The 140,575-nt window shown below is 40.7% G+C and overlaps 13 protein-coding genes and 2 pseudogenes across 17 annotated transcripts in view; 7 read left to right on the top strand and 8 right to left on the bottom strand.

Moving 5' to 3' along the window:
* The window catches only part of LOC104448890 (transcription factor LAF1), a 2,067-nt gene extending 2,045 nt beyond the window's left edge, over positions 1-22 (top strand). Inside the window, exon 3 of the mRNA XM_010062832.2 lies at positions 1-22. This exon is cut by the window's left edge and continues 821 nt beyond it. The gene's annotated coding sequence lies outside the window, so the exon portion shown is untranslated.
* A 4,282-nt stretch (positions 23-4,304) lies between these two features.
* Positions 4,305-6,044, bottom strand: LOC104448886 (remorin). 2 transcript variants are annotated; one of them, XM_010062819.3, is made up of 5 exons: positions 5,771-6,044; positions 5,415-5,447; positions 5,212-5,299; positions 4,993-5,074; positions 4,305-4,752 (listed from the first exon to the last, which is right to left on the bottom strand). In XM_010062819.3, exons 1-5 carry the CDS (start codon positions 5,976-5,978, stop codon positions 4,558-4,560), a joined length of 606 nt encoding a protein of 201 aa, XP_010061121.2. In that variant the 5' UTR covers positions 5,979-6,044; the 3' UTR covers positions 4,305-4,557. The 2 variants fall into 2 exon arrangements, with proteins under 2 accessions (XP_010061121.2, XP_018715983.2); XM_018860438.2 differs by having other exon boundaries at positions 5,834-6,044.
* Positions 6,045-16,825: 10,781 nt separating this feature from the next.
* LOC104448876 (remorin) lies at positions 16,826-18,718 on the bottom strand. Its single transcript, XM_010062809.3, has 5 exons — positions 18,356-18,718; positions 17,919-17,969; positions 17,718-17,805; positions 17,499-17,580; positions 16,826-17,251 (listed from the first exon to the last, which is right to left on the bottom strand). The coding sequence occupies exons 1-5, from the start codon at positions 18,540-18,542 to the stop codon at positions 17,051-17,053; spliced, it is 609 nt and encodes a 202-aa protein (XP_010061111.2). The 5' UTR covers positions 18,543-18,718; the 3' UTR covers positions 16,826-17,050.
* A 23,361-nt stretch (positions 18,719-42,079) lies between these two features.
* LOC104448851 (remorin) lies at positions 42,080-44,067 on the bottom strand. The gene is made up of 5 exons (XM_010062784.3): positions 43,658-44,067; positions 43,195-43,275; positions 42,988-43,075; positions 42,779-42,860; positions 42,080-42,530 (listed from the first exon to the last, which is right to left on the bottom strand). Exons 1-5 carry the CDS (start codon positions 44,034-44,036, stop codon positions 42,336-42,338), a joined length of 825 nt encoding a protein of 274 aa, XP_010061086.1. The 5' UTR covers positions 44,037-44,067; the 3' UTR covers positions 42,080-42,335.
* A 3,102-nt stretch (positions 44,068-47,169) lies between these two features.
* On the bottom strand, positions 47,170-50,912 carry LOC104448842 (transmembrane ascorbate ferrireductase 1). Its single transcript, XM_010062763.2, has 4 exons — positions 50,623-50,912; positions 48,251-48,299; positions 47,935-48,134; positions 47,170-47,739 (listed from the first exon to the last, which is right to left on the bottom strand). Exons 1-4 carry the CDS (start codon positions 50,767-50,769, stop codon positions 47,440-47,442), a joined length of 696 nt encoding a protein of 231 aa, XP_010061065.2. The 5' UTR covers positions 50,770-50,912; the 3' UTR covers positions 47,170-47,439.
* A 5,126-nt stretch (positions 50,913-56,038) lies between these two features.
* Positions 56,039-61,354, top strand: LOC104448834 (unconventional myosin-XVIIIa). Of its 2 annotated transcripts, XM_010062750.3 has the most exons (9): positions 56,039-56,401; positions 56,521-56,665; positions 56,870-57,070; positions 57,162-57,284; positions 57,461-57,495; positions 57,594-57,690; positions 57,825-59,819; positions 60,112-60,222; positions 60,674-61,354. In XM_010062750.3, exons 2-9 carry the CDS (start codon positions 56,588-56,590, stop codon positions 60,956-60,958), a joined length of 2,925 nt encoding a protein of 974 aa, XP_010061052.2. In that variant the 5' UTR covers positions 56,039-56,401; positions 56,521-56,587; the 3' UTR covers positions 60,959-61,354. The 2 variants fall into 2 exon arrangements, with proteins under 2 accessions (XP_010061052.2, XP_018715947.2); XM_018860402.2 differs by lacking the exon at positions 56,039-56,401 and having other exon boundaries at positions 56,415-56,665.
* Positions 61,355-64,554: 3,200 nt separating this feature from the next.
* Positions 64,555-67,694, top strand: LOC104448824 (low-temperature-induced 65 kDa protein). 2 transcript variants are annotated; one of them, XM_039300956.1, is made up of 5 exons: positions 64,555-64,745; positions 64,866-65,096; positions 65,213-65,599; positions 66,033-67,232; positions 67,341-67,694. In XM_039300956.1, exons 1-5 carry the CDS (start codon positions 64,673-64,675, stop codon positions 67,385-67,387), a joined length of 1,938 nt encoding a protein of 645 aa, XP_039156890.1. In that variant the 5' UTR covers positions 64,555-64,672; the 3' UTR covers positions 67,388-67,694. The 2 variants fall into 2 exon arrangements, with proteins under 2 accessions (XP_039156890.1, XP_010061041.2); XM_010062739.3 differs by having other exon boundaries at positions 64,561-64,745; positions 67,311-67,694.
* Positions 67,695-73,900: 6,206 nt separating this feature from the next.
* Positions 73,901-77,303, top strand: LOC104448817 (annotated as a pseudogene).
* Positions 77,304-82,625: 5,322 nt separating this feature from the next.
* LOC120287438 lies at positions 82,626-83,545 on the bottom strand (annotated as a pseudogene).
* Positions 83,546-85,947: 2,402 nt separating this feature from the next.
* Positions 85,948-89,056, top strand: LOC104448784 (pentatricopeptide repeat-containing protein At3g60050). 2 transcript variants are annotated; one of them, XM_010062701.3, is made up of 3 exons: positions 85,948-87,944; positions 88,501-88,591; positions 88,697-89,056. In XM_010062701.3, the coding sequence occupies exon 1, from the start codon at positions 86,398-86,400 to the stop codon at positions 87,856-87,858; it is 1,461 nt and encodes a 486-aa protein (XP_010061003.2). In that variant the 5' UTR covers positions 85,948-86,397; the 3' UTR covers positions 87,859-87,944; positions 88,501-88,591; positions 88,697-89,056. The 2 variants fall into 2 exon arrangements, with proteins under 2 accessions (XP_010061003.2, XP_010060986.2); XM_010062684.3 differs by having other exon boundaries at positions 88,501-89,056.
* A 1,337-nt stretch (positions 89,057-90,393) lies between these two features.
* Positions 90,394-91,397, bottom strand: LOC104448775 (heavy metal-associated isoprenylated plant protein 39). The gene is made up of 3 exons (XM_010062671.3): positions 91,254-91,397; positions 91,068-91,146; positions 90,394-90,887 (listed from the first exon to the last, which is right to left on the bottom strand). The coding sequence occupies exons 1-3, from the start codon at positions 91,260-91,262 to the stop codon at positions 90,670-90,672; spliced, it is 306 nt and encodes a 101-aa protein (XP_010060973.2). The 5' UTR covers positions 91,263-91,397; the 3' UTR covers positions 90,394-90,669.
* A 2,598-nt stretch (positions 91,398-93,995) lies between these two features.
* On the bottom strand, positions 93,996-95,769 carry LOC104448765 (heavy metal-associated isoprenylated plant protein 31). Its single transcript, XM_010062660.3, has 3 exons — positions 95,609-95,769; positions 95,356-95,437; positions 93,996-94,577 (listed from the first exon to the last, which is right to left on the bottom strand). The coding sequence occupies exons 1-3, from the start codon at positions 95,612-95,614 to the stop codon at positions 94,246-94,248; spliced, it is 420 nt and encodes a 139-aa protein (XP_010060962.1). The 5' UTR covers positions 95,615-95,769; the 3' UTR covers positions 93,996-94,245.
* Positions 95,770-99,984: 4,215 nt separating this feature from the next.
* LOC104448755 (O-glucosyltransferase rumi homolog) lies at positions 99,985-104,510 on the top strand. Its single transcript, XM_010062648.3, has 6 exons — positions 99,985-100,788; positions 101,593-102,182; positions 102,295-102,487; positions 103,258-103,322; positions 103,437-103,647; positions 103,863-104,510. The coding sequence occupies exons 1-6, from the start codon at positions 100,585-100,587 to the stop codon at positions 104,220-104,222; spliced, it is 1,623 nt and encodes a 540-aa protein (XP_010060950.1). The 5' UTR covers positions 99,985-100,584; the 3' UTR covers positions 104,223-104,510.
* Positions 104,511-111,198: 6,688 nt separating this feature from the next.
* On the bottom strand, positions 111,199-113,000 carry LOC104448745. The gene is made up of 3 exons (XM_010062637.3): positions 112,858-113,000; positions 112,126-112,452; positions 111,199-111,692 (listed from the first exon to the last, which is right to left on the bottom strand). The coding sequence occupies exons 1-3, from the start codon at positions 112,934-112,936 to the stop codon at positions 111,547-111,549; spliced, it is 552 nt and encodes a 183-aa protein (XP_010060939.2). The 5' UTR covers positions 112,937-113,000; the 3' UTR covers positions 111,199-111,546.
* Positions 113,001-122,943: 9,943 nt separating this feature from the next.
* On the top strand, positions 122,944-127,267 carry LOC104415456 (cytokinin hydroxylase). Its single transcript, XM_018860373.2, is given in 5 exon segments — positions 122,944-123,241; positions 123,865-124,094; positions 124,775-125,240; positions 125,243-125,391; positions 126,797-127,267. Coding segments are annotated over 5 exon segments (1,569 nt in total). The 3' UTR covers positions 127,223-127,267.
* The last annotated feature ends 13,308 nt before the right edge of the window (positions 127,268-140,575 follow it).

Genomic DNA, 140,575 nt, shown 5'->3' with positions numbered 1-140,575 from the left:
AACAACTGATTGTCTTCAAGTTTCAAGTGATTAACTTCTGCAGTTTCTGGGCAAATCGTTGTCCCAGAAAATCTTGTTGATACTTCCTCTCCTCTGTAGTTGTTATGCCTGATTTCAAAGGGCTCTAGCACATAAGCTTTCTTTACGCCAAAGAATGGTTTAGTTGTGGTCTTAGAAATCCTATGAACAGGACGAAAAATGAAAATGGTAGCCTCCAGACCTCGTTTAAATTTCGAGTAAAAGAATGTACAGTTTCATCTTCTTCTCAATAGTAAGTGTCAGAGGTGTCAAGCGGACACCGCATGGTCAGTTTGATCAGTTACCCTAATGCAGGATGAACATAACATCAATTGCAGGCGTGTAAGAGTTTCACTTAAAGAAGCCCGTTGCGCTAATGGGCCTAAAAGGAGGATTGTGCCATACCCCATCATTTATTGCCTATTGGCATATGGAGCATATGATCGAAAAGCCAGAACTAGAAGCTGTCTCCGAGTCTCCAGACATCTCGGCAAGGGCCCAAACTGTATTCAGAAATGGGAAAGACATCCATTCACCTCTGACATAACTCCTTATCCAAAGCTCATTGAATAACAGTTTGTAAATTAATTTTCGTGCTTCGACTTAGCTGACTATGAAGCTAATCAATCGTCTCTTTTCTTGATAAGTAAGCGAGATTTTCTTATTGATGAGATGAACGTGCATTCAACCACTCAAAGCTAATCAAATGATATTTAAGAAATGAATTATCTCCACCATCCCGAAGACCGACATGAAGCCCTTTTGCCAATTGGCAATAATCTTCTTTTGTGGAAAACATACGCCATTATTCTTGCATTTCTATGTATGCAGCTAATCAATCCTTGAAGATTGACACAGCCCTATAAGATTGGATTTCAGGGGTCCTTCTCATCTGTTGAACTCAATTTGCTTGTGAATTGTGAGGCTGTACAATTCTTATTGGCTTAGCATAAGTCCGAGGAAATGATCAATACGCAAAGCGCACAAGTTACTCCCGCAGAAAAATCGTGGGAAACAGCTCTATTATCCAAATCGAAAATTCAAGGGAGAATTTTAATTAAGGACAGGAAGTATGGCCATTTTCTCTAAAAATGGTTCAAAATGAACATTATTTTCATTAAGGGTTTGAAGTAATTATCATAGTCGCAATTAAAGGTTTCGAGTGATGATATAGTCTCAATTAAGGGTTTGGCAAAAAAATATTAGCATCTCACATGCCACCATGATGGGGGCATTTTCGTCCACGTGCTTTTTTTTTTTTTTTTTTTCTCTAATCATCGTCTTTCTTCTTCATCTCTTCAGTTCATATTCTTCCTGCTTTAACCTGGTGTCAATTTTTTTTTTTTCTAAAAATAAAGAAAAATGAAAAATCACACCGACTATATTTGCAAGAGAACGCAATCACGTACAAATCCTCCCCCCAATCCGTCAAGAACAGACCCTCCCTCAGTCCATCCTCCAGTGGAACCGGAAGCCCCAATTTGCCGGCGAAACCCCATGCATCGTCGCCGTCACCTCCGGCTCAATCATGTTTCCACGGAGGATGTACCGGAGCGGCGGCAAGTTGTCGATGCTTTAGGCGGTGAGAGCACAGGAAGGCGTCAAGAAGGACTCATCATCTGTGAGCGTGCACGTGACCAAGAGCGATCCCCGTCGAGAGGATGCCATAGCCATTTTTCTACAGAATTTTCCCACTTCCCGCAAACATCCCATTCTATAAAAACAAACAATTCTCCTTCGCCTCTTTAATTTTCAGCGAATTTCAGGTCAATACGTTTATTTATTTATTTCTTTTTGTTGAAAGCACGGAGGGATGTAATTCTTTGTCTACAGCCCGACCCATATTCACTTGAAATGGTTGAGAATTTTGATTTTTGCTTCCGCTATTTCAGATTGATCTTTGGTCGTAAGCACGAAGGGACATGGCCTTATTTGGTTCAGTTTTGGGAATGGGCTTTGGGATTCTAAAATTTCTTGGCCAAATACAAATGTGTTTGGTTCGATTTTTTGGGCAATTTAGCAAGATGCAATTGCATTAAGGACCCTTAGTCCAAAGCAGGTCTAGAGGTCCTTTGAGAACTTACATTTTTGGAATGCAAGTTCCGATTACTATTCATCTGTGAAGAAAACCACCACACGGAGGTTGACGACCGCCGGCCAAGGGGTTGCGCACACCAGCAACCGCTGCCTGAGGGTCGCCCAACCCTGGCGACTATCACCGGACCTCAGGCGACGCCTGGGTCGCGCAACTCAGGCGAATGATGGCTTGAATCGCGTGACCCAGGTGGCTGCCGGAGGTTGGGCGACTTTAGGCAACGGTCGCCGGGGTCGAGCGACCCTAGGCAGCCGTCGCCTAGGGTAGCTCAATCTCAGGCGGCCGTCACCTGGGGTCGCCTGACCCCGACAACCGTATGAGGGCTAAATCTAGCCATTTGGCTACCAGATCCGGTGATCCGGTGGCCGAACTTCAAAAAAAAAAATACAAATATTTTTTTGTTTTTTTAATTTAATAAAAGTCATTTACAAATGCAAGTTTTATCAAACGATATTTGCATTTCGCAAAACTCCATTCAACTAAAGGTATTTGTATTTTTGCAAATGCCTTCCCTAGAAGCCAAACTAAATGGGCCCATAATCATCTTTGACTTTATAATAATTTTTGCTTTTGCTGGTTCAGATCGACTGTTCAGTCGAGATTCTTTTTACTAGTCGATCTGAACCAGCCCAGATGTTGCCTCTGCTTTGTGCATTTGTTCAAAGTGAAGGGGTTTCGTTCAACATGCTAAGGAAGAAGAAAAGGAGAGAAAAGGAAGGAGATGAACTGGAGCGTCGGCTTAAGGAGGAAGAAAGAAGTAGAAAAAAACGAAGAAGATAGGCGTTCAACATGCTAAGGAAGAAGAAAAGGAGAGAAAAGGAAGGAGATGAACTGGAGCGTCGGCTTAAGGAGGAAGAAAGAAGTAGAAAAAAACGAAGAAGATAGGAAAAGCAATGATAGAAAGAAAAAAAACATCCTTGGACAAAAATGCCCTTAACCATAAGTTGAAGAGTTCACGTGAGATGCATATATTCGCTAAAGCTCCTATTTGGCCCTTATTTGAGATTGTGTCATTCACTTCGCACCATTTTTTTGAGATAATGTTCATTTTGAGTTTTTTTTTTGAAACAACTATATTTTAAGCTCTTATTTGAAATTTAAAACAATTTTGTAGTTTAAGCGCTTATTTGAAAATTTCTCAAAATTCGAACATGAAAAGTACCTTACCTTTGAGAGGGGGAGTTTTTTTTTTTTTTAAACAACTACATTTTAAACTCTTATTTGAAATTTTAAACAATTTTGTAGTTTAAGCTCTTATTCGAATTTTTCTCAAAATTCGAACATGAAATGTACCTTACCTTTGAGAGGAGAAGGAGAAGTGATTTATTAATTAAACCTTCTCGAATCCATTTTTTTGTTCTTTCATTCTAGGTAAAAGCCCTAGAAGTATCACCTAATGTAGTAGGAATGATATCAACTAATCCACCATTTTTTCTTTTCGAATCCATTTTTTTGTTCTTTCATTCTAGGTAAAAGCCCTAGAAGTATCACCTAATGTAGTAGGAATGATATCAACTAATCCACCCTTTTTTTCTTTTCTAGCCGAGCCTCTTGGTCTGTCATTATACCTTGAGCGCTGATTCCTTCTAGCCGAGCCTCTCTGTCTGTCATTATACCTCGAGAAGTAGAAAGAATTACAATCCCCATCACGCCGCGTGCCAAGTCTTGGTTCGAATATCATTTCCCGAGCGGGGAGTTTGAACCGGTAGAGTGGTGGGCAAAGAAATTGATAACTTATATTAATGTAAGATCCATCCGGACTTCAATTGTGAGCTATGTGGGATGGTTGAGGGCTTCACAAACACTCTGAACCGAAGAAAGGCGACACCATTAAACCCCCTTTGGTCGACATCTCAACCAGTGGCAAGGACACAAGAAACTTCATGCTCGCTGGTAGACGAATTTCTCCATGCCTCAGAAACAGCAGAAGTGACTGCCCTCTCGCGGCCCTTTTCATGTGACTCGGGGATGCACAGAATAATCAATCGCCTAACCTTTTGGTGTCTTCTTCCCCGGCGTGCATTGAGACGTTATCCCATCCGCCTATATTAAATGCTCGCTCGTCATTCTTATACTTGTAATTCATTTATTCTGATTTTTCTGATTTATTTAGGTTGCGGTCTCCCTCCCTTTCACCATCACCGAAAAGTTACTAATATTAGTAGAAAAGCAACATGGATAGCGTACGAACTGTCTAAAGCAAACCCTCGTTCACATGAAGTTCATAAACTGAACTTATGCACGTTTCTTACATGTTCGACAGAACTGCCATGTACACCAGAGAAGAGTCAGCTACCAACAATGACGACTAACGCCAAATTAGCAGCAAATGTTAAAACGATGAAGCACTCGGATAATATATTAGCCTAACGAATGGAGCCCAAATAATAACATCTACGTATGTATTTGATGGTTACACAACATGTCCAAAAAAATCTTCAGCCTCAGAAAATACTGAGGAGCTTCCTGGGAGTGGTCCCTTTGGCGCGGTACTTAGCGGCTAATTCCTCTGTCTGGAGAATATCTTGCTCTCGTTTGGCTTCTATTTGCGCCCTCTTTTCCTCTGCGGCCTTGTGGTAGAGAGCAATTTTGTTCTTCATTTTCTCCACATATTCTGCCTTCTCTATCTCCAGCATTTCCTAATTGGCAATGAATCAGAGCAAAGTCAGTCAAGGTGGAATATGGCGTATTCTTGCAGAGCCAAATCAAGGGAAACATTCTGAGAACTTATATGTGTCTGAGACAATGCATCACATCTTCAATTCACGACTGACGTCAAAGGAAAGATAATTGTGCATGTGAATCACAATGAAGACTACTGAACTGGATGAGCAGATTCATAAGTAACTTATAACATTTCCAAATTCTTAGTGTGGTACCTCAATTTTCTTCATCTCAGCTTCTGTAGATGCTATTTTCCTGTTCTCCCATGCCTCAATTGCAGATAATTTCTTGTAAGCCCTGCCCAAAAAGTGTTATTGTTAAACTACTTGTTGTGTATGCTAAAACTTCATTTTGGAAATTAACAGGCAAAGCTCAGATCAGTAAATAGACTGGATTTCTCTAAACCCCCATCAGACAGAGTAACTTGATCCTACTTGTTCTCTGCTCTGCACTTTTCACTTTCTTCCCATGCTCTGATGAGAGACCTCGTCTTCTCTGTTTCGACTCTCGCTAGCTCCCTGCCTGAAGAGTTCATGAAGATCCGATGTGATATCAAACGCTTTTAAAGATCTTCAAGCGATGAAAAAACATAAAATTAAACCATGAAATTTCTTTAAAAAAATTTTCTTCAATTCACCTCGGTGAGAAGAACCTTCGATCTCAACAGCCTCTGCCATGAACACAATGACAAACGTTAAATCACACAAAAATTTACAAACCCACCTAAAATTCCATAGTACCGACACAAACTGTTCGAAACATAGAAACTATTAAGGAAGCTTGACAAAAGTCTAGTTCAAACGAAGCAATCATCTGAAACCAAACCAGATGGAAATTAGAACAACAGACGACTTGCATAATCACATCGTATCTGATGATAGCACCTGAACCCGAGAATCAATTTTTTTTTCTCTATTCTTTCTCAGATTCTACGGCACACAAAAGATTGAAAAGCGATCAACTTTCCATCACCAACAGAAAACGGACGCCAACCTCTAACGCCAAAGGGTGAAAAGCAAGATGGAAACGGAGAAAACTTCAAAACCCCGTTACTACTTTCGACGATGGCGAGGGCCTTGCGTTCCCGGGAATTCTCTTCCTCCTCGGAAGGCGGAGAGATCACGGGCTTCTCCTCTGCGATGTCCGGTGGAGGCTCTGACGGGGCCTGGGGCTCCACCATCTTGAGTTCTTCTTCGGCCATGGCTGAATTACCGAAGGGCGGTGCCAAGGAGGGTGATCACCAGTGACAGCTCGGGAGCAAAGGTGACATGAGAAACGAAGCACAAGGAGAGGTGAGAGCGCCGGCGGAGATATTATAACGGGCGGGAAAGAGAGAGCTGAGCTAGACCGTAGATAACGGTGAGTTGTCCACGTGGGGATGGCTCGACATAAGAAAAATATTAGCTGACGGTATCATCATTTTACAAAATACACGGTACAATGTCAACTATACTTTTTTATTTAGGAAATTGGGAGATTGGTTCTTCCATTTTCTTTTTTTCTTTTCACTTTCCATCACTCCCTATTTTCTTGGCTTAATATAGCATTAGATTAGAGAATTTAAAAAGGAAGATGATTATGATATGGCCCAATAGATGGACGCGTTCCAAAAATTTCCCAAAGCGTCGGATTGTGATCCATTCGTGACCAAGCTCGAGCTTGTTCATGGGCAGGTGACCCTCCAGCATCCCAAAACAAATACCTTTAAGCTTCCCAAAGCCCTAGGGCCTCTTGTAGTGATCGAGGAAGATTTAAATCCCATCATTAGATAAAAAAATAGGGGTCCCCTCCCCTGAGTTGTATCACCATGTTCATAAGCAAAATAAATATTACCGAGCTTCACTATCCTTGTGAGTCAAGTGTGTGCTTAAGGCTGATTTGGGAGAAATTCTAAGACCACACGAGTTTGGAAACACGAGATCGATTGACCTATGATGAGTGGTATTAGAGTGACTTGTTCCAAAGTGCAATGGTTGATCCACATTCTGATGTCGCGATTGCTCAAGGTGAGGATTATGAGGGTTGTAAAAGGGCTGCTGAGAAGGTTGACACCAGGTCATAGAAAAATCGTATTGTTTCGAGTTCAAGGGATCCGATGGGAGACTCGGGACACGGAATGACGAACATGGAAGAGATCGTCTCGAATGTTCAAAGATTGGTAGAGGACTTGACCCAAACTGTCGAAGGAGTGGATGTCGGAAGGGAAGAGCTCATGGCCGAGGTGCAAGAGTTCAAAATCGGCCTAAGGGAACTCCACGGCAAGTGCTGGGGACCTTGACCCAAGAACTCCAACAATGGGACAAAACTTGGGAGGTCATGATGGTGGTCATGCGTGCAGAAATAGCCGAGCTTAAGGGCAAGCTCACGAAGGTTGAAACAATATGCGACAATATGTGTGAATGGGGGTGGTCACAGTGGAAGCCAATCTACAACTGGACACACTGAAGCCAAGAGAGTTCAAGGGCTTGCAGGTGACCAATGATGTGAATAATTTCTTGTGGTACATGGAGCAGTACTTCCAAACCATGTAAATCATTGACAATGTATCTTGGGTAAATACCACAGCAATGTACTTAGTTGATAATGTATTATTGGGGTGGTCTCATTGGTCGGATGATAAGAATGGTGATCCTCTCATGACGTGGGCTAGGTTCGTCAAGGAATTCCAACAGAATTATTATCCAGCCTATGCAGAGGAGGATGCTCGCAATGAGCTTAAGCACCTTGAACAAAATGGCGGAGTTCACGAATATGTGAATGGATTTTTATGGTTACTACTCTAATTTCCTTCAATGAGTGACACGAAGGTGTATCACCAATTCATGGCCTCAAGCCGTAAGTCAAAGAAGAGCTTGAATGGTGCAACGAAAGGGATTTCACAATGGTCACATTCGTGGTTGAGTTTCATGTGGAGTACAACTCGCCTTGTACGACGAAGTTGAACTCTCGTCTGAAGGAAAAAGACCAATGGTGGGGGAGATCGAAACAAGTACAATCGCCTGAATAGAGGCAAACCACCAACAGTTGCTCCTAGGCCCAATCAAAGTCAAGTGGCTAGGGACAAATGAAGGTATGCACCTACAAATGCTTCTTTTGTGACGGTCCACTTATGGCTTGGGATTGTTTGAAAAGGGGCAAGTTGGTGGCCCTATGTAAGGAGGATGAGCCACAAGAGGAATTGCGGCTGGGATCATTGCAAATCCTTAGTTCGATCAAGTCCAAGAAGGCAAGGAGTCTAAGGGACTTATGTTCCTAGACCTAAAGAGCGGAGAAACCACGATGAATGCACTCATGGACACTGTGACATTTAATCTTTTCATATCGCAAGAAGCCGCAAAGAAACTCAACCTTTGGGTTGAAAAATGAGTTGAGTGGCTCAAGACTGTGAACTCCAAGGAGATCTAGGCTAGTGATGCGGCCAGGGATGTGGAGCTTCACATCGGACATAGAAGAGCAAAGAAGAACTCAAAGGAGATCTAGGCTAATGATGCGGCCAGGGATGTGGAGCTTCACATCGGACATAGAAGAGCAAAGAAGCCCTCGAGGTAATTCCCTTTGACGATTATGATTTCGTCATTGGCATGAAATTCCTAGATAGGATTAATGTCGCTATTATATTGTTCATCGATTGCATATTCATCTTGCATGCGTGTTGTCAATGTGTGATCCTAGTCCATTGGGAGTTAGGTCGTGATTGTAAGATGCTCTCGGCGATATTATAATAGGTGAGATAAAGAGAGACGGGGGATGGGGGGGGGGGGAGAGAGAGAGAGAGAGAGAGAGAGAGAGAGAGAGCTAGACGATAAGTAATGGTGAAGAGTCTGATGGGGATAGTTGGACACAAGGAAAATGATTAGCTAATGATATCACTTTGCAAAATGCATGGTACAATGTCAACCACACTTTTTTATCTAGGAAATTGGGAGATTGCTTCTTTCATTTTTTTTTCTTTTGACTTCTCGTCACTTCCTATATTCTTTGCTTAATTTATTATTGGGTTTGAGAATTTAAAAAGGAGGATGATTATGACATGGCCGGTTGACACAGCTCGACAAATGGATGCATTCCAAAAGTTTCCCAAGCCCCGGGGCCATCCGTGACAAAGCTTGAGGCCATCCATGGGCAAGTAACCCTCTAGCTTCCTAAAGCAAATGACCTTTAAGATTCCCAAGGCCGAAAGGCCTATTGAGTCATTTTGTACAACTATGTAATGATTGAAGGAGATTTAAACCCTATCGTTAGATCAAAGAGGGGATTAGCCTCATACTTGTATATATAGGGAGCTCCTCTCCCTAACCGTATCACCTCGTTCACAAGGAAATAAAGGCATCGAACTTCACTCTTTATATGATCATTGTGAGTCTAGTACGTATGTAAGGCTGACTTAAGAGAAATCCTAAGGCCGCATGATTTAGGGAATGTGAGATCAATCGACTTGTGACAAGTGGTATCAGAGTGAGTTGTCCAAGGCGCAATGGCCGATCCAAGTTCCGATGTTGCAATTGCTCAAGGTGAGGATCCATGAGGATCGTCGGAAGGGCTATCGAGAAGGTTAACACTAGGTCAAAGAAGAATCGTGTTGTTTTGAGTTCGAGGGATCCAATGAGAGACTTGGAACACCGAATGACGAACATGGAAGAGACTATCTCGGATGTCTAAAGATTAGTTTAGGACTTGATCTAAATTGTGGAAGGAGTGGATGTCGAAAGGAAGGAGCTCGTGGTTGAGGTGCAAGAGTTCAAAATGGGCATGGGGTAACTCCATCACGAGGTGTTGGGCACCTTGACCCAAAAACTCCAACAACAGGACAAGACCTGAGAGGCTATGATGGCGGTCATGCACACGGAAATAGCCAAGTTTAATGGCAAGCCAGTGGAGGTTGAAGTGACACACGTGAAGGATGGTCCAATCTATAAATGGACACACTAAAGTCAAGAGAGTTCAAAGGCTCACAGGTGGCCAAAGATGTGGATAACTTCCTATGGTACATGGAGTGGTACTTCCAAGCCACAACAATCATCAACGACGTATCTCGGGTAAACATCGTAGCGATATACTTAGTTGATAATGTATTGTTGTGGTGGTATCGTTGATCGGATGATAAGATTGGGGATCCTATCACAATGTGGGCTAGGTTCATTGAGGAATTTCAATGGAATTACTATACCGCCTATGCAGAGGAGGATGCTCGCAATGAGCTCAAGCGCCTCGAGCAAAAGGGTGGAGTTCGCAAGTACGCGAAATGGTTTTTGAAGTTACTACTCCCAATTCCTTTGATGAGTGATACACAAGCGTATCACCAATTCATGAGTAGCCTCAAGCCACCGGTCAAGCAAGAACTCAAACGGTGCAACACAAAAGATCTCACGATAGCCACGTCCATGGTCGAGTTCCTTGTGGAGTAAAAGTCGCTTTCCACAACAATTGGACTCTCGTCCAAAGGAAAAAGCCATTAGTAGGGGGAATTGACACAAGTATAATCGCTCAAATGGAGGCAAACCATCGACAGTCGCTCCTAGGGCCTAACTGGACTCATGTGGCTAGAGACAAAGGAAAGTGTGCACTTACAATTGCTTCTTTTGTGATAGTCCACATATGGTTCGCAATTGTCCGAAAAGGGACAAGTTGGTAGCCCTATGCAAGGAAGATGAGCCATAAGAGGAATTGTGGCTGGGATCATTGCGAATCCTTAATTCGATTAAGTCCAAGAAGGTGAAAGAGCCTAAGGGACTTACGTTCGTGGACCTAAAGAGCAAAGAGACCACGATGAGTGCACTCGTGGACGGGGCATCCAATCTCTTCATATTGCAAGAAGCAGCGAAAAAAGTCAATCTTCGAGTTAAGAAAGGAGCCAGGTGGCTCAAGACTGTGAACTCCAATGAGATCTTGGCTAATGGCATGGTTAGGGACGTGGAGCTTCACATTGGACATAGAAGAGCAAAGAAACCCTCGAGGTAATTCCCCTTGATAATTATGATTTCGTCATTGGCATGAATTCCTAGATAGAATCAATGCGATTATTATACCTTTTGCTAATTGCATATGCATCTTGGATGTGCGTTGTCAATATGTGATCTCGATCCATCGAGAGTCAGGCCGTGATCGTAAGATGCTCTCAATGATGCAACTTCTGAGGGAGTAAGAAAAGGAGAGGTCACGTACCTAGTGGCCTTGAAGGCAGAGGATGCTAAGGGTGAAAGGAGTCACGTGCCAAGTGAGGTAGCCCGAGTTCTTGACTCATTTAAGGATGCGATACCCTCCGAGTTGCCAAAGAAGCTTCCACCTCAAAAAAAGGTGGGTCATAGGATTGAGTTCGTACTCGATGCTTGACCACCCACTATGGCACCCTATCACATGGTGCTCCTTGAAGTAGAAGAGTTATAGAAGCAACTCAAGGAATTGCTTGATGTGGGTTATATTCGGCCATCCAAGACTCTGTTTGGCATCCCGGTCTTGTTCCAAAAGAAGCATGATAGGTCACTCTAAATGTGTATTGACTATCGAGCGTTAAACAAGCTCACCATCAAGAACAAGTACCCGATCCCTTTCATTGCAGACCTATTTGATCAGCCTGGAGGAGCATTGTGGTTCACCAATGTTAATATTCAATTGGACTACTATCAAGTTCAGATAGCCGAAAGAGACAAGTTGAGGATCGCATGTGTGACACAATATGGATCGTACAAGTTTCTTATCATGCCATTTAGCTTGACTAATGCTCCGGCCATGTTCTACACCTTAAAGAACAAGATACTCCATATGTTCCTCGATTGATTCGTTGTAGTCTACCTTGATGATACTTGTGGTTTATAGCCAAACACTCAAGAAACACATTGAGCATTTGAGGCAAGTTTTCCAAGCCTTGCAAGAGAATAACTTGTACGTCAAGTAGGAGAAGTGTGCTTTCGCAAAAAGAGAAGTCCCATTCTTGGGGCACATCATCAAGGATGGACAAGTGCATATGGATGTGACCAAGATCTGAGCCATCGTGGAAGGGGAGCTGTTGACCAAGGTAACGGAATTGAGGTCGTTTCTTGGCCTCATGAACTATTATTGACACTTCATTTGAAGCTATTCAAGCATCATAGTGCCACTCGACATGCGAAAGAAAGAGAAACCGTGGGAATGGATGGATCAATGCCAAAAGGTGTTCAATCACTGGTGTCATTTGAGTCCCAAAAGCTCAACGATACTAAGTGATGGTACATGATCCAAGAGAAGGAAATGATCATGGTGGTGCATTGCTTTCAAATGTGGAGGCACTAGTTCGTCATGTGGATGGAGGATGTGAGCATGAGCTATTTCTAGATCCAAAAGAAGTTAGTCCAAAGTAAGCTCGATGGCAAGACTATCTAGTGGAATTCAGCTATGTGTTGGAGTACAAGCCAAGGAAAGCTAACTCTGTGCCCAATGCACTTAGTTGAAAGATGGAATTAGCGATTGCCATTGAATGCCAATGGATTGATCTTATCAAGGAAGGGCTCAAACATGACCCAATGACCAAAGCTTTCCTTGAGTATGCATGAGGAGGCAAGACCCGACGATTCCGGAGTGAGGATGATCTCCTTTACACCAAGAGGTAGTGACTTTATGTGCCATTCTATGGGAACTTGAGGAAGAAAGTTTTGCGCCATAATTTCAAGTGGGCTGATCATCTATGGATCCACCGCACCATGGCACTTGTAGAGGATCAATACTACTAGCCTCATTTGCAGGACAACGTGGATGCTCGCTTGAAGATGTGTCTTGTATGCTAACAAGACAAGATTGAACAAAGTTTGTTGTCGAGGCTCCTTGAGCCACTTCTTGTCTCGAAGCGTCTATGGAAGAGCGTCTTCATGGACTTTATCGTGCACTTACTAAAGTCTAAAGGGTGTTGAACTCTTATGGCCATAGTGAATCGATTCTCCAAGTACGCAATGTCCATGCCAACAACTAAAGATTGTCAGGCTGAGGAGGCGGCCAAGCTATTCATCAAGCAAGTTTTCAAGTATTGGGGAGTTTCACGAATGATCGTGAGTGATTGTGATCCTCAATTCATGGGGCGGTTCTAGACCGAGTTTTTCAAGTTGCTAGGGTCATACCTCAACTTTTCCATTAGTTTGCATCCTCAAATCGATGGTCAGACAAAAAGGGTGAATGCACTTTTCAAAATGTACCTTCGGCACTATGAGCACAATGTACACGAATGGGCCAAAGTTGATTGACGTGGCCACAGATTATTGTGGGAGTAGTCCACCCACATACAAGTTTGCTAGGGAATAGCACGAAGAAGTGGACTGAGCACGAATGTATCTACATAAGACCTCAAAACGCATGGAGAAATGGGCTGACGAAAAGGGACGACATGTGGAGTTCCAGGTCAGAGACCTAGTGTTGGCCAAGCTATACTTGGTTCTACAATATAAGGACATACATAAGAGGTTAATATGTTGCCGTGAGGGGCCATTTTGAATGTTACAATGGGTCAGGAAGGTCACATACAAGTTGCACTTGTCGCCAAAACTCAAGGTACATCCGGTATTCCACGTTAGTCTGCTTAAGCCTTCCATGTAAACGAGGAAGATCTAGATCGAAGGGAATCGCAACGAGCACCTCTTGGGGCAAAAACCTCGTATGATTGAGATGTTGAGTGCATTATGGCATATTGAGTCATACAAAAACGATATTGTGCGCTGAAACGAGAGTACTTGGTCCGATGGAGAGGTCTTTTGGGGAGTGAAGCAAGCTGGGAGCCTGCCGAAGCTCTTTGGCGGTCAAGGAAATGCATAGATGCCTTTCATGCCAAAGATGTGATGAGGGCATCCCCCGAATAGATAGGAGAGATTGACATGGTCCGATTGACATGGCCCGATAAATGGACGAGTTCCAGAAGTTTCCCATGACTAAGCTTAAGCTTGTCCATGGGTAGGTGACCATCCAACTTCCCAAAGAAAACAACCCTTAGGCTTGCCAAGGCCCTAGGGCCTCTTGAGTGATCTCATTGTAAAGATTGAGGAAGATTTAAACCCCACTATTAGATCAAAGAGGGGATCTACGGATGAGATTGGCCTTGTACGTGTATATATAGAGGCCCCCTCCCCGTGAGTTGTATCACCTCATTCACAATAAAATAAACACTACCCAGCTTCACTCTTTATACGATAGCTTCGCTCTTTATACGATCCCTGTGAGTTGTGTATGTGTAAAGCTGACTTAGAAGAAATTCTAAAACTGCATAGGTTAGGGAACACGAGATCAATTGACCCATGACAATCAGCTAATAGTACTGAAATCGTAAATAATAAAAAAAAATCCCAATAAGTGGACATTTTTCCAATAAATAAAAGTTTAAGTCGACTAAACATTTTAAATTGTAACTTTTAAAGGAGTCCATTCTTCACCAAAGAAAATATTTGGGGACGGTAATCCCAAGATAAAGTCTCCACTTACCGTGGACTTAAATGGGAATGTGATTATTTAATATACTTTGAACTTCCGATTATTTGGTATTTTGATATCGATGAACACATTAGTGTGGAAAAAAATTCATTAGTCTCTACTTCATTAATGGTAAGAAATTAGGAGATGTTGGTTGACGTCAAATTTTAATTGGTGTCTATCATAATATATTTTAGACATAGAATGCTTAATTATTTTTCCTAATCTCATTCAGAGAGGGAATTCATATCGCATGTTTTCATCTACTAGATTTGCATTGAGAGGATAATTTTTCATCTACTAATTATTATTCTTATCTTAATATTTTCTTTAGTTTATCTTTTCTTATGCATAATCTATAAAGTGGTTTTTGATTATAGGTTATCGGAGAGTCCTTCTATAGCAATTTGATATAAAAGAAAGGAAGGCAGAGCTGCTTCACTGAACAATGATTTCATTATTAGTTGTAAAGATAATATTTTAAATGTTTTTTCTTTTAATTTTAATAGATGGTGTTAATGATTTCTTTTAAATTAGTAATTTTTTTTTTTACCTATGATTATCTATATTACGGTGTTTCAATTGCTTTTCCTATTCTTCATATTTAAAGTATTCCACTTACTAGGATTTTTTTCACTTGTGATTCAGTACTGTTAGCTGTTAGCTAATAATTTTCCTTTTCAATTCCTCTAATCTAGCCTAGAAAATAGAAAGCCATGGGAAGTGAAAAGGAAAAAGAAAAAACCGATGGAACCAGTCTCCCTATTTCCTCCATATGGCTGATGTTAGACCGTTCCTACCGTCACATGAGCTCTGCCATTAGGCTAGCCGAACTCTGGACATAAGGTCTTTCGTTTTCCAAGATTGCAAACAAATGAGCAGATGGATTTTACCTCAATGCCCTCAAAAGAAAATCTCGTTTTATAATATGTAAGCATAAATTATTTTCAATAATGAAAATATTTTCTGTCAATTAATTATTTCAAGCAGCACAAACAGTCTTTTCGAAAAAAAGTATTTTTCAAACCATTCACTTCTTATCAAATAAATGGAGAAACTGTCTATCACACCACTTCCATGTTTTCTCAAAAATATATTGTCCTTGTTTGATCGCAAATCCCATTGATGACGTTGTGCTACCAGCGTGAGGGCCCATCATTGATTTGAATTGTTTTATGTAAACTTTTTCGCCGGCCGCCTTGTAAGAGTATATTCCTTCTTATTAACTAAAAGCAAAGGAGAAAACAAAAGGAAACTAAAGTTTCGCATTAAAGTCGTATTAACAAACGACCTCAAAAACCCACCCCGCTTGTGAGCGCACTAGCTTGGGCCTTTCCCCCTCTAATTGCGGAAGGGGGAGGTTTGAGTCTCGACGTGCGCATTGCGCGCCTTACTTGCAATGTTGTGGGAGGTGGGTCCCCGTAGGCTGGCCATTTGGGTTTACATTGCCGGCCGGCATTTACGACTGCGGTTCCGTGTCACCAAAAAAAAAAAAAAAAAAAACGACATCAAAACATCATTCGGATTATGTGTTCAAGTGGGTATAGAATCAATCTCATTTTGATATAGTATTTCTAAATTATTGTGAAAAATATAGACATTTCCATACGCGGGGTTTGCGCTGAAAAAGGGAAAGAAATAGAAAATGCGGGTGAAGGATGGTGCACCCTTATGCAATTTTAGGAGTGGCGAGCCTTTTTGAAGTGTAGAGTGAAACCCTTCGGCGGGAGGCTATGGTACCAATTGGCAGTGATCTTCCTTCATGGAAAACAAACGCCGTTATTCTCGCATTTCTGTGTATGCAGCTAATCGATCCTCGAAGATTTGACACAGTACCATTAGATTGGATTCCATGGGTCCTTATTTGTTGAACAAAGTTTGCCCGTGAATTGAGAGGCTGTATAATTCTGATTGGCTTAGCATAGGTCCGAGGAAATGATCAGTTCACAAAAGCGCAACAGTTTTTTTTTTGGTCGAGAAGGTGCACTAATTACTCTAGCAGAAAAATAGTGGGAAGCAGCTCCGTAATGCTTTGAGCATCCAACTAAAAAATTTAAGCATGGAAAGTATCTTGCCTTCGGGAAGGGGGGCATGGCAAGTTCTGGTTCTAATATCATTCCCCGAGCCGGGAGTTCGAATTGTTAGGGTGGTGGGCAAAGAAATCAATTACTCATATTGATGCAAGATCCATCCGGACTTCATTTGCGAGCTATGCGAGAAGGCTGAGGGCTTCACAAGCTCTCTGAACCGAAGAAAGGCGACACCATCAAATCCCCTTTAGTTGATATCTCGACCGGTTGCAAGGACACAAGAAACTCCATGCTCGCCGGTGGATGAATTCCCCCATGCCTCAGAAACAGCAGAGATGACTGCCCTCTTGCGACCCATTTCATGTGACTCGGGGATGCACAGAATGATCTAACACCGACCCTTTTGGTGTCTTCTTCGCCGGTTGGTCTTGAGAGATTCTTCCATTTGCATAAATTAGCAGCTCGTTCCAGTCATTCGTATACTCCTAATTCCTTTATTCTGATTTTTCTGCGTTATTTAGATTCGGTCTCCCTCCCTTTCACCATCACCTAAAAGTTACTAATATTAGTAGAAAAGCAGCATAGATAGCGTACAAACTGTCTAAAACAAACCCTTGTTCACACGAAGTTCATAAACTGAACTTATACACGTTTCAGACATGTTTGACAGAACTGTCATGTACACCCAAAGAAGACTCAGCTACCAACAATAACGACTAACACCAAATCAGCAGCAAGATGATATAATAGCCTAACAAATGAAACCTAAACAATAACATTTACAGTATGTATTGATGATTACACAACATGGTCAAAAAAATCTTCAGCCCCAAAAGAAACTGAGGAGCTTATTGGGAGTGGTCCCTTTGGCGCGGTTCTCAGCGGCTATTTCCTCTGCCTTGAGAATATTTTCCTCTCGTTTGGCTTCTATGAGGGCCCTCTTTTCCTCTGCGGCCTTGTGGTAAAGAGCAGTTTTGTTCTTCATTTTCTCCACATATTCCGCCTTCTCTCTCTCCAGCTTTTCCTAATTGGCAATGAAACAGAGCAAAGTCAGTCAAGGTGGAATAGGGCGTCTTCTCATCGGATGCAGAGCCAAATCAAGGAAACATTCTGGTAACTTATATATGTGTCCGAGAGAATACATCACATTTTCAATCCACGACTGACGTCAAAGGAAAGATAATTGGGCATGTGAATCATAATGAAAACACTGAACTGGATGAGCAGATTCATAAGCAACTTATACCATTCCCAAATTCATAGCGTGGTACCTCAATTTTCTTCAGCTCAGCTTCGACAGATGCTATTTTCCTGTTCTCCCATGCCTCAATCGCAGATAATTTCTTGTGAGCCCTGCCCAAAAAGTGTTCTTGTTAAACTACTTGTTGTGTATGCCAAAACTTCATTTTGGAAATTAACAGGCAAAGCTCAGATCAGTAAACAGACTGGATTTCTCTAAACCCCCATCAGACAGAGTGATGTGATCTTACTTGTTCTCTGCTCTGCTCTTTTCACTTTCTTCCCATGCTCTGATGAGAGACATCCTCTTCTCTGTTTCGACTCTATCTAGCTCCCTGTCTGAAGAGTTTACGAAGATCCGATGTGATATCAAACGCTTAAAAAGATCTTCAAGCGATAAAAAACATAAAATTAAACCATTAAATTTCTTTAAAAAGTTTTCCTCAATTCACCTCGGTGAACAGAATTTTCGAGGACTTTCTCTTCAAAAGTCTCAGCAGGCCCTGCCATGAACACAACGACAAACGTTAAATCACACAAAATTTACAAACCCACCTAAAATTCCAAAATACCGACACCAACTAATTGAAACAAGAAACTATTAAGGAAGCTTGACAAAAGTCGTAGTTCAAACGAAGCTATCATCCGAAACCAAACCAGATGGAAATTAGAACAAGAAACGACTTGCATAATCACATCGTATCTGATGATAGGACCCGAACCCGAGAATATATATATATTTTCCCCTATTCCTTCTCAATTCTACTGCCCACAAAAGATTGAAAAGCAATCAACTTTCCATCACCCACGTAAAACGGACGCCAAACTCTAACGCTAAAGCCTATAACGCAAGATAGAAGCGGAAAAAACTTTAAAACCCTGTTACTACTTTTGAAGATGGAGAAGGCCTTGGGTGCCTCGGGCTCGTCCTCCTCCTTGGGAGGCGGCGGGATCACGGGCTTCTTCCCCGAGACGTCCTTTGGAATCTCCACCAGCGGCTCAGGCTCAGGCGCCAGAGCCGGTGGAGGCTCCAACGGGGCCTGGGGCTCCACCGTCTTGGGTTCTTCTTCGGCCATGGCTGAATTATCAAAGGGAGGTGCTAAGGAGGGTGATCACCAGTGATAGCTCGGCAGTCAAGGTGACAGAAGAAACAAAGCATAAGGAGAGGAGAGGACGCTGGTGGAGATATAATAGCAGGCGCGAGAGAGGGAGAGAGAGCACGCTTTGAGCTAGACGGCAGTTAAGGGTGAGTGTCCAGGTGGGGATGGCGGGACATAAGAAAAATGATTAACTAACGCTCCCGTCATTTTACACGATGCGCAGTACAATGTCAACCATATTTTTTTATTCAAGAAATTGGGAGATTTTTCTTTCGTTTCCTTTTTCCTTTCTGTTTTCTGGGCTTAATTTAGTATTAGATTAGAGAAATTAAAAAGGAAGATAATTATGACACGATAGATGAACGTGTTCCAAGTATTTCTCAAGCGTCGGACTGGGGTCCATTCGTGGCCAAGCTCGAGCCTGTTCATGGATAGGTGACCCTCCAGCTTTCCAAAACAAATGACCCTTAAGCTTCTCAAGGCCCTAAACCCTCTTGTAATGATTGAGGGAGATTTTAACCCCATCATTCAATCAAAGAGGGGATTTACAGATGAGATTGGCCTTGTACTTATATATATGGGGGCTCCCTCCCATTAAGTTGTATCATCCCATTCACAATCAAAATAAACAATACCAAGCTTCACTCTTTATATAATCCTTATAATTCAAGTGTATGCAACAGGTTGACGTAGGAGAAATCTTAAGGCCACACGGGTTAAGCAATATGAAATCGATCGACCGATAACAAGTGGTATCAAAGCGAGTCGTTCTAAGATGCAATGGTTGATCCACATTCTGATGTCACAATTGCTCATGGCGAGGATCACGGAAGGGCTATCGAGAAGGTTAACACTAGGTCAAAGAAGAATTGTGTTGTTTCAAGTTCGAGAGATCTTATGGGAGACTTGGAACATCAAATGACAAACATGGAAGAGATTGTCTTGGATGTCCAAGGATTGGTAGAGGACTTCACCTAGACCATTGAATAAGTAGATGGCGGAAGGGAGGAGCTCGTAACTAAGGTGCATGAGTTCAAAACCGGCATCAAAGAACTCTGTAGTAAGGTGCTAGGGACCTTGACCCAAGAACTCCAACAATGGAACGAAATCTGGGAGGCCCTGATCGCGGCCATGTATGCGTAAATAGCAGAGCTTAAGAGCAAGCTTGCGAAGATTGAAGCAGCGTGTGTGAATAGGGTGGTCATAGTGTGAACCAATCCACAAACAAACACACTAAAGCCAAGAGAGTTCAAAGGCTCACAAGTGGCCAAGGATGCGGATAACTTCCTATGGTACATGAAGTAATACTTCCAAACCACGGGAATCATTGACAATGTATCTCAAGTAAACACCGCAGTGATGTACTTAGTTGATAATATATTGTTGTAGTGGCGTCATCGGTTAGATGATAAGAATGTGGATCCTATCATGACATGGGCTAAGTTCGTCGAGGAATTCCAAAAGAATCACTATCCTACCTATGCAGAGGAGAATGCTCGCGATGAGCTCAAGCACCTTGAGCAAAAGGGCTGAGTTTACAAGTACGTGAATGGGTTTTGGAGTTATTACAACATATTCCTTTGATGAGTGATACAAAAGCACATCACCAATTCATGAGTCACTTTAAGTCATAGGTCAAACAAGAGCTCAAACGGTGCAACACGAGGAATCTCATGATGGCCACATCTGTGGCCGAGTTCCTTGTGGAGTACAAGTCACCTTCCACAACAAAGTTGGACTCTCGCCCGAAGAAAAAGGCCAATTGCGGGGGAGATCGAAACAAATACAATCACTCAAATGGAGGCAAACCACCAACGGCAACTCCTAGGGCCTAACTAGAGTGAAGTTGGACTCTCGTCCGAAAGAAAAAGCCAATGGTAGGGGAGATCGAAACAAATACAATTATCTGAATGGAGGCAAACCGCCAATGGCCACTCCTAGGGCCTAACTGGAGTCGAGTGGCTAGAGACAAAGGAAGGTATGCATCTATAAATGCTTCTTTTATAGTGGTCCACATATGGCTCGGGATGGGGGTAAGTACATTATTAGTACTAAAAGTTGTATACAACGCTCATTTTGGTACCAAAAGTTTATTTTGGATAACTTAAGTGCCAAAAATTTTGAAAAATGATCATTTCAGTTCCAACACCAATCTAGTTGGCCAGAAATCCGACGTGACAGTTTTTTACTAATTTTTGAAGCCAACGTGGATCGCCGGAGAGTACAATCAACATACAAACAACAAAACGACGCCATTTAGTGTCTTTTCCCCCAAGTAAAAATCCTAAATTCCCAAATTGAGAGAGAATCGGAAGTTCAGAACCCTAAATCCCTAATTTGAGCGCATACTTCAATTTTTTCCCAAAATTATCAGCTCACTCTTGTAAATGGAGGGCAGAAGCTTCAACAGCAGCTCACATTCCTACAAAAAAAAAATGAATTAGATGGTGAGCGTTACTATTATTGTGGGTCACCAAGTCCGAGAATCCCGAGAGAAGATTCCATGGGTGCAACAGATATAGAGAAGACTCGAAGTGCAAATAGGAAATTCTTTGATTGAGTGACAGAAGTGATCTTAGAGTTACTTGAAGGCCGACATCAACCTCCACCTATATTAATGGATGAGTTGGAGGATGTCGACTCAATGCAAGCTCAAATGAAAGGTTTAACATCTTTGATCGACCATTTGAAGAGGGAGATTTCAAGGCTGAATTAAAAGAAACTTTTATCAAACGTTGATTGTGTTGTTATTCTCTTGTGTAGTCTATTTAAATGTGAAGTGAGTAATGAGAAGAAGTTTGTATGTCTACCATAGTCGAAGACGTAAAATATGCACTTGTATTGGATTATTTATAAGTAAACTGTGTTTTTGGTTTGCTGCAATTTTTGTATGAAGCAGAAGGTTTTGTTGTAATCTATGGTAAAAGTGGAAGGTTGGATATCGAATGCATTAGTTGTGAGTACTTAAAAGTTTTCTTGCTTAGTTGTGTATTATCAATATTTGTTTTGGTTAGTTTTTACTTCAGATATAATGGTTTGCTGTATTTTTTATTAGGTAATGGTTTGCTGCAACTATTATTGCAAACCATGTCAAAATTAAGGAATGATGGCAAATTCACGATTAACTATTTCAGTGCCATAAGTTGTAAATAGCGATTGCTTGAGTGCTAAGTTTTTATAAAAGTGATCATTTAAGTGTTAGTCGCGATTACAAAGTGATCATTTGTGTTGCATAAATTTAAAAAAAAAAAAACATGTTAATTTCAAACGCACTTGTTGTGGTGCATCTTGTTGCACCAGTTGGGTTGTTGGTGTATCTTGTTCTTGCACTAGTTGGGTTGCTAGTGCATCTTGTTCTTGCACCAGCCCATACAAGTGTTGATGCAACAAGATGCACTAGCACCCAAAATTGTTCATGCAAGAAGATGCATCACCCACAACTACATCAAGGCGAGCTAGTGCATTTTGTTCTTACACCAGCACATACATCCAGAACCCACAAATTCATTAGCATCTACAACTTCAACCAACAACAGTATATGCACACATTACATCTAATCAATATCAACCTCATAAGAACATTGCACTAACAGCAAAAAATTATATAGCATAACTATCTTGCCAGCATTACTAGTCAAAACCAACATAAGAGAAAATAACAAAAACAGCTATTGCCATTGACATTGATTTTTATAAAAGAAAAATATGTCTAACTTCACTCTCTAATCATTGAAGGTTCAGCACCCTCCTAAAAAAAAACAATGGCAATATGCACCCTCCTCAAAAAACAATGGTAGCAACTACTATCAATAAATATACAATATCTAGCACTCTCCTAAAAAAAGAAAACATAAAAAGAGATCATGTCCAACACCCTCTCATCAGTCAATATGCACATTACCCCCATCTCTTTTTCCTCTTGGAGTTTTGAATTGATTCATAATCCGAGCATTCTTTCGAACCGGATGTACAAGTTCTTTAACTGACATTTCTACCACCTCCTTTTCCTTGTTCTTGACAACGACTATTTTTGTTCTAGCATATGTCATGTGTTGGTCCATATAATCACTATTACTCCCATAATTAGTTAGTTGAGATAGAACTGGTACTAAGTTCTTTTTGGATAGTTATTTTGGAGTTATACCCGTTGTCTTTTTCTTTGGATACGCTATTGATTCTTGAGTTGGCCCACCTAGAGAGATAAGTACCTCCGAAGTTCTCCCAGACTACAAGAACATAGCCATATCGTCAACCAAATGAATTGAAGTACAACAAATTAAATGCATGAGATTTACAAATCTTACATTCAAAATAATCATTCCAATACATTCATCTATATAAATCCCATAACCATATTGCCTTAATCGTTTTCTAAGAGATCCTCTTGTTCGCTGTGGTGCATCATTTTCAATAGCAACAAATGGGGAAGCAACCCATGCAACTTGTGCAGTTGCTCATCTTCTCACCTGAAAAACACATAACAAATTTAAACTTCAATTCATAAAAGACAAACACAACGATGTACAACTTATAGGATTTTTTTTTCTCGTTCGCTCAACAGTGGACTCAGTTGTTGTTATTGTTGTCACGCCCGTTCCAGTCCCTGTCCTTACACTTGAGCCTACAACAAGATTTTGTTTTTTGCCATTTAGTAGGCTTTACAACAATGTATTGTATTAGGATTATAACCAACTAAATAAATAATTAGACATCTACTCATTTTCATGGTGGAAACAAATAAAGAAAACTTCTCAAATTAATTATAAGTACATGATAGAAGAAAAACACAAGAGAAATCAGTACATATGGTCAACCACTCAAACTTTATCGAATATAAACCGAAAAAGTTACTGAGGCAAAAAGGATACTTACCTTACATTAGGGCTTTTTGTCTACCTTTTAGTAGACATTACAGCATGGCCTTTTGTCCTCCCTTCAGTAAGCCCAACAAGAAACTTTTTAGTACATCCTGTTTCTGGCACTAAATCAGCCATTACATCTTTTGTTGATGTTGTTTTTTTAGCTCATAACATTTTTTATTGTGTCATTCATTGTGGCAATAGGAGCATTTTATCTTTACCCCAATCCTACTTATCTTCTGACTCGATGCCTCTTCTTATTGCATTCTTCGTTTCATTTTTTGCTTTCCTATTTGCTTCTTTAGTGGCAAAGGTAGAGGACTTTCATGATTTGTTGGCTCCCAAAATTTGATGTTTCTGATAGGCTACATCATGAATTGGTACAAAGTAAGGTATGAATTTTTTTTGTACCAATCATCTAGGTAATCATTTGGGTTTTCTTGCTTCATCTAAATAGCACAAATGGCATGAGCACAGGAAATTCCATTCAATTGCCAAGCTTGGCATGAACACTTTCTTCTATTTAGGTTGACAACATATTTATCATGATTTTGAATGATTTCATATTCATTATCTCTATTCCAAACTGGATGGTAGAACCTACTAGTAGCAACGTTTGCATTCAATCTCTTCACAATCCTAGGATCACAATCCTAGGACCACAGTCTCTAGTTCATTTCATAGCCTCATCTATTTGCCTATGCACTCTAGTCATGACCATAACTTGAATATTATCAAGCATGCTGATGATTGATTTGCATCTGGCCTCTAAAATTTTGTCATTGAAAGCTTCATTAAGGTTGTTATTAATGATATCGCATTTGAACTCTTCGCTGAAGAAGGCCTAACACCAATGCTTAACTTCTGTCTGGAAGAATGTATCAAAACCTTCATTTGTCAACTGCAACAATCCATGTTTGGCTAATTTGAAACAGCCATGTTTGGCTTCCAAACATTGACATAGATAGTACCTTCATTTCCACTAGTATATTCCCAATCATTGGTGCTAATAACAAACTCTTCATCATAGCAAATAGTGACGCCTACCTGATTCTCATCCATGTCGATGCTGCACCCAAGGAAAAAAAAAATTCATTAGTTTTTGGGACCACATAATAGAATCGACAAGTTCACATGTAGGTCCTTGTCATTTTGTCGAAAGAAGCAAATGCAACCAATTTATTCAATTTGATCATTTTACAAAAATAAAAGAAGTCAAATTGAATAAACAAAGTAAGGTCCCCACCACTTATTTTTCAATTTAATCACATTCGGTCCCCCACAAAAGTAGTCCAACTAATTAAATAAAGTAAGGTCCCACCACTGTTTCCCTCCAAGTTGAGCCCCCATTTTCCTCTCCACGCCCTATTTTTCTATTCAGTCCCCATAAAAGTGAAATCCCCACCACTTTCCCCATCATTTTGCCTTTAAGCCGAGCCCTCAATTTGCTCTCTGCGCCCTAACTTGCCCATCAGAATCCTAAATTTTTCACTAAATTGACCCACATAGAGAACACGACAAACCTGAGTGAGTGAGAGTTAGGGACACAGTTAGCGAACGACAGTGAATGATGGCGCAATTACGGTGGTGGCCAAGCGACGGTGGGTGAGCGAACAACGGTGGGTGAGTGAGCTACGGCCGACATCGAGCGAGAATCATAGTTCGTATGCTGCTAGTACGAACCCTATTTTACTCCCTCTTCAGCGACGCTGTTTTGATCATAGAGCAATACGGCGTCGTTTTGTAAGTGAGTCCACGTGGAATGGCATAAAACAGCGTCATTTCTTAAGAAGAAAGGAAAACGGTGTCATTTTATGCCATTCCACATGGACAATCTTCTTCAATTTTTGTCACATCATTTTTTTTTAAATATAAAAGTCACGTAATCATTTTGATCGGGATCTCTTGCCGGTGGCACCAAAGTGAGCGCCGTACACAACTTTTGGCATCGATAGTATACTTACCCCAACTCGAGATTGATCAAAAAGGGGCAAGTTGGTGGCCCTATGCAAGAAGGATGAGCCACTAGAGGAATCACAACTGGGATCACTGCAAATCCTTAATTTGATCAAGTCTAAGAAGGCAAAGGAGCCTAAGAGACTTATCTTCGCAAACCTAAAGAGTGAAGGGACTAAGATGAGTGCACTCGCAAACACTGGGGTATCCAATCTCTTCATATCACAATGAGCCACAAAGAAACTCAACTTTTAGGTCGAGAAAGGAGCCGGGTGGCTCAAGACCATGAACTCGAAGGAGATCCAAGCTAGTGGCGTGATGAGGGACGTGGAGCCTCACATTAGACAATGGAAGAGCAAAAAAAACCCTCGAGATAATGCCCTTTGATGATTATGATTTCGTCATTGACATGAAATTTCTAGATTGGATCAATGTTGTTGTTATGCCATTTGCTGATTATCGAGAGTTGGGTCATAATGGTAAGATGCTCTCAGTAATATTATAGTAGACAGTAGACAAGACAAAGAGAGACATAGAGAGAGAGAGAGAGAGAGAGAGCTAAGCTAGACGGTAGGTAATGGTAAGGTATCTAGGTGGGGATGGCTGGACATAAGGAAAATAATTAGCTGACGGTATTGTTATTTTGCAAAATACATGGTACAATGTCAACGGCACTTTCTTACTTAAGAAATTGGGAGATTAGTTCTTCCGTTTTTGTTTTCTTTTGACTTCCCATCTTTTCCTATATTCTTGGCTTAATTTAGCATTAGATTTGAGAATTTAAAAATGAAGATGATTATGATACGATCGGTTCATGCGGCCTGATAAATGGACGTGCTCCAAAAGTTTCCCAAGCGCCGGGCTATGGCCCATCTTTGACCAAGCTCGAGCCTATCCATAGGCAAGTGACCCTCTAGCTTCCCAATGCCCTAAGGCCTCTTGAGGCTACGTTTGGAATTGGCTTTGGGAAGGGACTTTGGGCTTCCAAGGATCTTTAGGCCAAATATTGGGTGTTTGGTTTCATTTTTGAAACCCACCTTGAGACAAAGTTTGCCTTGAAAATGCTGAAAGCCCAAGGTAAGCTGCCTTGGGCTTTTAGCATTCTCGGAAGCCCCATGGTCTACTATTCATCTTCTTCTCCAATGGTGAGTGGCTGGTCAGTGACGAGCTCGAGAGAGGCCAGCAAGGTCATGGCTGAGGTCGACGAGGTCGTGGCAACTATCACTAGCCAATCGCGCGACCCCGACGAATCGTGGCAACAACCTGCAAGTCGTGTTGCCGCGACCTAGCTTTGGGTCGTGTGACCTTCATGAAGGGCCGCCGGGGTTCTCCCGACCCCAGGCGGCCCTTGCCGGAGGTTGCCCGACCCCAGGCAACCCTTGCCGATCATCTTTAGGGGTTGCTTAAGGCCGTCGACGGCCGCCTGCCTCGCCAGCCAACTCTTTATTTTTCTTTTGAGAATTTTATCTTTTTTTTTAACAACCAAAGTCCTTTTGTAAATATAATCTCCCTAAATACTATTTTACTCAAAGGTACTTCACAATGGACTTTTAAACTACAATTTAACAAACACAATTTACATTTTGAAAAACCCCTTGAACTTAAAGCCCTTTACATTTTTCCAAAGGCTTTTCCCAAAAGTCCAACCAAATGTACCTTGAGTCATCTTGTATAGCTATGTAATGATTGAGGAAGATTTGAAACCTATCGTTAGATCAAAGAGAATATTGGCTATGTACTTGTATATATAGGGGACCCTTCCCCCTAATTGTATCACTTCATTCACAAGCAGAAAAACACTACTGAACTTCACTCTCTATACGATCCTTATGAGTCCAGTGTGTGCGTAAGGCTGACTTGGAAGAAATCCTAATGTCGCACGGGTTAGGAAATGCGAGATCGATCAACCTGTGACAAGTGGTATTAGAGCGAGTCATTCTGATGCACAATGACTGATCCACATTCCAATGTCGCAATTGCTTAAGGTAAGGATCATGAAGATCGTCGAAGGGCTGCCAAGAAGGTTAACCCCAAGCCAGAAAAGAATCGTGTCATTTCGAGTTCAAGGGATTCGATGAGAGACTTGGAATACCAAATGACGAACATGGAAGATATCATATTGCATGTCAAAAGATTGATATAAGACTTGACCCAAACTATTGAATGAGTGGATGTCGAAAGGGAGGAGCTTGTGACCAAGGTGTAACAGCTCAAAATCGACATGGGGGAACTTTGCAGTGAGGTACTAGGGACCTTGACCCAAGAACTCCAATAGCAGGACAAAACTAGGGAGGCCATGATCTCGGCCATCTAAGCGGAAATAGCTGAGCTTAAGGGCAAGCTCGCACAGGTTAAAGCGACACCCGTGAATGGGGTGGTCACCATGCAAGCCAATCCACAAACAGACACATCGAAGCTGAAAGAGTTCAAAGGCTCACGGATGGCCAAAGGTATAGATAACTTCTTGTAGCACATGGAGTGGTACTTCCAAGCCACGAGAATCATTGACGACATATCTAAGGTAAACACCATAGTGATGTACTTAGTTGATATTGTATTGTTGTGATGGCGATGTCAGTCAAATCATAAGAGTGGAGATCCTATCACGACGTGGGCGAGGTTCATTGAGGAATTCCAACGGAATTACTATCCCACCTATGCGGAGGAGGATGCTTGCGATGAGCTCAAGTGCCTTGAGCAAAAGAGCAGAGTTCACGAAGACGTGAAGCGGTTTTTAGAGTTACTACTCCAAATCTCTTCAATGAGCGATACAAAGGCGTATCACCAATTCTTCAGTGGCCTCAAGCTGTGAGTCAAGCAAGAGTTCAAACAATGCAACACAAGGGATCTCACGACAGCCATCTCCATGGCGAAGTCCCTTGTGTAGTACAAGCCACCTTCCATAATGAAGTTGGGCCCTTATTCGAAGGAAAATGTCAATGGTGGGGGAAATCGAAACAAGTACAATCGCTCAAATGGAGGCAAATCGAAGTCAAGTGGCTAGGGATTGGGAAAGGTATACACCTACAAATGCTTCTTTTGCGATGGTCCACATATGACTCGGGACTGCCCGAAAAGGGACAAGTTGGTGGCCCTATGCAAAGGGGATGAGCCACTTGAGGAATCACGGCCAAGATTGTTGCAAATCCTTAGTTTGATCAAGGCCAAGAAGGAGAAGGAGCCTAAAGGACTTATTTCATAGACCTAAAGAACGGCGAGACCATGCATGAACACTGGGGCATCCAATCTCTTCATATTAAAAGAAGCCACAAAGAAACTCAACTTTCGGGTTGAGAAAGGAACCAAGTGGCTCAAGATAGTGAACTCCAAGGAGATCCCGGCTAGTAGTGTGGCTAAGGACGTGAAGATTAACATCATACAATAAAAGAACAAAGAAACCCTTGAGGTAAACAATCATGATTTTGTCATAAGAATGAAATTCCTAGATTGGATCGATGTTGTTATTATGCCATTCGTCGATTATATATGCATTTTAGATGTGTGTTGTCAATGTGTGAGCCCGATCCATCGGGAGTCGGGTCGTGATCATAAGATGCTCTCAATGATGCATCTATCTAAGGAAGTAAGAAAAGGAGAGGTTACCTACTTGACGGCCTTGAAGGCAGAGAATGCTAAGGGTGAGGGGAGTGACATTCCAAGGGAGGTACCTGAGTCCTTGACTCGTTCAAGGACGTGATACCCTCCAAGTTGGCAAAAAAGCTTCCACCTTGAAGAGGGGTAGGTCATAGGATCAAGCTCGTACTCAATTCTCGACCATCCACCCTAACACCCTATCGCATGGCACCCCATAAATTGGAAGAATTGTGTAAGAAACTCAAGGGATTGCTTGATGCGAGTCATATTCGGCCATCTAAGGCTCTATTCGACACCCCTATCTTGTTCCAAAAGAAGCACAATGAGTCACTCCGGACGTGCATCAACTACTGGGCATTGAACAAGCTCACCATAAAAAACAAGTACCTAATCCCTCTCATTGTGGACCTATTCAATCAGCTTAGAAGAGCATAATGGTTTGCAAAGCTTGATTTTTGATCAAGCTACTATCAAGTTTGGATAGCCAAAGGAAACGAGCTAAGGACCACATGTGTGACACGATATGGATCATATGAGTTCCTCGTCATGCCATGTGGCTTAACTAATACTCCGGCCACGTTCTGTACCTTAGTGAGCAAGATATTCCACCCGCTCCTTGATCGGTTTGTTGTAGTCTACCTTGATGATATTATAGTTTAAAGCTAGACACTCAAGGAACACATGGTGCATTTAAGGCAAGTCTTTCAAGTCTTATGGGAAAATGACTTATACGTCAAGTGGGAGAAATGCGCCTTTGTGCAAAGGGAAGTCTCACTCTTGGGGCACATCGTCGAGAGTGGATGAGTGCGGATGGATGCAGCCAAGATCTGAGCCATCATGGAATGAGAGCCGTCGACCAAGAAATGGAGTTGGGGTTGTTTCTTTGCCTCACGAACTATTATTGACGCTTCATTCAAAGCCTTTTGAGCATCACTATGCCACTCACAAACATGCTAAAGAAGGAGAAACCTTGGAAGTGGACGGATTAATGCCAAAGGCGTTCACTCCGTTGAAGCAACCGATGACTAAGGAACCAATGCTTGTGCTGCTTGATCATGCTAAATCATACGAGGTGGAGACCGACGCTTTTGACTTTGCAATAGGTGGTGTTCTTATCTAGAATGGACAGCCGATGGCGTTCAAGTCCCAAAAGCTCAACGATACCAAGTGACGGAACATGATCCTTAAGAAGGAGACGACTGTGGCAGTGCATTACTTTCGTATGTGGAGGCACTATCTCTTAGGGTCCAAGTTCGTCGTGCAAACGGACAATGTGAGCATAAGCTATGTCCAAAACCAAAAGAAGCTGAGTCCGAAGTAAGCTCAATAGCAAGACTTTTCTATCGGAATTTAACTATGTGCTAGAGTACAAGCTGGGGAAGGCTTACTCCGTGCTTAACACACTTAGTCGGAAGATGGAATTGGCGACTACTATGAGTCAACCCGAATACCCATGGATTAATCACATCAAGGAATGGCTCAAACATGACCCAATGGCCAAGGCACTCCTTGGGTATGCACAAGAAGGCAAGACCCGATGATTTTGGAGTGAGGATGGTCTCTTTACACAAAGAGGCGGTGACTCTATGTGCCACTCCATGTAAATTGAGGAAGAAAGTATTACACAAGTGCCACGATTCTAAGTGGGCAAATCATCTAGGGATCCACCGCATAATGACGCCTGTGGAGGATCAATACTGCTAGTCTTATTTGCGAGACAATGTTGAAACCTACGTGAAAATGTGTCATGTATGTCAACAAGACAAGATCAAACGAAGTTCATCACCAAGGCTCCTCGAGCCACTTCCTATCCTGGAGTGTCCATAGGAGAGCGTCTCCCTGGATTTTATCGTGAACCTACCAAAGTCTGAAGGGTGTTGGACTTTCATGGTCGTAATGGATCGATTCTCCAAATACGCGACATTTGTGCCAGCGACTAAGAATTTTCCAAGTGAGGAGGCTGCCAAGCTATTTATCAACCACGTTGTCAAGTATTAGGGAGTTCCACGAATGATCATGAGCAACAATGATCCTTAGTTCACATGGAAATTATGGACCAAGCTCTTCTAGTTGTTGGGGGTCATACCTCACTTTTCCACTAGTTTGCATCCTCAAATTGACGATCAGACAAAGAGGATGAATGCACTCCTCAAAATGTACCTTTAGCACAATGTGAGCACAGCGCAAGTGAATTGGCCAAAGCTAATCGATGTGGTTTATTCTTGTACAATTTACAGGAGAGTGAGTCCACAAATTGGAGCCCATTCGAGATTGTGACGGAGCAACAACTGCTCACTTCGAGTGAGGTTGCCACAGGTTATCGAGGGACTAGTCCACCCCCATACAATTTTGCTAAGAAATGGCACGAATAAGTGGACTTAGCGTGAACATGTCTATATAAGGTCTCAAAGTGCTTGAAGAAGCGGGCCGATAAGAAATGACAACACGTGGAGTTCCAAGTCAAAGATCTAGCGTTAGCCAAGTTGCACTTGGTTCTATGATACAGGGACGTGCATAAGGGGTTGATTGGTTGCTATGATGGGCCATTTTGAGTGCTACAACGAAGGACGCATACAAGTTGGACTTGCTGTCAAAACTCAAGGTACATCCAGTATTTCACGTTAGTATGCTTAATCCTTTCACGTAGACGAGGAAGATCTGGATCAAAGGGAATCGCAATGGACACCTCTTGAGGCACAAACCTCGTATGATCAAGATGTCGAGTGCATCATGGCGAATTGAGTCATACAAAAATGATATTGTGCGCCAAATCGAGAGTACATGGTCCGATGGAGAGGTCTTTTGAAGAGTGAAGCAAGTCGGGAGCTTGCCGAAGTTCTTTCGTAGTTCAGGAATACATTGATACCTTTCATGCCAAAGATGCTATGAGTGCGCTGCCCGAATAGGTGGGGGAGATTGACATGGCACTGTTGACATGGCCTAATAAGTGGACGTGTTCTAAAAGTTTCCCAAGCACTAAGCCATGGCCTATCCATGACCAAGTTCGAGCCTATCCATGGGCAAGTGACTCTTTAGCTTTCCAAAGCAAATGGCCCTTAAGCTTCCGAAAGCCCTAGGGTCTCTTGAGTGATCTCGTACAACTATGTAATGATTGAGGGAGGTTTAAATGCCACTGTTAGATCAAAGAGTAGATCTACGAATGAGATTGGCCCTATACTTATATATAGGGGGCCCCTCCTGCTAAGTTGCATCACCTCATTCACAATCAAATGAACACTATCATTACTCTTTATACAATCCTTGTGAGTCAAGTTGTGTGTAAGGCTAATTTAGAAGAAATCCTAAAACCACACGGGTTAGGAAACGCGAGATCGATCAACCTGTGACAATTAGCTAATTGTACTAAAATCACAAATAAAAGAATTCCAATAAGTGGATATTTTTCCAATCAAAGAGAAGTTTAAGTCGACTAAACAATTTAAATTGCAACTTTTAAAGGAGTCATTCTCAAATATTTGGGGATGACAGTTCCCAAATAAAGTCTCCACTTACCGTGGACTTAAATGGGAATGTGATTATTTAATATACTTCAAACTTCCGATTATTTAGACATAGAATGCTTAATTATTTTTCCTAATCTCATTCAGACGGAGAATTCGTATTGCATGTCTTCATCTAATAGACTTGCATTGATAGGATAATTTTTTCATTTTCTAATTATTATTTTATCTTAATATTTTCTTTAGTTCATCTATTTTTATGCAAAATCTACATAAGTGGTTTTTGATTATAGGTTATTCGAGAGTCCTTCTATAGCAATTTGATATGAAAGAAAAAGGAAGGAAGAGCTGTTTCATTGAATAGTGATTGCATTATTAGTTGTAAAGATAATATTTTAAATGTTTTTCATCTTTTAATTTTAATAGATGGCATTAATGATTTTTAAATTAGTAATATTTTTTACCTATGATTATCTGTATAACGGCATTTAAATTGCTTTTCCATTCTTAATATTCAAAGCGTTCCACTTACTAGGATTTTTTTCACTTGTGATTCAGTACCGTTAGCTGTGAGCTAATAATTTTCCTTTTCAATTCCTCTAATGTAGCATAGATAATAGGATGTCATGGGAAGTAAAAAGAAAAAAGAAAAGAAAAACCGATGGAAACAGTGTCCCTATTTTCTCCATACGGTTGATGTTAGACCGTTCCTATCATCACATAAGCCCTACCGTTACTCTAGAAATAAAGTCTTTCGTTTTCCAAGATCATAAGCAAATAAGCAAATGGATTTTATCTCATTGCCTCAGAAAGAAAATCTCGTTTTTATTATATTTAGATATAAATTGTTTTTAGTAATGAAAATATTTTTTGGTCAATTAATTATTTCAAGCAGTATAAATAATTTTTTCTAGGAAAAGTATTTTCCAAACTATTCACTTCTTATGAAATAGATGGAAAAACGGCCTATTACATCGCTGACATGCTTTCTCGAAAAAATATTGTACTTGTTTAATTGAAAATCCAATTGATGACGTTATACTACCAACATGAGGGCCCATCATTAATTTGAATTGTTTTGTGTAAACCATTTCACCGGCCGCCTTGTAAGAATATATTCCTTCTTGTTAAAAAAATAAAAAAAGACAAATGGAAACCGAAATTTCTCATTAAATCCATATCAACAAACGACCTCAAAACATCATACATATTATGTGTTCAAGTGTGTGTAAAATCAATTAGGGTGTGCAACTGGACCGGGTATACCTGAGAACCGGATCGGCCCACCTGGAAAATAGGGTCGGGAACCGGTTCCCATTGAAATCGGTCTGAGAACTGGTTCCCAAAATTCGGAACCGGTTTAAACCGGATTGAGAACTGGGTCTAATTGATTACTTACTCAGGAACCAATTCCCGAACCGATTTTGGAACCGGTTTTGTAAGTATAGGTCTAAAACCCTATTTTTTCCCCTTATTTCTATTTTTACTCCCGCAATCACACGACGTTTTTCCTCTTTGCTCTCTCAAACACACACAACACTCCTCCTTCGTTGTTCCTCTTCCTCACTTGCTTCCCTCCCTCATCGGCTCCCTCTCGCACCGTCCGACGGACAGACGGTATTCATCACCACCAAATTTTTGTGTAGCAGATGGATTGGCTCACCTAGTTTCTCTTTTATATGAGAAGTTATGCTTGCATAAATGAGTAGCTTCATGTAGTAATTGCAAGAATAAGACTAATATTAAACCCATGTTTGTTGTTAATTCTTTGCCTTATGATTTTATTCATGTATTTATTTATTACAAGTGTTTAATGTTTCAGTACAAATTAGGAGGATTACGTTATTTTCTTGAGTATTAATATAAAATTTGAAGTTGTATAAGATATCGAGAGATTGCAAAACATGTTTCAATAAAAATAGGGTTGACCCTTGTCGCGACCAAAATTTTTCGGGGTGTGAACCACCTAGGGTTTGGCTAATGGATTGTTAAGCCTAAACTTAACTCGGGCTCTCCCAAGCCCATACCAATTCGCGACTTAGGTTCAAGTTCTTAACATGCAAATGGATTTTATTTAGGAGTCGCCACTAATCTATTTTTGGTGGGTCGATTAGAAACCCAAGTAAAGTAACGGGAGATTTACTTTACTCCTACGAACAAGAGATTATGAATTCGGGGACTTGGTTACGCTAGACTTTTCTAACGCCCTTTCGGTACCTTTCTCTTTTATTTCAAAGAAAATGTTTTGCAGGCAGCTTGGATTAATTTTAAATCTAATTCTCTAACATGCGAGGCGATCATGCGGGTGTGCAATCCATCAATTTAACACCCAAGAAAGCAAATAGAAAAATGCAGGACTTACCTTGTAGCAACGAAAGATCCGCAATGTTAATTTAAAATCCACATCAACAACCCTGGATATGGTTTCTAATTAACACGCAATTTCTTTTTTTGTTTTCACTTATTTAATGAAAATTATGCAATATGCAATGCAATATTAACTAAATGACCTAACTCTAATGACATGTAACTCCTAGTTGAATGGGCCTAGCAACAACTACCACATGACATGCATTTTAATGAATCTAATCCTAATGATGTGCATGTGACATTTTCTTTTCTTTCTTTTCTTTCTTTTTCCTAAAAGAATGCAATCTATCCTAGAAAATAAAACTAATTCAACTTATGGCATTTTTTTGTATTTTTCATGAAATTCGAAATTAGGTGAAATGTGAAAATTACCTAATTAGATTAAGATCCTAATTAGTTTATATTAGGAATTAGGTTGAGCCAAATCCTAATTTGAACTAAAATATTATTTTAACCTAAATGATCCTAAAATGCAATCTATTAAAAATGCCTAAACTTATAAAAAAAAATGATCTAAATTAAACTAAGTGCCATTTAACCCTAATATGCAATGACATGCAAAATATGCCCTAATTCTACATGACAAGTGTATGATGACTTTTTTTTGTGTTTTTCCTTTTTTCCTCTTTTTTTTTTAAATTAATAATTGCCAAATAATTAAACATGCAATTAAAATCTAGCAACCTAAATTGATTTATTTGAATTTGGATTTTTTTGATTTTTCTCAAATTGGAAATAAAATTCCTATTCTAAACATGTAAACCCTAAGACATGCAATATTCTAACTCAAATATATCTCGAGATAAACAAGGCAATTAAAACGAGACAATTCATTCAAAATCATCAAAAATCGCACATCATTCGGATCAAGAGATAATATTTCGCTAATAAAATCGATAAATTGATCTTAAGCCTTAAAGATCAAATTATCAATTTTACTCCCACTTGATTAATTATTTCATCTAAAGCTCATAGATGAAATAAAAAATCACAGCGTGGTTGCGAATCAAGTGACATATTGAGATTTCCAATTATGCATAGAGAAATATTTCAAACAAAGAAACCAAGATATAAAATAAGATAAGATAAAATAATTCAGCCTAATAAAATAAAGCAAATCTACCTAATTCGATTTTTTTTTTCCTTTTTTAATAAAAGAAAATCTTGACCACCGGTTTGGGACTCCGGCGAAGGGTTCCGGCGAGGGCAAACCCGTGGTGGAAGAGCTCCGGCAACAAGAGGAACGGCGGAGACCGGCGTGGGGGACTCGCGGGTCACTGCCAATTGCGAACAGCAAGTGCTGTGCAGAGGGTTCGGCTCCGAGCGGCGTCGGGGAACTCGTGGAGGCGCGGTGGTGGCCGGCAGGTTTCGGGGGTCGCTGGCGTCGCGGGAGGAAGTCGTGCACGGCGGTCGTCGGCGCTGGGTCGCAGCGAGGGAGCCGGAGGCGCTACAGCAGAGGATGGAACGGCTCGGCAGGGGCGGCTCGGCGTCGTCTCGGGCTCGGGCGGAGCGGCGGTGCTGCTCGTGGAGGCGGTGGAGCGTCAGCAGGGGAGCTTGGGAGGCGCGGCGGCGTGGGCGCGGGACTTCGGCTTCGGGTGGCGAAGGAGCAACACGGTGGCGGTGCGGAGGGGTAGGCGCGGGAGTGGCGGCTTCTGGCGTCGTGGTGCGAGCGCGACCTGCACCGGTGGAGGGACCAGCGAGGAAGAAGAACAGTGTTTTCTTCCTTCTGTTTTTTCCTTTCTTCCTTCTGTTTTTTCCTTTCTTCTCTCCTCTGCTGGCCGCACGCCTCCCTCACATCTCCCTCTCTCCTGTCTCTTCCTCTCTGCTGCTCTGTACCCTCTGCAGAAGCAAAACTTTTGTGTTTTCTTTGACCAAAAGAAAATCCCAAAAAAAACAAAAGTAAAACCCCCTCTCGTGCGGCCGTGTATTCGATGAGTGCCCCCCCTTTTCTTCTCCGTACGTGGCTCTTATATAGGTGAATAACTTTGATTTTCGTGAATTATTTCACTTCCTTTCTCAGCTCACGCACGAAATCTCCTTTGATTATGAAATATTTCTTATCTTGAGACATAGAATATATCGCTCAAAATATCCCCACGTGTGATATTCTTCTTGATATTTCGTGCTTAAACTTCCAATCTTCTGTAATATATCGCCTAATGTGAATATATGAAATAATTACTGAATATTGGAAGAATAATATGAATCTATTCTGAAAATACCGAATTGTCAACTCATAAAGGTGAAGCTCATCCGCCGCTGATCAAATGCAAAAGTGATAAAAGAATAATGTAAAATGCTTCTAAACTATATGTTATGCAATTAAATTTTTTTTTTTTTTAGGGATAAAATTAACCTTTAATTTTCTATGCACTAAATAAATAAGCGGTCCGCCAAAATTTAGGTGTCAACAACCCTAAAATCGGATCGGAAAAACAATGTAGGTCAAGTACAGGGTCTAATACAAACAGGGTCGAGTATAGGGTCCAAAAAAGGAGAACCAATTATAAAATGGTCGAGTACAAGGTCTAAACCCTATCCACCCTAGACCCGATCACCCCTAGAATCAATTTTGTTTCGATATGGTAGATCTGAATTATTGTGAAAAATATAGACATTCCCATGCGCGGGGTTTGTGCTGATAAAAGGAAAGAAAAATAAATTGTAGGCAAAGGATGTTGGACCCTTACGCAATTTTAGGATCGGTAAGCCTTTCTAAAGTAGAGAATGACACCCCTTGGCGGGACGTTATGGTACCAATTAGCAGTGATTTTCCTCTGTGCACCGTTATTCCCGCATTTCAGTGTACGCAGCTAATCGATCCTCATAGATTTACACTACCCTATCAGATTAGATTGCCGGGGTATTTATCCGTTGAACTCAGTTTGCCTGCGAACTGTGAGGCTGTACAACTCTGATTGGCTTAGCACAGGTCTGAGGAAATGATCAGTACGCAAAGCGCATAAGTTACTCCATCAGAAAAATAGTGGGAAGCATCTCTGTTATGCTTTGAGCATCTAACTCAAAAATTTAAGCATGAAAAGTACCTTGCCTTTGGGAAGGGGCGCCTGGCAAGTTCTGGTTCAAATATCGTTTCCCGACCCAGGAGTTCGAACTAGTAGAGGGGTGGGCAAAGAAATCGATAACTCATATCAATGTAAGATCCATCCGGACTTCATTTGTGAGATATGCGGGACGGTTGAGGGCTTCATAAACGCTTGGAAAAAGGCTGATACCATCCATTCCCCTTTAGTTGACATCTCGACCAATGGTAAGGACACAGGAAACTTCATGCTCACCGGTAGACAAATTTCTCCGTGCCTCAGAAACAGCATAGATCGTGGCCTTTTTATGTGACTCGGGGACGTCACGACTTAATGCTTTGGGGAAGAGAGAGCTAGGTTTAGGGGTATTGTCAACTTTGGGTTGACGGCCTTCTATTGACTTAGGCTCTCCCAAGTCCATACCTCGCGTGACATTGAGCAGTCTAATTCCTATTCAATTAATCCTATGTGAATTTCAACTAAAGAGCCACCACTAATATTTTTTTGTCGGCTAGAAACCGAGCACGATATTGGAGAGTATCTTATTATTGTTGCAACTAAAGATTTTAGACTGGAGACTTGATTACATTAGTCCCGCAACCAAATGATCACCAAACGATACAAGCCATACGCCATTGGAAAGCTAATGAAATGCACAACAAATGTTCAGAAGACCAATTAAATTGATTCTAAGTCATTTGACTCAAAATGGAAGATTCACAGAAAGGGGTTCAAGATTTGACCCTATTCGGGTCTAAACATGATGAAATTTGGAAAGAATGCCAAGCAACTTTGAAAATGAGTGGAAACCTTCATGCATGTAGAACAAAGTGTACTAAACAAATTCTCAGTTTTGAGTTTTATGAGATGAACAATGGATTAATGCAGGAAAATCTATCTACATGCGGATGTCATAAAAAACTCTATTATGGAAAACAGGGCAGACCCAATTCAAATGTAATTTTTATCGAAGCCATCAAACCTTGGAATACAGATCCAAAAATTTGCATGCATCAAGTTGAGACAGAGATGGACAAGTTTCATGTTTGATAAATTTGCAAATGGGGACTTTAGCTTCATTAAAAATAATGAAACCAATTCAGAAGTCCCAAGAAGATTAACTTCAGGGTTTGGGTACAAATTGACCATGCACACTGATCAAACCCTAAGGACGGCTAAACTAGCTTCAATCCTAATGAAACTAACATCAAATCAAAGGTTTGGAAGTTGGCTTCGACTTTGATGTTTTGAGGATATTCAAAGGACAATGATCTCATTAAAAATGCAAAGTCACACCCGGGTATTCGAGGAAGACCTGGACGTGAATTGACCAGGCGCACTGATCGAGCCTTTTGAGTACCCTAATGTGCTTTGGATTCAATGGAATTAATGTCTAGACAAAGTTTGAAATTTTGTCTAATACTTTCATGAAAAACGTGCTTTCAAATCTTGAATGTATGATTTTCTAAGAATTTCGGAATGCATGAAGGTCTGACTGTGAACCAAAATTTCAGAATATTACTGTAACTTTAGAAGGATGGCTAAAAATAGCAAATGAACCTTTTATTTTCTGAAAAAAAAAAATTAATACAGACATGGATATGATGAACATTTTTCATGAAAGAAGCATAATCGTATTCTGAACACAGAATTTTGTAAAAATCAGAGAGTACGTGAAGGTCAAACTAGAAATTAAAATTCCATAAACCAGCACGTCTCTTTGAATGGATATGACCTAGGCCTAGATGTGATGAACAAATTCTATGAAGACATCGACACCTAAATCACATCATAAAAATTCGACAAAACAGCCAGGTCAGACAGAAGAGAACACATTCAGAGTTCAGATTCTAAATCTAATATCACTACTCGATCTTAGCATGCAAATGCCATCATATGATGATGTATGATATGTCAAAATGGAGCTAATGGAGATTACTGGCATTCTAGTTGATCACATCATGAAAATCAGCCATATACATCATCAAATCATCAAAATTGCGCAATCAGTCCAGAAATCGCATTTACACTACCAACACCCACCAATCATACCTCAACAGCCATTGATTAACGTCATATCCATACATATCCATCTCGAACTATTATTGAGCATTCAGAATGATGATCCTAGCCCTGGCCACCTGGCTGCGATCCGAAAATTGCCACAAGTGGCCTCGCTTCATCAGATCAAAGGTTTAAAGAGTATTAACTTGGTTTTCTTGTTCGTCAGGATAACAAATTGTATCTATCTTTTGATCCGCAAGATCACGAACGACTTCCAAAATTGCTGTCGGGTGGAGATCGGAGTTGATAGTTGATAATCGAACACGAACTGGCTTCTTCGAGACTGTCGGATCTCAAAAGAAACGAATTGATGATCGATTTTCACGGAACAGGAAACGTAATGCGGGTGGAAAATATGCCACGATAGCCAGATTGAACCAGGGGTGACCGTGAAGACAGAGGATCCAAGAGCCTTTCCCGACCTCCTCTCCATTCTCTCATCTAAATGGTGAAGTGAAACAGAGGGACGTTGCTCAGACGACAACTGTCGACCGAGAAGAGAGGAAAAGCAAAAGAGTCTCGACCAGTCCTTCACTGTGGCATTTCATCAAACTCACCTGGTGAGCGTATTGAATGAACCGAAGCGATACAAAGGCGAATGCTAAGACGATGATTCATCTTGAGCAGGTAGCAAGATCGTAAGACCAGCGACAGGGCTGGAGAGAAAAAGCATCAGCGGCAGAGATATCCTGATGATGAAATCACGAGCATGGATATGAAACTGCTGGTTGATGGATTTCCATCATCGTGTCGCGTTCGTTCCGTTTGTTGCTTTAGCCGACTGCCATTGACCGGTTCTTCAGGCCCTGCAATCGCTCGCTCCATCATCTTTGGAGTAAGCGTATCGAATTTGGAGAGATGAAGCTCCGTGAGGTTGATTCCGACGAACGGCTACCCAATCTATCAATTGAAATCGCCGGTCGCCGCTCCTCGAGGTCGCCGACGGCAAGTGGTGAGCTGACGTACGGTCACCGAGAAAACGGGATGGCGTGGTCGATCGGTGAGAAAAAGAAGTATTGGGCCTAAAAGAAGGAAAGAAAATTGAGCCTAGAAAAACACAAGAAGGTGGGCTGAAAATTCTGCTAAGTGGGCTGGACACACCGATCCGCTCGATATTATCCCTCTTTTTATTTATTTTTTCCTTTTTTTCATTCATCTTTTTACATGCTATTTATATATGTATATGGATATTATTTTATTTTATTTTATTTTTGTAAAACGAAGGATACCTAAAAGGTCGACAAAAGTTTGAATATCAACGGGGGATGCGTGGAATAATCCAACACCAACCCTTTTGGGGTCCTCTTCGCCGGCGGAGCTCAAGAGGTTCTCCTGTCCACCTAAACTAGCAGCCCGGTCATTCTCATACTCGTAATTTATGTAACACTGACATGGACATGTGACACGCGACACGACACGACACGCCGACACGTCATTTCTTAAAAATAGAGAATTTCGACACGTTCGACACGTTATATATTAAATATATTTTTATATATAAATACATAAATAAATAATAAAATAGCCTAGAATTAATTTACACGAAAAATATTAAATAATATCATTCATTATTTTAATTTGTTACAATAATACACAAAACTTAAAGGAAAAAAACATTGTTTAAAGAAAAATGCTGAAATAATATTTTTAAATTTATTTATTTATCATATATTGCATTTTTTATTACTTCTTTCATAGTAAAAGACTTTTTAAAAAATAAAACAATTCTAAAAAAGCAAAACTGAAAAAAAAAAAAAAATTGACCCCGTGCTTGTATATTTATAGCAATTTTATTACTTCTTTTATTACTTATTTTGTGTATATTTATATTTTGACCTCTCAAGTATTAGAAATTTTTAAAATTGACCCCGTGCTTGTCGGAATCGCGTGTCGGAATTCTGGACTCGCGTGTCGGAGCATGTTGGAGAGAGTTGACCACATGTCGAATTTTTCAACACTCGTTGACCGCGTGTCGGAGCGTATCGGACACTTGTCGAAGTGTCGGACACGACACAAAGACTTCTGGAAAATGTTCGTGCTACATAGCTCGTAACCCATTTATTATGATTTTTCTACATTATTTAAATTTTGGTCTCCCTCCCTTTCACCATCACCGAAAAGTTACTAATATTAGTAGAAAAGCAGCATAGATAGCGTACAAACTGTCTAAAGCAAACCCTTGTCCACACAAAGTTCATAAACTGTACTTATACACGTTTCTTACATGTTTGACAGAACTGTCATGTACACCCAAAGAAGAATCAGCTACCAACAATGCGACTAACACCAAATCAGCAGCAAATGTCAAAACCATGACGAGCACTCGGATGATGTAATAGCCTGACAAATGAAACCCAAACAAAATAACATTTACAGTATGTATTGATGATTACACAACATGGCCAAAAAAAATCTTCAGCCTCAAAAAATACTGAGGAGCTTCTTGGGAGTGGTCCCTTTGGCACGGTACTTGGCGGCTAATTCCTCTGCCTTGAGAATATCCTCCCCTCGTTTGGCTTCTATGAGCGCCCTCTTTTCCTCTGCGGCCTTGTGGAAGGCGGCAATTTTGTTCTTCATTTTCTCCACATATTCTGCCTTCTGCTTCTCCAACTTTTCCTAATTGGCAAAGAAACAGAGCAAAGTCAGTCAAGGTGGAAAAGGGCGTATTCTTATCGGATGCAGAGCCAAATCAGGGGAAACATTCTGATAACTTATATTTGTGTCCGAGACAATACATCACATCTTCAATTCATGATTGACGTCGAAGGAAAGATAATTGGGCATGTGAATCATAATGAAAACAATCGAACTGGATGAACAGATTCAGAAGTAACTTTAACATTCCCAAATTCATGGTGTGGTACCTCAATTTTCTTCAGCTCAGCTTCTACAGATGCTTTTTTGCTGTTCTCCCATGCCCCAATAGCAGATAATTTCTTGTGAGCCCTGCCAAAAAAAATTTCTTGTTAATCTGCTTGTTGTGTATGCCATGGAAATTAAACAGGCAAAGCTCAGATGAGTTAAATAAACTGGATTTCTCTAAACCCCCATCAGAACAGTGACTCGATCTTACTTATTCTCAGCTTTGCACTTCTCACTTTCTTCCCATGCTCTGATGAGAGACATCTTCTTCTCTGTTTCGACTCTCGCGAGCTCCCTATCTGAAGAGTTCACGAAGATATCATTCCGACGTGATATCAAACGCTTATAAAGATCTTCAAGCTAGAAAAAACATAAAATTAAACCATGAAATTTATTTTAAAAAATTTATTCAATTCACCTCGGTGACCAGAGCCTTCGGAGACTTTCTCTTTAACAGTCTCAGCAGGCTCTACTTTCTCTTTAACAGTCTCAGCAGGCTCTGCCATGAATACAACGACAAACGTTAAGATCACACAAAAATTAACAAACCCACAATAAAATTCCATAATATCGACACAAACTGTTCGAAGCATAGAAACTATTAAGGAACCTTCTCGTTCAAACTAAGCAATCATCTGAAACCAAACCAGATGCAAATTAGAACGACAGACGACTTGCATAATCGCATCGGCTCTGATGATAGCACATGAACCCCAGAATCTTTTTTTATTTTTTTCCCTATTCTTTCTCAATTCTACAGCACACGAAGGATTGAAAAGCAATCAACTTTCCATCACCCGCAGAAAACGGACGCCAACCTCTAACGCCAAAGCCTAAAAAGCAAGATGGAAACGGAGAAAACTTAAAGAACCCGTTACTACTTTCGACGACGGCGAGGGCCTTGGGTTCCGCGGTGGGCTGCTTCTCCTCCTCGGGAGGCGGCGGGATCAGGGGCTTCTCCTCCGCGACGTCCTTCGGGGTCTCCGCCGGAGGAGGCTCCGACGGGGCCTGGGGCTGCACCGTCTTGGGTTCTTCCTCGGCCATGGCTGCTGAATTTACCAAAGGGAGGCGCTGAGGAAGGTGATCGCCAGGTAGAGGCTGGGGAGCGAAGGTGACAGAAGAAACGAAAACAGAAAGAGACGACAGAGCGCTGGTGGAGATATTATAGAAGGCCAGAAAGAGAGATGAGGAGAGCTGGACGGTAGGTAATGGAGAGCTTCTGTGAGTTGGCACAGTGTCCAGGTGGGGATGGCTGGACATAAAGTCTTTCGTTTTCCAGGATTGTAAGCAAAATGAGCATATTGGTTTGACCTTAATGCCCCCTCACGAAAGAAAATCTCATTTCATTATTATTTAAATACAAATTATTGTTAATAATGAAAACATTTCTCATCGATTAAATTCTTTAACCGAGCACAAGAGAATTTTTTCGAGAAAAATATTTTTCAAATCATTCATTTCTCACAAAATAAATAGAGAAAATTTATAAACTTAAAGTTTGTTTGGTTCAATTTTCTCGAAGGGTTCTTGGCCTCTAAAACCCCTTAAGAATATGCTGAGGGGTTTGGCAAAACTTTCAATTTTTAGTTTTACCTCTCATCGCTATTGTTAATCTTCTTTGTAAGGGCAATCGGTGAGGGCCGACGAGGTTAGATTAACTTATAAGTGATCGGCGATGTCGTGCAACCCATGGAATGGCTGCCTAAGATCACGCGACTCTCACTAGTGACAGCCCGAGATCATGTGACCTCGCCATCGACTGCAGCGCAAATCTGGGTTGTTGACAAAGGATTTGATTTCTTTATAATTAAAAAAATGAAAAATTACAGTAAGAACCCTTTGCCAAATATTATTTCAATTAAAGAGTTTTTACTAAATGCAATTTACATTTTTCCAAAAAAACTTTGAGTTTCAACATTTGTATTGAATCCAAGGTTCAATTTCAAAGTTGAACCAAACTCAAGCCACATGCTTTCTTGAAAAAGTATTGCACTTGTTTAATCGAAAATCCAATTGATGACGTTCTATTACTTGCGTGAGGACCCAAATTTCTCCTCCAAATCTCTAAGTTAGAGACTTTAACACGCTCCGGTCCATCATTAGTTTGAATTGTTTTGTGGAAACGTCTTAGTGGGCCGCTTTTTCAGAATATATTCCTTCTCGTTACCCAAAAAAATAAAAAAACAAAACAAAACAAAAGGAAACTAATATTTCGCATTAAAGACGCACTAACAAGAGACCTCAAAAGATTGTGGGGAAAGAATGGTGGACCCATGTGCAATTTTAGGGTCGGAGCCTTTTTGAAGTATAGAATGAAACCCTTTGGCGTGAGGTTATAAACTTATAGTACCAAATTTGGCAGCGATTCAACCAATTTTCAAGACCACGTCCAAGGGGTACCCTCAAATTTGGAAATTAGGCTCTGCTGTTGAATTGATGACATCAAGCCCTAGATGTTTCTAGCAGAGCTATCGCAACCTAGAGATGTCCAAAATCCAATACGACAAACTTCTATGTCGTCCGGTTTCCTCAATGAGCCGCACCACATTTACCTAGCATTGATGGAACAGGTATCCGAGGTCTAAATGGTCTTTACACTTGATGGGCCTGAGTATCTCTTGGAATCTATGGCGGACTTTTATTTGTGTTTTATATATTTAAATAGAAGAAAGATGGTGATGATGATGAATCTTTATATGGTGGATTGGCTTTTCCCGGTGAAAATGGGGATCTTATTAATTAATTAATTTATTTATTTTTGGGTGTGGTGGGGATGCCCTGGGGTTGGGGACAAGCGGCTCATTTCAATTCCTCTCTCAATCAATCCCTTTATTGGATAAAGATCGCCATGTATCAATGCAAAATCCATCCACCGAAAGTGGCTGGCTTTTTCTCTTTCCTTTTTGGGTCTCACCTTAATTTCAATCTCAAAATAGGAGCTTTCGCTAATCAGGATATTTAAGAGAAGATCTGGCGAATCGCGATAACATAATGAATACGTGACAATTGAAACCATGAGCAAAATTAGGAAGCATCTCCGGATGCAAATGGCTCTCTTCAAACAAGCCAAGGTGGATCGGGTAGAGAATCACCGTGGGAGAGAGAGAGAGAGAGAGAGACGGCACGACCCGTTCCAAGTGATAATGAAGACCCATAAATCTCTTTCGATCTAAAAGGGCATTGTGATTTGATTTTGTGCAGTCCTCGAGCCATCTAAGGAGTGTATCGATGGGCCGGCAAGCTATTGAACCGCGTTGCTCATGCAAAAAGTGGTTTTCACTGAAAACTTTTCAGTGGTACGATGGACCTGTCGAATGTCCATGGGGGGAGATGGGTTAAATTCCAGATTCTGATGCCGTTGTCGGGCCGACCGGACGGAGAGGGATCGCCATCGTGATCGGGGGGGCTTTGTCTTTCGTGATGTCCTCAACGGGAGGGATGCGCAACGACAGGACCAGCTGTCGCGTTGTGGGCCCTCCCCCAAAATGAATGCTTCGCTGGCTCTTTCCTCGTCGACGCACATACGTTAAAAAAAAATATAAAAAAAGTCCCGAGAGAACATTGCTCTCCTGTCTATTACTTCGAAAGACAGATTTGTCCCCGCTCGGATCTCCTCTTGGGCTCCTACCACGTGGTGCAATCTGGCCTTGCCCGTTCCACTCCACACGGGATATCTATATTGAGATAATGATGTAAATAGTGTGCAATGTGATATATAAACTTTTAATGCACAATATAGCCTATAAACTTTAATTTGTTCAGTGCAATCTCTAATTTTTTTTTATATATATTCAATTTGGTCTTTAAACTATATCGGCATTAAAAAATTTCATATGATTCGGAGACTAAATTGAACGTATAACCACATTAAATAAATTAAAAGTTTAAAAATAACATTACATATTTGACTAAAGTTCAGAAACTGCATTGTATATTAGAGATCAAAATTCATAAATCATTTATGTCATCTTTCTCGTCCATATTCCCATTGCTCGTGACTAGAGAAGGATGACTTCACCGGTGATTTCATCTCTCCAAGCACTACACTCCAAGTCAAGGTACCAGCAACGATGGGAGATCGGCAGCCCGTCGACGTCGCGAGAGAGAAAAGCATGGCACCGCCTCTCCTTTCAACAACTTCTCAAAAGCGAGCCAAAAATGGGCCCACAGGCCCTTTCAAATGGGCCCTTCATGCGTGCTCTTAAAGCCCACAATGCTGAGCAGGCCCATTCCTCTCTTCTTCTTGTTTTTTAAGTGGAAATGCATTTGTCGATGCATCTCGATTACATTGCACGATGTTGGGGGTAGCAAAACAACAAAAGTATGAGATCCAACTGTCCATACAGATCATACCAAGATCACGCAAAGGCATTGCCGATGGTCTCTGACCACCATCAAATCCCCGACAACATCATGCCGGATTTTTCAATTAGAATCCTTGTATCAACTTTCTAATCTCCAAAGATAGCCCAAGTTCCTAAGTCCTAATTAAGTGAAATTCAATTGGAATAACTCTAGAGATAACCATAAGAACATTGAATTTGCTAAGCATGACAAAGTTGACAATTCAGTGTTCCTCACGTATTCATCGTACATCTGCTACCACGAATGATCCGTGGATGTTCTATACATAAAGCAATCTTATTCAATAATAGGGCACGATCTAGATTGCGGAGTAGGAGTAGTCGTCTTCAATGACGGGCTGAGAAAGAACGGTGACTATGACAAAGGTCCCGAACAGTACCGTCACGACCGCGGTGAAGTTGACGAGGATGGCCTCGGAACCGAACTTCGCGAGCCCCGAGTTCTCCAGGAACGTGAGCTTCTCCAAGAAGCCTAGCGCCGCATTTGCGACCGCCAGTATGTACACGAACAACCCGAACAGCACGTGCCACGGAAGCGAGTCGCTCCTCAGGGTGCTCGGTCCTCCGGGGTAGAAGAAGATGACGAATCCATATATCCACTGCACATCATCTCCTTAGTCTCAGATGAGGGCGATCGACGACACGAAAGTTAGCTCCATAATGTATATTAGAACTAAGTACGATTAGGCGATTCCAGTCACAGCCGATGATGGCGAATCAGTCGTATCTACATTGTGTTTCTCAGGCCTTGGAAATGCAGATAAACATAGCTCGGAAGAGAAAAGCAAACTCACCTGAATGCCGTAGAGCACGATGATGCAGATCCCGAGCCAGGAGTGCAAGCTGTAGAGGTTGGCAATGGAGCTCTCGTTGTGATACTTGAACGCGGCATAAACTCCGATGATGCCGAGGATCAAAGCGATGGCGTGTAGCACCATGTGTATTAGCTTCTTGGTTTCTTTGTTCAGAGGCAATGTCTTGTAAGTTATTATCGCTGCATTTTGTGGAAAAGAGAAAGATTCCGACTAGTGTTAACCCATGGTTCGCTCGCTGATCCGAAGAGTTTACAGATAAAATGATGAGACGACATGTCGGCTCAATTCTCATTACCTTCACCTCCGATGATGATCAAGCCAATTAGCATCAGCACGGGATGCAGCTGTCATCAACGGCACAGACCTGGTGTGAGAACTTTATAATAGCGAGAGGGATGTTCCGTTCGGAACAGAAGAAAGGGACGATAGAAACAGTGAAGTCATGAGACGGTAGAGAATTGTCCCAGACATGATGGTAAATTAGTAACAACAAAATTAACCTATTAATGCAACATGACGGGCAAAAGAAAAGTATAAGACAAATTCGAGAATAACACAACATATAGCTTAAACGCAATTTGATATTTGACATGTCATATAAAAATGATGATTCTTCTTTTTCTTTTTCTTTTTCACTAGAATGGACATGATCATGGGGACAGAGAGATGCTAAAAGAGTCCCGTCAGTTGTTAGACAACAAGGGGAATACGACGATGGCAATCTCGATGCGAGGCCCTCTTATATTTATGTTAAGTGACATTCTCAATTACATGAAAATTCATTTTTTCATTATTATCAAGGACGTTGATTGAACAAAAAAGGACATAAACCTCTTAAAGAAAAAGCTGGCAATAGAGATTATGATGATTTTTCCTAATTACATTAGCGATTTCAGGTCAGGAAACTTCAATTTTTCTTGATTAATCACTTTCTAAACATGTGTGATAAATCATGGATTCGCAGGATCCATCCGCGCTGACAAGAACAAAACCTAGAAACAAGAACTCCAGCAACTCGAGAAGTTCCGGACATCGCGTGACATGTGACATGAACACAGGGGAGATGCTTTGCTGGGAGCTAAAAGACAAGTTGGACACGTGTTCTAGGAACTAGTAAAGCCAATTGGCAACGGGTCAGATCCATCAATATTTCTTGGACACTGGACAGGCGAAAGAGAAACACGTGAGCCTTGGACCGATCGTTCTAACTAAATTCAACATGGGGCCAAACCGGATAAGCAATGGCCACACAAATTCATTATGTACCTGGATATTTTCTGCGATCGTCGTTTCAATATGAGACGGGAACGTGGCTACATGCTTATCGCAATTTCGGGAGCAATTCCCCGGCTAGTGTTGAGCACGCGCTACGTGCATGTACAAGATTGCGTAAACAAATAAGAAAAATAACAAAAAATAGATGGGGGGATGTCTCAAAAAGGAAAAAAGGAATGGGTAAGGATAGTAATTATTGAGTGGAGCTTAGTTGGTGGATGAGAATTAATTATTTACTTTTTCTTATTATTTTATGAGAGGTAGATTTATGAAAAAATAAAAAGTGAGAAAATTAGGGTTTTCACTTAATACATAGAAGATATATATCCAAACCAGCAGTTTCTCCATCGTTACTCCTAAAGGGTACACTTTTTTCTTTTTTTGACATTGTTGTGTCTGGACAGTAAGTAAAGACTAAAAAAGTAAAAGAAAAGAAAGGGCATAAGAAAACGATTGTTTGGAATTCGAGATAAATCATGCGTCGGAGAGACAATTGGGAACGTATGAGCTTATCCTAAATTGCACACCAACCATGAAAGCGCTAAGGCTGACGGGCGGGTGCGCCAAATTGGAAAGGTAGGTAAGATCGTGGCATCCACAAGGGTGCTTATCTCGTAGCAAAGATAAATTCTAAAGAAACTAGATTTTCTATTTCTTGAAAATCTGCAGATGGGTACATGTCTAAACAATCAAACGGCGAAAATTTGTAATTTTCAGCGCATTACTTTTCCTGTCTTACTCTGCTGAATACTGTTAAAAAAAATCAAAATACTATTTTTATCAGACGTTTCGTGGCTATTATTATATAGCGACTTCACATGTGTGCTGGTGGGTGAGAGGAGAAAATCGATGTCGTGCAGCGCAGCTACGCACATGCGGTCCACAGCATCAGATTCCCCGAGAAGTGAGGAGAAAGATTGAAACCCAGCAGATTCCGAAACGCCAATGAACATGGCGTTGCGTGTAGTTTCTTTTTCCCCCCCTATTCTCCATGTCCACATTAGCCCAGAAAACAGCCGAACGAAACGAAAAAAAAAAAGAGGAAGATGGAAAAATGGAAGAGGGGAGAGGGAGGGGGGCATTGACGTAATTTCGGTGCCCCACCCACGAAGAGACCAAAGCGCAACAACCGATCAAACAAACAAGACATTTCATGCGTACGGTTGCCATTGGCTGCCGCCGAGGAGAGAGAGGGAGGGAGGGAGAGAGGGGCAAAGTCGTCTCTCTTCCTCGTTCGGTGAACAGCATTTACGCAGGCCGGCGATCATTTCGGCAAACAGGACGTGAGCGCCCTGAAGTCCATGACAGAGAAAACCAGGTTTTTTTCCTTTTGCCGCGCTCGAGCACAGGCGGACACAGAGAGAGAGAGAGAGAGGGAAGAGGGTGTCTTACGTTGAAGATGAGACTTTTGTTGGTGGCTTCCCAGGCCAAGCCGCCCATGAAGGAGATGCACCAGACCAGCACCAGCACCACGCCCGTGACTGCCAGCAGCTGCGCCACCGCCGCGAACGGCGTCGCCTTCAGCCCTATCAGCGCCATCTCTCCCCCTCTCCCCCTCTCTCTCTCTCTCTCGATCTGTCGAATGGAGGACGAGACGAGAAGACAGAGAGTGGTGAACGAAAGCGCGAGAAAGCGAATACGGATTTGTATACTGTTCTGCGCTAGGAGGGGTCGTTCGTGTTCTATCTCGTTGCCTCTGTTTTTCTTACCAGTTATTCTGGAGGTCTAATCTTGACCGTCCATCGGTCGTCCCTCAGCTTCCCCTCTGTGTGGCTGCCACGTCACCTGCTCTATTATCAATTTCCGCGGGGCCTAGGCCTAGGCCTATCTCTCCCTTTCGTTGTTATTTTCTCTCTTGTTTTAATCTGAAAAGCGAAAGTTATTCTTGAAAATTGCCGGGGGGAATGAGAAATCGACAGGTTATCATTGCACTAATCAAGTCGAGTACAGGAGAGTGCATTTCAGGTTCGCACGTGTGCCTTTTAAATTTTATTACGAGAGCTATAAATTTCAATGATTTAGATGGATGCATAATATAGAAACACAACTCAATTAACAAACTTAGGGCGAAACTAGTAGGAATGGAAAAATAGGGCAATGGGCCTCCTTGCAAGAGCTCCCAACTTATTGAAATCCAATCTTCCATAATCCTTTTACTTTTTCTTTCAAGATAATAACAAAAATGGTGTGTAATGCGGTTCTTCAACTTGTTCTTAAATTTTAACCAAATATGCAATATCGTTTCTAAATTTTTAATTTGTTCAAAATGATCTCTAAACTTTTTTGTAGATATTCAATTTAATCCCTTAATTATATAACAACATTAAATATTTCTATATAATTTAAGGACTATATTAAATATATGCCGAATATCACATTGCATATTGAGTTAAAGTGTAAAAATTATGTTGAATAAATTAAAAGTTTAGTAAAAACATGGCATATTAAATCAAAATTCATGAAATACTTATGTCATTATTCATTTTTTTAACAAGGAATAATTTAGGAAAATAGCAAACTCGAGGGGCAACTTTGACCAAAAAAAGAATGGCAACTTCGAAATTTCCCCTCGGGAATTTTCTAACGTCCGCTTCTTGGATCCGATCGAAATGAGATAGGATTCGAGAGGGTTTGTCATTTACCGCAATTATTCAAAAGATGGCGTTCAAGACCAGAATGTCCTGTAGTCATTACTTATCGGCCGCTGAAGTCACTGGTGACATCACTGCAATTTAGACCGGGCCCATCTAATTTTGCTTGTGATCCGTAATTTTTCTTCAACTCTACAAACGATCCTACAAAATCCATAAGCTTAAATTTTTATTTTTGGTGAGTCAATTTTTATCTATATTTTCGTTTTTTTGCTTGCTACTTCGTAAGTATAATTATGAATGTGTGGAACGGTACAAATTTTAGTAACGTCGACTTTAGCTTGGCACTATATATTATCAATGTAAAATAAAATAAAATTATACAGTTAGCCTTATTGATGGCTAATGAAAGATTTGGTGGATAAAATCCTCAATTCTGAAGTGCATAAAATCGCTTGTGTAAATATTACTTTATACACTGTTAAAAAAATATTACTTTATACAAGGTTGCGTACGCTTTAATTTTTGTTAAATTTTTTGCCCCGTTTCTTTTTTTCCCCCTACAAAAAGAAAAGATATCTTCCTCTTCTGATAACGGACCCACCTAGGCAAGTGGACCAGGAACATTTATGGAGATGGGTGGTGTTCCAAATCCGCTCAGATTTGCCGTTTTATGCTGGGGATCAGAATCTTCGAGTTGTGCTCCTTGATCAATCAAATGAAAGCTCCTATTTTCTTTTATTTCGGACACATCTGGTTTTCTTTTACTTCCCTAAGTAGTAGTTCTGCAGGAAATCGGCACTTCGAGTGTATTGCTAATCACTCGTTCTGGTAGGGTATTAATTGCAACCGGTAAATGATGCTTTTCACTGTTCAGTTATTTTACTAGTCTTTGCTGTAAGAATTGCCTGACATTAATGTCCTCGACGAGGACATTGGCGAATTAGGTGAACAGAGTTGGTAACATTGAATTGATTTTGCTCAATAATGCGATTTGTGATGGTCCCGATGAATGGAGAATCTTGAGTTGATGCAACCTACTACTCTCGAGTGACTCCTTTCAACTGGACAAAACTTCGAGAATGTGGTAAAGATTTTAATTTCTACAACAAAAAGTACATTGGCATTGATTTTAGAATTACTACCACAAAAAAAATTAAATTCATATATTTGTAATAAATTTATTTCAAATTAATTTTTTCAAAAAAAAATCCAAACTTGAACATTTGTTATAAAATTACCATTGATTAGTTTTCATTAAATTAAATTAATTCAAACGATGCACCGTAATAAACAAAAGATAAAACCTAAAATTGGTTCATTTGTCAACTCCTACTCGTCGTCTAACTTAACAATTTGACAATAAAATTTAATAAAAATTAGCCGAAGATAAATTTATCTTAGGTGTACTAGTTTTAGGTTTTTGTGACATTAATCCTCGATTTATCCTTAAGTGGGCTTTAGGGGCCTATCCCCTCTCTTTTATTGGGCTGAGTATGTGCCATAGGCCCAAACTGAAATACCCTTGGGTGACGGGCGGACGTGCTCTGGGACAGACGCTTCCTCAGCGGCCTGAATTCTTGGCCTCGATCGACTCTGCATGATGGGCAGCCCGGCTCTCCAGCTTCAATGGAATGGAAGCTAGAATCGCGATTTCATGTCAATACGTTTGTTCGTGGCCCAGACGAGCAGATGATTAACAACAAAAATTTAGATCCGGTGAAAGTACTCTAACGTCTTCCCCAAAACTAAAACAAAAAATTAGGAGAGCGGGTGCGCACCGTGAACATAATTGAAAAGAAGGAACACAAATTTCTCCAAAAATGGAAAAGATTTGAGCCAGCGTCATCTGTCATGTCATCAGCCGGTATAACGTAGACTGTTTCTCGTAGTCCCAAGAAGAATGCTCTATGCTTGCTCCAAGATAAGATATCTCAAAATCTGAAAAAACGAAGGTTGAAATTTTAGTTCAGACTCGATTGCTTGAAATAGCATTCACTTTCTAGATACCACCTAGATGGCCTAGCGAGGCCCGAGAGCACCGGAGCGGTCTTGTATGATGGCTGTGCCACCGCATTGGAGCCCAACGACAACCGCCGAAAGAGAGGCGCGGAGTGGGCCAAATGACAGGGCGTTTTCGTTGTCAAGCTCCGTAGGACCACCGAACGTGTCCGCGCAACTTCGTAGGTGGGTGCGGATGGGCCAACGTGCCGGGAATAAACTCGGTAGCCATTCAAGCATCATGTGATGGAAACGTTGGTACGACGGAAGATTAACTAATGAAGGGAGGTGGTCCTTCCCGCGACGTTTGATCGGAAGTGTCCCACGTCCATGCATGTTGTGCATGTAATTTGTTTATAATTTGTACTTTTGTACCTCTTATTTTTTTTAGTAAAGAAAGTTGGATGACACTCTGGCTCTGGGTTCAATAAGTGTGGCAGATCTAAAAGTCAAAAGATTCAATCCAGAGCATTAAAACTTTATGTTCTGTAAAATGCCGTGGATGCGAGGTCAAGTCACGTGGAGTCCGAAATGTCGCTGACAGGGGGCAGGTTATTGAATAATATTCACGCAAAGGGTAAAGCATCGCTTTTAATTATGAAAACCTTTTTGATCCCACCGATCCCACCCAACGTGCCTCGAATTGTTAACACATCGAAAGATTTAATGTCGCTATAGCTAGAATATTAAGAAAACCAAATGAGTGTACCAAACAATATATGGAGGTTAAAAAGAGTGGGGCATGGAGAAATTACAATGAATGATAAAATAATAAAGAGTATAAAAAAAATCACAAATTTGTTACATTAGTATCAATTCGGTTCTAAACCTTTTAATTGGATCAATTTTGCGAGACACCATTTCTTAAATATAGCCGCCATGGAAAATGAATTTACTTTGGTACCAATAAAGCTTCTCCATATGGTAAGCTTCAATTATTCTAGGAATTTGCATTACATCCTACATGACTCTCAATTTATCATCTCATCCTTAAGAGATTTTCTATTTTCCTTTTTCAACAATGAAGAAACTCACGTTATGTAAACCCAAACCTATGAAGTGTCCTATTAATTATGTTGGTAATTTGATGAAAAAAAAAGTACTTGTTCAATTTCACGAGTGATAGAAAAATATATTCAATGAAAAACCCAAGATGTTAGGTCTCCCTAATCAGTCTGATTGCATTTCTACTTAAGTTTGACACGTTTCTCATCCACTCGTGTATTTAAATGAATTAGGAAGCCCTAGTACATGCATTGCTCTCCACTGGGCTGTCAGTCGATTAGAAAACTAAGGAGAGTTAGGAAGCATGTGCGAGACCGGCCATGTGCAATTTTCACTCATTTAGGAAGCAACTTGGCCTGAGGTTGACCGTGAATGGGGCATGCAAATGCAATCATGAAATCATCACTTCCTCTTGACATGCGCTCTTAAATGCTCTACCGCAGGACTGCACCATACATTTGCGTAAAAGTTGAAAGGCATAGACCGAGAGTTAGAGGACGGTTTGGCCCACTTCTGATTGGATCATCACATGGGATGCAACTCTGTTACCATCCATAAAAGTACGCATGTCTGTCATGCACCGTCGGCTAACGACAAACTCTCTCCACAGGCGGCCTTATCCACCCTTCTTGGTAAGAAAGCCGCTCTTTTGGGAGAGATTTTCGTTTCCCGCCTGTGACAAAGAGCTGCTTTTCCGAGAAAGTGAAGAGAATTAAAGGATGCATGCCTTGATATATACTTAAAGCTTGTAGCAAGTTTGTAGACTGTTTATTTAACTTTAGTCAAGTCTTTAATCATATCCCCATTCACAAGCAGCATGGCCTAGCCTTACCCCCACAGAAGAAAAAGAAAAGGAAAAAGAAAAAGAGAGCAGGATGGAGCGCTTTATAAAATTCTGTAAAGTGCAGTTGCCCACATTGTAACAACTAACGACCATTCCATAATGACATGATCATTAAAGAGCTGCTACTTCACTGGCAGATTCCACGCTCCACCTGTTTAGGTTGGTGCCTCGCTTTAAATGAGGACCCAGGAATTTCTTTTCCTTGCTATTAGCACTAGCAGATGCAATTTGGCGGACTCGGATCCGTAGCATTAGTAGGCTTGTAGCGGCCGACTCATCTACCCAGCACATAAAATTATACTCTTGAATGACACAGCAAAACCTTCGTAGTGGAATCAGAAATTGAATATATTAACAACACACTATTTCTTTATCGTGACCCGAAATAGATGCTTTGCTGTGTTATCTGACAAGGCAGCTCGAAAAGAGAAGAGAGTGGGAACATGGCCATGAAAGTGTGGGACCAGGACTTGAGCATAACAGCAAAATCGAACTCATATCTGGCAAATTGCTGTACTGAATTCTTTTGGATGGTTTACGTGTTCCTGTGGAGCTACGGATGAGAAGCTTCTTCATTTGTTTTTAGGCAAGGTATCTTTTCGCCTTTAGCCGGGTCATCATTGACTGTCCTTCATTCCAAAACTCTCTCCAGCTCGAGTCTTCCCAATCCACTGCGTAGCAGAAATTGAGTTCAACCGAGCCAGAGGGGAAGCCCTTACTCAAGTCTCAGGTTGCACTTCCTCTCCTCTCAGTTGGAGAGAAACAAGATACATTCTTTCCTTTCGCTCTTAATGACGGAATATTTCGGTTGCTTCTGACAAGAAGAGCATTTGCTGCTTCCTTTTGTAGCACGGCAATGACAGTGGCCCTCCTACGGAACTCTATTGAGAGTCAGTAAAGTGGGGAGGTACGAACAATGTTCAAGTCAGGAAGATGGAGAAGCGACAAGAACAAGATCAAAGCAGTCTTCAAGTTGCAGTTTCAGGCAACTCAGGTATTTTTAACTCAGAAAATCAACATCTTTAGACTGGAATTGATGTTCCGAAGCTGAAAGCAGTAACTCTGGCAATTTAGAAACTGGGCAATTGAGATCATCGGATCTGGAAACTGGTGAAATGTTTACTGTTGCGATGGGAAGTAGACAGTTTTCACAATTTATACATTTGGATCTAATTTGCAATTTCACATTCATCACCAGGTTCCCAAGTCAAAGAAATCTACCTTAACAATATCTCTGGTACCTGACGGTGTCAGCAAGCCGACAGTGAAGCTAGAGAAAGCTGCTGTACAGGATGGGATCTGTTCTTGGGAGAATCCTGTATATGAAACAGTGAAGCTCATCAGAGAGTCAAAAACAGGGAAGGTCAAAGAGAAAATATACCACTTCATTGTTTCAGCGGTGAGGAAAAGCCACATTCATCTGTTCTATTGTCAACTGTGATCTTGTCAACAAATGCTGAGGCTTAAACAATTTTCTTTGTTTCGCCCAGGGATCATCAAAGGCAGGATGTCTTGGAGAAGCTTCAATTGATTTTGCAGATTTTGCAGCAGAAAATGAACCGTACACTCTCTCTCTGCCACTGAAGTTTGCAAACTCCGGAGCAGTTTTACATGTGAGCTCTGTGTTTGTGTGTGTGTGTGTGTGTGTTATGCTTGTTGACAAGTTGGGAAATGTTTGGCCACTAGATTCCATTTTAATTTTGCCTGCATGGAGTATGTTATCAATCTCAGATCACAAGAACTTGAAAAGGCATCTATTTATCTAACCAAAAGCAATTTGCTCGAATAGGTGACAATCCAGAAGGTGGAGGGTTCAGACCAAAGGTAAATTGTAGTATTATCTGTCAATATTTCTTGATCATTCCAAAGCTATTTCTTTTCCTTCTCACGAAATAAATTGTGAAATCATCCACCATCCTCAGAGAAATTGAAGATCCATTATCTTCCCATGAGGGATCCCTGAAGAACCAACTGAGCATTCTCAGTGCAGAAGATGAGGACCAGCATAATTATTTCGAAGTAAGGTGTTCTCATCTTTAACTGCAATCTTGGCCCTTTAAGATTTCACAATGAGGAAATTTCAGGATCTTGAAAATGCCAACCATTTCTAGGTTTTTGCAGAACCTAAATTTGATTTTTGACTGCATTTCTAGGATGCGTACTTAGATGAAAGCATGCCACCTCTCGTATCATATCCCGAGCCAAATGCTGGAAAGCTTGAAACTAAAAATAGGAGCATCCCTCAGGAACCTCCTATTAGACAAAGTTCGATGCCTCCGAGAAAAACAGCTGGTTCAGGGGCAGCATCAAACAATAAACATAGACGGTCCATTACAGAGTGGTCTCTAGGTTCAGCTTCCGATGGAAGCTTAACCGATTCTTTAAATAACGCTGATGAGCAATTAAGAACAGACAGGCTTCATAAAGAATCTTCGGATGCAACAATTGAAAAACTCAGGAACGAAATTGATAGCTTAACAAGGCAGTCCACACTATCAGAACTGGAGTTACAATCTCTGAGGAAACAGATTGCGAAAGAGACCAAACGGGGGCAAAGTTTATCTACCCAAATTTCAAGCCTCGAGGAGGAGAAAGATGCACTCCAAATGGAATGTGAACAACTCAGGTCTCGCCGGATAGATACCAAAGAGGCAGAAACTCTTGGCAAACTACAGCTTGAATACGAGGAGACAAAAGCCCAACTACAAGCATTAAGACAAGAACTTGATCGTGAAAAAGACTTGAATGTTGATCTCCGGTTGCAGCTGCATGAAACTCAAGATTCTAACTCTGAGTTAGTTCTAGCTGTAAGAGATCTTGATCAGGCGTCAAAGGATAAAAATGCAGAGATATCTCATCTTACTAGCAAGATCAAAGAGAATCTTGAAGAGTCTCAGGAATGCGATGGATGGCCAAAACGTCGCATGAAGCGAAGTGATGCAATTGAAGTGGACTTGCTGAAGCGAAAGATGGAAGACCAGCATGGTGAGATAGATTCGTACAAGAAACAGAATGAAGAACTGGAGACACGTTTAGAGCAGCTAACCTTGGACTATGAGATCTTAAAACAGGAAAATCACCATATAACTACCAAGCTGGAAGAACGGTGTCTACAAGAAGAGATGAATGAACAGGTTGAGCGCTCAGAGTCTTCAGCTCATATCAGAGAACTTGAGGCACAGATAGAAAAATTAGAATCCGTGGTCAAGAGGCAGGCGCAAGAACTTTCCGAGTCATTGCTTTCCATTAATGCACTGGAAAGCCAAGTTAAACATTTTGAGAAAGAAATAGACAAGCAAGCTCAAGGGTTTGAACAAGATTTAGAAGCCATGACACAAGCCAAAGTTGAGTTGGAGCACAGGGCAATACGAGCAGAGGAGGCATTGAGGAAGACCAGGTGGAATAACGCCGTTGCTGCTGAAAGACTTCAGGAGGAATTCAAAAGGCTTTCAGTAGAAATGACATCTAAACTTGATGAGCATGAGAAGCTGGCAGTTAAAGCAGTGAATGAAGCCAGTGAACTCCGCCAGCAAAAAGAAAATTTGGAAGAGATGCTTCAGAAAGCCAATGAAGAGTTACGACTGAGAAACGATCAATATGAAGTAAAAGTACAAGAGCTTTGCACTCAACTTGTCCTGAGAGCAACAGAAATGGAGCATATTAAAATGGAGCTCAACAACAAATCCAAGCTACTTGAATATGTGCAAAATAATGACGAACAAAAACACGAGGCTTCCTCGAAGGAGATGGAAACTCTCAAATCCGAAATAGAGAGACTCAGAAAGGAGAAGGATGACATCAAAGCAGAATACCTCACAGCTGAGAGATCCTTGAAGGAAGAGAAGGGAAAGATGATTGCAAGCATGCAGTCCAAGCTGGAAAACCTCACAGCTCAACAACAAAATCTAAAGCACATCTTGCAGAAAGAACAGAAGGAGAAACAGAGTCTGACGAAGCAGCTTCTTGAACTACAAAGAGAATTAACAAGGATAGAAGAGCAAATCACCAAAGGAACTGATACATTTGCCAGCAACTGTATTCAAGCTGCATCCATAGATAGAAACACAACTCCATGCAATTACCAATCGACTGCACTTTGCATTCCTGAAATGCTTGCCAGCTTAAGTGAGATATTGGTATCACTTAAGGTAATACTTTAACCTTTAGCAGTCGTGTATATGATTGAATATCCTCTTCTTATTCGTTCAGATATTTATTCAAGCAGTATCACAAATTCCGGATGCACAGACAGTTATCAAACAAGAGTCAGCCACCTCTATTTGATCATAAATTCGTACCCACAATGTTTTCCTTTTGGCCTAAGTGCCCATAACATATTAAATTTACATCAAACGTGCGCTACTTCTTTTTACGTATAAGTTAGGTCATCATCTTTCCCTTGTTTTGTGTCTATGTTTGACGGTTCACTATGTCTGACAGAACCAAATCAAACTTAAGGACAAGGGAGCAGAAAAACCGGCTTGGCTAAGAGATGCGGAGAACCTCAGAAACATCATTGAAGAACTATGCAAAAGCATGGAACAGCTAGAGGTTCGTCACTTATCTGTTGAAATCTCAATCGTGAATCACCATACAATCCTTTTTTTTAGGCAATGAATCCGAGCCTTTTTCCGCTTTTCAGAGGTGTAAGGACTTTGGTTCAGTTGGCACCTAGAAAAAGGAAAAGAAAATTAATATTAAGAGAAGTGTTCTTTCAAGAGGGGGGTTGGGGAGTGCCTTTCAAATATTCTGTGCAGTTGTTGTTATGGGACATCTGTTAACCTACCTTAATGAGACTAGCACACAGATTCCGGTCCTTGGCATCATAATTATGATCAATTTCTTTGACCCAAAAACTATTGCAATCTAAATTGTCCCATATATCTTTACTAGATTCATCTATATAACAGCCTGTAACATCATCCCCATTTGTATGAATGCTTCCATACCATTTCACCTAAATGAAGAATTACAAGTCGATATCTCGTGATTTACTTCATAGGATGTGAAACATGCTGGTAGAAGCAGTCGAAGCCATCGGAAGTCAGGGGAAGTTGATAAAGCACAGCACATCAATGGGAACCCCATCGTCCGAAGTGAAGATAACTGTGACGTCTTGCGTGCTGAGCTGGCAGTGCTAACCGAAAGGAACAAATCAATGGAGCAAGAATTAAAGGATATGGAAGAAAGGTACTCGGAGATAAGTCTCCGATTTGCTGAGGTAGAAGGGGAAAGGCAACAACTTGTGATGACCGTCCGCAACCTCAAAAATAGTAGGAAACAATAGAGCAAGAATGTCAAAAATTGAGGAAGAACAATGCAGGTAGACAGCAGAGCCCGCGTGAAGCTGTCGACACTGAGTGAGAAAAACACGAAGTCGGGTCAGGAATCGAATCCTACACAACGGTCAGATATTCTTACGAGAAAAGGATCTCTTGCTCTTCTCGTCTCAGATCACTGGCATATCAAGAAGCAGCAGATGCAGTTGATCTATGCAGGCGATTGATTGTACATTACATTCATGATTGCGGCAATTCTAATACCTGGGGCAATGTTCGCCTACGATAATGCTGTCTTCTTTAACGGGTACTTCCTTTCAGAGAGTTCCAGCATGGTGTGATACCTAGAGTCATTACTGCTCAAAGCATTGCGAAAGAGAAGAAATATAACAATTAGGATGTAACTGGGACCATCACAGCGATACAAAATCATAATTGGCTAGAGCAAGACGCGGACCGGACCGGACCAGACCAGTAGCAACACCAGTATCCGGAATAAGGACCGCTGAAGGACCTCCCACAAAACTCCTAATCAGCAGCTTGGTCAACCGAGAAAGCCTCAATCGGATCGATACACGTCCGCACAACAGAACTGGCTAGTTAAATTTCGGCCGTCCTAAAGCAAAATTCTAACCTCTGCAGTTCCAGACAGAAAGATACCGCCCACTAGCCGCGTCCTCTCCCGAAACTATACCAGATTCCTTCTGAGAACCAAACCCCTAACATCTCACTAGCGGTCGAGTACCGTGATGCGTGTGATTCGGTGATCGGTTTGTGAATATAGAAAGCTAGCGATGATGGAAATTCACTTGCCCACTTTGACCGCGAAGTGATGGCCCGTCGTGGAACCTCCATTTCCGATCGCCGTAACAGAAAAATCACGCCGGAAACCTCGAGAGAGTGCGGTGTCTCGACCATACCCATTGTATTGAGAGAGTGATCATCTTCCCTGTTCTGCATATCAAGTTTTTCAGAGAGGATTTCAGGGGGAGGAATTCGAATTTGGCGCGAACTCCATATAAGCAGAATTCTATGATACTACCCCCAAAAATGTAATAATTTTTTCATGCTTGTAAATTTCAGTTATCAGTAAGTGTTAAAAATTAACACCGTTACTTTCACGACACATCTATCTCAAATTAATTTTCTTCTAAAAAATTCTTAAATGGGTGCCTTTATCTTAATCTATTCTCCATTAGGATACTATCCATACATAGGTGTCACCGCAAATGGCAGAGAAGGTCCTTTTGTAAAAAATAAGAGATCGATAATTTAGAAAAACAAAATAAGCGCCGATGATTGACTCAAAAAAGTCAGTAACTCAAAATTCATAGGGAACTTGATTGGATAAAAGTTGGTTATCATTCGAAATAAGGTTGGTAATTTTTTAGAAGTTGGTAAATTTACTAGGTTTGCAAGGAAGGCAATTGGTTTTTAAAATATCTTTTTAAAATAAATATTAGTAAGCAGCTTAAATCATATTAATGGGAGAAAAGCCGATAAGTCATACAATGTAAGATCGGTAAATCTATATGAAAGTCAATAAATTAAATAGTTATGTAAAAGAGACAAATAAAAATAGGTTGACGACGAAAGTTGATAAATTATAGAACTGCATAAACACTAATAAGTAACTCCATGAGTTGTGAGACATTCAAAGAAAAATTGCTAAAATTAGGTTGTTCTTAAGAAAAGACAAATTAAAGATTAAAAAAGAAAAGTTGATAACTAGTCGAGTGTAAAAGAAGACTTATTAATCTTATAAAAGTATCAAAGAACTAACAATAAGTCACTAGAAATTAGGTAAATTGTAATTTTTTCATTAATAATTTTGATATTTATACTCTTTTAGAAATTTTTTCACATGGATATATATATTTTAAAGTTGAAAAGTAGATCAAGGTTGGACCTAAGCAAGTCTTTAAAAAAAAATCATCTAAATTATCGTCTAGATCTCAAGATCACCTGAATGTAAAATAAGGATAATGTATTATTGAGTATATGGCAAGAAAAAAAATACTTTACAAATTAGGAACATAGGATGTGTAATTACCGGCACATTAAAAGAAGGAAGCATCTATGGAGCTTGCCATCCTTGCATATCAAATGAACAGGCCACGGAGGTCTCTGTAAGGATTTTGGCTCATCTTTTGTGGTGAGGTAAAGGTTAAAGCAGAAGCTAGATCGAGACGGAGTTACAATTCTTGAGTCCCTCTGACTTGTAGCCCAACCTAACAAAACTGGTCCAAGAAAAAAGCCCATTACCTAAGCCTATGATAGAAATAGATGTAAATCACCTTTTGCCTTCGCCGTACGTTTCCAATTTGACCAAGGCTCTCCCCCCCATCTTTTAGCGAATTGCATACTTGATTTCGAGTTCCGAAATGAGTTAGATCATACAAGAGAAATATCATGGTCCGCATGTGATTCACCGAAAAAGTGAAATACCTTTCAAGCTCATGACATAATCGAATCGACAAAGGTTTTTGTTGATTCTCGAATGGAAAATATAAATGACGAGAATTTAAAAGTAAAAACATAAGGAACAATTGTTGTTATCGATGTAAATGGTACTAAAAATGTAAAACACATTCCAACTAAAATAATATGCATCCTTGGATAAATTGGCAATCCTTTGTATAAATCACAATTCAAAATTTACACATGCAACTTATATAAATGGTTACTAAGAAAATAAACATACTCTACATGGCTCATATTATTCAACAACACTTATCTACAATACAAATAGTTACAACATATGAAATTATCAATTTCACAACTATGACAATCACGTCGATTCCATTATTCTTAACAGTTTATATTGATTCTATTACTTTTGACAATCACATCTTGAGTTCTTTCCCGTTAACTAAATTAGTCTCCAACATTTATCTACTTCTTTGCTCCAACGATTAAGTTGCTACTTCTTGACAACCTCAAATAATCAGAAACGTGTCTCCTTATTAATAGAATGTACTTTACTGACCAATTACTTAACCACTTTCTATCTCTTTCATCATTCTGGCGAACGCTTGTTGATCAAGTTGGCCGATTACAACACTTGAATATTTCTGGGTGTCGATGACGATGACTATAAACAATTGCCATAGCGAGGTCAACGTTTAGATTCGATTTACCATTCCAAACGTGGAAATGGTTTGCTTTGGACTTTTTACCAATCGTGGTGCATTATTACTAAAGAAGTTGTTCGAAGTGTCGGCAGAGTGCTTCGTTCGTGATGTATTTTCCTTTTTTGTCGAACTTGGTTCGTGATGTAGACAGGCTTGATTATTGGTCTCTCTCGGACAGATCCCTCGCTACGTGGACTCGTGCTTGCACCGTCGGTTTGCTAAAGCGGGACCCACCACAGCGCGGCCGACGGCACCATTGCCGGAGAAGTTAATGAACTCCGATCGTCATCTACGCGAGCATAGACCACGTCGATAGTGGTTATCCACTCTGCTTCCTTACTCGAACAGTCGAGCCACGTCCCTCTCGCCACGCGTCGCCGAGCCACGCCACACGCGTCGGGCCCCTGCGTGTCGCTTCTCTGAGGACGGCACTCCATGCAGAGGTGGCAGGCCGAGTGTTTTCCTGTTGCGTCTATAAACATTCCCACCGCCCATCGTCCCTATCGGAAGCCATAACATAACCGACCATCAAACGGTTCCTCTGCGTTCACCGTGAGGCCACTGTCTACTGCGTTTCTCTGAGCGATCATGGAGTCCCAAGTCGCGCATCCTCACGGCCACGGCTACGGGCAAGACCCCAACGCCGTTGGCCTTCATTCTGGTACGTTCGGAGAAATGCTGACTCGGTTCATTTTGGTCTCGCTTCTCTTGTTTCTTGCTCCTTTTTGTCTTTTCTAGTTTTTTTTCCTTCTGAATTTGGTGATGTTGTGTTTGGTTTTAGCCGGGGAGGGGGGAGATAACGAGCACCACCATGAGAAGAAGTCGGTCCTGAAGAAGGTGAAGGCCAAGGCTAAGAAGTTGAAGGACACGATCACGAAGCACGGCCACGGCCACGGCCACGGCCACGACCACGACCATCCTGAAGGCCACGTCCCCGACGATCACGACCTCGATGAGGAGGACGACGAGGACGAAGAAGTGGATGAGGACCCAGAAATCCACGGAGCCCCTAGTAAGTCTTTTTGGGAACTTACATACTTAAATTGATTTATGCGGTCGTGTTCAGTGCGTAGTTACCACTTGATTATCCGTTGAAAGATTCCGTAAAATGGGAATTTGATGCAACAGTATATGAGTCGGTCGCGATCGTGAGCGGCGTGGACACTGGAAGGTCCTTATTCACGGGAGAGGACCATGGAATTCCGAGCGATGCAGGGCGGGAGGAGAAATTCGGGAAGCCGAGGGTTGATTTGGGAAGGACCGGGGCGATGGAGGCAGAGCTTGTTCGGGCGCCAGCAAACACACCACAGTCGACGGCTCCCGCTCGTGATCTTGGGACGACCCAACTTTCCGATCCGACTAGGACTTTTGCCCATGGGACGAGTGAAGCGGAGCAAGGCCGACCGACGGTCAATTTGGCAAGGCCTGGTGGGTTGGAGGTGGACCCGCAGTCGCCCGGGAGCAGGAGAGAGCCATCGAACTATCAGACCAAAGTCACCGATCCTACTGCTTCAGGCAAGTCAGATCTTCGATGTCAGTGGAGTTTTAGATTGCCATAGTAACAGTAGGAACCAGAACCAGTACTAGGTAATTGGTTTGCTCCGTTCGGTTAATGGTAAGTTGGTAGTGGAAAGAGCTGTGGCGCTTAGAATTGTTGCACGGGTTCTTGAGTAGATGCTAGATCTTCACAGGGAAAATTCTTGAGCCAATTTGATATTTTACAAACCAGACTCGAGTTTATTCAAGCAGTGTTTGTCGTTAAGCGATCCTAGTACACGTAGAAATTGAATCTGCACATAAAGAACGAGGTTTATGATGATAATTGGCTGTGAATTTGAATATCAATTTCTGAGCCGGTCTCCTGACAGATTCCGCCAAGAATTGCAACGCAAATGCGTGCTTTGTGGCTGTTCAGTTCAATGTGACCGTTAAGTTGTTTCCCATGTAGGTGGAGAGGAAGCTGATGTTTCGCCAGTCATTCTTTCCATTGGAAAGATGACGGTGCACGATGAAACAGGGCCAAAATCAGGCACAGGTCAGAGCTTACCTGCCGAGACCCACGCTTATATCTCGAACGTACCCGCTGGGATGGGAAACCACGGTCAATTCTCTCCTGAAGCAACATCCATGGAGACCGACACCACTTCAATGGGAGTGGATGTCACGAAGCCTGAGGATCATCCTCGCGACCAAACAGAGCACAAACCCTCGAGCCCTGGGAGTTATACAGAGAAACTATCCTCTGCTACATCTGCGATTGCTGAGAAGGCGGTCTCGGCGAAAAATCTGGTGGCTTCGAAGCTCGGATACGGTGAAAGAGAGTCCCCAAAGAACTCTGATGCTACTGGAAGCGAGACACACTCTCAGGGCGAGAAGCCTTCTGATCAAAGCGGCTACGCTGGAAAAGTATCATTCGCTACTTCCGCAATTGCAGATAAAGCAATGTCAGCAAAGAACATTGTCGCAGCTAAGCTTGGCTATGGTGAGAAAGGTGACACAACCACCTCTCACGACTCTAGTGGCACCAAATCCGAGCCTCGAGCACATGAGACCACCGCAGCTAGTGGCAAACCTCCGGAACAGAGCAGCTACACTGGAGCAATCTCGGCAATAGCTGACAAAGCAATCTCCGCCAAGGACACAGTGGCATCAAAGCTTGGATATGCAAAAAAAGAAGGGGAGGCAGAAACTCTCGGTCCAGGAGGAAATCCGCCTGCAAAGGAGCAGGGAAAGGGCATAACGGCAACAGTGACGGAGAAGCTGAGCCCTGTGATCTCGAAGGTCACCAGCTTGACGATGGGCCAGCGCACAGAGGCACCGGGAGAGGTGGCAGGGGCGCAGAACCAGGATAAGGGGGTGTCGGTGAGGGAATACTTGGCGGAGAAGCTGAAGCCAGGGGAGGAGGACAAGGCACTGTCGGAGGTGATATCGAGCGCTCTGCACAAGAAGAAGACTGCGCCGGGGGCAGAGGCAGCAACAGCGGTGAAGGTGACGGAATCGGAGGAAGTGAAGAAGCAGCTGGGGGAGGAGGACGAAGGGAAGTTGAGCACTCCAGGGAAGGCCATAGTAGACCAGCTGAGAGGAACGGTAAACTCATGGCTTGGGAAGACCGACGATTCGAAGGCTCAGCAGCAGCCGGCCCGCCATGGTAATGCCAGGCTGAACTCAAAACTTTGCGTTGCTTTATTATTTGTTGGCTTGGTGTGATTTTGTGCGTTTCTTGCAGATGAGAGCGAAGCTGTTTCTTCTGCTGCAGATGAACATTACGGCGGCGAGAGGAGACTTCAAGAGTCCAGCAACTGATGGAAGAAAGAGAAGGGGTTTCTCAGTGTCGGCGTGTGTGGATTTTTTAGCTTTTTCGAAGGTTGTAATGTGCGTTGAAAAGATTTGTGTTTGTGGAACGGATTACCTGTGAATGCAGAGCCGGGGATCTTTCCCGGTTCATGCTTTACTAAAATAACATGTTGCACGATGCTCTTGTTAAAGGGGGATTGCGTTGGATGTGTTGTCTAGATACTTGGCTGCTGGTATTAAAGTGGATGATTGGAGGGTTTGGGTTGATAAGGCGAATCAAAACTCACGAAATCGAATCTCAACTTTTTCATTTCAAGTCGATTTATAGCCACTTAAAGATGTACTCAGTTTCTTCCGTTGTCGAAAGATCCATGCGACAACAGTGAAGTGAGAACGAAGATGTCTGTTAGCATAGTATCAATGGGTATGTTATGGCTCATCTAAGGGCTTTTATCCTCCCTTGCATTGAATTGTGAAGATCGATCTCGTGATTTTTATGTTGCCGAGTTATCTAATTTATTGTATTTCTAGATGATGATAACTTGATTCTTCCTTTTACATGTTCCTATATCCAAAAAGACCGCCTATACATAAGTAGTTCATATATATATTAAATTTGCTTTGGTTCTATGGATTTTGTATTTGCATGATTTTTTTTTTCTCTTGATTTTCCTAATTACTTAAAATTACACTCGACGAACCATCTCTCCAAAGCCTTCAATTTTTTTTCTAACATGTACTCACCTAAATTTATGAGAGTTCTCTAAGTTTCTTTGTTTTTGGTATGTAGATCCAATATAAGTGAAGTTTAGTCCACTTCAATATCAATTTAAATTCGCGATTCAATATAAGTGAAGTTTAGTCCACTTCAATATCAATTTAAATTTGCGATATCAAGGATGGTATTTTTTGTATTTTTTTTTGGCTTATATATATATCTAATTTTTATATTTTGATCATACTATCTTTTCATGTGACTCACTACTTCTGTTACAACTCTACAAAAGTGATTTACTTTTTGTTCGGTCACACTTATTTTTATTTTTGTTTCTTATTTTTCTTTTCTTGTAGGTCCTACTCTCCTTCTTCTATCATTCCAATTGGCTCTTGCAGCACCATTCTCATCTCTCTTGTGACCCATCATTTCTTTCTACTCTCTTCTTACTCCTCTCGCTGCAGGGCGCTAAGGTGGTGAAGGGTGCGTTTGGATGGGCATTTAGAAAGCCCATTCAGCCCCCAAAGCTCCTTCAGCTAATTTTTGAGTGTTTGGCAACCAATCTTAAGGAGCTTTCAAATGAAAGCAAGCCCTTGGGAATGCTGAAAGCTCAAGGCTGGTCTCCACCAGCCTTGAGCTTTCGGCATTTTCGGAATGCTGAGGCTTCATTTAATGAAAATATTACGTTGCCTATTTTACCCTCAAAATTTTCTTGAAAACCCAACGTTGCCCATTTTGAAAACAAGAAAACCCTAGATCTAATTCGCACTCCTCCCTTCCATCGCTTTCCGTCGCTCTCTCCCTCGCGAAACCTCTTCTTGCTCGATTGCTCTGACCCTTCCGTCGCTCTCTCCCTCGCGACAACCTCTTCTTGCTCGACTGCGCTTTTCTTTTGCTCATCCTCTGCAGTTCGTCTCTCCTCTCTCCCCCTCGCTCCCGAAGCCCGGTGTTCCCGGTGAGGAAGGAGGGAGGTCTTGGACTGCGGCCGGCGGAGGAGCTCCTGCGGGTACCGCAAATCGCCGAGTGGGTCCAGCGTTTCTCACGGTTCGTAGGGTTTCTCCTTCATTTCTCGTGGTTTTTCTCCCCTCCCCTGTCATTGAGTGCATTTTTTTGCCTGGCTCCGGTGGCTGGGGACTAGAGATGCCGTGCTTCAGGTTTACCTTTTTCTGTCTTTTGCCGTCTGTCGTGACGTTCACGGTTGCTGGAATTGCTGATTTGTGCTTAGTCGTTAGTTCCAATCTGATGCTTTGTTGCGTGCGTCGGCTTGCGCTGATGATTTTTTTCCCGTTTTCGGTTGTTTGTTTTTTTACGTCTTTTCGACTTGGATCGCATGCTTGAGCACAGAGCCTAACCGTGGATGACGGTGTGCAATTTCCTATTTTGAGAGTTTGGGCACCTCGGACTTTGATGCGCTGTTACTAATCCCAACTTGCTGCTTATCATGTGTTCGTTGAAATGACCGAACCAAGTTAGCATATATGGATGGCAAGGATGGGGAGAGGGATGCGGTGGGGGGAAGGATTTAAGGAAAAGGTTGTTAACCGTCGAGGGAAAGGAGGGGTTGTTGGGGGCAAGGAACCATGAAACCGCCAAACCTTTGACATAACAACTTCATGAGTCGCAACAAGAAAAAGCGTTTGTTTCAGTTTCTGTTCTTATTGCCCCTACCCCAATTGATTGCATCATCGTCATCATCTTCTTCTCCTTTGCACGAGAGAGAGAGATGGGAGTTGGGATCTAGGCCCACTTAAGTAATGGCTAATGTAGGCAAATTACACATCACATGTTCCATGTCTCTTCAGTTGGGTTTTTATGAACTTGAGGAAAATATCAACCATAATTACGTGATTCCTAATGCCGAAGATTGAACATCCTAACATTAGAAACAGAGGACACATATGTGAGTCTCGACCATAATTCTTTTAATAGCTACTACGGATGCTCACTAAAGGTCACAGTTGTTTGTCAACGATTGAAATGTCTTTCTTGGTCGCCCTTATGGTAAAATCAAGTCCGTTCCCCCTCATCATGATAATGTTAACATTAATTAATTTAAGTATGGAAGTATAGGGTAATATGTTCAATTCACAATATTTGGCGTTCTATATTTGTACGTGGATCTTGTGTTTTGAACTCTCTGGCCACTTCATGTTCTTGTTTTCTGCAGTTATAATTGAAGTCCCTTGTCAGTTTCCATTAATCTTCCAATTCTACAGGAAAGGAAAACAAAGGCACCTTCAATACTCTCTACTCTTTTTCCCATTTGTTGCAACAGAACGAGAAAAGACAAAGACAGAGCACAAAAGTTGAAAGAGAGGGGTGATCGCGAAGTGAGGTGGAGGGATCCGAGTTGATATGTCCATTGAACAAGGAAAGAGATTCAGGGCTTGTGGAGGTATATTCCGGCAAGCAAAGCAGCTTCCGTGACAAGAGAGGATGTCGATGACATCCTCAACTTAGCTCTTACTTCCTTCAAACATTCGCCCTCCGGAGTTCTTGAAGTTGGCCATGCAGCTCAGTAAGTTTTGGCTGCACTCCTGACTTAAGAGAGTTGTCTGCACGAACCCCTCAGGACTCAATGTTACAACTCCCATATGTTTATGTGGGCGATATGACCTTTTCTATAAATGAAAGTTCAAATTAAACCATCCAACAATATGATTTCTTCATCATTGATGTCGATTGTTACATTTGACAAGCCAAAATATTTGTGATGTTATTGTCCTAGAACGGTCAATGAGAGAGATAATCTAGATATGCACTTTCTGTTATAAAAGCAAATGTTGATATTATAGCTAACATGAGTCATTTGATCCCGCACAATCTCCTCCCCCGAAACCTCAGAGCATAAATTACAGTTGGCTTGTGAATGAAGAGATGGTGTAGTGAAATTGAGAAACACTATAGCCTTTGCAGGCACAATAATTTTACTCAGATGTTTTCACCACATTTGGTGTCTATTCTTTCTTTTGACCTGTTGGTCCCTTAACGCCATTTTTACTTCATCTATAGACGTGTAAAGCTACCGTTCACCGGTGAAAAGCTATCCCGCATTCATCGTCATAAAATGTCCATGCGGATGTGGGGGGCCAACGACTAGTCATCAAGTGATTTGATGAAGAACAAGCTGGATATATTGATGTCGAAACTCGTTGCTTTGGCTTGAACCCAAGCGTCATGCTTCGTGCAGCAAGCATCGAGGCCGTTGTCGGTCTTTCTCCCGAAAAGAAAAATTATCCAATCAATCAGTCTTAAAGATTCCAATTTAGTTTTAAGCTTTTCATTTTTGTCAATTTAGTCTTGAACTTTTGTGCGAAATTGGAATGTAGTTTTTTTGATCAATTTTCACTTGAAATTACTAATGTGGTAATATCATGCTGTATAGCAAGGCTGATGATGACTAGACTATCTCGTCATCAATTTCCATGAAAATTTGTTGGATGAACTATACTAGAATGTTACGCAAAGGTTTAAGACTAAAATAGTAAAATTGAAAAGTTTAAAACTGATTAAGTAATTTTTCCCACTTGCACATTCACCGTAGAGGAGACCACGATATTTTTCGTACCTCAAAAATAAAGGCACTGCATAATTTTCAATAATGATCTTTTTTATGTTCAATAGTAATTAATCAACCATAAAAAAAAAAAAAAGGAAATGCAAATGAATCGAGAATCCTTCATCACATTATTTATTAAAAAAAAAGTGAAATTTTTCTAGAGTAGATAAAGCATTACTAGATACCTCAACCGAACTTGGATTCGCATTTTCCACTGCATTCTTTGCTCTGCGAGATTATTCATTCTTGCAAGTAACAAATGTTGCTACTGGCAATTATATACGAAGAAATGCCATGAATGATACACATTTTACTAGAGTAGATTTGGATCCCAATTTATATACAACGGATCCTAATGATGTAAATGGGGAGGGTAATGCTGCAAATGATGATGTAGCATCTGATATGGCACGTTTACGTGATCAAATAACTATGAATTTATAAAATAATTAAGGATATTTGTAATTTTTAAGGATAATGAGCTTCTTTCCTCAAAGCATATGTTATCATGGTTTTATTGTAATGAAAGTATTCTTATTGTAATTGAGAAAGAGAGCACGTAAATTTTTTCCATTTGATATTATTTAGCAAAAAAAAAAAGAATTTTAATTTTAATAAAATTGTTTACACATCTTTAACATTGTTGTCAAATATAAATTAAAAAAAGTCGTAAACATTCTTTTTTTAATTTTAAACAAATAAAAATTAAAATATTTAGATTATTCACCAAATGGGCTTTTCAAATGTGTTTTCTACCAAACAGCATTTCTCTCAAAGTTGCTTTTCAAAGCAAAATTTACCAAACAGTCTTTACATTTCATTCAAAGCCCTTTAGGCCAGCCCCGTCGTGGTCCCCACTTTCGCTAACCCTGGCATTGCATTGGACTTACTGTTGACCTCTTCAAACGAGAGAACGAGCCCTTCTTGCACAAAGCTTCACCTTATTTTTAATCTGAACCATTCAGAGAGTGACACCTGTCTGCCGCTGCTCGTCGTCCCACTTCAAATCAGAGCGCGGGCGGGAGTTCCCTCTCCTGGGTTTCTCTCTCCTCTTTATCTTCTCTCTTCTCGCCTCTCTCCGTCCCCCGACTCGGGACCGAGAAGCAATCGCTCCGCTATCTCGTCAAATCTTCGGTCGACGACTTGCTTTCCGCTCTGCTCGAAGCGGTCCCTCGAGAAGCCCTAAATCTGCGACCGCAAGACAGGTTCGATCATAATCTGGTGATACTAGACATGTTCAGTAGCTCTTTTGTCCATCTCATGCGTTGATTACGGGTGAATTTTGTTTTAGTTTTGACATTGGCCATCTTTATGGTGCTAATTGTTTGTAGGGAGAGTTATGATATCTGGAAAGTTGGATTTCATACTTTTTGATTGTTGTAAAGATGATTAACTTTCTTCTTACTGAATAATGAGTCTAAAGGCTCTAAAATTATGTTCTATCCATCTGAGATGGAAAGATTTGGCTGTTATTCTGGTATGGTTAGGCTTTCTGGCCATTAACTCTTAGTGGTTTTGGAGTGCAGGTGGAGACTTGTAGAGATAGATGCTGACTTGTCAAACTTGAATTTTAACAGTACTAAGCATTAGTGCGATCCCTTGACTATATTCATGCTAGCGAACTCAAATGAGTAAATCTGTTTTATATTTGTTTCACAAGCATTCCTAAGTGTTCTTCTATCCTGTCATGCTTCTTTTCTTTGGGTGGGTGTTGCATTTCTCAGTCCCTCTCTGAGCTGATCGTGCAATCCAAAGACATCATTGTTTGTTGTTGAATGCTCCTCTCCAATTGCTTCCCTGCAATGCGAGAAAGTTCTGATTTTAAGCGCAGCAATGCGAGAAAGCTTGGCATGCTTGTTCTGTGAAATCCAGGCTACAGTACTTGGGATCTACTCCTACATAAGCGAACATTTTACGGATGAAAATTCTTTAGATTCTTTGAATGGCCCTGTTGAATCTTTTTGTCTGCTGATTATGGATCCAAATCAAGTTGATTTTTTTTCTTGTCGACAATTTGCTGATTTAAGGTGTCACTGTATCGAACAAATGAAAATACCATGGCTTTTACGTACATTGAATTTGTTAAACTGTCAAATATTACAAAGTCTTTGTATTCACTCCTGAGATCAAAATAGGCCAAAAGCTATGTCGTTGTGCCATGCCATTATATTCTTAATATCTCTGGCTTTTGTAATTTTGTCAATATTTGTTTAAGAATTGTTTGGTATACATGTAATCAATTCTCTTTATGAACACCCAAAATTATGACCTGTCCAGGCCATGTTGGAGATGCTATTTCCCCAACACTCAAGCCATCATCCATGTGGTTGATTCAAGTGACACTGATAGGCTTGTGATAGCAAAATAAGAATTTCATGCTATCTTGGAGGTATCCCCTCTTCATTTTTCAGGATAAATGCATGGAAAGTATGTGCCCTGTTTAGTTGACTTCAATTTGAGTTTGCTGGAATTTCCCAATTAAGTACATCAATTGTTAAATATGTCAGTCATGAGTTAATTAAATATATGAAAATGCTTACATGGACGGACATCAACAACATATATTGACACATCATGTTTGATTAAGTTCCCAAACTAGAATTTTTTGAAAGTTTATCTAGTCATACACAATTACCATTAAAATTGAGAAAAATTAGAGCTAAAAAAATCTGAAGTCAGCTTGCAGTATGATGCAAAATAAAAGACAGCACACAGGCTTGCATCCATCTGCATTAAGAGGGGGTAAATAGAGAGAGCTCTCATTCTAACAAAAGCTGAGTGATGTAACTAATTGTTCTTCTTTACAGGGATTTTTGGTGCATAATAAGACGTGTTCAAAGTTGAGGTGCAATTACCTTATTTTCTGTTGTCTCCTTAGGGTTAGGAATGGCTATGGACCTTTCCAAAAAATCATTTTTTGTTTTTCTTTGCGAAAGCAAATTGTTCTCTCTCTCTCTCTCTCTTATATAACTTTCTTTACCATTTTGGAGAAAATTACATCCAATTGCATGAATTTTGTAATTTAAACCTTAGCAATTAGTCAAACGTGACATGAAGACCTTTGAGGTCAATATTATCCATGTCAGCATTTCTAGGTGATCATCACTATGGTTTGATAGTTCATTAACAGTATTTGGAAAAACTTAAGTCTCAGTTGCTAGGATGGAAATTTCAAAAGCGCATTCACTTATCTCTTGCTTTTCTATGACAATTAGGAGTCTCAAGGATCATTCATGGAGCGTTTTCGTATTTGCAACCTATGATAATTCAAAACATGGCAAATCCAGCTTATAGTTAGTCCTCTTACATTTTAAAAGCTTAGCAATGACTCGAGGTCTCAGAAGTTCTTTTTACCAAATGTGCAGAGTTTGCCATTGAAAAGTTGTAGCTTAGACCCTAGACATTAGAACAATGAATCTCAATTACCCAAGGCCATTTTATTTTTGTCCATATTGGTGAAATGGATGACTCCTCAAGTACTGATGGATGTTACCAACTTCTTGCATCTCTTCTAACAGTTCTAGTGTTTTGGCAGGAAGAAGAGTTAAAAGGGGCCGTTGTCCTGATTTTCGCTAACGAGCAGGTACTTACTTTGGCTATCTTCTAGCGAATTGCAATTGTGAATAATATTTGTACTGATATGCAACCATGTGATTTCAGCAGTCATCAACATCTAAAGCTTTTCTTACTCATGAGCTGGAGTTTACTTAATGAATCGCTCTATTTCACACTGCTTGAATTTTTTTTTGCACGTCTTCCTCTTTCTTTTGCCCTTGGGATTCTTCTGATATTCACTTTGGTCTTCTCAGTATCTTCCTGGAGCGCTTGATGATGCTGCAATAACTGAAGCATTGGAGTTGCATAAGATTAAAAGTCGCCAAAGGGCTATCTTTAAAACCTCTGCTATTAAAGGGGAGGGCCTTTTTTAGGGACTCGATTGGTAAGCAATGTAGCCAAATTGATACTTTGGTTGGCTGAGAAATCTAAGCTTAATTTTTTCACATACGTTTTAAATACATGGGGAAGCTAGATGCTTTCCAAGAAGGTCTATCAATGCGTTACGATGTACAGTCAACCAGTCGACCACAGTCCAACCAATTCCTAGCAGACCTCACATCTCCTGCGTCTTGAGTTGAGATTTCCCTTGTAGGACTCAAGGAAAGCTTTTCCACAGTTACAATTGAACTCATCGTAACTAGCCAGCAGTCAGCACATATCCCCGTCACGTGAAAATGTATCTATTTTTAGGGTGAATTGAATCGGCGATGCCCAACTTGTCATTGTTTTCTCAGTTTTCACATACAGCGGCAAGAGGAAACTTTCTTTATGACATTTTCTTCGTCAGTATTTTGTTTTCTCTCTGCAATAGAACGTACTTTGATTTGTGATTGCTGTGTGTATAGGTGTGTGAGGGGTCTGGATTTTTCAAAACATATCCTACGGGTCAGCCTTCAGATGTGAATGTCCTAAACCCAATCTCCCTAAGTCTACAAGCACCATGAGACACTTCATATCCTGAGTGGTTGGTCTTTGATAAATCTTTGATTTTTCTTTTTGTGTGTATCATCTACCTTCTCACGTATTTTAGTATTGAATGCTGCTTTGTCTTGCTTTTTGCTTAGGGAGCGGTAGCACTTCTCTAAGGGCTCATGCTGATATTTGTTTTGCCTGTGTGCAGGTTGAGTAATACGCTGAAGTCAGGAGAAGCCTAAGGTCGACTATGGGTTGTTGGGAGATGAAAATTCAGCCAGTGCTGAGCATGAAATAGAAAGGGTCTAATCTTTACTTGGTTAAACTTGGTGATTGAGTTTGACATTCATCCACTCATATGATATAATCTGATGTACTGATTTTTAGGAATTTTTCGGGTGACTTACTTTAAAAAATTGTGAATTTTTCGTCAAGCACATAAACAAATGGCTCTCACTTTTCACTTGTTACATCTTTCCTTTAAAATGTGTGTAATCTCATCATTTTTTTTGTCCTTTGCCTCTTTGTAAGACACATTTTCTTCCAAATGCTTTTCTCTTTAGACTTTTGCATTTTTAAGCCTAGGTAAAATGCACTAAAGGTGACTCAATTTTCAACCTTTTTTTCATTAGCCTGGCACAACTTTTTACTTGTTGAAAACTTGAGGTAGTTGTCTATGTGGTTTATTTTAATATTGTTTAAGTCTTAATTGATGTGGCATATTAAAGGTGCAGCGATACAATTGCAGCATCACATAGTATCTATTGAATACTACAACTGACAGCAATAAATGATGTTGCCGAGAATTACTTGCAATTGTCTTGAGTTTGAGATAATGTCTTATAGATTATTATTATAATGGTACAACAGTACCCAAAAAGAGAAAGGAGGGATCAAGTTTTCAACGATACAAGTCCCAAAATTTAATGGTGTTGCTTAATTAGGTCGGTTGGATACAAAACTGGCAAGGTCCCCTGCTAACATGGCCTTTTTAGTCTATAGAGTTGCATGAGTGCATGAAAAAGCCACGGTATGGACAATTGAGAGTTTTTCATATCTGGATTGGGGTGATGGTGAGGGACTAGAATTTGGAGATGTTTGTATGTAGTGCTCGATTACAAATTATAAGTTCAATTTTGATTTGTGGGAAGTTTGGTAGACCGAAATGAGAAAATTTACGTTTTTTTTTCTTTCTTGATGGTAGATTTATTTTGTGGTATGTCACATCGTAGCAATCCTTAAGATGAAATAAACGACATTGGTTCTTAATTCACGGGATTGGAGCTCTTTGAGAAAGCTGAAAGCTTGGTGTCTATTTGAGAAGGAACATTCAGATGGCTAAATCAGAAATAATTCTTCACTCATACTATGTGAAACTTATTTTGCTTTCTTAAGTAACGTTTTGGATGATATCTTGCTCGTAAAAGCATTTCGTTATTTACTTTTTATTTTTTTACTTACAGCATGAAACTTCCCATCTTGCACACGTAATACGTGATATGGAAAGAGATTATGAGTTTGCAATAGGAATGGTTTTTTCCAATGAACTTGAAGCATATCACACATATGTAGCTTACGCAATTGGCAAAGAATTTGGAGTGAGGAAGGATAATTTGTTAAAAAATCGTAAAGAAGAAATAACTCGATGGATTTTCGTGTGTAATTGTAAGGGGCATTCTATCAACTCATCTGATTAAGAAAAGAAATTTGAAAGGTTTGAAGTTAGATGTGGTTGTTCTGCTTGCATCAAATTTAAGGTTGACAATGGTGTTTACGAAGTCATAGAGTATGTTTCCGAGCATAATCATTCATTTATTCCGATAAGGTAAGAAACATTTGATTAGATGTGAAAGAATGATATCTGATCGTGTAAGGACGTTATAATTGATATGATTAAAGCTAGCATTGAGGGACAACTTGCGTGAAAGACTTCGACATATAAGTTTTTAGCAAATGAAGCGGGAGGAAGCAAAAACTTGGGTTTCAATTTGCGTGATTGTCAAAAAATTTTGTAGACCAAAAGATCTAATGACATAAGTGGGGGAGATTGTCAAAATCTTCTAAATCATTTTCATCGCATGCAAATGGAAAACCCAATGTTTTTCTATGCTGTATAAGTAGATCAAGATGGTAGAATAACAAATTTATTTTGGAGAGATAGTTTAGCCAAATTATGACTGTTTTGGTGATGTGCTTGTGTTCGATATCATGTATTGTACCAATAGATATAATCTGATTTATGCACTTTTTGTTGGGGTTAATCACCATTGGAAAAATATTTTGTTTGGTTGTGCATTATTGCTATATGAGACTATAGAGTCATTTATTTGGTTATTTGGGGTGTTTTTTAAGTTTATGGGAAACAAGGCTCCAAAGACTATATTCACTAATTAAGACCAAGTTATGGCAAAAGCCATTAGAATCGTGTTTCCGAATACGCAACACCGATTATGCATTTGGCATATTGAGAAAGATGCCAATCAAAACATTCTAGATCTTTACCGTAAGCCGGGTTTTAAGGATAAATATTTCTTGACGTTTATGTATAGATGCAAATCGGAGGATGAATTTGAATTTACTTGAAGGGAAATGGAAGATGAGTGGGGTATTGAGAATAACAATTGACTTCGAAGATTGTACGATTTTAGACATAAATGGAGTTTAGCTTTTGGTCGTGATATATTTACATGTGGTATAACATCGAGTTAAAGGAGTGAGAACACTAATAATGTCTTTTAACATATGTTGACCAAGATATTGTCTCTTATAGCATTGGTCCATCACTATGAAGAACAACTGAAGCATATGAGAGAAATTAAAAGTCAAGATGATTATAATTCTCGTGGGAAGCCTAAGTTGCAAGTTCCTAAAAATGGGATATTGGTGCATGTTGCTTCAGTGTATACTCGTACCATCTTTAAGAAGTTTAATGTAGAATTTTTGCAAAGTTCAAGTACTACATTCGATGGATCAATTTATTTATATACTTTGAAGTGTTCAGGGATTGAACGTGAAAATGTTATTAGATATAATCTCGTAAAGTTTTCAGTTTTTTGTGATTGCAAATTATTTGAATTGAAAGGGTGGTTGTGTCGCCATGTCTTGAAAATGTTGATTAATGACATATCAGTTACGAGTATTTCATCTTCTTATATTTTGAAAATATGGACCAAGGGTGCCAAATAAGGAATTGTGAATGATGAATGTCATAAAATGTTTTCGGGTCCATTTAAATTTAATCGGTTTTCCATGTTAATGCAAGAATGTTTTGAATTGATGAGTTTGGGAGCCAAAGATATAAATACTATGACTATAGTGAGGACAAACATGAAAAAAACGAAAGCTGAAATTGCATCATATAAAGCAAGTGTGGGTGTCACTAATGATGCTATCGCTAATGACGATGATGATATTGAGGATTCTTATGAAATTTCAGTTTTGGTCTCCATTCGAAGGAAAGGAAATGGAATAAGTTATAGAAGGTTTAAAGGTTCAAGTGATAAAAAGAATAAAAAATCTAAGAAAGGAACACCCCCACGCGAATAGAAAGTCGAGGTGAGTCAGGTGTTATTCTACTTGATGTGATTGTTAATTTCTTTGCTTATGTTATATAATACTAATTAACATATTTATTACTTTGTGATGTAGAGTTGGCTATCCAAGTGACACATAATGAAACTCATTTTCCAGACTATTTGAGTAATTCAAATCAATTTCGAAGTGCCTTTTATCCTAGTAATGTCGGCGGTCCTTCAGTAAATCTAAATTTTTGCGGTTAGGTATATTGCTATTAGTTCTCGATTTGTATTGACATCTTACTAATTTGTTAATTTTTTTTTATATAGGTGCAGCAGCCACCATGTTTCATGCCTCCAGGGATAATGAATGGGTTTTGCCCATTTTCCAATCAAGTTTATTTATTAGTTTGATGTATTAATTTATCTATAATGGACTGTGCCTTTCTACAACTATAGATAACATATCATTTATTTTATGTAGATGCAATACCCATATATTATGCCGCCAGGGAATATGAATGGATATTTGCCATTCACTAATCAGGTGCTTATTATGAAATCATTTTAGATCCTAATGTTATCTCATATTGTTGTTAATATTGTAATGTTTATTGTTAATGGTTTCTTCTGAATAGATGTTAGAGTATCATAATAGATCTCATGAAACCATTTTGAGTTAGGTATAACTTGCGCTTTCTCTTATGGAACCATAATTTAGCCCTACTTGGAATGTCTATCACTTTTAGCTTCTATGTGAAATTATCTTCTTGTTAGGGAGCGATTCTTGATGGTTTATAACATACGATGGTGGGTGCATGGTATGAAGTTTTAGAATAAAAAATTTGCAAGTAATGCCGCATCTCATATGATCTTATCTCACTAAAACTATAATGTTAGTGTCTTTTGAGGCTTTTGTATTTTTTAATGTTTGTCATGTCAATGCAATGCCCAATTTACAAAGAGCAAATGAAATTTTTGTGATTGTTGGGATATGAAATGGATAATTGTATTGGTCAAGGAAGAAGCTAGAGATCTGAGTTGAATTTAAAATGGGAAAGATGCATCCGGCCTATTCATGTAAAGTGATGGGAGCACTATGTTATGCTATTATAATGAGAAAAGAGTAAGATGACTAGTGACACAATCATATGCTTAATTTTTACATGTTCACAGCTAGTTGGTGATAGACCTACTACGTATCAGAGCAACCACGATGTCTGAATAGAGCATTTTTATTTTCGTTGTTCGCTGCCCCTGGCTCTTTTGAGACATATTTACCTTGACATTTTGTTTAGTAAAATGTAAATAAATTGTGTATTCTGTTGTATAGGGGTCATCAAACTCTTTTGAGCATCCTGGGATGAATGAATTCAACAATTATGAAGAAACACATACCAATTGACCAAAGTAACTTACAATTCTTGGATGGGACGACCCCACCGTTGTCGCCTCTACGTCTGAACTATTTTTTAGCATCCCTTTTCTGGGAAGGTTTCTATTTTTTCATCCAACGAACCACGCTGCCGTCTTTGCCTTTGCCACCTCTGACCAAAAGCTCCTCCAGTCTCACTCCCCAATTTAGCTGCCGCCTTGCGCAACGCGAAGGATTACTTTAACATGGCTGATCGCATTGCTCATAACTTGACGGGTTCACAAGATTCTGGTTTCGCTGATCTTACCTTGTTTCGATTTTAAGATTCTAGTTTAGCTGCCGCCTTGAGATTGAACTTTCACACTTCTTGAGATGTTGCCGTTTATGTTACATTGGCTTGATAACAGGGTCTGCTATTGACATGATGACCAGCACCAGAACTGTTGGTAGTCAAACCAACTGTTGCTCATAATGCTGAGGAGGATTTAACTGCTGTAAAGAATGAAATTCGGGGTAGTCAAACCAGAAGGTGGCAAGCAATTGGCATGCGAAGGCATGTTCTGTTCAGCTATTCTACCTTGGAGATTAGAGAAACATGCCATTGAGTTCTTGCTTTGCACCACAGAAGGATCTCACTGGAGAGTGAGAGTGAAACTCTAGATTTCTCATCATTTGTTCCTAGCCATTTTGCTGCCTTGCAGGTATTATAGTGAAAGATGTTGATTTTATGCCATTTCATTTTCTATATTCTTCTTATCATTAAAGTGCAAAATCTAGGGGATTGAGAACGTCATCATCCAACCAAGAGATTACCTGATTTCAGGACTGTATTTGTAGGTCTCCGAAATCTCGTTTCCAGAATGAATCAAGCCAGCTGTCTGGCTTTCACCATCCAACCGTCCGCGTCAAAGAGCACATCGAGTCTGAAAGGCTTGAGAACGCCCCAATCCTTTTCAGAATCTCTATTGACTGATTTAATTAAAGGAAACAATCAGCAAAGGAAAAAGGTATTAAGACCATACTTGATTCGATATTCTCCCAAGATGAAATATCCATTAAAATTCTAGATTTAGCAATGGAGGATGATATAAATGGAACAATATTGAAGATGAAAATTTAGATCTCGATGAAAAGCTACACATAAAGAGTGAACTAAAGTAGAGTAAATAAGAAAATGAACTACTGCTAATTTATTTACACAAGCGAAATGATCTCCCTCCCTCCCTCCCTCCCTATACGTATAAAAATTTGTTCCAACTCAATAAATTATATCACAACACATTTACTTTTGTTATTGGGTAGCCAATGAAACAATGATCAGCAGAACATGAATCACCTCAAAAAGATAATTTCTGAACAAACACAGTCAATCAAAGTATTTCGGCTCTCAAAGGTTCATTGAAAACTTATTTCACTTGTGACTCCATAAAAGCAATAGGAGAAAGGGAAAATTCCATCAGCAGTCACTGAACTTGAGTGGATTTTGCTAACAGCTCGCTGAACTTTAGTTTTGATCATCTCATGTCCAGAACTTTTTATTTCTTTACAATTTATGCACTTTGACCAAAATCCAGCCAATTTTCAAGCAAAGTACTGATGTAGTATACACATGGTCACGTGGCCACCATGTCAGCAATTAGCTGACATTGGGCGATTGAAGTCAAAGTTCAGTGATACGATTGGAAACACTACAGTCCAACATTAAGTAAATTTTACACAGGAAGGAAAACGGGGAGAAAGACCATACTTTGTCATATATCCCAGCTTCCAAGCACTGCTGAGCAGCTTCAAGCATAAATTGTTGCCTTGTTTTTATGTCCAGTATAAACCTTATCAATTCACCTTCTTCCCCAGAACCTCTTGAACCAAGCCAAAAGTAAATCCCACCATCTTGAAATAACAGCTCTGTGAGGAGTTGTTTCAGCATCAACTTCTCTGTGTCTGCTGATCTGCATTTTCCCTTCCAATCCAAAATAGTCGTCCACCACCCACTGCAGCAGCAGCCTGTGCATAATATTTGAAAGACGTAAATATGAAGACCATGCTGTCGAATCATGCTAGATGCTTCTGCATAAGCATCCATTACACCAAACTTTGATCCTGCCCATGTACCTTCCATAAGGACGCCATGGTCAGCAAGCACGATAGCTATGTGAGTGGCACCACTGTTGTACCCTTCATCTCCTGCTTCTTTAGACAAATAGAGGATATCGGGTAGGAACTGGATGCTTAGGAGCAGATATATGGGTATACAAGAGGCTCCTTCCCATTTTTGGTATAGTATGATACTGCAAACTTATTTAGGTAAGCCTGCAAATCCTCTAAACTATAGGGGACTGAACTCTCACTAAGGATAGCAGATGAACCCCCCAGAGGGAACTCCTTGATGGCTGACAGTTTAAACCACAATGGTGGTGAAAAGTGCCGATAGATCTCTCAGCAGCCTTTCGACAAGCCTTCGAGAACCAGATATCATGGCATATAGTAACAACCTTTTCTTATCATACGTAGCTCGACCCACCTGATCACCCATTCTTCACAACTTTTCACATTCTTCTGAAGCAGTAGCCACTGTCTCAGTAGAAACCATACCTCCATTATTTATCCATTCTGTGAGCAGCCAATAACAAGTAACCATTATGGAAGAACAACAATCAGTACATTTAGGCAGTAAACAAATAGTATCAGAGGTGCAAACTGATGTGCACTACGGGATGACAAGGCAACGTCTCTTGCTTCATTGTCATACCCAGTTCTCAAGCAAAAGTATATCTGTTGAAACAAGACAAGTGTAAAATAAGTCAGCTACAGGCATAGGATTCTGTGCTTATAAAGCAACTGCAATCAGCAATATCCCCAAGAAAATAGGACAGCCTAAAAACACCCTCTTAACATAAAAAACAAAACAAAATACTTCTCATCTTAAATATTTTTCTTCCTCTAATAGTTCATATACCGAAAGACAGGATAGCTGAAACATAAGTCACCGTCATCTCAACCAAAAGACTCTGAATCTCCATAAATCATCAGCAGTTTCTATTTACTGCAGCGCCCCAGCGAAAATGAGGACTTCATCATGATACACCAAATTTCTACGTTCTTATGGTATTGACTTCGCCACCAAAATAGAAAATGGAATACAAAAGGGAAGCATTCATAACTTGCTGTGACATGGTGTCAACAGGTGGCTGCCTTTGAGCATCACCAACATCAAAGTCGAGAGCAGCCTAGAAAGAGCAGGAGGACAAAATAATGAGCACTAAACTCAATAAATACATCTTAATATGTTAATGCCTTGAAATATGTTAGAGACAAGCTGGACAAGGAGAGCTCCAGCTCCTTGAATACTGCTTCAAAAAGGTCAAGTTCGATTACTATATGATGCAAGCAAGAGCTATCTCCAAATAAGACCGAAGCAGTAATTCTACTTTGAGTCTAAACATAAACAAAAAGCTTTTGCCATAGAAGTTTCATGGAACCAAAATGTCAAGAAAGGTAAAAACAATGACTTCATACTTGTGCAGGATGACTTTGTATCATGTCCATAATGTACTTCTCATGCCCCCACTCAAGGTGCCGCCTGGCACCAATTACCAATGACATCTTCTTTGAAACGTTCCACCGAACATCCATAAGTGCCAAGCAAATTATTGCACAAACCATTACATCTCTATGGCATAAGAAGAAAAAGGGAGCTTTCAAATGGCATGGAGAAGTAGTTAAGAAGATTTACAGAGCCACACCTGAATGAGAAGCCATATTTTCTGCATACTGACCGATTTTCCCCTAGATGTATTAATACCCAGACTTTCATAAGCACACTTGAAAGCAATAGTGGGTTGAAATTTGAACAATAACAGAGAGAGATTATGCCCATATCATGCAAAAGTCGAATAGATTTAGTGAAAGAGCATCAATACAAATATATACACAGCATCATAAATCTAACAAACACCCTCATAACACAACCATTACAAGGCAGAGAACAAGAAGTACAAATAATGACTAATGGTAAGTTTCTCGAATACATATGCTAACGGTGCCAGCTGGCAGGTAAATAACAATAAACTGTGATCATGATGTGCTTCTATGTTAGAATCTTAGAACTGCCCCAGCACAAATTCAATGCCTAGTAAACAAAAAGATGTAATGAGCAGCAATAACTATTAAAGATAAATAAAAACCAAACTTTCATTACTTTAAATGGCAAGCCATTCTCAAGAATCGATTTGTCTGCTACAGCTACAGCTACAATCTCCATGCCTGAAGGACCAGATAAAACTTGAGGGCTTGAAACTGTTGAGGCTATTTGGGGGACACGAGCACCTCCACGGCCTGAATCAATGATGTTAGTCTTCGCTAATAATGATATCCGGCTTAAGCTCTGAAGAAAATCATGCTTTTCCTTTTGCCAATCATCTTGTTAGACAGCACATAACCCATTATACTGGAGAAAAAAAAAACGAGCTTTGATATTTGGCCAAATACTAGTCTCTATTAATATTGGATTTTCAGCCTTTTCAATACTAACTTTCACTTGAAAGCTCATTAAAAATGATTTTCAAATGGTTCAATATTTTTTCAAAGGGTTTTAGAGGTCGAAAGCACTTGAGAACGTTGAACCAAATGCATACCCACTTCCCTAGAAGCAAGCTCAAGGCTAGGATAAATTAGCTGATGAATTGACTAGGAGAATGACCACTACTCACTGATTAGCTGGGAATCTTCTTGCTTCTTGCAAGTTGGCTCTCCAGGGGAAGTTACTGATTCAATTCGTTCTTAGGGGCTCATGGAGATAGGTTCTGTGCTATCTCGTATCTCAAGCCTTGGGCCTCCTCAAGCCCACGGTCCAGCCCATTCTCGATCACGGGCCTCTTCCCAATTCACGTGTCTTTTTCGTCCCGTGGATCGTCGCGAGCGAGCAGCACCCCGAGACCATTTGTTCCAAGGCCGCACCAGCGACAGCAAATCCCTCTTAAACCTCTCGACGCGCTCCAGCAGTGCCGTCCCTCTTCTCCACCTCCGCCTCTCCGCCACCGCCCTCAAGCGCCGTCGCCGGACTCGGGGCCCCGCTCTGGAAACCCGACGCCGCCGCTCGCTCCGGTCCCAGGTGATTCTATCTGCCCCCGCAAAGTTTTGAGCTTTGATGCTTTATCGTTAGGCTCTTTCTTCGGAGTCTGCACTCGGTCGCACATGCTTCGCATTCCGGTCCGATGGAGCAGTCCGCTTGCTCCAATCCAACTGGGTCTTCTTGGGTTGCTCGAAATAAAGATTTTGGAGCTCTGTATTCTTGAAAGTTTCGATTTTTTGCTGGATTCATTGGATTCGTTGGATCCTGCCAAGTGGAAATGATGGGATTTCCCCAACCTTTTGTGAACGTCAAGCATGAATTCTAGGGCTTTGTTTGGTCCCGGAATAGTACACAAGATTTCGCATTTGCTGATCAGCTGTCGGACATTGTGCGACCGCGGGTTCCGCGGTGGTAAAATCAAAGAGGGATTCGAGTGCGTAGAGGAACCCTTGAAGAAGATGTGGGTAAACGATTCCGATGGCTTTATGGATGATGCGCGTATTTTGAGCGAGTATGAATCGAGTGGCGAGGAATATTATTCGACCAGACAGAACTTCTGTGCTAATGCGAGGGTTGGTGCGGAGAAAGTCCTGCGAGTTCTTCAACAAGATGGTCCGGGTTTTGATGTGAAGACATCTTTAGAGGAACTGCGGGTAAGAGTTTCAGGGCTTCTCGTGAGGGAAGTGCTCTTGGGCATTTTGAGAAGCACCGAGTTTGCTAATAAGAGCAGGTGTGTGAAGCTGGGTTATAAATTCTTTGTATGGTCAGGTATGCAGGAAAATTACAGGCATACGACAGATGCCTACCACTCGATGATGAAGATCTTTGCAGAGTGCGATGAGTTCAAGGCAATGTGGAGACTAGTTGATGAGATGATTGAGAAAGGACTTTTTATGACTGCTCGGACATTTAATATATTGATATGTACGTGTGGAGAGGTTGGCTTGGCCAGGAGAGTTGTGGAGAGGTTCATAAAGTCCAAGGCGTTTAATTATAGGCCATTTAAACATTCATACAATGCTATCTTGCATTCCCTTGTTGCCCTGAAGCAGTATAAATTGATTGAGTGGGTTTATCAGCAGATGTTAGCTGACGGACTTTCTCCTGACATCTTAACTTATAACATACTTATGTGTGCAAAGTACAGGCTAGGGAAATTGGATCAATTTCACAGATTGCTTGATGAGATGGGCAGGCGTGGGTTTTCTCCAGATTTTCATACATATAACCTACTTCTTCATGTCCTCGGTAAAGGAGACAAGCCACTCGCAGCTCTTAATCTCCTTAATCACATGAGGGAAGTGGGGATTGATCCCAGTGTTCTTCACTTCACAACACTGATGGATGGATTAAGCCGAGCAGGGAATTTAGATGCCTGCAAGTATTTCTTTGATGAAATGATAAAAAATAATTGCAAGCCCGACGTCGTATGTTACACTGTTCTGATCACAGGATATGTAGTGGCTGGGGAGCTTGAGAAAGCCATAGAAATGTTCAACAAGATGATGATTGATGGACAGCTACCAAATGTGTTTACTTACAATTCCATGATTCGTGGGTATTGTATGGCTGGTAATTTTGCTGAGGCATGCTCCATGTTGAATGAAATGGAAGCGAGAGGTTGTAATCCTAATTTTCTTGTATACAGCACTTTAGTGAGTTATCTGCGAAATGCTGGCAAGCTTTCTCAAGCTCACTCGGTAATAAGACGCATGGTTGAGAAGGGGCAGTATGTCCACCTGGTTTCAAAGTTTAAAGGCTATAAGAGATGTTAAGTTTTGTGCAATGTATGGGCGGATCCTCAGGGTGATACTTGAATACACTGCCACAGACAACATGTTCAACATGGACACCGAGTAAAGTATGCACAGACTTTTCTCATTCTACATTTACTGCTATTGCGTAATGGGTTTCATTTATTGCATAATGTTTCTCATTCTAATTGATTCATTTAGGTCAAATGGGCTTTTCACCCAAGGTTACTTTGTAGATGGACGGCATCATTCTCATTTCAATTTCATTGAGAAGTATTGGTGCTTATTTATTAGTGTCCTAGTTCTTGAATGCTTAGGATACTTAAGAGTTTGGGATATTAACAGTCATTTCGTAAGCATTTCTAATATCGGCTAATTTTGTTATGGCAAATGAAAATGCTGCATTGCATGTCGCAGGAATCTTTCTGTAAGGTAAGCACTCTATTTAAGATATTATTATTGTCTTTGTAGGACAACGACTAGAGGGTGAGATGAAAGAACTTTTTCTCTGAACTAGCAAGACTCCTCTGCCTAGGTTGCATTTTAGAGAAATTTACTCATTGAGTCTTTGCTTTGATAAAAAGGGAACAAGATTGTTTTATCTTTTTGCTAGGGAAGATTTAAAAGATCATTGTAAGTAACTCTGCCTGTTCTTTTGCTCAGATTTATTGCTATTACTCGAGAGCTGTGCAGAAGGTTTTGGGCCCATGCCGATAGGCTAGCAGCTTAATTTAGACATGTCTGGTGAGACCAGGTAAGCTTTTGTCTTCTCAGAACATCAGCAGTTACGACTTGAGAACTGCTCCCTTCCTTCTGTGTTCCCATACTCTATCAAGACACTATCTTTATGCATCTATAGGATAATGCAGCCCTAAAAACTTATGCCTGATGGGGATTGAAGCATCTCTGTCCCCGTTAGTGATGTCTCATGGCCGAGATTATCCTGTCAAGGCAGCAAAACGATCTGGATCAAGAATCGAATTGGCTAATGTGTGGTTTATATAACTGTTCCTTTTTTACTGGAGCAGTGCCCTTTATTCAATCTCCTGCTAAACCATTCATCCCTCTAGTTGGTAAGGTTAGATTGGCACATCACACAAGGTAGAACACCATAGGCATTTTCTTGTTTTTCTTCCAATGGGGTTGTTCATATCCTCTGTATTGTCAAAGGCATTTTAATTGAGATGGCAATCAAGTATCTACAAAGTCATTTACCGGATCTCTGTTGGGGCAAATCTTAACACTCTGTATTCCTCTGTGAAATTCTTGCAAACTTGTGGGAGCCTAGCTTGTAGCCCAGATCTCTTTGCGCCTGTGATACTGTTGGGCAAAATACCGAGTGCAATTACATCAACCGAAACTTGTTTTTAGGCTAGTTACGTACTGTTTTTGGATCTTGGGGGCAACCGCATGGTATGTACTGTTATAAGTGATATAATGGACATCCACTCTAATAAAGAAAAGAGGAGGATCAAAGAGCATGGATTCACTGTAAGTTTTGGTTGTATATTGATTTTTCGATCAAGTTATTTGAAAACCGTGAATCTAGCGTGATGATCATCATGTGCTTTGGCGGTGGGTTTTGAAAGGTGGGTGGGTGGTCAAAGGTCTGAATTCTAAGAGTTAAAGCATGAATGTGTCCCCACCAGCATCAACATTCGTACGCATTGCTTGCTCATGCCTGCCTCCATAATTCATTCTGAGCTGTTCCTCGCCACGCTACGCCGTTCAGGACTCAATATAGGAAGCTTCTTCGTGCCCCGTGACATACGGCCTTTTTTTAATATTATCTCAAAAGTCTGTAGTACAGTCCCTAAGTCGATTTTCAAAAAGAAAAAATGTAAATGTACTTCTTTATGTCTAAAGGGGTCGGTCCATGCACGTCTTTGTGCAGAAAACGATGTGTGTAAGAAAATTTGGCGTTGAAATTGGAAAGCAGGCATGCTTCGTGACCAAATCCAAGTCACTATGGTTGGTCCATAAGCGAGTGCATGGTGGGTTTTGTTGGCAAGATGTTGAAGGAAATCATTCCCACCTATTTATGTCTGCCTTTTGTCCCTTTGCCCTCAGGCTCTGATAACACAAGCATTGTACCTAAGTCCATAATAAATTCCGCACGCCTCTTCTGATGTGTACGTATGACAAAAGTTGTCGTATAAACTAACTAAAAGCGGGCGCATTTTGTTGATCGATTCCGCCTTTGAAGTTCTCATCTTTGGACGGTCCATATAGTAAGGCTACGTTGTTGGGTCCAAGAAAAGCTTTGGATCCAGTAAATTCAAACCATGATACCATTCAAAGATCTGCACTTCGACATTCAAGCTCCCACGATGCAATAATTTTCTCGAGTGGGAAGGTACGCGAGCCGCTCATTATTTTAAGTAGCTTGTAGAGGAAGCAGAGCAGAGTGGTGTGGCCGACCAGCGGGCCGTAGGTGATGATGCCAGCCATCCCTCGGATCATTCGGACAGGTGCAATCGATTAACGCTCTGATGGAAAACGACCCTCGAACGAATGAAAGATGAAGACGAAGAGGAAACTCGTACCAGACTCCAATATCAGATACGTGCGCTGGTTATTTACGTCACCAACGACGATTTCACAAGAAAACTAAAGGAAAGAAACATACCCAATATCGGATTACAAGTAAAAACCCCATAAATATATGTATAATGCTTCCTTACTCAGGCCTGCCGCTACATGCTAATCCTATCCGTCTGCTTCTGCATGGCCGAAACCGAACAAAAGGAAAGGAAAATTCTCAGAGCAATCCTATGCTTAATAGAGTAATACAGAGTGCTAAGAAGGCGCTTGGAAGTACTAAGGACTCGCTCATTTCTTGTCGGCTTTCTTGTCGTCCTTCTTTTCCTCTTTCTTCTCGTCCTTCTTCTCTTCCTTCTTCTCTTCCTTCTTCTCTTCCTTGGCCGGCCCGACCGAAATTATGTCCACTTTCCCGACTTTCTTCAGTTTCTTCACCACCGCCACTGTGTCCATTTGCCCTATCACCGTCAGCTTCTGCTCCTTGGTATCCGCCGCTATCGAATCCACCCCTGCTTGTTTGTTCATTTATTAAATGCACGTTAATCGGAGGATACGATCGAATATACCGGAAAAGAGAACGAGATCCTTCTGTCGACTTAAGGAAAATCTTGGAAATCAAAAGGAAGAAACCCTTTGAACTTAAGTCCAGCAACACGATTCAGAAGATAAAAAAGAAAAGTTTTGCTGACCGTATATGTCGGCTGCTGCTTCTACGGCTTTCTGCTTCGTCTTGTCGTCCGTCATGGTCATGATCTTCAACACCACCTTCTGTTGTATGATTCAGAGGAGTATGTACGGACATGGATACATCAGGTCGAAGTTAAAGAGAAACCCAGAACAAGAATCGAACTGGAGATCAGAGGGAAAGTCTGTACCTGTGCCATTCTGGAGGAGGAAGACAATACGAACACGCTGAACTCGATTGACAGAGAATGTGAACGCGGTTTCGGGTTACGCGAGAAAGAGAGAGAGAGAGAGAGAGAGAGAGAGAGAGATGGAATCGCAAAGGACGTGCCACCGAAACCAGCGAGCCTTTATATACACTCCTCAGGGGCCGTCCCATGTATTTCTATTTCTCCATTCGTGACGTAGGATCATTTGCTTTTTTGTCATTAGGGCCGGACGTGGGGACCAAAAATCGATAATTATGGAATCAACCGAGGGATTTTCCACATTCTGAAATCAATACGGACGGATAATGACGTCTTGTTGTCCCTCATACGGTGTGCACCATCCATCCCTGAAGACATCCTCGCAAACGTTTCAACATTCTGATCATAAATGTCACGAAGTTAGTTTTCTTAACTCCAATTCGACATGCACGATCCCCTAAAACTATATCCAGTCATGAAAAATAATATATGACAACGTATCAGAGTAAATCTTTGATAAAATGATCACTTTGAGTCTTGAATTTGATCAATCTTTTTTTATTTTATTTTATTATCATTAAGGTGAAAAATTGAATCAAGAATTCTTTTTTTTTTTTTTTATTATCATCAATCAAATTATTGTTTGCGATCCATGATTCTATTTTATTATTAATCTAATTAGTGTCCACATTTTTTTTGCTAGGTTGTGAATTAACGTCGATTCGATTGTCATGGGATGTGGATCATTCATCCCTTTGACACATCCTTGTAACCATCAACATGTCAACAATCTTATCATTAATGTCATAGAGAAGTTATTTTCATAATTTTCCAATTTTGATCCGCACAGTCCGCTAAAAGTACATCTGATTGTGAAAAAAAAAATACATATTGAAAGAAGTCAATTTTTATAAGTTCGGCCTCTGAAATTCTTGATGGGCAGCGCCCGTGGTTATTAGAACTGGAACAGATTTCAGTTGATTTACCAAGTATTCTTTGGTTATAAGTTTTTCATTATTTTTATATTTTTTATATTCAACCACCAGAGAGTAGTCCTTACGCGGGGGGGTACAATGACAATAATGTCCATACGATGTCTTTGTCATGTCATGCGCCTTGGTCAAGACGCCAGATCACCGATCAGATTACTAGTCCTTTCCTTTGGATGATGCGACGATGTTGATTCCTTTATAGGCCTAATGCTTTCAGGTGGGGCCCCCGATATCAAATCTAGTGAGTCAGCTGAAGTTGGCCACTTTTGCGCCAGTTCATTTAATTAAAGTTTAAAGACATTTACCTCGTACTCATATAATAGTGAGAAAGTTGGAGAATTTATGAATTACTCGAGGAAGATTATGTTACTTGATGGGAATTTTTTTCTCAATCAACTACCATAAAAAAAATCAAATTATGCTTTTGTGATATAATTATCCCAATTTTTTTACGTCAAAAAAAACTCTAAATTTATGCATGTGTGATATATATAATTTCTTTTTCAATTCCATCCATGACATATTTGTCAAATTAGTATAAGTTTGGGATTTTTTTTTTTTTATGGATATTTACATCACAATGGTTAAGTTTAGGGTTTTTAGTGATACAAAAAGGTTCAGACTATTTGTGACATAATGGACATAGTTTTCAGTTTTTTTTTTTTTTTTTTTTTTTTTTTTTTTTTTTTTTTTTGTAAATGGTATTAACACTTCTTTCCTTGACCATTAATGTGTGAATGGTGGATCTTGAAATCGGAATCTCTATTATTAATATACAGGACGAAAATCATAGGATGCGGGATATGGATGGAAGATACTATCAATTTTCTGAAAAGTACGTGATAGAATTTCAACCTTACTTTAAAAAAATATAAAAATGATGTTGGTATGAGTTTATTATACACGGGAATAAATTACATACAGAAAGAGCGCCATACAAATTACAAAAAATGTAAAAGTCTAGCGTATCTTCTTTTTATGTTCTTTTAGAACCATAACTTTGATATATAAATGTTCATTGACATAGTACATCATCAATAGAGTAATGCAACATGTCAAAAAAAATTCAAAATGAAGTATATTTTCCTGAATATAATATGACGTATGTTTTGTATGATACACTATTTTATACTCCAAAAGAACGGGTATTTTTCTCAAATTTAGCAACGGCGTGAAAAACGATTTTTTTTTTTTTTTTTTTTTGAAAATTACGTGCATACGCATAAAGAATGTAAAAGTACGAGTTGGCTTTGGGACGGTAATGCTTGCATAGGAAAATGGCAACTTTTCAAAACCAATTTTACAGATTCTTATAGCATTAAGATAAGATAATATAGATTTTCTTCGATGCGAAGAAGTCAGATTTCTTGAAAAGTACCTAAATAATTAAAGCTGGGAAAGAATTTTGACTATCGCCACTCGCCGGTCTATTATGCCTCGAACTCGGCTCTCCTTACGGGCCAAACCAAGATTTCAACCTTCATCTAGTTTTGATTGGATGTCGTGGGAAGAAAATCGACTCCAAAGACATCATGAGGAGAAAAAAGGACTCTCGCGATGTCAAGAAGATGCAACTTCTCTGGCAAGAAAAAGAGGAGGAGGTCGGAAACTTTTGCACGGTTCACTTTCATGAACATGGACAACTGCCCGAATGGATCGATTAACTAGAACCAAAACAATCGATTGCATCGCAGTGGAATTGATTAAAGGTGTCGACCTACGTTTGGAAAACAAGCATATTTCTTGTTCCTCCTTTTTTTCACCAAACCCAAGCCGTTTGATTGGGTTGTCCAGGTTGTCATTATGGACTTTCGACACAGCCCTAGCTAGCTAGTACATGCGCGATCAATCAAAGTGCTTGCCAAAAGAACTAAATCTGCGAAAACTAACCATCTCGAATATTATAGAAGATACATCAGACTTTAGAACCCGTAGCCGTGACCGAAATCAAAAGGGATAACCGAGAACAAAACTAAATTCGTAGCACCAAGAACTGATTAATTTCACATGATGGTGCAAGCATGTGGATTATCGTCGCTGAAGAGAGAAGCGAAGGCCTCGTCAGAGGCGACCGCGACGGAGTAGACCGCAGGAGTGTGGAAGAAAGTGTGGACGCCGGAAGAAGCTCCGGTCCTGTGGGCGTCATAGTAGTATTGGTTGACTATGTAAGACGGGTATTGATAAAACGAAGCGAAGTGAGAGTGCCCCGGAAAAGGCCACAGCTCCGCCGCTTTCCCTGCTCTTTTGATGGCCTTCAACACCTTCTTCTCCTCCAATCTGTACCCTCTGGCGGTCAGTTTCTGCATCTCCATGTCCACCTCCACTTCTTCTACTCCTGAAAAATTTGGATTTTACCAATCAGCGAGAGGTACGGGGCTTGGACTGGAGAAAAAGCTTAAAGCAAGTACCTTTCACTATCTGCATGACTAACAGATACGCACAATTAAGTGGATGGCTTGGTCTAGGAATGATAATTTAGTTTCGAATGTCTACGAAGATTTCCACAAAGGGAGGACTGATAGTTTCGGTCATCCTGAAATTATTCATTTTGAGTCTATGGTGCGCAACACCGTTTAAAGTTAGGACACATGACTTTTGATTATGTCAATTATTGCGTGGAACATAATCAGATGACAACTAAGGGTGACAAGGTTTCACAAGACGACAGCCTTGGAGAAAAAATAGGAGAACAATGATCGAGATACTGAGACTTATAATGTTAGGTCACGAAGTAACGTGCTGCTCACCAATCAGGTGCTCGAATAAAACCCATTTGCTAAATATCTAATCATCGTTTCACCTGTAGAGAATGGCATTCGGGTGCGTATGGCGGCGCGTATGGTACATGTAAGGAGCGCTTTATGTCCAAGAAGACGAAAACTATCTTTCGAGAGCATGGGAGTCTAGTCAGGACTCGAGCATCAAAGAATTAGGAAGGTCGGTCTTCTTCAGTCATGTCGATAAGTATGTCCGATTTATCGTGAGTTCATTACTTAAAAGTTCGGGCAAAAAAGCAGCTCGTATATATTAACAGAGTTGAGCCTCTGCACTAAAACGACCATCTTGTACAGTACCATAGCAAAGTGTAAAGAAATGAAGCAAAAAAGTTGCACCTTTGAGCTTGAAGAGAGCTTTCTTCAACTTAGATGCACATCCCTCGCAGTCCAGGTTCGGCACTCGCACTTCCACCATCATCTGCAAATTCTTTCCCTCGTCAGTCTTATCTTTTAGTTAATCTTGACGTAAACTTAAGGAACTCCCAGGCTGTGTTGACTGTGTGCGTGTTTGTGAATGTGTGTGTGTGTGTGAGAGAGGGAGAGAGAGAGAGAGAGAGAGAGAGAGAGAGAGAGAGAGAGAGAGACTCACAGACATAGTGCTTCGAGTATGAAGAAAGCTTTCAGAAGCCCTTTGGGTTCTTGAAACTTTTCTCCATGGAGAGAGAGAGAGAGAGAGAGAGAGAGAGAGAGAGAGAGAGAGAGAGGAGTTAATAAATTTAAACGGCTAGCCAGCCGAGAAAGGGAACGAAGGCATGGCATCATTGGGTTCTTAAAAATCCAAAACCAGAGAGAGAGAGAGAGAGAGAGATGTGTCACGCGTGCAATGGAGTGGGAAATCGTGAATTAAGCTCTCATGCAATGGCAGGCCCAACCCCAAGTCCGAAGGACAGAGAAGCATTAAGCGTGCCTTGTTTGCCATGCTCCCTCTGAAATCATGACAACTACTCCGAAGTGCCAAACATTATAATTATGGCCCATGTATTCATCACACCATTGCGAACCTTCATTTGAATCGAAAACAAGATTGCGATGACGAAAACTGTTAAATTGCTAAAAGGAGGAGAGATGAGACTGAAACTTCATCTTACGTACAAAGCGAAAAACAAGTCTTTTACAAAAGACAAAATACATAACGTAAAACACACCATAACTACCCATGTTCCCCATAAAGCACTTGCCCCACTAACACCTAAAAACTAGGATAACCAACACACATGACTCCACTAACTCTAATAACTAAAAAAACCAAATCAGCAACATGTGAAAAAATGAAATAACTGTTATATTAACAATCCCTCCCTTAAACTGATGTTTGCTAACATTCAGTTTAAAGCCTTGACTTTTTTCACCGTGCAAACACCTAGTAACCTTCTAAGCTTCACAAATGACTCAATCTTGAGGGCTTTGGTGAATATATCAGCAACTTGATCTTCACTCCTGCAGTAGATTAGATCAATTGTTCCATCATTACTAAGATCTCTCAAGAAATAAAACTTCACATCAATGTGCTTGCTTCTTCCATGTAACACTGGATTCTTGGAGAGTTTTATTGCTGAGTTATTGTCATAAAAAATTTTAGTAGGTCCCTGTTGCTTGAATTGTAACTCCTCAAGAATTCTCCTTAGCCAAATAGCTTGACAAGCACTAGCTGTTGCAGCAACAAATTCAGCTTCTGTACTTGACAATGTGACAATTGGTTGCTTCTTGGATGACCACGAAATAACACCTGCTCCAAACATAAAAGCATAACCCGAAGTGCTCCTTCTATCATCTTGATCTCCTGCATAGTCACTATCAGTAAATCCCAACAAATGAGACTTTTCACCATTCTTGTAAAATAGCCCAAAGTCTCTAGTTCCTTGCAAGTAACGAAGAATTCTCTTGGCAGCTAACAAATGTATTTGTGTAGGATTCTCCATATATCTACTGATTAAACTCACAGAGTACATTATGTCTGGTCTTGTTGCAGTTAAATACATCAAACTGCCCACAATTTGTTTATAAAGTGTGCTGTCAGAAAAGTAGCTCCCTTTAGTAACCACAGAGATGGGGAAAAGAAACGAAAATGTGGCCGAGTCTATCGCCTTATATTCATCTTATCTGAGGAATATCCTATAACATCATAATGCTTACCCTTTACATGTCAAGAAATAGTTTAGACTTCCACTGAGACGTTGAATTAACATCTACTCGGGGAAAAATCTTGAGAAAAGCGAAACTCCTTTTGCTCTCTCTCTGGTCAGCTTTCTTTTCTTCTTTTGCTTTTCCTGGAAAAGGGCTGTGCTGGGGACAGAGGCTGACAGCTGCAGAGGCAGTATAACACACTTTGGAGTTCATCTTCTGCACAACGTCACTATCTCTGTGTTTACTGCTTAAGAAAGTACAGATACCAAAGATGAAATGTATATGTAAAAAAAGAACTCTGTATATTGTGAGCACTGAATGATCAATACATCAGTCAAGATCTCTTCTCTACTTCTCTCAATCTATACAATCATCTGTAGTTCTACATCTCAGAGAAAGCATAAAAGCACTTGAGAGAATCGAGAGAATCATCTGGTCAACCTATCTTCTTCTCTATTGACAAAGCTTTTATATTTTTGGTTAAACGTCCTTCCAAAACTGACTTAACAAAATTTAGTTACAAGATTGAATCAACAGAATAACTACACTGTTATATTGACACATGTACGGCTCCTGGTGCAGCTTAATCAACTTCTGTCTCTGGATTGCCAACTCAGCTTCTTCACGGATCACCAGCTCAGCCTCTGTTTCTTTCCTTTGACTTCTTCATAGATTGCCAACTTCAGCTTTTCTTTATTTCGAGCTTTGCTCTGTTTCTGCTTCAGTTTGCTTTGCTCTGTTTCTGCTTCAGCTTGTTCAGCTTCAGATTCTGCTTCTCTACTTCCATCAGTATTTATAGTCTGTGTTTTTGATCGTTGTTCTTTAACAAAGCTCATGATTGGTCAGCAAGGTTGGTGATTTATCGACCAAGGAAAACACAACACGACCCAACCCAACCCATCTAAAATATTCGGACGGTCCAAGATGAGCAGTAGGGCTGGGGTCGATGGTGATGATGGTGTCTATATTCTCTCGTCGAAAAGCTGCATTATGCTGGAACGGAGGCAGAACAAGAACGAAAAGATGCCCGCCCCAACATTGTCTCTTCTGTCCCTCGGGAACTCGTGAGAGAGAAAAGAGAGGGGGGAGTGATGATGTAACGAGGTGGTAGTGTTTACCTTTGCCTTGGGACCATAATGATCTCTGTACTTCTGTTCTCCATTAGTGAAAACGACAAGGTCGCTGTCGCTGGGGTTCTGCCACTCTGAGATTCAACAGCCTTTCGGGTCCATAACAAACAAAGCATCGCGAGTGTTGTTCTGGCAAAAGTAGTCTTGACAAATCGATCACGCCGGCTGGGCATTTGAATCAGTGATTAAGGAAAGCGAAAGGGATTTCTCAATCTTTTCTTCGGCTAATCTGCCGTTGAAGTAATTGCGAGAGCAAATGAAAGGAGAATTGAAACGAGTAACTAGGAACTGAAAAGCGCCAACACTTCTTTGAATGATGTCAAAGACCAAAGGCTCATATCTGGTAAGTTGTGGTATATACTAGCATATGTTGTATCATACGCAGATCTTGAGAATTAATGGTTCCACCATCTACCAAACCAGAAAATTTATGCAAAGGCTCCGTTCATTTCTCAATTCAAGAAATTGGTTATCCTCCTTTTCGCGCCACTAAAATATGATGTGCATCTTGTCGATTTTATGGTCGTCGTGTCACCTTGTTAGCTCTGGGTTTAAATAACAAGAATGGAAGTGAATGGTTTCGAGGCAACGGGACAAGATAATGCAGTTTCTTTGGTTCGTATAAAAAGGGCTTTACAAGTGGTGGTGGAGCACTACGAGGCGTATAGTTTATGGTTTCTTCTGCTACTCTTCCACCGATCATTCCTATCTCTATTCATAGAGAATTCTTTAAAAAATATATATAACGCATCTCATTACCAATCAGGCAAACAAATAAATTTCAAACTTTTTTTCTGCACGTTGTCTCTAGGATAAACAATTAATACGTCGAATTTTACTCTCCTCAATTTATTTCCTTCTCATCATGGTAACTCATATATCATGCACACATGTCTCGATTTATAGCAACTTATTTAATTAGGAATAATGACGGAAATGGTTCATAATTTTGTTCAAATATGCAATGTGATCCCTAAACTTTATATTTGTTTAATATAATCCTTAAAATTTAATCCGATATACAATGTCGCTTATAAACTTTTCAATTGTTTAATATAGTTCTTGGACTTTTAATACATGTCTAATTTAATTCATGAATTGTATGAAAATGTTTAATATTATTCTCACATTACTTCAAGTTTAGGGACAACATACAGTCCATGGACTAAATTAAATATGTATTAAAAGTATATAGGCCACATTGAATAAATTTAAAATTTAGAAATCACATTATATATTATGGTAAAGTTTATGAACTATTTGTATCATTTCCTTCTAAAAGTAAGAAGAATTTCCCTTCAATTTCAAAGGACGCAAACAAAATGAGGACTCCCACGATTTGTTGCATAAGTAAATGTTAGATTTGTTCAGACGGGAGGGTGAAACCGAAAGCCCCCGAAAACCCGAAGAAAATTCGCGTCGCGCGCCATTGGCGCGGGGTTCTCGTTCTCGGCCTATTGGGCCTGCTTTCGGACAGCGCCCACACGCCCGCCCCACCCGAGCCTCTTCTCCGCAAAGAAAAGCCCTTCTTCCACAAACCGCCTGCCGAATGACACGGAGCGTGCCCTGACCTCGTAAGACAAAAATCACGAATCACGAGTAAGAAAAGACAACCAGGGAACGAGAGAGGAAATCTTGTCCGAAAGGGCCCAAACTCCTCCGGTCCATTAGGATTTTTGTCCTTAGAAGACCCATTCAAAGCAGCTACAAGATCCATCTCTTTCTTTCCTCACTCGAATTTGTTCCGGGGGATGGACCCTTCTTTGTCCTCTGCTAATTATTTATCAATACCATTCTGTGAGCAATGAAGAAGCGGAGAATGCGGAACACCAAGAACCGTTACGAGAATTAATCACGGGATCCAGCCACCGACTCCTCCCTCCTTTCTCATGGGGAGAGTTCCTTCCTGGACCCGGATCCCCATTATCGGGCAGATCGCAGGAAGGCAACCCTTCACGTCGTGAATCCCATGTCAGCCCGCACACGGATCTCGCCTCTCCTAGTTCTGCCTCTTTCTTAAGCAGGAGCTCAGCACTTTCGTGTCTCCGAGATCCAAACTCAGAGTCCTTTCTATTTTTTGCTTCCCCACCTTTTGTAGCCGGGAGAGAAAAGGATTTTTCCTCGCACCTACTGGTACGGCACCGAAGACTTTCAGCTCCCGCGTCGTACTTCTACGCTCCAAAAAGACTTTTTTTCGGGTCAAGCAAAAGCTTCCGAGCGGAGAATCATTATCGGTGAAGCTGACAGGGTGGTAGGAGGAGATCTCGGGGGATGATCATCATGTGGGTTTCGTTCAGAAACTGAGGGACGGATGAGCGAGAAGAGAACCAGCATGCAGAGGCTAAAGAGGTACTTGTGGCTTGGATCTGGGGCTTTCCGTCATTTCGCGGACTCGATCTGGAGGCCCTTCCTCAAGTCTCCAGCTCGCTCCTCCGCCGCCTTGCTCGTCCTCGCCTTCCTCCTCGTCAGCGCGTTCCTTTCCACGCGCCTCCTCGACTCCTCTGCCTCCTCCTCTGTAAGTACGTCTCCTCCCTTTCCCTCTCTCCTTTCCGCTTTTCCGAATTCCCCAAACGCTTCGTTTCTCTTGCCAAAATCTTTCGAATGGTATTTGTTCAATATGTCTACTTAGCACGCGCGCTCGCAGTTCATCACTTCGCTAGCGGTTTCCCACTTTGCGAATCAATTTCCCCATTAATCCTCTGTCATTCCTTCTGTAAACGACATTAATGAACCATTACGTGTATACATGGAAAAAAGAATGAAAGAGACTTCTTTGTGCCCAAGCCGTGACCGGTTGCTTCTGCAGCATCGGTCACAGCACGGCAGGTCCAGTCAGTAGTCACCGTCGATCTTGCGCGTGCTCGGGAACATGCGGAGCGATCTAAGGACGATTCTTCCCTATTAAATTCCTCATTTCACTTCCGAGGTTTTTACACAAATAATTGAGCTCTGGTGTAGTGGGTCGCGACACGCGCCGCGGGGTGTCGGTGACGGGTCCTTTCCGGGACGCGTGTCGTCTTCTGGTTCGTAGTAAGTGGAGGGGAAGCGAACGGCTCTTTGACTGTTCTTTCCACCTCGCTCACCTCGCCCCGCATGATCACCGCCGGGCTTTCGCATCGGCCCGTGGAATTCTTTATATCGATCTTCGGTTCAGTATCTGGTAGTTCGCGTGCGGGTCCCACGACAACTGTTTTTGCCTGCCATCGTCAACCCATTTCCGAGGAATCTTCTCGGCCACGGAATTCTTAATTAGTAATTTTAGATTATTCCAAGATTAGCGACGTGAGAATGAAATGGCGTGCTTTGAATATGTTGACAGTCTATTAGCGCGGCGCCTAGGCCCATCGTCAACATTGCCACGAGCCACGTGTACCCTCGCAAGCCCCCCGCAGTCCTCGAGCGGCCCCGGGAGAAACTCGAGATCCCCCTCAACTGCACCTCCTACAACCCCGGCCGGACATGCCCCTCCAACTACCCCACCTCCTTCCGGCCGGAGCAGGATCCCGACGCTCCGTCGGCCGCCGCCGCGTGCCCGGACTACTTCCGCTGGATCCACGAGGACCTCAAGCCGTGGGCCCGCACGGGCATCACGAGGGACATGGTGGAGCGGGCCAAGGGGACCGCCAACTTCAGGCTGGCGATCGTGGGCGGGCGGGCCTACGTGGAGACGTTCCAGAAGTCGTTCCAGACGAGGGACGTGTTCACGCTGTGGGGGATTTTGCAGCTGCTGCGGCGGTACCCGGGTCAAGTGCCCGACTTGGAGCTCATGTTCGACTGCGTCGACTGGCCGGTCGTTCAGTCGAGGCTGCATAGCGGGCCCAATGCCACGGGCCCACCACCTTTGTTTAGGTACTGCGGAGACGACGCCACGCTTGATATCGTCTTCCCTGATTGGTCTTTCTGGGGCTGGTAAGGCTACTTCCATTCTCTTTCTTTGAAATTATTGCGATGGATCTTAGGATACCCAGCGTGACCTAAAAGATGTCGGCAACTCACATGTGATGTGATCCGTGCTGTGTAGGCCCGAGGTTAATATAAAACCATGGGAGTCCTTATTGAGGGACCTCAAAGAAGGCAACAAGAGGGTTAAATGGATGGATAGGGAACCTTATGCTTATTGGAAGGGTAATCCGACCGTTGCTGCCACCAGGCAAGACCTTCTCAAATGCAACGTATCTGATAAGCAAGACTGGAATGCTCGTGTTTTTGCGCAGGTAAATATATGGCATTTTAATGTGGTTCTTGTGTGGTCTTGCAAATTGAAGAAGATGGTTCCTGTGTGGTTTCGAAAAGATCGGTGGTGTAGGCTGTAGTTGATATGATGAAGAAACTAGTGCCGTGTAAAGGCAGCGGAGAAAGAGAGAAACGCACTTATGAAGTGGTGGGGTGGTCCAAATCTTTTTCTTGAACAGTGTCATTGTTTGTGGAGCTTTAGAGGTTGTTTGGAACGTTTGGTAGCGACATAGTAAATAAAAAGGAACGAGTGCACTAAAAATCTTTAAACTTGTCACGAAAGAATAATCAAATCTTAAAACTAGAAGGATTTGGTTGGACCGATTTGATAAATTTTAAAACTTAATTCCAATTTTTGAAAGTCTAAGATTCTATTGCACTTTGGTGACAAGTTTTATGACTTAATTACACTTTTTGAAAGTTTTAGAATTTAATTGTACTTTCGCGACAAGTTTTGAGATTTCTAATGTGCTTATCCGTAGATAAAATGAATGAACAAACTTGTGCCATGTAAAGGCAGTAGAGAAAGAGAACACCGCACTTATGAAGTAGGTCCAAATCTTTTTCTTGAACAGACGTGTCGTTGTTTGTGGAGCTTTAGAGGCTGTTTGGAACGTTTGGTAGCTGCATAGTCATGGCGTCTTCAACTTTTTTTTGGTAAAGCAACTGGACAAGATAGATCCCCCTATATATGCATAACAGTCAGTCAGTCACGCGGAGCATTGTGATAAGAGCAGACTACTATGTGCAGGATTGGATCCGAGAATCACAGCAAGGATACAAACAGTCAGACTTGGCAAACCAGTGCATTCACAGGTGAAACCGAATCTTCGCGTTCACTTCTCTCCGGATCATGTAGTCTTTTTGAGTCCTGTTCCCTTCTGTTCTTCCTTGTGTAAAATTCACACATATTGCTCCGTTATAAAACAGATACAAAATATACATCGAAGGATCGGCATGGTCCGTCAGCGAAAAGTATATCCTGGCTTGTGATTCGGTCACATTAGTGGTCAAGCCCCATTATTACGACTTCTTCACCAGAGGTTTGATGCCAGTGCACCACTACTGGCCCATTAGGGAGGATGACAAGTGTAGATCCATCAAGTTTGCGGTAGACTGGGGAAACGGCCACAAGCAAAAGGTAATATTTCTGAATTATGTGATATTTAGCTAGTTCATTAGACACCAACCTGCTCTCCTTTTTAGTGCAATACAATAAGTTCCCTTGCCATAATAATTAGCTGCATATGACTTTGGTTCTCAGATCATCATTGTGGACGGGACTTTCTTTCTCAGGATTGAACTTGGTTTTTGTCATCAAATACCTTTTCTTATAAAACCCTTTTCGATATTTAGGCACAGGCCCTTGGGAAAGCGGCGAGCAGTTATGTCCTAGAAGACTTGAGGATGGACTTGGTGTATGATTACATGTTTCATCTGTTGAATGAGTACGCCAAGCTGCTGAGGTTCAAACCTGTCGTGCCCGAGAAAGCGGTGGAATTCTGCTCCGAGCACATGGCTTGCCAGGCAGAAGGGTTGGAGAAGAAGTTCATGGAAGAATCGCTGGTAAAGGGACCTGCCGACACATATCCTTGCAAATTGGCTCCTCCATATGATGCTCTGTCACTCTCCGCGATCCGCAGAAGAAAAGAGAACTCGATCAAGCAAGTGGAGACATGGGAGAACAAATACTGGGATGGTCGAAACAAGTCCTAGAAAAGTCGGCTCTTTGTACATTTCACGTGCACGAACACAATGAATTCGTTTCTGCCGTGCATCTGAAGTCTTTTCAACTTAACAGGAATAGCCGATGAGCAATATTTACATTGTATTCTTAGATTTATAGAAAGATGAGGTATAATACCAGGATGAGTCAGAATGTTAAGTCACCTTCCCCTGTTTCCAAATGCACCCAGCATATGTGAGGCTTATTATGGTGAATTGCGGGAACTATATGTATGTTTTGGAAAGAAACATTAGTCCATCATCTAACTGCTTCAGCAAGATTTTGGAAAAGGAAGATAGAAACGAAGAGTTTGAGAACTTTGCCGCTACATGGTTCTCTGTCCCGAGTGCGCACGTGGACATAAGGCTACTTATCTACGTATACAAAAAATTTGCCCTGCGCTTCGCGTAAATATAAAATATGTTGACAATAATTAAGTTGATAACTATATTCTGAGTAAATTTAAAAAAAAAAATTTCATGTTTTTTCAAAGATACAAAAGGGCTTCCTTCATTTGAAACATCGCCTATACTTACTACCTCAATTACTTTTACCGAAGGCAAAACCGTTGGAGGAAAAGTTACCAAGATAAATGCGCCCGAAAATATTGTGCCGGAGTTGTCTTCATCCTCGGATGAAGAAGTTTTGGGTGAGATCAATTCTGGTGGTAGTGACTCAGACTCCCCTCGAGTGGTTGCTTCCTCTATCCCAGAGGAGACTCTCCTTCCTCAGATCCCTCCGGAACCCTCGGTGGTTGGCCGCCCCGCCAGAAAGGTACTTTTCGATCTGCCTCTGCTGATGTGGATATACCTCCGCGCCCCAAACCTTTGCCTACCTCGGTGAAGAATCGTGGGGGCAAAAAGTGGTAACTATCCTCCCTCTTTTTGTTTATGATTTTTGGAGTTTGGAATATTAGAAGACTTGGGCTCCTCTCAAGCAAGTTGAGATCCGGCATTTTGTTAATTCCAATCACCTTAGCTGTATTGGTATTTTGGAAACTAAGGGCGTGCATGAAAACGCTCCAAAGAAGTGTTTTCGGAACACTTGCACGGATTTTGTTCAGGGAACAAAAAAGAACAAGAACGCGTTTGGTTGCGTTTTTCTGTTCTTTTTTGTTTTTTTGTTCGGAACAAAATAAGAACAAAAAAAAAAAGAAACAACAAATTGTTGTTTCTTGTTCCAGAAACAAAAATGAAGAAACGTTTCTCTTCTCTCTCTTCTTCTTCTCTTCTTCTTTTCTTCTTCTTTTTTTCTTCTTTTTTCTTTCGCCGGTCGCCGGCCTCAGCCATGGCCGGCGACTGGCCGTCGAGGGCCGGCGATGCCGTCGAGGGTTGGCGACCTCGTCGGAGCCTCGCCCACGCCGGTGAGGCCAAGCTCGGCCTCGCTCGAGGGGAGATCTTCGGCTAGGGTTCCGGCGAGGGGCTCTGGAGGACGGTGCGACGGCGGCGCATCACTAGAGGCTTCGGGATCGGGACGGCGTCGAGCTGCGGGCTTTGGGGCGCAGGTGCTCGGCTCCGATGGCAGGGCGGCGTCGAGCTGCGGGCTTCGGGGCGTAGGTGCTCGGCTCCGACGGTAGGGTGGCGAGGCTCGGCCTCGCCCGCGCCGGCGACGCCGAGCCTCGCCTTGCCTGGGCGAGCTCGGGCTCGCCCAGATCCGGCGAGGCCGAGCCACGCCCAACCACGGCGAGGCTCGGCCTCGCCGGGGCCGGCGAGCCTCGTGTGGCTGGGCGAGGCTGCCGCCGAAAGAAGAAAGAAATAAAAAGAAAGGAAAATGGAAAATAAAATAAAAATATTAAAAAATTAAAAGAAACAAAAAAAGAATAAAATTTAACCAAACGTGTTTCTACTCATTTTTTATTTCCGGAACAAACGTTACCAAACGCATTCTTTTGTTCAAAAACCATTCCGAAACAGAAACACTTTTTTTTTTTCGTTCCCTAGAACAAAAAAAGAACAGAAAACGTTACCATTCACACCCTAAGATTTCCCTTGTGGTGTTCCCTGTGGTTTCTGAAGCCCTTCTTCCCGGTTGGAGTTGGTGCACAAATAATATCCACTCTCCTAGAGGTAGAGTGTTGTTGGGTTGGAATCCTTTTGCTACCTCTTTTACACTGTCTTCTTGCTCGTCCCAGGCTATCCATGGCCGTTTGGTGTGTCTGAATAGTGGTACTTCCTTAAATCTTACAGTGGTGTATGCGGAAAATTCATTTGTCCTGAGAAGACCTCTCTGGTCTGATTTGATTCGGACTAGTATCCACCTCTCGGATTCGCCTTGGATCGTTGCAGACGATTTCAATGCTATTCGGTATCCCTCTGACAGGGCTGATAGATCCAATTACTGGATCCCTGCTTTTAATGAGTTCGGTGAGTGTCTTACTCAAGCTGGGTTGGATGATCTTAGGTTTGTGGGTAATAGATTTACCTGGGCAGCATCCTCTGGTCCTCTTCGTTGACAAAGGAAAATTGACAAAGTCTTGGTTAATGCTTCCTGGAACTCGGCCTTTTCCTTCTCTGAAGCCTCCTTCTTGAATCCTGGAGTCTCGAATCACTCCCCAATGGTTGTCAGGATCTTGCATGTCCCTAACACTCGTAAGCCTTTTAAATTTTTCAACTTCTTGATGTCCCATCCCAAGTTTTTGACTTGGTTTCCTAGGTTTGGGACTCTTCCTTCTTAGGCACACCAATGTTTATTCTTTGCTGCAAGCTTCGAGCTCTCAAGTACAGGTTAAAAGGTCTAAATAAGGAAGCTTATGCAGACATTTCGACAAAAACATCTGAGGCTAGAAGACGGCTTTTTATTGCCTAATCCGCTATTCATATGGACCCTCTCAACCAGGAACTAGCAGACTTGGAGCAGGATTGCCTTCGGGTGTTCTCTAAGCTTCGTCTTCAGGAGGATTCATTCTTTAGACAGAAATCCAGGGTGTGTTGGCTTAAGGAAGGAGATCTTAACACGAAATATTTTCATCACTCGGTTAAATGTAGACACCTCCGGAATCGTATTATATCAATTCACAATGGGGACAACCTGATTTCTGACCCTTCTGAGGTACAACAACTTTTTGTATCTCATCTTCAAGGCCTCTTGGCGGCTTCCTCCCCTTCGTGTGTTCCCATGATTGAGGAGATCCGAGCTAAGTTGAATCGTACCCTTGATGATGCCCAAGTTCGTGCTATCTCCTGCCCTATTACTGACCAGGAAATTAAAGATACTCTCTTCTCCCTTGCGAGTGGCAAAGCACTTGGCCCGGATGGGTTTAATGTGGATTTCTTCAAGCGTTCTTGGGAGATTGTAGGCCCCTTGGTTCTATTGGCAGTTCATGACTTATTCAATTCTGGTCAGCTTCTTAAAGATATCAATGCCATTATTCTAACCTTAATCCCGAAGACCTCTAATGCGCCTAATGTCAATGACTTCCGGCCCATTGCTTGCTGCAACACTCTGTATAAGTGCATCACCAAAATTATGGCTAACAGGTTAGCCTCTGTTCTTCCTTCGATCATTAGTCTTCCTCAGAATGCATTTGTGAAAGGAAGACGCATTAGTGATAACATTATGCTAGCCCAGGAGCTCTTTTGTGACTTCCATCATGAACCTTATCGACCCAAATGTATCATTAAGGTTGATTTTTGCAAAGCATATAACTCGGTTGACTGGAACTTTATTGAATTAACCCTGTTAGCCTTCCGGTTTCCTCCGGATTTCATCAACCGCATTATGTCTTGCATTCGCTCTCCTAAATTCTCCATCTCCCTTAACGGTGAACTTCATGGATTTTTTTTCAAGTGGAAGGGGTATTCGGCAAGGCGACCCAATATCCCCCTATATCTTCACGTTAGTGATGGAAGTGTTTATCGGAATTCTCAACTCCCAAACCAAGAAACCAAGTTTTAAGCTCTTTTGGAGATGTAAAAATACCAGGCTTTCTTACATTTTCTTTGCAAATGATGTCCTCCTATTTTCGGAAGCTAATATGAAATCCCTATGTCTTCTTATGGATGGAATACATTCTTTTGCTGATTGGTCTGGATTAAATCCTAATCTCAACAAAAGCGAAATCTTCCTTTCAGGTGGCCTGGATTCCTTAAGAGATGCCCTGGTAAGTACCTATGGCTTTCATCTAGCGTCTCTCCCCTTTAGGTACCTTGGTGTGCCTATTATCTCATCTAGATTGGGCAAGGAAGATTGCATTTCCCTGGTGAATGCAATAATTGCAAGAGTTCAATCATGGACCAATCGGTTTCTCTCCTTAGCGGGCAGACTGCAATTAATTAAATCGGTCCTCCACTCCATCCAGGTTTACTGGTCTACTGTGTTTATCCTGCCCTCCTTAGTCACTAAACAAATTGAACAGATCTTTCGGCAATTTCTTTGGAGAGGCCCTAACTTAGGAACTGGCGGAGCAAAGGTTGCTTAGGAAGAAGTTTGCCTACCCAAGGAGGAAGGTGGTCTGGGTATCCGCTCACTTCAGATAAGCAATGTTGCTGTTATGATCAAACGCATTTGGCTCCTCTTTATTGATAAGGAATCACTCTGGTGTAAATGGATTCACTCAAATTTCTTGAAACGCAAAAACTTCTGGATTGCCCCAAGACCTACCTCATGCTCTTGGGCGTGGAAGAAGTTATTTGGCCTCCGTGATCTTATTCAGAATCATTTTAAGTGGCGTATTGGAAATGGTCTTTCGGTTTCCTTTTGGTTCGATTATTGGCACCCTTGTGAATCTCTCTATAAACTCTTCTCTGATTGTGAAATTTATCGCTCTGGAATTCCTCGCCTCGCATCTGTTGTGGCTGCTTTAATAGCATTGCCTCTACCCTCTACTGTTGCAACCACCATTGTGAATTGGGATGATCCTCTACCGAGCCTCAATGAGGCTAATGACCACCTCCTTTGGACTGGCCATTCTTCAGGAGTCTTCTCTACTGCTTCCGCTTGGAGCCTGCTAAGGCCAAGGGGTCCTATGGTTTCCTGGTCGAGACTTGTGTGGAACTCCTCCCTTATTCCTTGGTACCAATCCCACCTTTGGTTGATAGCTCACAATCGCTTGCCTACTCAGGTATTGTTGCTAGCTTATCTGAGAATACCAAATGCTTTTTGTGCATTCTACTCGGCTAGGCCGGATTTGGTGGACCACCTTTTCTTTGATTGCCCTATTACTGGCATCCTTGCCTCTTTTTGGGCGGCCAATTGTAACTTATCTTGGTGTAATCAATCTTCGAAGGAAAATCTCCAATGGGTTACTGATCACATTTCGGATGCTACTTTCCACCATTCTCTAGCTCGCTTTGCCTTTGGTGCCTTATGTTATCTCATTTGGAAAGAGAGGAATAACATTCTATTTCGCAATCAAAGGTTATCTTTCCCGGCGTTAAAAGAGTACCTCCGTAAAGCCATTAAAGACAAGGCTTCTAATTTCTCCAAGGTCCCGGATACTCCCTCTAATAGGAGACTTCAATTGAGTTGGGGCCTTCACCCTTCCTTATTTAATTGAGGTGGTTGATTTGGTTTTACTACTGCCGGTCTTCTCAACGCTTTCGTTTTGCATCCCCTTGTGGCTAAAGGGGTGCCTTGGCGTCCTCCTTCCCATCACTTCGCCTAGATGAGGCTCCTGGGTCCTTTGTGTTGACCCGCTTTTTGTTGTTTTTTCCTTGTGCGGGCCACAGTTGTTTGTGTGCTCTTCTCTTTTTCTTTTCTTCCTTGCTAGCCTCCTTGTTGCCTCCCTGCTGCTTCTGGTCCCCATGCTTTGTATCCTCTTGCAGCTTCTTTTCGGCCCCCCCCCTTGGCACCCCTCCACTCATTGCATTTTCTCTCTGAGTGCAAGCTGGTGCCGGGGCCCCCCATTGTTGTATAATTATATAGCGTTTTGCAATAGTTAATATAACTCTTACCCTTACCAAAAAAAAAAAGTTACCAAGATAAAATGTCTTTTCCTTTCAAGTGCCTCGTTTTCTTAATTTCACAAATGATGAGTGGTAAATTACTAAATTGATGATTCCGTAAAGTTTTAATCCATAGTTGCTTTTCATCTAATGTCATTGAACATGACGGTCTCATAAAGCATAAGAATTATCTCATAGAAGCATAAATAATCAAATATTTCAATGTCTTTTTCCCATTGGCTAGTTCAACGTAAGTATATTTTTTATATGTTTTATTTTGTAAACTTTTTTGTGCTTTTAAGTGTAGTTGAAAATATAATAGTTTGGATGCTTGCCAATAGAAGTAACTCATTATAAATATTTGTTATCTAGATAATATCTATCCTATCAATTTTACATTGTTACTAATCACAATATTATTTTATGGAAGATTTTTCTTTTGATTATTATTATTTCCTATAATTTTCATATAGGTCCCATTATCATTTTTTGACGTTATTTCATAGATGGTCCTTGAACTCTACGTCAATGTTCAATAGGGTCCATAATTTTTTTTTTTTTTTTTAATTTCAATCGAGTCCTTAAATTTTTCAAAAATTTGCTCGATGTAATTGAGCCTTCATGTATATCACCATGTCACAAGCATTTTTTTTTTTTTTTCTTTTTATGACACGGACTGCCACATTAGGTTTATTGGATCAAAATAATGATGTGAACTGTTCCATCATTTCCGAAGGCGGCAAATTGTCTTTTCATTTCTTTTTGGGCCAAAATAATGAGGCAAGGAGAAATATATGGCTTGAAATCATACATTAGCCGCATGGACGCGCATGCGTAGACACATCCACTCAAACAAACACACACGGGAGAGTTGTCTACCCACTCAAACAAACACACACGGGAGAGTGGACCACAAATCATGTTTGCATGATGATGAGCATTGGGTCGATAATACATTGATCCATGTGAAATTTTGTGAAATTATTGTCAGCAATTCTAAAAGTTTAAATTATTAAATAAATGAAAGGTTTATTATATGAAAATTTTAACAATTCGCCTGGATGTACAAACAAAAGCAGGCCTTTTATTCATCCAATCTGAAGATAATTCTTCACCACGATAATACATAGAAGACGATCCACACACGTAATTACAAAGACACAGTAGACGATCCAATCTGAAAACAAAAGCAGGCCTTTTATAGACCGGTGCTTGGGTGACTGATCCTACGTACATACACATAATTATAAGGACACAGTAGAATAAAGCTAGCCCGTCAAAGCCATGCATGCACACACGCCAGGACGTTAACGCAGCACTCGAAGACGGGTATCTACCTCTCAATCAATCGAACCGATCTGCTACATCGTACGCGTCTGTTCTGAACCAAGGCCTGCGAGCTTCTGCATATGATCGGTCTTGAGGGAAGTGATCAATAAGGAGACAGTGCCGGGGCGACCGTTAACTTGATGGCATGGATTGTTGGTGCCGAAGCTACCACGCCCCAGCTCACGATCTCTGCCATCCCTCTTCGCTTCTCTTGTCTCTCTGCTTCGCATAGTTTAGGAAGAAACACTCCTGCACAGTGGGGAGAAACCCTATGGGATTCGTATTTTACAAATAGAGAGAAACCAAGGGCTTGGTCTTTCGTTGTAAATTTCTCGACTTTCTCCAGATAAATCGAGTGTGAATGTACTTCGGTGTCAAATCCAGAGAAGAAATGCATTTGAACTAACGCCATTCAGTCTTTCACGGTGAGTAGAACCATGACTAGTCATCTGTTCTATATGTTTTGTTCTCATTGATATCATCATATTTTCATGTATAACTTTTAACCATTGTAGCCCTACATATTAAGATAATTTTACATGTCCGGTGAGGTTGTTATCTTCTTTTTTTTTAAAACTAATTTCTGTGCGAGGGAGAGTTCTTATTGATGGACTCCTTCAAACAATTTTGATAATTACGAAGATTCATCATGCAACGTATATGACCATTTTTTCTCTGTTACCTTCACCCGCAGCAAGATTGAAGTAGAGGTCGACAATGTTGGGGCAACTTCCATAGCACTTGGAGGAGCAAAGCTGTTGTGCGAAGTGAGGCTCCAGCAGAGCATCTGATGCGATTCCTAGGGTTCTACGATCAACCCCGCATGATCCGATGCACTGATCGGTCTCGATGTAGTCCCTCAGTCCCCCAGCTTCAATGCCTGATTGGCGGCAAGTGTATGCTTCCTCCCCGCTCCTTGTCACCTGCTTCTCCAGCACGCAGCGCTTGCCGGAGGACGACACTGCGAATGCGCATGAGTCGTGGTTGAGATTCTCACACACTATTCCTCCTGCATGGATTATCGCATCAGATTTTATAAGTTCACGCATATCCTACCAAAAATTAGATTTCAATATAACATGCTTATAAATGATCATGCAGCGCAACGATCTAGAGTGCAAGTGTATATACCTAGACACTTGTTATAACTTTTAATAATCATAGAAATTATCATCTGAAATTTCAAGTAAACTTTCTTTCTCGTGCCCTCGGCAATAAGTGTATTTTAGCAAAATCTCTCATATGGCCTCTGATTGGCTTTAAATTTCGCGCCTACCCATCCCAAAAAAGAATAAAATGAAGTTTCTATTAAGTTCAGTGTCTGCGGAAAAAAAAGTCCGCCGTAAGTATCATTAGCCCATGAAATGCATAAAATAGTTTAGCCAATGCAAACTAATATAAGGACTTGTTGCACCTAGTGTTCCGGTGACGCAGACAGCGAGTGCAAAAGCGAGGATCACAGCAAGAGTGTTAAAGCTCAGACTCGAAGCCATTTCGGAAGCGCTTTCAAGGGAAGGAGGAGAATCAAGAGGAAACTAAGAATCAGCTGGGAAGTGTTATGCTTCTGTCTGAGCTAGGACGAACGAATTGAGCGTGTATATATATGTCTCGGATTGCCACTGAAGAAAGAAAATGAGGTTTTCGAGTTTGAAAAAAGACACAGAACAGCTGCGAGTTTGAAAATGAGGTCTTGTAAATTGAATCCTAGTTTAGAATTATGTGCGTCTTGGTCTTTCATGGCTACGACTTCAAGGCCAGCCGAGCGATGCGCTTAGAGGTGGTCGTTACCCGGCAAACACCGCTATCAACGGCGGAAGTTTCAGTCTCCAAGGACGCAAGCCTCGGGTCATGAAATCAGACTTTTCAGAGCCCAGCCAGCATGACGGTGCGGTCATGTTGAATTTCATCTATCTTACTCTAAGTTGACCACTGTTAGGAGGGCAACCGGATTTTTGTTTTTTTCATCTATCTTACTCTAATTCTTAACTTTTTATATAGTATGAGAGTCGAATGTCACACTTGAAATTAAATGTCTCCACTCTCAACTCCTCATGAGAAGGTGGAGAATCAAACTTTCCACCTCTCCCTTTCTATACGGGAAAAGTAGCCATTAGAGCAACTCCTGTGGTTAGCAATTGGATTTGAGAATATGAGGGAAGGAAGGTTTTGTGTTTTTGCAATTTTTTAAGGAATAATGTCGTGCTTGATCCCTTTATTTATCTTCGAAAAATTTAAAATTGCCTATCTTTTTTCAATGTTAAAGAAACTCTTGTGATTTAAAAAAAAATAGTCACCATTGGTTGTTCCATGATATTATTTTTGTTGTTGATTGATTTTTCTTGACATGTATTGCAGGATTGTTGACATGAACGCTAGATAATACATGCCAAATAAGCGCCACAGAGAACATTATAAATGAAAACAACGGGGAGAGAACAACACAAATGAAAACAACAGAGAGAGAGAGGGGTCCATCGCAGGCGTCATAGTCACAGGCTGAAACTCTGGCTCGCGGCAATCATGGATATTCAAGCTCAAGTTTATGGAAGCCATAGCCACTTGAGTTCGTGGGCGTTCAATTTGAAATCGGAACGACTCTTGGCGCAAGATTTTTTGAGTTGCAAAGTTCGAGGTGATAATGTCCACTAGATCTTTTCAAGCCACAAAACTTGATGCCATGATTGCTTGAATTTCGAGCTCTTGGCGGCCACTAGAGTTTTGAGTCGCAAAACTCAAGTCCTTGATTGCTCGATTTGATTTCTTGGTCATGGCCACTCAATTAGCGATCGTGAATAATTATGAATTATAAATTTTGCATTCTTGGTTTTCTTGCTGTTCATCTTTTTCACATGTAGGGAATCTCATTGTGGAATTAGAGGTGATTTTCCTTTCGAATTTTGAAAGAAACCAATTAAAAGCACTATCTCTTTTTAAGTGGGACAGTAAACATCACTTCATTGTCTGAGGCCCCTTTAGAAAGCCATCAACCTATAATATTTGTGAGCTCGATTTGAAACAACATGAAAGTTCCCTACGCAGTTTAGTAAAAGCTGTACCATCCATGTGTATCGCGCCTAAATTTGGTATAACCCATCTATTAAAAGTGGACCTGATCATCGGCATGGCTGCTCGCTGGCATCGCCCAAGCCTTCCCATAAAGATTTGGTCAGGCCGACATTATTTTATATATGAATTTAATATACCAATCTTTGCATATCTAGCAGTACTTCCGGAGGGGAAGACCATCCATTCTTCATAAAGCAATGCTAATTCATATTTAAAACCCCCCTCAGCCAAAGTTGGGCAATGCCTATAATGCCCTAGTAGCAGGGGCAATCTCTAGGTACTTCCCCTTTCAACATCGAATGTCAAATTGACGAATGCCCTCATTGCTAAGACTTGCAATTATTAAATTATATTGAAGAAGAGAATGATGGCATAAAGAGAAAAGGTCGTCCCACGCGATGGAAAAATGTGCATTTTACGGACTTTCTCGAAAGCCGCCTTTTACGGCAATTAGTTACGAGAGAGATGGTCATTTTGTCACGACTTGATCTCTTTAGTTCGCTAAGCATCCACCAAACTTTGCCCGATGTTGAAAGCTCCAATAAAGGAGGAGGGATTGTTACACTTGGGATGTCTCAGTTAAAGTTGATACCTCGCTTCTAACAAACAATTCAAAAGATGTTTGGCGGATTAGGAAGAAGGAGATGACTTCACATGAATCTTCGAGACGCGTGACTACATTGACTAGCTAGCTACAAAATTGCTCCAAGATGCATGTTATATGAAATCATATTCAGCCATCATATTATTCGAGTGATATATCGAATTAGTCTCATTTTGATGAAAATTTGTTTGTATAATTATAATTGTCATATGAGCAACGGATTTTTATTTTTTTATTTAGTGAAAACTGATGTAGAATGAGCACTTGAAAACTTTTTATCATTAACTGCATTAGAGGGTGTTGACTAATGACATCACACGTTAGATGTGATTACACTACTCTAACTCACTCTTTCAAAATAGAATTAAATGAGCACTAATTTGTAATTCAGTTATACTACCACATCAAGATGTTATGGCATTAATGCTTCAGTAGATTTAAAGGGTATGTGCATTGGGCAAGCTAATGGTGCGCTTGAATATTAATTAAATGGCACCTTTCTCTTGGCGGTGAATAGGATGTGAACGAGAGAAGGCTGATTTTGGGCCTAAACTCGGGCTGACATCATCATCGTAGGAATATAAGCCCAAAGTAGATTCGGCCTGTTAATATAACAACGAAGTTCCATTTTATATTCTGCGTCATTTATGTTCTTGAAACACTTACGGACACTTCAAGCCTCATCTATCGTTCAAACTAAACTTAACTTGTTTGAGAATTATGAAGATTCAGCTTAGCCAGTAAAAGTCCTAATCTACTAATTAGATTCTTATCAGCTATAAAAAATGAAGAGGACATATATTTGGGATAATTACTAAAAAGCCATAAACTTATTGCATTTATGCTAATTTAATAAAAAATATTTCAATTTGGCTAATTTATCCCTAAACCTTTTGACAATTTGCCAACGCAGTTCATCTGATCAATTTTGGCCGGAAATTGCTGACGTTGACATTAGCCATCCTATACTACATGGCTATATTATGCAGTCGACACTAACTGTATAATTTTTTAAATTTATTTTTTCCTTTATTTTTTTTATTTTCTTCTCTTTACCTTCTTTTCTCTTGTTTTCCCTTCACTATGACTGGTGAAAGCCGCGAGGCCCTCATTGACACTAGTGAGGGTCACAGCCCTCGCTCAACATTGCTCAAATCTAGGTGAGCTCTTGTTGACCATGGGCAAAGGCAGCCTCACCTAGACCATTGTAGCTAGGGGTGAGCATGGTTCGGGTTGAGTCGGTCCATCGCCTAACCTTAGGACCAATTCGCACAGTGCTGATCCTCAATTTTTTGGACTGAGGACCGATCCTATTGAGCGTGGGACCGAGGACCAGACCGACCCAATGGGTTCAGTCCGGTTTCAGGATCAACTTAGGACCAACCAATAATTTTTTATTTCATTTTTTGTACTCCTTAAAAAAGCGATTGAGGATCGGACTAACCCAATGGATTCAGTTTGGTTTAAAGGTCAACTTAGAACTAACCAATAATTTTTTATTTCATTTTTTGTACTCTTTGAAAGGGCAACAGAGGACCGTACCGACCCAATGGATTCGATCATGAGCGAGGTTAACTAAGAAAGACAAGTGGTGAGGGTTAAGTGGGGTGAGTCGAGCAGAATGAGTATCGAATGTCGAGCGAGAAACAACAAGCCAAGCGAGCATCAAGCGGCAAGTAGCACGAGTGACCCAAAGCGAGCGAGACGAGTATCGAATGGCGAGCAAAGAAGTTGTTTCTTTCGATTTTGGCAAATTGAAGATTAAGAGGACAAATAAGACAAAAGAGAACGAATATTAGAGGAGGATGTCACAAGGAGTTGTTTATACATTTTTAAATGCTGTGAGGACTCTTTACAAAAACATTTTTCTCATTTGTAAATTATGACTATTAACGCCGTAAAAGACATTAAAAATTCAAGTTATTAAAGAATAATGTAAAATTACTTGAATTCCTTACTAAAAAACTATTTAATGTTGTTGATGTCATTTATTTTAAGGTTTTCTCTATATAAAAAAATTATAAAAAATATATTAGATATATTTATTTAGGTTGGTCCGAATTAGACAGACCCAGAACTTTTAGGAATTAGGACTGATCCGCACAGTGCTGATCTAGGAATTCTAGAACTAAGAACCAACTTGGTCTCCTTGAGAACCGAACCAAGACCAGCAGGGTTGGGCTGGTCCAGGGTTGGTCCAGGGTTGACCTTGGACCGATGCTCACCCCTAATTGTAGCCATGGGTGAGGCCGGGTGAAGGCTTCACAACCCTTGCTAGAGCTCATTGACCATAATGAAAAATAAAATAAAAGCAAAACAAAAAAAAATAAAAAAATTATCCCAATTAGCGCTGATCACGTATGATAATTATCATATATGTTAGCTATTTTCCAACCAAAATTGACTGGATTGACTAAATTGACAAAATATCAAAAGATTTAAGACTAAATTGGTATAAATACAATAGGTTTGTGACTTTTTTTGGTAATTTTTTTGATACATCTATGTATGAAATCTTATTTGGAGGCATAACTACTCGACCATGACGGGCTGGCTTGTTACCTTCTATCATGATGAGAGAGCAAGGTGCTTTGAGCTGAGAATGTTGTTGAAGTGACTTCATTTAAATGGATTACTTTTTTCTTTCATCTCTAGTGAAAGGAAATGAAATCTCGGATTCGTGATCTACAAACATAAACATCATTCACATACATGCAAGCTCAATAGAAAATAATTATGGGTGCTTTCATGTGAGTAATTATCAATTAGGCTCAACCGCAATCTCGTATGCGTGTTCATATTATGGGATACAAATTTTTTTTCGCACGCCTAGAGACGTCTTGCATCCGAACAGTGATTGTGAGATTCGGGCGTGATCGGTCGAAGATTCACGTCAACTCGCGCCAAGGTACAAGCGTGATCGAGGAGAGAGAGACGACATCAGATGTGAAGCCGCAATTGAAGTTTCGGTTGGATCCTGCATCCTTGCTCGTGTCCGATGACTACCGGCCATCTTGAGCGAACGTGGCTAACCGGTCTTTCTAGCTCCCCAAGACGAAACTCCTTTCGACGACCGTATTTAATCACTCATCATATTCCATCTATTTAATGGCTTATCATACGCCACGTGCACAAAGTGTCCGATCATGATCCAACAGCTTTGCTGGCAAAGAAGAGGGGGCCGTCATTAGTAGGTGTCCGAAAGGGAGAGCGGCGTTATTTCGATGCCGGCCAATTTGACTTTAATGTCCAGCTTCTGAAGGATTCTCCTCTTGATTTCATATATTCTGCCCCTCCTCCCCCGCCCCCCCGCGCCCCAAAAAAAAAAAAAAAAAGACGAAGAAAAAAACTCTCGTTGGACCACGAATCGTTCCTACCCCATAAGAAATTTCGCCACGTTAGGACCATTATGCCGTCGCGACCGTGATTCATCATTGTGGCTTCACTCATTGGCTCTCATGTCATCAAGGTCAACTGACTTCCTTGACTTTCTTGCACCACTGCACTGGATGCTAGCACTTTCAAAAACCGTCAGAATGGTTTTATCTGTAATCACCGGTAGCTAAAAGCGATACCGACCGAATGTTACATCTATATGAAAATGCCTTTAATGTGATAGATCCATTTGCACATGAATCTTATAGAAGAACTATTTGCTTAGCTGAGCAAACATAATTGCTTAAGAAAAACTTTTACTTGTTCATTCAAAATTTGTATAGTCCATATAAGGAATAAAAAGTCATCTTTCGAATGTGGATGTACATCATTCGAAATTATTTGACCATAGTTGCAAGTACTTTTGTTTTCTGGGTCTACTGATCCGATAGGACTATTAGAAAGCATACAACCAGGAATTGCTGATAAGTCTTGCCAAAAATAAAATCTCTCCCTTTTGAAAAAAGAAATAGGGCACGAGGTCAAAACGAATTGGAATTTTAAATTGAAGCAGCGATATCCCAAGTGGACTGATTCAAGCCACCGAAGCAACAGTATTCAACCAAAATTTGAAAAAGGCTCAAAAATAGTCTAGAAGCTTTAACAGAAATCTCTAGGTAATGTTGAATTAATGTACATGATCAAGCTAGTCCTCAAGGACCTGCCTTTTTCCCTTTTCATTTTGCTTCTTTTGTGAAGGCGATTAGTTATATGGTTCCTTGATAGGCCGCGCTCCTTGAAAAAGTTGATTTTCATATGGTAATCTATATATTTCATTTTATTCTCCGACATATTATATAGGTCTCAAGCGATGAATACGTTGATTCAGTCTCCGCTAGAATTTCCTCCCATGCCACTCTCAAGCTACACACAAAGAGGGTCCATTAGCATCTGGGGACCTTTCTTTTGGGGAAAAAAATGATTTGGACTCGGTTTAGCAAAAAATCTTACCTGGTTCAATGCATAGAAAATTGAATGGGTTGTTGTGTCTCGTATGTTACCTGCTTGGTCTAATGACTCGAATCTCTTTGTCCATCATGGATGGAGTCCACTTCGGTCAGCCTCTTCAGCTTCTTAAATCATTTTAAAGGAAGTCAGCCAGAAATTACAAAAGCTTTAACTTTAACTCATTTTAAAGCAAAAATAGTGGATGATCTACATTCTAAAGGAAGTTAGCCAGGGACTTGGCTGTCGTAAGCCAATACGCAAAAGGAAGAGAAAAAATAGAGAATAGAAGAGAAAAAAGAATAAAAACAGAAAAAAAAAATGCCTTTGATGAAAATGCCCATATCATTGTGATTAGTTGGAGAGATAGCTCATTATTTGAGACTAAGTTCATCACTTTAGATTTTTATTCGAAAAAAAGTTTACTGTAAATCCTTAACTCTACATTAGACCAAGTCCATGTTTTACGTTTACTCATGTCATTTACATAATATGATACATCTACCGTATTTTCGGGTCAAAGTAATTTCCATTAAAGCAAATCATAAGGATAAAGAAATTTCCTCCCACCTCTTCCATTTCATGTTAGTGCTTCTCGTCAAGATCTCAATCAGAGATGCAATGGACCATTCAAATCGTGCCACTTGCTCTTTTGGAGAGGTCCCTAGAACGAGTCTTCTGCCTGCCAAATTTCAAAGGTAATCTAGGTTTGAGCTAGGGTCTCCAATAAAATAATGCAAGCATTATCTAGTGGCTTGAATATTTCGGGGATCTCACTTTCATTCCAAAGGACACATCAGTGTCAAAATCATATATCGCTGGAATTCAGCAGCGAATCAGAAATTGTTGACGACGGCCCGTGGTGATTTGAAAGCCGTCGCGATCGTAAGTCGTCCAACACCGACCGCAATTGTATGACCACATATTAATTGCCCAGGACGCCAAAAAGAGAGAGGAAGAAATCAGAATGTTCACGTACATTTTGCGGACGGTGAATGAAGAACTCAATTAAGGGGAAAATGTTCAATAAAAATTCTGAATCTATTGATTTTTACCAATTAAATAATAAATTTTTTGATAATTTACCAATTGAGTCCATACGATCAAATTTAACTTAAAATCATTGACATAGATACTAGTAATGTCACGTGAAAGCGTCGATTTGATGTAAATAATTTTAAATAAAATTTTTTAATTTTTTTTTTTTCTGACTTTTCCTTTTATTTTTTTTTCCTACCGAGTTGGGCATTGTCCACAAATGAGGCCAGCTGACCGTCACGACCATGAGCAACAGTTGGCGACCCTCATTTGCCATCAGGCAAGTGCTACAACCTTGGCCCGCAATTAGTGAGGGCTTTGTGGCCCTCGCCCTGTGATTGGTGATCGGTAAGGGTTGGCCAACGACACTAGTTGGGCTTAGAAGGAAAAGAAAGAATGAAAAAGAAAAAAATTATAAGAAATTATAAAAATTGTCTATATTGGTACTGACCATGTCATAAAGGACGGGGGACGTTCACGTTAGCGATTTCCAATTAAAATTGACTAGATAGACTTAATTAACAAAACACAAAAGGTTTATGACTTGATTGGTATTTTGGCATAAAAATAATGAATTTAAGACTTTTTGAATATTTATGCTCCTGCAAACTATTTTCAAAAGAAAGAACAGTGGAGGACTTCATCCCCCCTCTTGTGAGGTGGCATAAGATAAAATGTCAGCGGTCATTGATGAATTGATGAGATATGCCTCTTCTAATGAGCAATGATAAACGATCGAGAGTATTGGAATATCCAATATCCCTTGCTTATGCATTGTGTATACTCTTCTTTATATACATATAGCATCTCTCTGGGAAAAGTTATTCAAAAAGTCATAAACCTATTATATTTTTTGTCAATTCAATCGTAAACCTTTCCATTTTTTACCAATTGAGCCTATTTGACTACTTTTGATTGGAAAATGCTAAAATGGATGTTGGTGGTGCCACATAGATCGTCAAAGCACTAACATGGATAATTTTTAATATTTTTAAATTTTTATTATTTATATTTTCTTTTTCTTTTTGTAGGCGGCTATCCATCGGCCACAAGCAACGGCCGGCCATTGGCCAAAGCCAGCTGACTGGCCTTGCTTGCCACAAGCGAGGCCCAATTGGTCCAGGGCAAGCCCTGATGAGGGGAGCCCTTGCCTAGGCAAGGCCCAACGAGGGCCAACCTTGCTTAGGCCAAGCGAGGCCGACCTTCACCTAGACCAGGGTTGGCTTTGCCAGATTTGGCGAGGGGAGCCCTTGTCGCGGCTCGCCCTTGCCCAAGCGAGTGTTGGCCTTGCTTGGGCCAGATCTGGTGAGGCCAATCTCACCTAACGTTGTTGTTACCCGACCGACGCTCGGCAAGGCCACCCTAGCTTGGGCGAGGGTTGGCCTTGCTAGATCCGACCTAGGTAAGGTCGACCCTCGCCAAGCCGTGCCTAGGTGAGGGCTCCCCTTGCTCGGCCGGGCCTTGCCGGTTGGCCATTGGCAAAAGGGAAAGAAGAAAGCCAAAAAGAAAAGAAAGAAAAGAAAGAAAAAAGATTTTTTTAAATGCCAAAATGTTATTGAAAATTATCTACATAACACCGGTGGTCCTATGTGGTATCGCCGGCATCTACCTCAGTATTTTTTAGTTAAAATTGGTCGGATGAACTCAATTGGCTAGAATTAAAAATGTTTATAATTGAATTGACAAAACTAAAAAGTTTAGGATTGGATTGGCATATTTTTGGACAATTTTCCCCATCCCTCCACATATCGGCTTAAATTTTTGGGCTAAACATTCTAATAAAAAGGACGAAATTGAGTAGGCATGAAATCGAAACATATAGACTAACTCACATGATTTGATCTCCGTTGTACATCCACGGTTGAAGTGTATTGCAATTTAAGTGAGTCGACATGCATTCGTTGTTGGCTTCCTACTAGCCACTCACGAACGAGGGGAAGGATATCAATACATTTTTGTCCATTCGTGAGAATAGCATGAACGCGCCTTGTGCTGTTGGAGATGAGACCGTCCTGCGTCAGTCAAAAGAGGGCATTACAGAGAGAGATAGCGTCGTTTCGAGTTTTGCGGCTAAGAGTCGTCCACACGAGAGCTATAGCCGACTTGAATGGACCTAATATCTAATTAAAATCTAATAACCACGTAGGAACAGGAAAATGAGCCCAGTAGTTCCACGGCTTATAATATGTGCTCCAGTCCTGTAAGCGAGACACATAAAAAATGCACAACAGCACACCACGTCTACTTTTTCCTTCGGCTGCTTTCTTATTCAACATTCCGACATGCTTTAGTTAGAAACCCTAAAAAACATTCATCTATATAACACCCACTCGCACCCTCCTTCATCTTGAATTGTTTCACGGCAATCAATCTTCCCAAATCTCGCACACACCCACACACATACACACAGAGATGAGGCACCTTATGCAGTCGCATGGTGGTCTTACTTCAATTCTAGCAGTGTCGATCCTAATCCTCTTCATGGTTCTTGTGAGACTGTTGACCGCCTGGTGGATTTTGCCACTCCTAGTTCAAAGGAAGCTGAGGAAAAATGGGTTTGGGGGTCCAACCCCAAGTTTTCCTCTAGGGAGTATCATAAAGATGAAAAAGAGGAGTAACGTTTCTGAGGCATCTTTGTCGAAGCAGCTGATAACTCATGATATTCATTCCACTGTGTTTCCTTACTTCGCTGAGTGGCAAAAATTGCATGGTGAGTCATCTGAATCTTATCGAAATCTGGTGTCCATTCTTAATATCCCTAGATCAATTCTAACGGATCGACCTAAGACAACTACATCACGTTTTAATGTCTAATTTTTCAAATCATTTAGCCCTAAAATGTGAAATTCTACAAGAGAAGAAAAGTGAACTGTTGTCATGGTTATCAATGCATAAGATTATCCATATAAACACTATTTGGTGTTTTGTTTTGTTGATTGAGAGTCATTGGGCGAAAAGATAATTTACGTAAGTTTAGTAGAGGCATAGCCGACTGATTTTTAGGGTTGGTGACTTTTAGGAATTCGTAAAAGTTACATCATGCAAAGAATTATAAGTCATGGCATATGGATGCATCTCTTCATTTAGGCGTAGCAAAATAATCTTGATCTCTCTATAAATCCATCGATTCGTTATTGATCAAGAGATTGTTAGTGAAATTTTCATGTTGTCATGGGTTTTAGCCATGATGATGAAATCTCGTCAACAGCCATCAATTCCAAACATATATGTATTGTATTGCAGTTCTACTTTTCTAGGGTTCGTCCCACATATGTATAAAGAAGCAAGAATGATCACACTAACAAATTTTATTCTGGATCTTGTGAATATCAGGGAAGGTGTTCATCTACTGGCTAGGCACTGAGCCGTTTCTCTACATCGCAGACCCCGAATTTCTTAAAAAGACGTCTGTCATAGTTAAGGGTAAAAATTGGGGAAAGCCCGATGTGTTCAAAGTGGATAGGAAGCCAATGTTTGGTAATGGTCTTCTAATGACCGAAGGTGATGAGTGGGTTCAACGCAGACACATCATAACTCCAGCATTTTCTCCATCCAATCTCAAGGTTTCTGCAGCTCTCTCTCCAGCAAAATATTTTCACAGCTTATTATTTTAAATTTCTCTAGGAATATATCTACCATTGTTCATGCACTTTGCTATAGTGATTGAGGCATTAATATGAGGAAGGTTGGGCCTATAAGTGAAACTCTAACCTATCAAATCGAGAGTTCCTTTTAATGCTTTTGAGAGTTCTTGTTATAGTATTTCCCATAAGCGAAACTATTATCGATCAAGCTAGAAATTCCAACTTAAAGGAGTTGTGAGTTCCCTCTAATCCCTGAGATTTTGTGTTGTCCTTGTCAAAATCCCAATATTTTATGCTGAACATTGATCTGTTCAACTTTATTAAAAGGCTTCCATTACCTTCTCAAGAATGAGAAGCAATGGAAGGCAGTTTTTCTTATTCCCTACGAATCTAGGACTAGTAACAAAAGAGAAAAACAAGCAAGCCTGCCAAAAACCTTCGATTAATGATTCACTAATTTGGTCATTAGTTGTCTGTTGTAGTTTATTTTGTTTGGACTTATTGCAGAGAATCTTGGATATCATTTTGTTTCTCTTATGTATAAGAAAATACCACATAATCTAATACTAAATCTACATGTTTGATCTAGGTTAAATCTATATACTATATGGAGCTTACAACCGCTCTATTTTTTTTTATCCTCTTTGCTTGGCAAACAGGAAATGACCAACATCATGGTGGAATCCACCAAGAGAATGCTAACAAAGTGGGTTGATCTCACAAGCTCTGGCCATGCAGAAGTTGATGTGGAATGCGAGATTACGGCAACAGCTGGGGAAATCATCGCTCAATCAAGCTTTGGCATAGGCCCCCACGAATGCACCAAAGTTCTTGAAAAGTTAAGAGCCCTACAAGTTGCTCTCTTCAGGACCAACCGCTGTGTAGGGGTACCCTACAACAATCTTATGTACCCTAAGCATGCCCTAGAGGCCAAAAGGCTTGGGAATGAAATCGATGATCTCTTAATGGCCTTCATAATGGAGCGGAGGAAGAGTGCGGACACCAGAAATGAGTCCAGGGATTTACTCGGGGTGTTGATCCAAGAAAGTCACGTTGAAGATAACAAAAGGCAGAGGAAGAAGTTAGCTACAAGAGAACTAGTGGACGAATGCAAGACGTTCTTCTTCGGGGCCATGAAACGACAGCGTTGGCTCTCACCTGGACGCTGTTTCTCCTGGCATTATATCCAGAGTGGCAGAAGCAATTGAGAGAAGAGATTGAAGAAGTAGTAGGAGATAAAGATTTCGAAGTCGCCATGCTTGCTGGACTTAAGAAGGTAAAGAGTCACTTGTATATTGAGCATTTTAGGAAAGGATAAGTTTTGGCTGCTGCCGGGCAACCGCATTAATTGATGATACGAGAGAGAGAGAGAGAGAGAGAGTGATGAACTCTGCATGAAAGTGAAAATGACTGAGTGAAGTGTGATGGGGAACAAAGATAATTTATCATGCGAGGGCGAATAACGGACCGTGATTTTGATAGATTAATTGCAATTAAGTAATTGAGAAACATAAGAAATGCTATGTGTCCAGGCAGCAGTATTGCTACTACTTTGTGGCTTTAGCTACAACTCACTCTTTAGGAATCATCTCTTGCGTTCTACCTGTGTTGATTAAATAGGTGATTGCAAAGACAATATAGGTAATTTATGTCTTTTAATTGCATGTATATGATGTGACAGACTCAAGTGCGAATATCTCTCAAGGCGGAAATCTTTTTGGCCTTCGAGTTAGGTTTTATTGTTCCTTGATTTATGCTTGAACAATAATAGCAGTAATTTATTTTTAACCGCCTTGCTATTATGTTGGTCTTTGAGGAGAATTTGATGGTTTTCTGCCTCAGTATAAGATTGATCAGTCCTACTTTGAACTTTATCTTGATACTAACTTTTACTATTCATGGGTCAAGAAATATGGCAAATGAGGGGAACATCTCATACTCTAGTTTTAGTAGACTTATAATACACTCGATCAAATTTAGGAAATAATATAATTGAAGCTCCACAGGAAATGCCTGAAATGTCGCATGTTCTCCATTTTATCTTTGGCTTCCTCTTAATGGTAAAATGGATCTATCTGAGAAATTCTTCAAAAAATAGCAAAATATTTGAAGTTTTAGATTTATTACATTACATAACAGATCTACTTTGAGATTGTACATAATATGTTTGTAGCAACAACAAAGTTTAAGGACCTCCTGTTTTAAATTTTGGCAGCAATATGCCACAAATTTTAAAGATTATGGCAAAGAAAAGACAACTTGAATTTTCTACACGATTTCGTTGACCTCGCGATGGCCTAGTGGAATTATCAAATGTAGAACTAGCATTTACAGGAGATATTTTGTGGCTTATAAACATTTTATTAAATCACGACTATTCAAAATACCTTCATACAAAATCTTTGACTTGCTTGAATCTCTAAGAATCGCCTCTGATCTGAAGGGCTCAAAAACTTGGGAAACAAGTATAGGCCAGTTGGAGGGCTAACTCGGATCCCACCATGCATCTAGCCTTTTTTCATTTGCTACTGGTTAGTTATTGTTTCCAGGTTTTAATATGACAAGCTTACGCTAATCTAATGCAACTGCAAAGAGGTGCTTGTTTGACTGAAATCATTAGACAAAAAAAAAAAAACAGGAGAGAAATGCTTGGGTAAATGTTGATTAACCTGTCATTGCAGATGGGATTGGTGATGAATGAGGTTTTACGCCTATATAGTCCAGCCCCGAATGTACAAAGGCAGGCAAGGGGAGACATTTGGGTCGATGACATGATAATTCCCGATGGCACGAATATATGGATTGATGTCGTGTCCATGCACCACGACCCAACTTTATGGGGTGATGACGTGAATGAGTTCAAGCCAGAGAGGTTTGACGGCGACAGCCAAGGGGGATGCAAGCACAAGATGGGTTTTTTGCCGTTTGGGTTCGGAGGGCGAATGTGCATTGGCCGAAACTTGATGATGATGGAATACAAGGTTGTTCTATCCTTGGTCCTCTCTAGGTTTTCCTTTTCTCTCTCGCCAAATTACTGTCATTCTCCTTCAATAATGCTCTCTCTTAGACCAGCTTGTGGATTGCCCCTGATCGTGCAACCTCTTTAGACAAGGAAGGCCACTCCTTATGTGAACTTGAGTTTATTCTGTCTAGTAAGCATCTCTTAATGCATCGCAGGTGCATGTAGATATATATTGTCTAATAAGCATCTCTTGTAAACTATGGAGTCGTGACATTGCATCGCAGGTGGAAATATATATATATATATATATTGTCTGCTAATACATGACCACTTTGAGACTTTAATTGCGTGTTCGATCGTATTTAGCTGCACCATAATCGAAATGGAGGAGCTGCAATGGCCCCCACTAGTTGCAGCGGGCGGCAAGACCCAAGAGTGGATATTGCCAAACCCAAAAAGAATCAACCACGGGTAAAAAGGTTGAAACTTTTGAAGCCGTGCGAAAAGTGTTGTGTCAAATTTAGATTTGTCTCAACAAGTTCGTTTTTGTGCTTTCATGTTGCGAGAAAGATAACATCCCCCAATAGAATTTGGCGGAAATCATTGAAATTCATGAATTTTCAAGCTTGAAATTCGCTTGAGCGTAACCTCCTAAGGTTATATCGCAAAGAGCAATTTATTGCAAATTCCCATCTCAAGATGGATAGAATGTCCTTTACGAATAGCATATGCGGACTTTTGATTTAATATGCAAAACCTAACTTAGCTATGCAATTGCTAACACTCGACCAGCAAAATATGATTCAAGAGCCCAGTTAATGTCGACAGTGGGAACCAAGGGTCAAGGCAAGTTGATAGTGTTAATAATTAGATGGGCAATTTGAGAGCATAAAGTCATGATAAGAGAAGAGCCCATAACAATGAGGAAAGATTCATTTTTTAGGAAAAAAAACTCGTCAACCCATTCAACCGAACACAAAGACTTCTGTAATGTTAAACTGCACGCTCATGGAGAATTCCAACTTAATACCCTTTGCAAAGATGCTATCTTTCATGCTATAAATACCAATCGATCTGCGTAGCATAACAATGTAAAAAAACCATTGCATATTAAACTGATAGACTTATAATTTCAGAAAAGAATGTGAATAGGAAATCATAAGCACCCATCTTGTGGATTAGACCCTTAATTTGCTTGCACAATTTCATTGTTAAATACGTAAATCTAACGCATGCTCAAAACGATGGCAAGCATGCTGGGAATAGTTCATGCAATCCATTCTCTCTCATACCTTAGCAAGTGACTTGGTCTAGTCTGCTTGAGCAAAAATGAGCTTTAATTCAAACAACTTTTTCTTTGGAGGGTCATAGTCTTCTTGAATCATATCATTTTAGTAGTTAAACCAAAATTCATTTAGAGCATGTGAAAATGTACCCATTCACGTTGGGATAATCTCCAAAGGCATTATTTCAATTGAGCACCACTCCCCAAGAAGAAGTCGCAAAATGGAAATCACAAATGTTCTAAGTCGGCCAAAATGCCACTTTTCAAGGAAAGGTAGTTGGAGAAGAGAAAACAAAACAAGCTCGTCAGTAGCTCCATGGTCAAAAAGAAAGGACGGAAAAAGTAAACTTGTCAGAGTTCCTTTCCATAAAACTAAGAAAAAAATAACGAAAGGATACCACGTCTAAACATGGAAGCTGATATGCAGACGTCCAAGACACGAGACTAACTTCAATACGCGAAGTTCTTTCATAACTACACCCTGCAGGTGGCACATGTACACTTCTCTAAATACATGAGAACTTAACTTGGTGTTCTGTCCAATACACAGCATGAGCTTGGTACCGACAGTGGGAAGTGAAAAAAAAGGTTCAAAAACTGGGGGAAGAACACGGCAGGCGGACCAGAGCAACTATTGCAGGGGATACCATTTCTTAGACATGCTAAAGAAGAAAATATAACACTATAAGAAGCATCTCAACTGGGAAAAAACTACAAACATTGTTTCTAGATTGAGTAGTGCCACCAAACAAAGTACCTTTAGCACTTTTCCCAGCTTCCATTATGTTTCTCACGAACAAGAGAGAACCGTATTTTGAGCACTTGATATGATGCGGGATTGCCATCTCTAGGTGAGGATCCATTACTCAAGGATCCATTGTGCTACGAGAGACTCATAAAAAAAGAAGAAGAAAAAACTCATCTATTTTACTTTGACTAGACCTAAAATATGTTACGCTACATAGATCCATAGTCAATTTATACATAATCCAAAGTAGTCTCGTATAAATACAACATCAAAAGTTGTGAAATACCTGAAGAGACGTGGAGATTATAATATGAAGATAATTGCTTACCATGACATGTATCATGCCACTTGTCACATCAGTAGTAGGTTTATTATTGAATTTTGTTGATATCTAATATTTTAGAAAGTAATAAATAAAATCAAATATCTTTATTGTTGAAACTATATACTCATTTCAAAAATTTAAAAAAAAAAAATAGTTGTTATGTGATTTTAGAGCCATTTTTTTTTTGTTAAGTGGTTGAGTGAATATCTCACTTACAAAAATAACTTTGAGTTTTCTTTTATAAATAAAGGATGCGAGGCTTCGAAACTGGGGGCTTCTTTCGGTTGTGGAGGTCAAGAAATTCAACAAAAAAAGAGAGAAATGCTTTCGGTGTTCTTTTTGAGGGAAAAGAAAAGTCAGCAAAGAAACAGCGAAAAGAAGAAGACAGAGAGAGGGAAATGACGTGAGAGAGACGTGAGGAGAGAGGGTACAGTGAAAGGTAAGAGAAGCTGATGTGAAGTGACGTTCGACCGGAAGAAAAAAAAAAAGAGAAAAATAAAAGGGGAGGCAGCGACTGTTCATCTTCTCCGCGAGGGCCCGACGCGCCGGCCCTGCGCTCGCACCAGTCACTGCGCCGGCACCGCCTCCGCCAGCCGCTACCGCGCGTCCGCCACAGCCGCTTCACCGGTCTCCCCACGAAGCTCGCCGCGACGACCTGACGCTGCGCCTCGCTCACCGACGCTCCCTGCAACCCGCCGATCCGCCAGCCACCACCTGCCCCCGCGGCTCCGCCTCACCGCCGTTTGCCCGCAGCAGCTGCTGAAACCCCCTCGCCGGTGACCTCTACCCGCGACGACCCGACGCCGCGCCTCAGCGACTCGCGACCCAACGACATTCGCACCCTTGCTGCTCCTCGACGCTTCGCCGGTCTCCCCACGAAGTTCTCCGCGATCGCCCAGAAGCCGACGCCGTTTCTCCCTCCGCAGCAGCCTGGACCAGTCTCAGTAGCCCGACGCCCCTGCACCCGACGTTGCTGCTCCTCTGCTCGCTGCTGCACGCCCGAACAGAGCCACCTGCTGCCTCCCCTGTTTTGCTGCAGGTTGCTGCAGGTCCGGCCACCACTGCTTCTTCACTATTCCTCAAGTCAACCATGAGTTAGACTAGGTAAATTTTTAGATATTCGGTTTCTTAATTTTTTTATTTTATTCTAACTTGATTTGTTTTGATTTATTTATTTTTGGTAAAATTGTTTTGATTTATTTTTATCATTATCCGATTATGAAATTTGTCATATTAAGTCATAATAATAAAAAAAATATTGAGCCGCGAGACGTGAATTTTGATTATTTTAATTTTTTATGGCAAATTCGTGAATTACTTTGCATCATTGAGATGATATGTCATCGATTTACATTGATGAATTTTCAATAGAACATATATTTTGGTGTGTTATTGTTATTTGCTCATCATATATCATGCATCATATGTCATATTTAGGATTTAGATATTTAGTTCCATACACATTTCATGTTTAAATTGACGCATTTTAATTTTTAAGAGTCATATAGAATTAGGATGATTTTCCTTTAATAAAACCAAAACAAAAAAGGAACAAAAAATGTTATTTAGGTTATATAGATTTCATAATGTGCACACCGCATGTTGCGCTTTAGTTAGTGGGTCATAGGTTAATGTTTTAATATTCCCATCGTGTAGTTTTTTTTACATGTATGCTATTACAGGATTGGTAATTGCCTAAAATAAATTATTTCTATGTTTGACTATTATTTTCCTCTATCAAGACTTCACAACTTTATTAATCTCCCACTTGGAGGCTGATTTTTTTTATTTTATTTAAATAGCAATAATCTTTCATAGTCTTTATCTTTGTAGCCCAAATTGTCCTAGTACAGCGACCTCCCTCCTCACTTACTATGGAAGCCAACTGAGGCAATGCACAACCTCAGTTTCTTAATAGTGACAACCTTTGTTAACATATTTGCCAGATTTTGTACACTAGGAATCTTCTTTAATGACAAAGTCCCTGATGAATTTAATGATACTTTAATTCAATATGTTTTATCCTTGAATGAAATACCGGATTCTTTGCAAGACAAATAGCACTGTGACCGTCACTGAAAATAACATCGTTATCATGTTCCTTGCCTATCTCTTTTAGAAAAAATTTCAACCAAATCATTTCTTTACCAACTTCAAATATAGCAACATACTCTGCCTCAATAGTTGAGAGAGACACACATGTTAGAAGTCTAGACATCCAAATGATTGTAGTTCCACCTAAGGTAAAAACTTAACTCAAGGTGCTCCTCCTATTGTCCAAGTCATCACCAAGATTTACATCAACAAAGCCTTGTAAAGTTACACCGTTTTTCATAAAACATAATGATATATTTTAAGTGCCTCTCATGTATCTTAATAATTACTTACAACTACCCAATGCTTTATTCTTGGATTTGTCATATATCTGCTCACAACTTCCACTGCATGAGCTATGTCTGGTCGACTACATACCATAGCTTACATTAAACTATAACACCTTAACCATATACTCCTGCTCTTTGTTTGTCTGCGATGATTGCTTCTTTAAGAGGTTGAAGTGACTTCCCAAAGGTATATTTTTGGGCTTTGCATTCTGGACTCAAAATCTGTCTAACACTTTTTAATGTACTTTTCTTGAGATAATTTTATAATTCCTTTGGATTTATCCAGCGTTATCCTCATCCCAAGAATCTGAATCGCTACGCCCAAGTCTTTCATCTCAAATTCTTTTGATAATTGTTGCTTCAATATGTTGATCTCCCTTGTGCTAGATCCTGCAATGAGCATATCATTCACATACAATAGCAAAACAATATAGCAGTCACCAAATTTCTTGAAATAATAACAGTGATCCAAATCACTTTTAGTGAACCCATTTCCACACATAAAAATGTCCGATTTCTTGTACCACCGTCTAGAAGCTATTTCACACCATACAAACTTTTCTTCAATTTGCAAACATATTTTTCTTTTTAAGAACCTGAAAACCTTCTGGCTATATCATGCAAATATCCTCCTCCAATTTACCATGGAGGAATACAGTCTTAACATCTAACTGCTCTAGATGTAAATTCTCAACGGCAACAATACTCAATACTAACCTAATAGTAGTCAATTTCACAATAGGAGAAAAAATCTTTGGGTAATCAATTTCTTCCTTTTGCTAAAACCCTTTTACTACTAACCTTGCTTTGTACCTTTTATTGCCATCAGGTTCTTCTTTGACCCAATACACCCACTTGTTCTGCAATGCTTTCTTCCAATTTCGTAATTGAGTTAACACCCAAGTTTTGTTTTTCTCGAGTGAATCTGACTCATCCTACAATGCTGACTCCCACTTAATAGAATCTTTAACCTGCACTACTTCCAATTTTTTATTTTTTTTTTGGTTCGTCAGCATCAGTCAAAAGCAAATAATGCAATGACAAAGAATATCTTTGTACAGGTTTAGGTGTTCTACTAGATCTTCTCAAAGTGGGTTCAAGTATATGTAATTCTTTATTCTGGTTTTTTTTATTAGAATCAACAACAATAGTTTCAAGAATTTCAATGAGATTACTTTTAGAAGCCTCCTCTAATTTAATCTCTTTATTCTCCATTGTTTGTTTCTTTACACTAGATTTTGGCATAGATTTGTCCTTATGCAACATATTTTCATAAAATGTAACATCAATAGTTCTTATTATTTTTATATTTTGTTCATCCCAAAATCAATAACCAAAACAATCAAAACCATATCCAATGAAAACATTTTTTAGCTTTTGCATCAAGCTTATCTCTATTTTCAGAATCTACATAGACTTACGAAACACAATTAAATTTAGATGTGAGAGATTTACCTTCTTTCCACTCCATTCTTCTTCTAGTAACTTAAAATCAAGTGGAATTGAAGGTCCTCTATTTATCAAATATGCTATTGTGTTAATTGCATCCACCCAAAATGTCTTGAGTAATCCTGCATGCAACCCCATACTTCTTGCACGCTCATTTAGAGTTCTATTCATCCTTTTAGCAATTTCGTTTTGCTACGGTTTATTGGGAACAGTTCATGTCATTTTGATTCCATTCTTTGCACAAAATTGCTTGAACTCCTTGCTTTCATACTCAACACCATTATCGGACCCTAGACATTTGATCTTTAGGCTAGTTTCATTCCCCACTTTAGCTTTTCATCTCTTAAAAGTAGCAACATGTCAAATTTATTTTTCAAAAAATAAACCCATACCTTTTTGGTGGAGTTGCCAATGAACGTGATATAATATTGTAAACCTCCAAGGAAATTCACAGGAGCTGGTCTCCACACATTTGTATGCACTAACTCTAATTTTCCTTTCTTTGGTTCTCTCCCAAATTTCAAAAAACTGACACGTTTCTGCTTGCCTAGAACACAATCTTCACATCGAGCAATATCTATGGACTTCAGATTAGGCAATTTTCCCTTAGATGCTAATAATTCATCCCATTTTCACTCATGTGTCTAAGCCTGTAGTGCCATAATTTAGAATCAACTTTGAACTCAACAATTACCGATGTTTCTCTACTGCTTTCAATTATGTAGAGCGTTCCTGACTTTGTTTCCCGTGCTACGATCAAAGCACCTTTAACTATTTTCCAAAAGCCGTCCCCAAAAATAGTTCTGTACCCCGTGCTATCTAATTGACTTATAGAGATTAGATTTCTCTTAAGTCCTAAAACATATATGACATCATACAACTTCCATTGATATCCATTAGTAGATTTTATATAAACATCACCATTTCCAATAATATCCAAAGGTTCATCTTCAACAAGATAAACCTTTCCAAATTGTCTAGTAATAAAATTGTGCATTAATTCTTTGCACAAAGTAGAGTGAAACTACACACTTGAGTATCATCGGCCTTGGTGGCTCCGCTGGATAAGAATCCATTGTCTTGGGGGAAAGGTGTGACATCCCGATTTTCCAATTCTATTTTCAATAAATTGAGACGAACATTTCGTTGGCACGCATATAGTTTTTTTCCTTGAGTCAGCCACTCATCGAAAACTAGACTATCGGGTGAAGCCGTTAAGAGTTTTTAATGCATCGACTCGAGAATTTGACCGGAAGCAATCTTTCGAACCGAGCTAATCTGCAAGGGTCATTACGGCACAATTAAAAATCGATTAGAGATCGGAGATAGGTCGACTCGATAGAGGCATGTGATCAGGTGTTGGTGATTCTACCAGATCGCACAATTTTTGTCGATCGGCACTTGATAGACTTTTCAGTCGATTGGGTACCCTTTATTTGTATTTGAAATCTTGAGATTACCCCGACAACCGAAAGTCGCCAATGTTTCAAAGGTGTACATTGTGACTTGAGATGATCAACCACAGGTCAAATGCATGAAAATTTCTAAAGGCTACCCGGTAGGTTAGGCCGCATTAGTATTGTGCCAAAGTGAAATTAACCATGGAATTGAGATCGGATTCAGAAATTGAAAGTCTGGGTATGTCACATATCATTTTAGGAATATTGACTCATCTTTGGAAGATTTTTCGTACAATCAGAGTTTTTCAGCAATTAAGGCTAAATTGGCTCGAGAAATTGGTATGCGCGCATTTGGTCGCGCTTTTAGGACTTAAGTTGGTTTTATGGACAAGTGAAGATGTGAATTGAAGTATGGTGACATTAGATTAATTTTATGGACTTCAATTTGATTTAATTGGAAGATAATCAAGTGAAATTGAAGAATTGATTGTATAAGATTTTATGCTCCGGCAGAAAAGTAAATTGCAACCATTGGAAAATGTTGTGGGAGGTTTGAAGATAGTGGAGTATGACATCACTTGATGATGTCATGGTGGGCCATTTTGTGGGATTAAAGAAAAAGAAAAAGAGAAAAATAAAAGGGTCCCCTCCTTCTCTCTCCTCCCTCTCTCTCATCGCCTCTCTCCTCCATCTTTGTTGGGCGAAGACCAGAAATTGCAGAGAAGAAGCTGGAGCAGCTCCTCAAGCCGTCGCACGCCTCCGCTCGTCACTGTTCGCCACCGCAGCTCGCCGTCGCAGCTCGCGCCTCACCACTCGCACCTCCGCCTCTCTCTCTCCCTCCTGTTTCGTCGAAGTCCTCTTTCCTCCATCGTCGGTTGCTGCTCGACACCCAGCAGATTTGAGGATACGTTGGAGCAGCCAGCAGCCTAGCCGGACCGCCGTCGCACCCCCCTCGCGCGCCATCCGCCGCCTCGCACGCCGCTGCTGTCGCACGAACCCGCCTCCCTCACCGTCGTCCTCGCTCGTCTTCGCCTTCGGGAGGCTGTTCGGCGAGTTTAGGCCACGGCTCAGCCGCCTCCGGCCACCGTGCGCCCCCGCCTCAGCTCGCCGGAGCTCCGCCCGGCCCTAGCCGCCCTTGACCGCCTCAACCAACACCGGATCCACCCTTCTCGGTCCCAAATTAGTAGTTGCAGAAAATAGGTATGGCAACGGACGTTTGGCCCGTTTTGGCGGGCTTCCTGGCCCCGGATGCTCGACCCGCCTTGAGGAAAGTCGATCCTTGCATCGTCCTCGTCGTTTTAGTCCGTTCGGCTCGCTAATCCGGTGAATTTAGCTTACTAAACCTCGCTTAGAGGGTTAATTATGCTTAGGGAGGTTTAGTTTATGTTAAGTATTATTAGGTTGTTAGTTTAGGTTATTTAAAAGGAGATTAGATTAATGTGGTGTTTTAATTTAAAGTGTGCTTAATTAAGAGTAAGTAGGTTTATTTAGAATAAGCCTTGATTTGACATAAATGAATTTATTTTTGATTTATTTAAATATCTCGAAATTATTAAATAATTAAATAATATATTATTATTCAAAATTATTAAATTATTATTATTTATAAAGAAAAAAAGGAAAAATTATTTTTGACCCCGAGTTCTTAGAATTTCGTGCCGATCGCCGCTGTGTATTCGGATTTCAAAATTGATGATTGGATATTATAAATTGAGTGTGAATTGCTAAACATATGGATATTATTATTTAATTAATTTTCGGAATATATTTAATTATTTATTAAATTTCGAGAATTTCGTCGGGACCTTATTCTCTTAGAATTTCATGCTGATCGCTGCTGTGCATTTAGAATTTGAAATTGATGATTGGTTGTGGCAAATTGAGTATGATTGCGATAAATAGGGATTCTTTATAAAATCATAAGTGTGGAAATTGATGGGAGATTGGCTGTGATTAACCACCTATTAGAGATCGTGCCCAGTGAGGCCGTGATTGACCACTTATTAAAGGTTGTGCCTGATGATGCCGTGATTGACCACCTATTAAAGGTCATGCCCGGTAAGGCCGTGATTGACCACTTATTAGAGGTCGTGCCCATTGGGCCGAGATCTACCACCTAATTAAAGGTTGTGCCGAGTGGGGCCGTGATTGCCACTGGTTGTTAAACCTTACTATAGGGCCGTGATTGGGAGCAATGATTGATTTGCTAGAATGACATATAATCGGCCGAGTCGATTGATCGCTAAGACAATCCAAGTGGTTGAATTGTTCTAATAATGTGATTGTGCCATAGTTGTTTAGTTATCATAATTGCACGTGGTTGAATTATATGAACTGTGCTAACCTGCAGATGAAGATTAATGCGAGGTAAGTCTTTTGTGTGATGTGGTTAGGCCACCCGGGACGTATTTTCTTTCTAATAGGATTTAGGGGGTTGAATTTGCTGAGACATCGTCTCATCCCGATTGTGGGATTAAAATTTCAGGTCCTTAGTGGACAAAGCGGCCAGATAGCTTTGGTTGGACTTGAGGAGTTGCGGAGGTGAAGTCATGAGGATTGGAGAATGTGTCCAACTTGTAAGTCGTAGGACAGTTCATTTTTAAGAGCCGGTCTTTTATAGACTTTTGGCCGTAGACCTCTGTTTGTAATTCTGTTGAATTATGAAAGTGTTATGTTGTGGTTTTGCTTCCTGCTTTTTTATCCCGTATTTCATTGTCAGGAGTTTTATAATACGTTCTGCTTGCGTAATAATAAATCAATGGGGTCGGCGACACTACCTGTGAATGTCGCATTTGCATGACCATGGTGGGATGTTGGCACGCTCGAAGTTCAGGGCATGACAACAGGTGAGGGGGTCAAACCCCAGTGGAAGCATTGGCGTCTTAAGCGTGATGCCGGAGTGGTGGGTCCTCCACTAACATCACTCTAGGGTTTACCTGCCGGTGTATCAAAAAAAAAAAACTACATACTTGAGTCAAGAATCCAAGACTCAATTAGACTGTCAATGCTCAAAATTAAAGTATCACTATGATGCGTCTTTTTAAGAGTTACATTCATAGATTTTTTTCATCTTGATTTCGATCTTAATATTGAAATTTCTTCTTTAGGGCTCTACTATCTTGTTTTAGATGGTCTTTCTTTTCGTAATTCTAGCAAATTATTTCTCTATGAGGTCTAGATTTGCTTCTTCCTTTGGACTTTGATCTATTGTAGTGTTGGTTCCGCCTTCGTTGATTGTTTCTTCCTCTACCTTCAATATTTAAGGTAGCACCCGAAAATTCACCCGATTCTCTTATGCAAATATCCTCGCTAAGAATCAAATCTTGGATTGCTTGAAGCTTCAATTTTTTCTTTCTAGATGAACTGTTCACTACAATCATAGTTGCACTCCAATTTTCAGGTAGAGAAGATAATAAAATTAAAGCTTTTACCTCGTCATCGAATTTGATATCCACTAAACTCAACTGAGTCGTAATCATGTTAAATTCATTGATGTGATCTGTCATGGAAGCACTCTTGTCCATTTTCAAATTGAAAAGATGACGCATCAAATATACATTGTTTCATGCAGAGGGGCTTCTCGTACATATTAGACAACGCCACCATCAAATCCACCGTTGTTGCCTCATTGGCAATGTGGAAAGCAATGTTCCACACCAACGCGAGACAAATCAAACTCAGAGATTGTCGATCTAACAATGTCCACTCTTCTTGATTCATAGATTCTAATTTCTCTCTAGACAGAGGCTGATGCAGGTTTTTCTGGTACAACATATTCTCAATTTGCATTTTCCAGAAACCAAAGTCTTTGCCATCGAACTGATCAATCTTCACCTTCCCTTCATCCATATTCCCTCCTACTATTTCGCCAAAACTTGGCATAAAGAGAAAAAATAGAGAAGAATACAATCGAGAATTTTTACGTGGAAAACCTTTCTCGAAATCAGGAAAGAGAAAAAATAGAGAAGAATACAATCGAGAATTTTTACGTGGAAAACCTTTCTCGAAATCAGGAAAGAGAAAAATCACGGTACTGCACTAGGCAATCTTCCACCATCAGCTACAAGCTCTAGGGTTACAAGTTTCAGCGTTACAACTACAAAAGATATTGCTCTATATATAGTAGGATTCTAGGGTAAATTATATATATATGCTATTACAGAATTGATAACTGTATAAAATAAATTATTTCTGCGCTTGAATATTATTTTCCTCTAACGAACTCCACAATCTATCACAAGGCTTGAGCATCTACAAAAAGATACTCTGAGAAAGACAAAGACTTGTACTCGAGCAACTTCAAAGAGAGACTTTGAGAGAAGGTTTAGAGGAAATGATGATGATAGAGAGGCTTCAAATGGCCTCACATAGGGGTGAGTATCGGTCCAGGGTCAACCCTAGACTGACTTTGGACCGACCTAACCCTGCTGGTTTTCGTTCGGATTCTAGGAAGACTAGGTTGGTCCTTAGTCCCAGGATTCTTGGACCAACACTGTGCGGGTTGGGTTGGTCTTCGATCTTGGGAGTTCAGGGTTGGTCCAATCCGAACCAACCTTGACTCTCTCTCTCTCTCTCTCTCTCTCTCTCTCTCTCTCTCTCTCTCTATATATATATATAATTTTTTTATATAGAGAAAATCTTAAAATAAACAGCGTCAACAACATTAAACAACTCTTTAATGAGGAATTCAAGTAATTTTATATCGTTCTTTAATAATTTAGATTTTTTTTTGTGACCTAGGAACCCTGTATAGCGAGCAGCCGTCAAGTAAACCTGGGGGGACACGTAAGCAGGAGGACCCACCACCCCCGGCGTCCCACTTAAGACCCCAAGCGACTGTGAGGGGATTTGAACTCCTCCCCTTCATGAGGGGAAGAGAGCCCAAACCATTACGGCCACCAAGACGGTGGTAATAACTTAGATTGTTAATATCTTTTATGGCGTCAATAGTCATAATTTATGAATGAGGAAAATGTTTTTATGAGGAGTCTTCACAGCGTCCAAAAGAGCATAAACAACTCATTATGGCATCCTCATTTAGTACCTGTTATCTTCTGTCTTATTCATCCTTAGTTTTCAATTTGCCAAAATTGAAAGAAACAACTTCTCTGCCCGCCACTCGACACTCGCCTTGCTCACTTTGGGTCACTCATGCCGCTCGCCGCTTGATGCTCGCTTGGCTTATTGCTCCCCGCTCGAAACTGAATGCTCACTCTATTCAACGCTCACCCCACTCGACCTTCACCACTTGCCTTTCTTAATTGACCTCGCTTGTCATCGAACCCATTAGATTCGTTCGATCCTCGATTGCTCTTTCAAGGAGTACAAAAAATAAAATAAAAAATTATTAGTTAATCCCGGGTTGACTTTGGAACTGAATTGAACCCATTGGGTCAGTCCGGTCCTCAATCGCTTTTTCAAGGAGTACAAAAAATGAAATAAAAAATTATTGATCGGTCCCTAGTTGACCATGGAATCGGACCGAACCCACTGGGTCGGTCCAGTCCTCGGTCCCAAAAATTGAGAACCAGTACTATGTAGATTGGTCATAGGGTTAGAGGGTGGACCGGCCCAATCTGAACCATTCTCACCCCTAGCCTCACGCACCATGGGAAAGCGGGAAAGTTCTTAGATGAGATTTGACTTATCACAACAGCTAAAGGGTTCATATCACTCTCCTTTTCAATGTTATGGCCAAGTGCAAATATCCTAATTAAGTTGGCGATGAACTTTCTGGTAGGAAGTTCAATAGTTATTAAGTACTTATCACCACAACAACCATCGGAGTTTATTGGGGAAATCACATTCCTTTCAGATTAAAGGATATATAAATGGATATCTAGAGTTTAATTCAAAAGGATAAAGAATTGAGTCTCCATGAAGTTTGAATAGATCCGTATGGCACTG

This window comes from Eucalyptus grandis, chromosome 1 (genome assembly GCF_016545825.1).
Source record: "Eucalyptus grandis isolate ANBG69807.140 chromosome 1, ASM1654582v1, whole genome shotgun sequence".
NCBI lineage: Eukaryota > Viridiplantae > Streptophyta > Magnoliopsida > Myrtales > Myrtaceae > Eucalyptus > Eucalyptus grandis.
This window is presented reverse-complemented; position numbering and strand designations above follow the sequence as displayed.

What these genes read in the sequence shown, in the direction of transcription:
- LOC104448886 (XM_010062819.3), bottom strand. Translation starts at nt 5,978, where the DNA reads ATGGCCGAAGAAGAACTCAAGATGGTGGAGCCCCAGGCCCCGTCAGAG. An exon ending in TTCACCCTTTGGCGTTAGAG is followed by an intron (nt 5,448 to 5,770) that starts GTTGGCGTCCGT and finishes TGTTCATGGCAG; the next exon opens with AGGCTGTTGAGATCGAAGGT. An exon ending in AAGTGCAGAGCAGAGAACAA is followed by an intron (nt 5,075 to 5,211) that starts GTAGGATCAAGT and finishes CTTTTTGGGCAG; the next exon opens with GGCTTACAAGAAATTATCTG.
- LOC104448876 (XM_010062809.3), bottom strand. Translation starts at nt 18,542, where the DNA reads ATGGCCGAAGAAGAACCCAAGACGGTGGAGCCCCAGGCCCCGTTGGAG. An exon ending in GGCCTTCTCCATCTTCAAAA is followed by an intron (nt 17,970 to 18,355) that starts GTAGTAACAGGG and finishes TGTTCATGGCAG; the next exon opens with GGCCTGCTGAGACTTTTGAA. An exon ending in CTGAGCTGAAGAAAATTGAG is followed by an intron (nt 17,252 to 17,498) that starts GTACCACGCTAT and finishes ATTGCCAATTAG; the next exon opens with GAAAAGCTGGAGAGAGAGAA.
- LOC104448851 (XM_010062784.3), bottom strand. Translation starts at nt 44,036, where the DNA reads ATGTCCAGCCATCCCCACCTGGACACTGTGCCAACTCACAGAAGCTCT. An exon ending in GGCCCTCGCCGTCGTCGAAA is followed by an intron (nt 43,276 to 43,657) that starts GTAGTAACGGGT and finishes TATTCATGGCAG; the next exon opens with AGCCTGCTGAGACTGTTAAA. An exon ending in CTGAGCTGAAGAAAATTGAG is followed by an intron (nt 42,531 to 42,778) that starts GTACCACACCAT and finishes TTTGCCAATTAG; the next exon opens with GAAAAGTTGGAGAAGCAGAA.
- LOC104448842 (XM_010062763.2), bottom strand. Translation starts at nt 50,769, where the DNA reads ATGGCGCTGATAGGGCTGAAGGCGACGCCGTTCGCGGCGGTGGCGCAG. An exon ending in GATCATCATCGGAGGTGAAG is followed by an intron (nt 48,135 to 48,250) that starts GTAATGAGAATT and finishes CACAAAATGCAG; the next exon opens with CGATAATAACTTACAAGACA. An exon ending in TCGTGCTCTACGGCATTCAG is followed by an intron (nt 47,740 to 47,934) that starts GTGAGTTTGCTT and finishes GATGATGTGCAG; the next exon opens with TGGATATATGGATTCGTCAT.
- LOC104448834 (XM_010062750.3), top strand. Translation starts at nt 56,588, where the DNA reads ATGTTCAAGTCAGGAAGATGGAGAAGCGACAAGAACAAGATCAAAGCA. An exon ending in AGATATTGGTATCACTTAAG is followed by an intron (nt 59,820 to 60,111) that starts GTAATACTTTAA and finishes TATGTCTGACAG; the next exon opens with AACCAAATCAAACTTAAGGA. An exon ending in AAAGCATGGAACAGCTAGAG is followed by an intron (nt 60,223 to 60,673) that starts GTTCGTCACTTA and finishes TTTACTTCATAG; the next exon opens with GATGTGAAACATGCTGGTAG.
- LOC104448824 (XM_010062739.3), top strand. Translation starts at nt 64,673, where the DNA reads ATGGAGTCCCAAGTCGCGCATCCTCACGGCCACGGCTACGGGCAAGAC. An exon ending in CACCGATCCTACTGCTTCAG is followed by an intron (nt 65,600 to 66,032) that starts GCAAGTCAGATC and finishes TTTCCCATGTAG; the next exon opens with GTGGAGAGGAAGCTGATGTT. An exon ending in GCAGCAGCCGGCCCGCCATG is followed by an intron (nt 67,233 to 67,310) that starts GTAATGCCAGGC and finishes CGTTTCTTGCAG; the next exon opens with ATGAGAGCGAAGCTGTTTCT.
- LOC104448784 (XM_010062701.3), top strand. Translation starts at nt 86,398, where the DNA reads ATGAATTCTAGGGCTTTGTTTGGTCCCGGAATAGTACACAAGATTTCG.
- LOC104448775 (XM_010062671.3), bottom strand. An exon ending in AGCAGCAGCCGACATATACG is followed by an intron (nt 90,888 to 91,067) that starts GTCAGCAAAACT and finishes ACAAACAAGCAG; the next exon opens with GGGTGGATTCGATAGCGGCG.
- LOC104448765 (XM_010062660.3), bottom strand. An exon ending in AGCTCTCTTCAAGCTCAAAG is followed by an intron (nt 94,578 to 95,355) that starts GTGCAACTTTTT and finishes CAAATTTTTCAG; the next exon opens with GAGTAGAAGAAGTGGAGGTG.
- LOC104448755 (XM_010062648.3), top strand. Translation starts at nt 100,585, where the DNA reads ATGAGCGAGAAGAGAACCAGCATGCAGAGGCTAAAGAGGTACTTGTGG. An exon ending in ACTCCTCTGCCTCCTCCTCT is followed by an intron (nt 100,789 to 101,592) that starts GTAAGTACGTCT and finishes ATATGTTGACAG; the next exon opens with TCTATTAGCGCGGCGCCTAG. An exon ending in GAAACGGCCACAAGCAAAAG is followed by an intron (nt 103,648 to 103,862) that starts GTAATATTTCTG and finishes TTCGATATTTAG; the next exon opens with GCACAGGCCCTTGGGAAAGC.
- LOC104448745 (XM_010062637.3), bottom strand. Translation starts at nt 112,936, where the DNA reads ATGGCTTCGAGTCTGAGCTTTAACACTCTTGCTGTGATCCTCGCTTTT. An exon ending in CTGCGTCACCGGAACACTAG is followed by an intron (nt 112,453 to 112,857) that starts GTGCAACAAGTC and finishes TAATCCATGCAG; the next exon opens with GAGGAATAGTGTGTGAGAAT. An exon ending in CAATCTTGCTGCGGGTGAAG is followed by an intron (nt 111,693 to 112,125) that starts GTAACAGAGAAA and finishes CCCACTGTGCAG; the next exon opens with GAGTGTTTCTTCCTAAACTA.